General features: G+C 38.8%; 1 protein-coding gene and 1 long non-coding RNA gene across 5 annotated transcripts; one reads left to right on the forward strand and one right to left on the reverse strand.

Moving 5' to 3' along the window:
* Window positions 1-18,929: 18,929 nt before the first annotated feature.
* On the reverse strand, window positions 18,930-76,926 carry CLINT1 (clathrin interactor 1). 2 transcript variants are annotated; one of them, XM_033096198.1, is made up of 12 exons: window positions 76,705-76,926; window positions 47,258-47,362; window positions 46,606-46,702; window positions 44,986-45,094; window positions 43,863-44,027; window positions 40,595-40,772; window positions 37,038-37,284; window positions 34,884-34,953; window positions 28,158-28,232; window positions 24,227-24,519; window positions 22,178-22,382; window positions 18,930-21,207 (listed from the first exon to the last, which is right to left on the reverse strand). In XM_033096198.1, the coding sequence occupies exons 1-12, from the start codon at window positions 76,743-76,745 to the stop codon at window positions 20,861-20,863; spliced, it is 1,932 nt and encodes a 643-aa protein (XP_032952089.1). In that variant the 5' UTR covers window positions 76,746-76,926; the 3' UTR covers window positions 18,930-20,860. The 2 variants fall into 2 exon arrangements, with proteins under 2 accessions (XP_032952089.1, XP_032952090.1); XM_033096199.1 differs by having other exon boundaries at window positions 20,748-21,207; window positions 22,178-22,328.
* LOC117016670 (uncharacterized) lies at window positions 65,020-121,611 on the forward strand. 3 transcript variants are annotated; one of them, XR_004421945.1, is made up of 4 exons: window positions 65,020-65,254; window positions 107,239-107,406; window positions 115,596-115,684; window positions 120,500-121,611. It is a non-coding gene; the product is annotated as an uncharacterized LOC117016670 (long non-coding RNA). The 3 variants fall into 3 exon arrangements; XR_004421943.1 differs by having other exon boundaries at window positions 107,247-107,406; XR_004421944.1 differs by lacking the exon at window positions 115,596-115,684 and having other exon boundaries at window positions 107,247-107,406.
* Window positions 121,612-143,913: the final 22,302 nt, after the last annotated feature.

Genomic DNA, 143,913 nt, shown 5'->3' on the forward strand with positions numbered 1-143,913 from the left:
AAATTCAGGTTGAATGATGGACAGCTTTCAATCCTCTCTGTGTACCTGTGAGTGTGTGTGCAGCCTCACTTGGAGGGAGAGCCCCAGGTCTGGATGTGAGGTCTTTGTGAATGTAAGGTCTGACGGGTCCTTCCTCCCTGCCCCCTGGTCAGGAGATGAGCCCCACCAGGAGCATTTACTTAAACAAGGACCTGGGTTCACATGGACCATAAGGCAGAGCGTGACATTTTAGCAATGTGGAAACTCATTTGGGGTGTAGAAGGCTGGGAAGGTGAACAGCGTTCACGTTTCTTCTCATGTCCCCCTTACTTTGTGAATTCGTGCTGCAGTCACTCCTATTATTTCAGTGCTACTTGGGTTATCCCACTTTACTGGCTTCTACACCATCCGTGGAAAGCCATTAATTGGTAGCAAGAGGGCCAGGCCATTTTATAAGTGCCAGAAGACTTACTTAGACCAGGAAATCAAAATCCGAAGAAGCAGGAATGCAATTATAGCTTTCTTCCATTGCACGTGGACCCAATGACTTTAAACACACACACACACACACACACACACACTCACACACACACACTCGGGTAGTAAAGATCAGAGAAAGGACGCCATGCCATTAACATCTACAGTGTTCTCATTAGACAATACTTGCTGGAACAGTAAGATGGTGTAACTGGGGAGGGTTGTGTATTTTTATAAAATAGTACAGAAAGCAAATACTTTAGAATGATCTATTAGGATTCTGTTTGTATGGCCTTGTTCTAAGACTGATGCATACTTGCGATCTTTGCCTCTGAGAGCAGGAAGCGATTAGTTCATTTGGTATTCTGTGCGAGGAGTCTGAGGCCCACATTAAGGCCTCTTTCCTACCCTTGCCAGGTCCAATTATGCCTCAGCAAGTCCTCTCATCCCCTCCTCCCTTGTCCCTAGAGTTCATCTGAGCACATCTGTTGCTCCATGAAAAGTATTTTCGCAGAAGCTGCCTCCCCTGGGAGTCATCTGTCCTGACTGGTTTAGAACTGCTTTTACTTACTTTATTACAAAAAAGACATACATATATGTTATTAAAATGTATATTTATATATATATATATATATATATATATATTTATTTATGGTGAGAGAGAGAGTTACATACCTTTATATATGAATATGCGTGTCATTTTAACAGACTAACGTTTTGACATCCAACCACGAATGATGTAGAGATTCCAGTTCCAAAGTGGTTGGGAGACACAGCTGTAAACTCGCATGTGCTAGAGGAAGAGCCCGGCATTCTGGATGTTTCTTCCCAGCTCTGCCTTCCACTCTCAGTCCTCCCTGGGTGTAACCCTCAGGTATCATACCTCAAATCTAGGCTCTCTTGCACTGAGTGGCTTTTCAACAGTTAATGTTCACTCTTCATTTTGAAAGGTCTTACCGATGACCTAGTAGACTTATCTCAGGTCACAGAGATCTTACCAGAATGTAATGTGCCTGGGGACTCATCCTGCATGGGACTGCCAAATGGTAAGCCATGGCATCTTGAATTATATAACTGCTGCCTCAGTTCTTGGGATGGCTGGGACCTCTGGGCCAGCCACCTCTAGCCACAAGCATCAATGGTTTCATCAGGGTCCCTCCGGGATGCTGGATGGAGCAAGCTACAAAGGCACGTGAACATTGAACCTGGCGAGCCTGATGATATCCAGATTGTTATATATACTCCATGTCGAGGAGCTGAGTGCCGCAGCTGAGAAGTGGCTTCACATCTCAAAGCCAGTGGTGACAGATGCCTCTGCCCATCCCGAGCAGAGGCACAGGGGGGCTACTGAAGGGGTTCATGTGCCAGGTGCCCCAGATGTCAGCACCAGCAACGTCATTTGCAGGGCCCAGTGAAAAATGAAAATGCAGGGCCCCTTGCTCAAAAATCATTTTAAGGTGATGACAACAGAGCATTAAAGCAAGTATGACGTCCTCCCAAGCTTCCATGAAGCCGGCCCTGCGAGAAGCACAGCACTCGGCCAGAGTGGAGCCAGTCGGAAGTCCAACGGGCTGGTTGGGGGCGGGGGAGGGGGCAGGCCCAGCGCTAGATCTGTCTTCACAGACGTGGACTCTTCCCTCTGTGACTGACATGCCCTTCCAGTGCTTAGCAACTAACCTTGCATGAGCCTCTTATGAATTAAAACATTACCATCATTTTGAAATACTTTATTTGAGAAAGTTTCCAAAGATTTGAAATCCGTTCACACAATTTCAAAAAATTTCAACAGTGCAGTTGTCAATGAAAGAAAATGAAGAACTGTTAGAGTCTTTAAATATGACTCAAATGTTGTAAAATTTGGCATGGTTTAAAATTTTTTATTTTTTTTTTTAATATCACTTGCTTGGGTGAACAAAGTTCATAGGAAGTGATGACTAGCAAGAATTTGAAGAGATCATGATTAAAAAGTCTTGATTGGATTAAAAGAGTCATCAAGAATTGCTATTTCAAGCATATAATCTGACATTAAAAAGTTGTATTCATAAAAAGCAAATGCAAATTCCTCATTAAAAATGAAAGAGATTATTTTTTAGAATTTGTATACAAATTCAGTTTTTAATACCTTCCCTAAATTTTGAATTTCATTTCTTATATAACAAAGAATAATGAAGGCTTTTGCTATGCCCCATATAGATGGCCCAAGTCCCCTCCAGTTTACCCCAGTGTGTACCTTAAAATATCATTTTCTGTGTTTGTTACAAAGTGAAAAGTATGTAAGCAGCAATCTTTCCAGCAGCTCTCTGGAGTCTGAAGCGACTCATCTGCTTTCGTCCACTGAGATTTGACTTGGGAAATCCTGATTGTAACATTAGTCAACCATGGGGACAATTAATAGTACTTCACAGAGCTGTTGACATGATTACATGGGATACTGTATGTAAAGTGCTCAGAACAATGTCTGGAACGTAGGAAACACTCAATGGCAGTTACTGTTCCCTGGCACCTTGGATAACCATTACGTTGACAAACTGTTATTCTGTCTAAAGTGCCTCAGCTCTGTTCTTGACCTTATTTTCCATTCTTCCTCTTCCACCCCACCATAATTTAGCGTTACTGCTCATCTGACAGTTATATTAGCTTCTCTATTTGTCTTTCAGATTCCAGTGTCTTCATTTTTGACTCATCTGGTTCAATTAAGACACTTTAGGCAGCAAGTAACAGCATGTCCAACTGAAACTTCCTCTTTCATTAAGACTTTTGAAGTTTCCAGAGTTGGTTCAGCATTCAACAATATCAAGGCTCAAGTTAGGTGGGGAAAGAAAGAGGTGTTTTGTTTGTTTTGCTTTCCCGTCATGGTCTTAGTAAGCTGCTGTAACTCCAAGTTTGGTCACCTCCACTCATGATGATATCCAAAAGCATGGAGGAAAGAGGAGTTCCTTTTATCAGAGTGGAAAATTCTTCCAGAAAGCCTCTTAGAGTTCCTCAGAACTCATCTACCTTAACCCAGTCATAGGCAAAGAGCAGTGGGATTACAATAACTGCTTTAAGCATGTCGTCATTTATCACTGGGCCTGGGCCTATCTCCCCTGGACGTAGTACTAATCCTAAACCCAAAACAACTGGGATTCCGGTAGCCAGGAAGGAGTGATGGCGGTTGGGTAAACAACCAACAATTTCAGCCAGTCCTTCCTATACACCACTGGCAGATTCATCAAGCATTTCCTGTTTGAACAAGAATTTAGTCTTCTGAGTCTCTTCACCTGAAATTTAGTGTTTGATCCCTAATCTGGCCGATGAGGTCAGATTTCATGAGCAGAATTCTCTTGGAGCATCTTAATATTTTTCCTTTATAGCTCCTTATCATATTTTGTAATTACACATTGTGGGAACAGAGCCCCAGAAAGCAGTTTCCAGGATCTCGGCCTCACGTGGAAAGGTGCTGGCTCAGGTAGTAGATGGCCGTCAGCTGTGGCTAGTTGGCCGTCAGCTGTAACCAGTGAGCCATTGGCCACTAATATAACTGCCATGGCTTTGCTAGCAGAAAATGGGGGCTAGCAAGAAGATGGTGGCTGAGCTGGCAAGCGTGGATTGCAGTTAGCAAGTGGGGTTGGTTCGCTGGTAGAAAAGCGGACGGTAGGTCGCACGTCGTGTGAATCCAGCCTCCAGTGAGACTATAGTGGTATGACTCCCCTTCCTATGGCTCCGTGGGTGTTCCTTTTTGGCATAGCCACATCCTGCGTTCTTATGTGAGGAGCGGGACCAGAGACCCCGCATGACACCCTGCATGACACATGGCACAGCGAGCAGGGTCTCCTGTATGACACACATGAATGTAGGCAAATGCATGACTAGCTTCTCTACCCAACTATCTCCGGAATGTAAGCTCCATTTGAACTATGTCTGTTTTGCTCATCATTATACGCAACACCTAACACAGTAGGTATTCATAAATATTTGTTGAGTCAATGAATGTCTATACCTGTCAAAGGAAGCAAGCAGCAGTTTCAACATTTAGATATTAGTCTGGCAAAAGCAGGTTTCTATGTAGCTATCAAAAGAGGTTGAAAGAATTGGGTATCTCAACATCACCAACATTTTGTTAAAGGACTAATTGCCAAGCCCTGTGTGCACGTGGGACCATTAGTAATTCTGTAGCTATGCAAATTAAAACAGTGATGTATGATTTATAGCTTTAATAACATTCTGAAGGCTCTTAAATTTTAATCACTTGCAACATCCTTTTTAATATTCAATTACTTTATTAACTAATTAGGTCACTTGCTGAAAAAGCACATAAGGCTGGTGCTATTTTAATATCAGCTGAGCCTCACAAAATACCTTTGAAATGGTGCAAATGGTTTATTTATTTTAAACAGATCATTAAGATGCTATAATTAATAAACCAATTATGAAAAAAAGGCCCGATAGTGATAGATGCACAAGTACAATAGCAGTGTCCGATGGATTAGTCATTTTTATACACATACATCAAGGGACAAAACTTAAATGAAAACCCACTGTAAAAAGCACTTTCCTAAATAATTAATTTGTGCAATGACTGATAACCCTATCAGGACAAACCTAACTTGAGGCTTGTTCATTACGCAAACCTATAATGTGTACTTTCGTTTCATCTGACACTCGCAATGGGATATCCACAGCACGCTAAACTTTGTGTTCCTTGATTACTGATGAGGGCCTTAATTTGCAGACCGAGATGGGCACTTCAGGACTTATCAGTGCATTGGAGTCAGCCGAGCCTCCTCAAGAATTAGGAGACCCATACAGGGTCAGCAGCCTTGCTTATTGATTTCTCAGCACCGTGTTAAGATCTTCAAACAAAGCGAACAAAGAAAGCTAAGGGCAAGCCTGTGGGATTTTTTTCATCCAATATTCTCAAAGGAGACTGTGGATCATAGCGTGAAGCCTGCATTGCTAGTTAGGACTGTGGCTGAGGGTGGTGGCGTACAGTTCTTAGGCTGGGAGTAGAATGGTATTTCTAGGATCAGAGGGAGGCAAGAGGTACCAAGTCATTTCGCTGGGCTGGGAAAGAACCCTGTTAAATCCTAGAGGCCAGGTAATTTTTCTGGCTTAAAATAATATAATAAAAACATGATAGCCACCGAGGGGCAGCCGGATGGCTCAGTTGGTTAGAGCGTGAGCTCTCAACAACAAGGTTGACGGTTCAATTCCCACATGGGATGGTGGGCCGCACCCCCTGCAACAAAAGATTGAAAACGGCGACTGGACTTGGAGCTGAGCTGCACCCTCCACAACTAGACTGAAGGACAACGACTTGGAGCTGATGGGCCCTGGAGAAACACACTGCTCCCCAATATTCCCCAATAAAAAAAGAAAAACAAAGACATAATAGCCACCATTTGTTGAGTGTTTACTACTTACTAACTCGGCACTGTATTGATTGTCTGAGTTACCTTTTTGGATATTTCATGGTGTTTGTTTAATTAACATTTGTTTACTGAGAAAAATTCAAATACAAAAAAAAAGAAGAAAGAAAACACAGGAAAAAGAAAAACCAAAAGAAAGTAAAGAAAAAAGAAACATTCATTTACTGAGTGCATTCTAGGACCAGGCACTGTTCTAGGCACTGGAGATACTGGGGTGAATGGGACAGACAAGTTCCTTGCTCTCGTGATGTTTACATTCTATTGGGGAAGAGACAAAATCATACATTGTAAGGCAACAATATAAGCAGCAGCTTTAGGCAATGCAAAGTGCCATGAAAAGCAATCAAAAAGGAGAAGGGAAGAATATGGTGGAAGGTGACAGACAGCTCTTTGCGACTGAGTTGCTGGGGAAGGCCTGTGGGAGGAAAGTATTATAACACTTGCACATGCACAGGCGGGTCTTGAACAGCTTCAAGTTTGTTCTTGGCCAAGTGTCACCAGTTGTTTTCTGATTTGTGTCCTTTTCAAGTTAGTGGAGGTGAATGGGTAAGGCCACCAGGGTGAGAGACTGAGGGAAAATGGGAGATGGCATCATTATATTGCTCTCATTATCATTCTTTTGCAAGTGCGGCCACTTTTTTGCAGTCAGACTCCAGTATGAACTTGCGTGCATTTCGTTGTTTGTGTGTACGTGCTGGTGGGTGAAAAACTGCAGGGAGAGCTATTTCACATCCTTCACTTCCTCCTGCCACTGGCATACTCTGCAAGTGGTGCAAGCTTTGTTTTAGGTATTTCCAGTCTGTTTAGCACCTTCGTGTGTTGATGAAACTTTAAAACATTCATAAATTTCCACATTGTCCATGGATGCTAAGCTATTTGAGAAGAGCAACGTAGCCTGAACGCTAAATCTGATGTGGGTGCTGCTCAAATATTACGGAAAAAAATATTCTGCCTGGGTCCCTAACGGAAAACATCAGAGAGGGCCCCCATAATCTCTGTCAATTGTGAACTTAAACAGCATTCTAGCAAAGTGTGCCTCTCCCTTCCTGGGCCCCTTATCTGGAGGGCCACTGAGACTGTTTTTTAACATTCACGTGGCCCAATATATACCCAACTCCCAGCACAAACTGAATTATCTCTGAGAGGTATGTGAAGAACATTTCTTTTCACATGAAACAAGAAAAGGTTAAATATAAGCAGATCCCCATATTGATGGATAACTACTTTAGTGGGTGAAGTTCCGTGGGAGTCAAATGAATAGTTTGTTCTTTCCCTCTTTATTGACCCTAATAAGGAATACACTTGAAAGAAGTGTACTAGTGATACTCTAGCATTAAGGAAGAGAAGAGCTGTGAGTTTTGCAGTGTGAAGTTGGACAAGAAAAAGCTAGTTCTGTGCATCTTTCATGTCTTTCTAGTCTCAAGGGAAACTAGAAGACTTTTTTTTAAAATCTTCACTAAAATCTCTATTTCTCATTTTCATGGCTTTCTCTAACTACCACCATGTTCAAAATAAATTACTCTTATTCAATTTTTGTTCCATTTAATCACTAGTATTGTAACAGCATTATAATCTGTAAATTGTCATTGCACATGTCTATTTCTGCCACATTGAGTATTAAATAGATCTTTTCTAAGAAAATGAGTTAATGTAAACCATTTTTATAGAAAAAATTAATAATACTCAGAAAATTTGGGAACACAGTCTATTTGTGGTCTGGGTCTTCCTTCCTTTTTTAAATTTGGAGCTGGAGCAAGATGCTTGGGTTTTGAGGTCTCCAAAGGACTGTAAAAAACTGCCTGTGATCCTTCACATGTGAGGGTGACCCCCGGGACACATGTCTTTTACTCAGGGGTGGATTCTTCAGGGTCTTCTGCCCTCTCTCAGGCATAGATTAGGTGAGAGAGAGAGGGCAAGTGTGCCTAGAGCAGACAGTCTGCAGACACGCTGATGGTGCACGTCCGGGGGCTTATCAACTCCTTTCTCTCACCTGGTAGTAACCAAACCTTTTTGATAGAACATCCTATCCATAAAATGGTGTTTAGTGTCCCACCCCCAAAAATGTATATTTATAAAATAAGTATCGATCCTACTGTCAGTCTGTATATTAATCATTAGTAAAATTTATTTTTCTATTTCTATATTTTAGATAAAGTAAATACAAGTAGACATTCCATCGTTATCAGACTGCAGTGGATCCTCTGGCGTTCTCCCAGGGCCTGGTGAAGGGACCTTTGAAAATCACTAGTCTGAACATTTGAAGTGACCTGAGGTAAATATGGTTTCTTGCAGAAAACTGACCCATGTTGAATGGGGACAGAACTACTGCTAGAGACACTTTAAGAGCATTTTGGGCATTTCTTACATAAGAATCTGGGTGGAAAATGCATTAAACAGAACGTTCTGGAAGGCCTTTGACCTTCCTTGGGGCTTCTCTTGGGATCACTGGGCAAAGCTTTCAAAGATGTGTGCAGTCATCTCATCTGCCAGTGCTTCCCAAAGTTCTGCCCTTCTCATGTCACAATTTTTGCCTTGTCAGAGCACCATGGCATTGTTATTTTAGAAGTACTTTTCTTTAACTTTTCTCATTTTCACTTAAATTAATATATTCATAAAGATTTTTTATATCACTATCATAAATGGAATACCAACCAACCTCACTTACTGTAGCAGAAAGAAATTTTTAAAATTAAGTGTGTAATTATTAAATTAAAAAAAAAAACACAGTGAGATATCACTTTATACATGTTAGAATGACTGTCATCAAAAAGACAAGGGATAGCAAGTGTTGTTGAGGATGGTGGAGAAAAGAGAACCCTTGTACACTGTGGGTGGGAATGTAAATTGGTGCAGCCATCTTTTCAAAAGTTTCAATGTGGTTTTTTTTTTACCACTCAACAATGAATTAAAAAATCCTTTTCAAGTACAAAATATGGAATTTTGAAGCTATAACTAACAGGAATTTAAATAATGACTACTTAATATTATTGAAGAATTTTATGAACCACAGCACTGATGGCTGAATGTACCTGTTATGGGAAGGTTATGGGAAGCCCATGTAAAAATCCCCAATGTGGGGCCTGGGACCCACCCACACTTGCCATATAACAACAAAAATATAACATATAACCTTGACTGAGAAAAACACCATCATCTCAGATTGCACTGCCAACTGAAACCACTGAACCTACCATCTGCCCAAAATAGTTTTGGAAAATGGAGAAATAAAGGGAAAAAAATTGAATAATAAAAGGAAGTTGTCTTGCAAATACATTATGAGGGATGAATGAATATTATTATTTACATTGCCTGAATTTAAGCCATTTATTTGCTGGCATTTAAGATATGCAGGGTTATTACAAGATGGATTGCAATTTTTAAGGAATTTTTTTCTTAAAAAAGAAAATTTATTTTTTCATCATGTACGTGTACTAAAAATGATACAAATATGTTGTATCTGCCTGATAGTGACAGCCTAAGTATGACATTGGAATTCCTTCAAAAATTTCCCCATGCAATCAGAGATAGAGAATATTTTGCATATCCAAATATATGATTTCCTACTGGATTGTGGTGTAGAATATTCTTATAGTTACATGAGCAATAAAACTTGTCCTTCTCTACAAAACCACTTCCTTCTGATACTAAGTCAACTCATAATCTGAAGTTTTTGGTGTATGGCTTTCCATCTGTAACAAGAGTATATTAGATGATGTGATAGTTGTGGTGGTAATTTTTATATAAGGTTTTAGGGAAAATGGACCTTACATGCCCACAAATAAGATGATAATTTCTGTGTAGGAATTTGAGGTGATGTTTTATTTAATAAAGTAGTCACTCACACAACTAGGGTTACAGGATTTTACATATGTATTTGATGCTTTAAGATCTTTCTTTTTTTAACATATAGCATTATATTAGTTTCAGGTGTACAGCATAGTTATTCAACATTTATATACCTAAAGAAGTGATCCTCCTGATAAGTCCAGCAACCATTTGACACTGTAGAATGCTATCACAATAATATTACATCCCATGACTTATTTGTTTTATACTTGGAGAGTTGAACCTCTTATTTCCCTTCACCTTTTCCCCCATTTTAAAATTTTTCAATTACAGTTCACATTCAGTATTATTGTATATAAATTTCAGGTGTATTAGACAGTTGTATAATTTAAGAAACGATCCCTCTGACCAGTCTAGTACCCACTTGGCACTATACATAGTTATTACCATATTATTGACTATATTTCCTATGCTTTACATCTCCATGACTATTTTGTAACTATCAGTTTATATTTCTTAATCCCTTCACTTTTTTTCACCCTGCCCCAAACTCCCACCCACCCATCACCCCAACAAATCTAGTACCCATCTGACATCATACACAGCTATTATTGACTATATTCCTTACAATGTTATTGACTATATTCCTTATGCTCTACCCTATATTCCCGTGATTACTGTTTAACAACCAATTTGTGCTTCTTAATCTGTTCCCCTTTTTCACTCATCCCCAACCCCCTCCCATCTGGCAACCATCAAAATGTTTTCTATATCTTTGAGTTTTTTCTGTTTTGTTTGCTTATTTTGTTCTTTAGATTTCACATGTAGGCAGAATCACATTACATCTGTCTTTCTCTGTCTGACACTTCACTCAGCACAATTCCCTCCAGGTCCATCCATGCCACCACAGATGGCAAGAACCTGTTCCATTCCCTGGCCAAGCAATATTCCATTGTATATATGTACCACCTCTTTATCCATTCTTCCATCAACGGACACCCAGACTGCCTCCACATCTTGGCCATTGTAAACAATGCTGCAATGAACATATGGATGCACACATCCCCTCTAAGTAACATTTGAGTTTCTTCAGATAAATACCCTGAGGTTGGATTACTGGGTTCTTCTTTTTCTGGCGTTTTTTCCTGTTCTTTCATTTGGGATGTATTTCTTTGTTTTCTCATTTTGGCTGCCTCTCTGTTTACTTTTATGTATTAGGTAGATCTACATCCCCAGTCTTGGCCAGGTGGCCTTATGTAATAGGGGCCCAATGGCACAGTCTCCCTGGTTCCCTGCACCAGGTGCTCCAGGAGTGTCCCTTGTGTGGGTTTTGTGTGCCCTCCTGTTATAGTTGAGACTTGGTTGCTATTGGCACACAGTGGGTGGGATCAACCCTCAGGCTGATTGGCTGTGGGGTTTGGCCATGTCCACAGCTTATGGGCTGCTGTGCCAAGGGCTTACCCCACTAAGTGGGTTTTGCCCCATCAGGCCCTGGTGCTTGTTGAGGTTGCCCTTTGGGTATGCTCCTTGTGGAGCTAATTGGACGATGCTCTGCTGTGGTCTGGAGTCAACCTCCAAGTATGTTTGGTTCTGGGACCTCTTTCGAGGAGCTCCGGTGCAGGTCCAGGTCACCCACAGCCTGTGACTGACTGTGAATTACTTTGTAAAAACTAGAAAGCAATGAGCAGTTATTTGCTGCTTGTACTACCCCTGGAGGTGCGTGGGAGAGGCCACGCTGTGAACTGAGGTTGTCTGCCACCAGTATTGGACCTGGAGTAGTTCTGCAAAAAGATAGGACACCCCAATGCCTGCTGCCACCTGCCAACTCCTGTACGGTTCAGCCACTGATAAAGCCTCATGTAGTATGCAAGTTGGGTGAGGCAGGGTCTCAGAAAGTCACTGGGTTAGTATAAATTCTGATTTGGTGCCAGTGCTGAGCCTGAAGCTACTCAGCAAAAGTCTTAGAGCACTCCGAGGCCAGTTGCCACCTGCCTGGGGTCTGTCAGACTGATAGTTTTCCAAGAAAGAATGCAATGCAGACGGGGCTGGCTGCTCTTGGAGAAAGTGCCTCCTGTGTTGGGTGAGGTGGGGTCCTAGTGAGTCAGCAGGGCGGAGCTGCAGATCTCACCAGACCATTCAGATTCAGATTTGGCTGTAAACGTTAGGGGGTGGGCACAATGCAGTTAAGATGGCGTCGGCCTGCCGGCTGCACAGGCAGGAGGAGGAACTGTCACAGCAAACATGCTGACTGTCCTCCAGCCCTTGTCTCAAAGCCACAGAACTCATTCTGCTCCCCATATGTCTCCAACACCCCCCAAGTTACTGTTCCTTCACTGGAACCCAAGGTGAGTGCCTGGGAGTGAGAGGGTCTGTGCACAGGCCGTTTAAGAGGACATCTGGGTTTCCCACAGCTTTTCATCCCACCCAAATGGTCAGAATCCCCACTTCCTTTTTTTTTTTTTTTCCCCCACTGTTCTTTACAGCCAGATGTTGTGGGGGCTCTTCTCCCTGGCACAGTATTGTGGGCTGGGGAGTCTGGTGTGTGTCTGGGACCCATCACTCCTCTGGGGGGAACCTCTGCGGCTGAGATATCCCGCCTGGTTCTCAACCACCACAGGGAGGTTTGGGGTTAGCCAGTTCTGTGTCTCCGCCCTTTCTACCAGTCTCTATGTGGTTTCTTCTTTATATCCTTAGTTATAAAACTTCTGTTCAGCCAGACTTCAGATGATTCTCCAGGTTGATTGTTCTATAATTTAGTTGTAATTTTAATTTGTTCATGGAAGAAAGCAGGCACAGTGTTCACCGTCGTGGTTCTTCTTTCCACACTATACTATTCAAATATACCTGCTTTGGGTTCTTTCAAAAACAAACATAATTCTCAGCTTGTCATAGAGCACATTTATGTAAAAAATCACTTTCATATTGTGGGGAGTAGGTGAGACTTAATTCCTCCCCCCACTTTTTTTAAAGTTATTCCCATGGTGTGCATTTTCATTTATTTACCCACCATGAAATGAGAAAAAAAAATCAAAATAAAAGGAATAAAGTTTAAGGTTGTATTGGACTTTCTCTTGGAAAAGGCCAAGGAGAGAAAATGGAATCTGATCGAGGGCCCTGTGGACAACTTACTGGAGGGTCTCATTTACACCCGTTACCAATGTCTGAACCCTCGCCTGCCTGGGGAATGAGGGGTTCTCGCAGGAGGGCCAACAGTTCCCGCGACATCTGTACACACATACAACTTTCATTCTAAATATAATTTGAAACTGATATTTCCTACTTTTCCTATGTGGAGATGACTCCTTTGTTTTAAAGATTCCTGTCAAACGTGGTTTTAGTGGAACAAAATGGGAGACTTTTTGAAACATAGACATTGTAAGTCTTAAATCTAGTCAATCAGGACAACAAAGTTGTACATTCGAAATGTGGCCAACAGTTTGGGAAGAGTGTCAGCACTAGTGTAGAGCTACAAAGGCACAAGTAGCTAACAGTGGATTGTTAACCTCCCAAACTCGATTCAATGTGACAGTGACACTTCACAGCACATTGCATCCAATCTCATTTGAAGCTGACAAAGATTGTTTCTGCTTTACATCTATTGGTTTATTAATGGTCTACAGCCTCTTAAGCAGATGCATATTCATTAGGTAGCCAGCTGTTAGGAGGTTCCCAGATGTCGAATGTAACTCTGTCTTGGAACATGTTTTTTTTCTCCTTATCATGAAACAAAGTAATTGAGGCCTTATTAAAGAACCAGTTAATTACTAAAGCGGTACCTTATGGCACCCTTTTTATCATTCAAATCTGAGAACTCTTGGGACATCTAAAAAATTTGGTAAAGAGACAGTATTAAAGAGCCAACCTTTATTATATATTTATATAAAAAGACAGATACTGTATGTGAAGAAACATACATATACACACTTCCATGATGGAGGAATTAAAAGTATGTGAAAAGTTCTTAACAACTGAAAAGTGTTTAGCTACAATATCCTTTCCTTGGTTTATTATAGAAATTAGGCCCAAAGGATAAAACTGAAAAACCTAGTAAATTAAAAGTAAAGGTACTTTAACATTTCTTTTATCTAATCTTACCACTTTTCTGTAAATGACTTGAAAAAATGATTCTTTGTGTAATTTATGCCCAAACTTTATTTTATATTTTCCATTAAAGTCAGTATTCCCCCCCCCCATCAAAAATAAGATAGTTCATCTATTGGGGTTTTCAGAATGCTAAGTATTTCTAAATGTCCTTTAAAACTGTATTCTAAAGATGTCAATTCAGATATTCCCTTGAGAACCCCTTAAATCTAGAAATTCCATTTCTACTATTATTTGGTGGCTGGGCATCTCAATTCTATTTCTCAAATGCAAGAATCACTGGATCAAATAAAAAATTGCCAAGAGCACACAATCTTTAGAAAGCATTGCAATGTACGTTTTGAAATGGATTCCTGAAACAAGCAGTTTAAGGCCATCCGCCTTTACTAGGCTGGCTCTTAACAAGTCTTCTGATCCCTGGAAGAGCCTTTGTGTTATACTTTTCTAAACCTGCTGTAATTTTTTGCTTCTGAGATTTGGCTCAAGTCTTATGTTATTTCACCATTTCTACAAAGCAAACAAAAGATTTACTCTTCAGAAGAGATCAGATTTTATTTGCTCTGTGGCTCATCTCCTGCTGGTGACCTTTAGAAAATGCAAATAGATTTCAGATACATTCAGTGCTTACTTGAAAAACATATTATGCAACAACCATTTACTAGCTGTCTACTGTGTGTGGAGCATTGCATGGCGTCTGGGACAACATGCTCAGAGATCAGGGATATGCAAGAAAAAGCTGACAGTTTATCTGAATGGCATGTACTATCTTTAAATGAAAAGGTCTGAAATATTAGCAGCGGAGCAATGAGGGATAGTGGAATGAAACTGGATTTGGATTCCAAAGACCTGTCCTAGGAGACCTGGCTTCATTAACTACCTTAAACTTTCAGAGCCTGTTTCCTCCTCTCTAACAAGGAGATCATAACTGTCTTACCTTCTTAGCTCAGAGCTGTTGTGAGGTTCTGGGAGGAAATGAGTGTGAATCCCTCTGTAAAATATAACATGAAGATGCATGTTAGTACTGTTTGTAATACTCAATTTGTATCTACAAATGGCCCCTTAAGGATAAAAATGTGTATCTTTCACATGTAAATGAACTATTAATGTATTTCAGTATGAATTATTGACAGTAAATAACTACTGTCATACAATTTTCCACTCAAGTTTCTTTTAAAGTCCAAGGCAATTTTTCGAAGGGAATCCTATGACAACCATGGCAATGAAGCAAATGGGGCCTTCAGGATATGCCACGGCATCTGGTGGCTGTAGCCCCCCGCCTGAGGAACTTTTGAGGAGAGTGAAGTAATTACGTCTCTCAGCACTCTAGACGCCAATTATGTTACCATCACCTTGCCTAGGCCCCCAGTTCCACTCCTTTTACATTGAGCTCCAGCCACACCTGCTAAACCTCTGTGGTTCTTTGTCCACTTGGAGTCTTTCCATGTATAGTTCCCATGGCTGGCTCCTTCTCATCATTCTTCAGATGTCTGCATACAAGCTCCCTTCTCAGAGAGGCCTTCCTGAGTTACCCTCTCTAAATTAGGCCTCTCCTGCTATTCTTGTATAAGAGCAACTTGATTCTCTCTTACACATGCAGATACTTGGTGAGCTTATCAGTTTCTATTGAGTCACCAGAGTATGTAACTTGAGGTAGTGCAGGCAGTAGGCACATAATGAGTAAACACACATAAGAAAATCTGGGCAGTGGTTCTCTGGTTTAGTGGCCCATTACCGTATTGTGGTCTCGTTACTTCACTGCGCGGGCTTGGACTTTCCACATTTTCATCATGAGTGTTCTGATATTATTTTCCTCAATTTAATTTTTGATGATTGACAAGTGAAAATATGAAAAAAATCTAGGAATACTGGAACCCAGTCCACAACCTCGTATTTTAGCTGCATTTTAGAAATTAGTTTGATAAAACTGGTATATAAATGACCAGACACAAAAGATCGCATCTTCAATTGATTCTGTGCCCCAGACATGTACTAGTTTCCAAAATGAAGCTCTTCTGGGATGAGAGGGAATTGTGCTCATTTCCTTCCTCTTTCTGTGGTAAAAAGTCTGCCAAACATACTGAAGGCTGATGTTGGTCAGTTACTGGAAATCAACAAAGTCTTCGTTTGGGGGACCCTGCAGAGCAATCTTTTCAAAGCCGCTTTTGGCTCTTTCGTTTCTGACATGGCTGTTCTGTCTCTGTCGGGGAGGTCACTGTTCCTTAGGTTATGAGAAGGGAGCTGATGTATGTAAGGTGCTCTGCAGAGCTTGCTACTGCCATTTCATGAAGCGGGTGGAAACCTTGCTGGATTCTTCCAATCTTGGGGCTCAAATTTTTCTAGGATTCATAAGGAATATTATGAACAGGGATAAACTATTTCTATAGCCACATCCTTCTGTGAAGTGTTTGCCAGAGAACACAGTGTACAAGGCTGCCAGGCCCCCTTGCAAACAAGTCACAGGCCTTCAGCTTTGACCCATTTTACTCTCTTCTCAAAAGACAGAAAAGAAGTTCAAAGGTCTACAATTCACCACTGAACACCCAGTCTCCAGTCTAGGCTTTTCTAAAAAATCCAAAGTGGGTAAAAATTTTACTTCACAATTATAAAAGCTAGTAAATGTGCACTATGAATCAGAAGAAATCATCTCAAAAACTGAGCAAAAGCTATGGTGTCACCAATTTTTTAATATTCAATATCCAGGGAGCAATTTCATGACAGGCCTTTTGCTTGTGACTGAAGTGAAAGGCAAAACTAAATTCTTTGTACCTCAAGCAGATCACTTTATAAACAGAATAAATCAAGCAAATGGATAGTTACTTGGAAGATCTTTGCAGCTGTTCTCCAAATGTGGCATGAGGACCACTGGGGGGCTTGCGGCCCATTCTGGGATCTGCAAGTTTCCACCCTTTCCAACCATGTGTCCCTGAGGCCTGACTTTTCCCACATACTTATACCAAAAAAAAAAAACATAGCATAGATTAAATGCCAAAGTAGATAAGAGAATCCAGCTATATTCTGTTACGCCAGGTAATAAAGAGATTTTCAAAAATGTAAAACAATGCTACTCTTTTTACAGGTTTTTATTCTGGAAAATAATTTTTTATAAAACTAATTTGACAGGTGATGGGGTTACTTTAATTAAAAATTTTAAGTTTCTCAGTTTTTGTTTTAAGTACAGTATTGATCACATGACCCATATAAAAGCTCTTTGGGGTCCTTCATAACTTTTAAGGGTACAAAGGGGGTCCTGAGCCCAGACTGCTCCATACACCAATTCTGAGCACTCTTATCTTGTTACAAAATGGAAGGGTGCTCTTGCAGCCTTTAAAGAACATAGCTGCAAGATGGATGGTTAAAAAAAATCAAATGGGAAAGAAATGTAGGGTTTTGTAGTCCAGGACTCGGTTCTTTAATGTAATGACATTTAAAGAGTAACACATGAAACCTGTATTTGCCCACCAGGACTTTCATATCCGTCCCAAATTCCAGGAAAGTTAAGCATCCGAATTGGCTGCATGCTGACACCCCTGTCCCCCATGGTGTAAGCAAGCACAGTGTGAAGGGTTGCCAGGAGCTGCTTATGTCTGAAACGCTTTATTAGCAAGTCTGCTATTATTAAAGAAGACACAGAATTAAAGCTGTAACGAATTGAAAGTAAACCCAAAGTCCTTGTATGCACATATATTTTTTTAAGTTTTTGTATCTGATTGCTTTTCTGGGTATTAGAAGAATAGCAAGATCTTAGTTAACAAAACTGCGAGAAGTCAACAGAGAAACAGATCTCTACTGCTTCTAAAAGCTGAGAACATTCTAATGAGGGCTGTGTGGCAAATCCCACACGAGCTCACTTTCCTAGTTCTCTTCCTCACATCTGCACTAATGTGGTAGGTAGGAGTGAGTCAATACATTCACAAAATGGCTCATTTATAATTTTTCTGTTAAAAGAAAGTGGAATTCAGGCAGACAGGAAAATCCACAATTAGAAATCAATTTAGTAGAACAGTCTCTCAGGCTTTAACTACACCCTGCTTTTAGGAATCGAACAGGAATATGAATTTTGGAGTTTGCTGCATAGATTAAATGACACACGGTAAGGTTTTAGTAGTGACTGGCACAAAGTTTTTGGTATATAAGTACATTTACATACATAAAAATATAAATGGGAGACAGGGAAACATTTAAAGCATGGCAGTGCTGGTGGCTGTCACTCATCATTTTATTTATCTAGTACTTCCAGATTTTAAGTTCATTTTAGAAAAAAAATGTGTCAGGACCTAGAGCAGACGGGTGAATTGATCAAGGTGTCCCAGGTAGCAAGTGGTTGAAATGGGATCAGATCTGTCCTTCAAGTCCAAGCTCTTTCCACAATGTAATGCTGTTTCCCAGGAGAGCTGAAAACAAAGCCAGTTCATTTCAGAGATCTATTTACCATAAGGTGTGCTCTGTGTTTAGGACATTATGTTACTCATGTGCTTCATAAATATTTGAGAGGGAGAAACAGTATTAACCCTTCCCTCCAAATAATATAATTATAGTCCCCAACTTATTAGTGACTATCTCCAAACAAAGAGCATTATATCATTCAGGCAGTTTATTTTAAAAAATAAAGGAAACATCCCAAGTGCCATACAAGAACACTGTATACATTTATGGTTCCTAAAGATCATATCGGAGAAGTGAAAATTTCAAGAGGGTGAAAAATGAATCTGGAGTGGCAGTGGAGACTCTCGCCATATGTAAATTGCTTAGGACAGTAACTACTTCCCCCGCCACCCTCCAAAGTCTTAGACAGAATGAAAAACATAAAACAGAAGCTGCTGAAAAGGGAAAGGGACTATAGGATGTGCAGAAGGGAGCCCAGCCCAATAATTAGATTTTTTTTGATAACTCCAAATGATTTGGGGGTTTCCGGCCCTTTCTTTGAAGTATCACTCAGTAACCCCATCAGAATCAAATCATTCAACTTGATGGACCCCCAGTGAGACAATTCTTGTTTTCCCCTTTCATGGGCTCTGAAACAAAAAATTCTAGTAGGATAGCAACTCTATGTTGAGGTGCAATAATAACTGAGATGGGGCTCCCTTCTGTCCTCAGAGACACTACATAGGAAGAAGGCAGAGTACAGAAAATGCTTCAGAGAGAAATCTTAATTTTATTAGAAAATAAATTTTAAACACAAAAGTTTAGAAACAAAGTATTTATTTCCTCCAAGAACCATATAAAGGTGATGCTATACCTCTCAATTTATAGAAAAAATTCATTTAATATTACGGGTTTTAAATATCAGTGAAGATACTCTCCATACTGCCACCAGAGCCTGGCTTGACTGCTCTGAAGTAACAACACTTGAAAGCTCCTATTCTTTGAAACTAATTTAAACACATTGAATTGTTGAAAGATTAAAAACCACAGTCAGCTAATTACACTCTCTCTCATCTCTTATTCAGCAAATGAATCACTTTTCATTACCACTTAGCTGAAGTACATGAATTTCTGCCTAATTAGAAATGTTGTAGATGGAACATTAGCAAGAATGGAGCGGGTCAGGATATCTTTGCTGCTTCATTTTTAATTCCTAACAGTAGAGTTTGATAGGAAAGAATAGAGAAGTCATTAAATAATTTTAAATTATTTATAAAAATTACTTTGCCCAAATTATAATTATTTTTTTCCCAAACAGTCTCAAATGTCTAACAGAATGAAAGAAAAAGCAGTTCAACATTGATTTTAATGAACATTTTAATGTTATGTATAACAGAACATTATGAATACAATGGAAACAAAGTTTAATCAATTGAATAAAAAAAAATGTCAACACCAAGTGGGGAGGTAATAATTTGATACCTATATTATAGTATTTATTTTAAAAAATATTCCCAGCTTGAGGGTGAAACAATTTTGCATTCCAAACTCTAGAACCATGATTTTCATGTGAGCTTAATGTAGAATTACAGCAAGAAAACAAAAAATTTTAATTTCATTTATTTGTCATTAAATCAATAAAATCTTTGACTGCTACAGGTCTCCTTTAATAATATATATTTAACTCCTCTCTAATGGAACCATATTGCTAATGCCATATTATATACACTCAAAACCAAAACAAGAATACTGTATAAATCTAAAAGCCAACATTGTTGAGTTTTAACCTTTATATTTAACTTAAAGTCTTAATGGATTTTTACCTTTTCAATTTTTTGAAGACACCAAAAAAATAAAAATAAATATTTTCTCTTTTGACTATTCCTCACTGTTAGATGGTGGCTACAGAGACAAACACGGAAGGAAGCCTTGCCAAGTTAATCACTGCAAATTGTAAGTAATGACTGCTAAAAACAAACAAAAATACTGGAGCTTTTTTTTTTTCAGTTTTTTTTTTTAAAGGAAACCATAGAGCAGTCTTGAAAAAAATATTTTTCCTAGTTCTGCACAGGATAATTATAGCAGAAAATATGGGAAAAGTCCCATACTATCACCAATTGCTTAAAGAGGTTTTGTTACAATAAAAATTTGGATAGTATAATAGCAGTGTTGCTGGAACATTAGCAAAAGTATATATACATTCCAGTTACCTTTGATTTAGCCATAATCACATATGTATGCCTTTTTTGGACAAAAATATATATTTTTATAAAAAACTGATCATCCAACTTTAATGATTTTATATATGGACTCGAGTGGTAGTAAAAGGAACAGACCCAATTATGACAAGGTGATTCAGGGACAGAAAAATCAAGTTCCTCAGGAAAAGAAAAGTATAAAATTAGAGATTCAAACACATTTATTCTGCCCTATTCCAGTCTTCCCACAAATTATGATGTTCAAACGGGCTGTTTAGTTATTATAAAGGGTTTCTTTCAATGGTCTCACTACCCCATTTCTGGTCAACTCTCATTGGGAAAAATGATTTTGACCGCTTCATCTGAAGTGCCCTTGTCTGGCCATCTGAAATATTAGATATTTCACTTTTACAAAACAGCCTTTTTGGTTCTTTACGTAGGTTTGTTTTAATTAATTGATAAAAGGGGCATTGATTAGCATTTTCCATCCCAACATCACCTATCTGCACCACTAAAAATCCTTCATTCACTCTGCTCCTTTACACTCTCTTATTTGCTAAAGTTGGCAAAATTTGCAAAGGCATCTTGCTTGGGCTGCACAGTTCCAGAAGCCATGGCTAAGTTGGGCACGCCCATTCCCACTGTGCCCGTCAGGCCCATCCCAGCAGCTGACATCCCTATGTTCATGCTCATGCCCATCATGTTCTGGCTCATCATCGGAGTATTTCCAAGAGGGGCCATTCCCATGGTGCCAGTCATCACACTGGGCATGCTCAGAGGCATGGGGCCCCCCATCAAAGGGGTCGTTTGGGGCCGGACAGGAAGCATGTTCGATGGAGAACTGAGGTTCACAGCTCCAAAACTTTGGGTCATCAGATTCATAGGCTGTTGCATATCTACCAGGAGACAAGAGAGAAAATAACTTTACCACAATGAATTCTTAGATTCTAGAGCAGAAAAACAATAGCCTTTCTGATCATCAATACCTGTAAGCCACATTAAAATTCCTTTGGTGATTATAACAAGAGAAGTCAGTTAACATGCATTGTTTACTCTTAAGAAATCTTCAGTGGCTGGCTGTTAGCTCTGCTTCCCCAAGATGCAGAAACAGTATGAGTGGCTGGGAGAAAACATGAGGCACTTTAAAATCATTCCCACAAAACCTATTGTGGAATCCAACCTCACAAGTTGTCAAGAGCTACTGTGTGTCAAAAGCCTTTAAAAAATTTATATCCTTTGACTCATATTTTTTTAGAATATTGTATTAAGGAAAAAAATCACAAGCACAGAGATTTATACAAAATCATGGAGTTATTTATAGCAAAAAGCTGGAAACTGAAATAACCACCAATAGAGGAACTGTACACTGACTGATATGATGGATAACTACAAAGATCTAAAAATAATTTTTAAGAATATTCAACACAAAAAAATGATAATGCTGAATGAGAACTGCAAGAAACAAAATACAGACAAAATAGTCTTACGTATTAAAAATAGGGTTAGAAAAGATGGAAAAAATGTGAATTAATGGTGATTATCCCTGGATTATGGAGTTCAGATGATTTTTGTTTCCTTGTCACATTTGCTTATATTTAAATTTTTTTCTACAATAAGTATTTTGATTTTAGTGATCAGGCCCCCAAAACTCACCACAATACAATAAATGTTATCACATCAAGAGTAGAATACTAAGTAATTCAGTGTGCCAGGAGAAATAACAAGTATTATGTGAAAAAATCGTAAGTGAACACACAGTTGCCTTCAGTACAGTTTGTGTTTTTATCTCATGGCTTGAAGCAATCCTGGCATCAGGGCAAAAAATTACATGTCCACAAAGAAATAGGATGTCTTGTGGTGACTTACTCTGTTGTTGAATCATTGTGTTGAGTGACGGCTGCTGGGGTTTGGAAGGCTGCATACCAGGTAGTAAGTTGTCTAGGCTGATGTTTACACTGGGGTCAGACCAAGTCGAGGGCAGGGTTTTGCTGACTGACTTCTGGACCAGATCTGTATTCTGATTATAGAGAGGATTAGGCTTCTGCAGCACTGTGCTAACATTTTGCAAAGGCTGGAAAACAGAAAAATGCTCTAAAAATTACGCATCTACTCTATAAAGATTATCAGAGGGCAACTTAATCACAGTAACTTCCAAATATATACAAAACTTTGTAATAAACTCTTGGAACTAAGAAGAACTACGCATGTTCTATGCTAACGTCTCTGTTAGCCCGAATCACGAGCCTCCCCAGAACGCCCCTCTGCAGTGCTGGCCGTGTCTGGGGTGGGAACAAACAACACATTCACACTAACAATTATCCTCCCATCACCCAAAGTCGAGAAGCCACTTTCCTAGGGTTAGTACAGCTTTCAGGGAAGATACAAGTGGACATTTATTCTTACAAAATGGAATACAGGATATGATTTCTCATGTTATAAAAAGCAAAACATTCAAAATAGCAAATTGTATTTCACATATCCTGATAGTTCCCTGCTCCATGGACACATCTACTGACTAAAGTGAGCAACACCAGTGGAACTTGATATATGTGGACCAATTCAGGAAAAAAAAACAGAGGTGCCTGGTAGTTTCTAAGGATAACTGTGAAAAGGAAAGAAAAAGGAAAAGGAATAGCAGTAGGAAGAACAACAGAAAATGGACCAATGCAAACAATCACAACACAGTTGCAACTAAGATTGCAAATAAGTAGATTGGCTTTATGCTTAAATCATATAAAAGAAACTCAAATAAACTGGCTTGGGCTTTTTCAGTGGTGCACAGTTCAATTTAATGGTAGTAGTGTGCTTTCATGTCCATTTCCTTAATAGTAGGTCTAATTTCTGTTATATAGAGCAGTCACCTTCTGGTTCTTTCTTCTCTTCCTTCATCCTAACACCCAAAAGAGGAGAATCTACACATTAAAATGAGTAAGTAGCATCAGAAACAAATATTCTGAATAGCCTGAATCAAAAATAGCAAGTTCTGGTACAACTCAGACCTTATATTCCAACCCTACATTTGTTCAAATTCTAAGCTAGAATGAGGTAATTTAGATTTAACTCTAAAGAGAATTAAAAAGCTCCCAATTAGTTGTTTCCCTTTATGAAAATGAGAGTTGAAAGGGTCTATGTAAACATTATGTAATTTAGAGCAGGCCCAGAACAGAGAAAAAAAACTCATCAGTTTAGAGAATGATTTTCTGTATTAGCAACGACTGTTTGCAACCAGTAAGTGACACTTCTTTAAGAACAGATTTTACTGAGTGAATGCCGCCGGGGGAAGCCCAATCAGGCACACCTCATTTTACTGCACTTCACTTTCATCAACACTGAAGCAAGACTCTCCACCAGCAAAGTAATCAGGGCTCACTGAAGGCTCAGGTGACGGTTAGCATTTTTAGCAATGAAATATTTTTAAATTAAGGTATGGACACTGTTTTTTTAGACATAATACTATTATTGCACACTTAATGGATTACAGTAGAGTGCAAACATAACTTTTATATGCACTATGAAAGCAAACATTCATTGTGATTTTTTTTTACTTTATTGTGATATTTGCTTTATTGTGTTGGCCTGGAACTGAACCTGCAGGATCTGTGAGGTATGCCTGTATCTCTATTCCGTCTTAGAAACAATTTTTTTTAAAACGATTAAATACCAATGTGTTTACTGATTCAGTAACTTTTCGGGCAGTGTCTCCTTCTGTGCTTTGCATGGACTATAAGATGGGTGAGAAGGCTTGCCCTCTAGAATTGAAATGACTATACCGGGGGAGAGTGTAAGATGAACACCATGCACAGAAGCAATCTGTAGACTGCTTGCTTATTTTTCTGTTTTATGCTAATCTATTAGATTAGTTAGAGCATCTCAAAGATTATGAATCACAATTTTTAAGGGAGGCAGACAACTCACCTGTGATCTTGACATGGGCAACCCCAGCCCTACAGTGTTAGTGCTCATCATAGAGAAATTCATACTCTGGGAAGATGTCATGGTTGCCTGGGACGAGCCCATAAGATCAAATAGGTCTGAAGAATTTGAGGCAGCTGGAGCTGGGCCCAGAGCTGCCTGTGAGCCACTGGCAAGTTCCACAGCCGGCTGTGAGGCACTGCCAAAGAGCTCACCGCTGGACGCAGCAGGGCCCGGCGGGGCTTGGTTGAAGGCACTCCAGTCACCAAAGTCTCCATTTCCACTTGCTGCCGTCACTGAGAAAGAGCCAGCGCGCGGTAAGGGTAAGAAACTTTCTCAAGTGCACAGTACAAATGCAACAGTCTACACACTGAAACAAACAGAGCTGATCTGTGTCCGTCCAGATTAACATCTGCGGGTACCATCTCCATCTGGACATTATTCTTTCTCATGAATATTCCACGAGCATTAACAAGGTGGCAAAGAAAACAAATGAAACTCCCACATATAAAATAAAATCCATCTCTTAGCAGCTCTGAGGTGACACACAGAAATTATAATCAAACTTCCCTTCAACCTAAGTTTGCATATTAAATATGTTGCCAGCTAAACAAATATGAACTAGCCTGAGACCCCAAAAAGCAAAAAGAAAACTCTAAACTGGTTAAACTTTTTGTTGGGATATACAGAATCCTCATGCAAGGAGATAATCAGTAAAATCAGAGAAGTCAACTCATTTCATTCATTATTTGGAAAGGTTCAAAGAGAAATCAAACTATAATTTATACCATCTCATGTAAATAAAACCCCAAATTCATGACATTAAATTTATCACACACACACATGCACACACACACTCACATACAGAAAAAAAGCATGGAGGGAAAAAAGCTCCAGGGTTAGTAAATTTCTGTACATTCTCACCCATTTGGCCATACTCGGGTGACAACACAAGGGCTGAAGACAGCCGTGATATATATAACCTTAGGACACTGCTTGCTTCAAATAGGACTGCTCAATCTATTTATGTAAATTAAAATGTAGGGTATAATCTTAAGAGGGGAACTCACGCTAATATTAAAAAAAGAAATAAAGAAAACTATCACTACACTTCAAAGTATAATTATAACAAGTTTAAGACAATGCATTCAATAATATAAAAACTGTTAATAGGTTAATTAAAGGACTAGTGTTTAAGAGTGTGGATTTTGTATCCTACTAACTGTGACTCTGGGCAAGCTACTTAACCCTCTCTGTGCCTCAGTTTTGTTTTGTTTTAAAAATCTAAATTGTGAGGATGAAATAACTTAATATATAGTTAAGTGCAATTTAAGGTTTATATTTATTTTGGATTAATTTTGAAAAGACAGCGGAAAGACAAAGCACCTCTCTTTCAGGTGTGCCATATAAAAGTGTTAAGTCAAGCTTCTATAAATTCTTCATACATAATATTAACTGCTTGGAACCCAATAAATATAAAAGCAAGCGACACTTAAAGTTTTTTAAAACTAAGTTATACACAACTGTAATTAAATAAACCTTTAAGAAAGGGACAAATAGATAAATATGAATTAATGGAAGTTAAAAAAACAAAGGTGAAGAAAGAGCTACATATAAACCGTCATCTGAAAGCAGATAGTTGGTATTTCCAAGTTACCGTGTTTCCCTGAAAATAAGACCTAGCCGGACAATCAGCTCTAATGCGTCTTTTGGAGCAAAAATTAATACTTAAGGCTTGCTATCATATCATATCATCATATCATATCATTATATTATATTAAAGACCTAGTCTTATATTATAGTAAAATAAGACCAGGTCTTATATTAACTTTTGCTCCAAAAGACGCACTAGAGCTGATTGTCCGGCTAGGGCTTATTTTTGGGGAAACACGGTAATTAACACCATCTCTTTGTAGTCCATGTTCACTTACAACTTGGAAATACACTTTGTCTAGCTGAAAAGGTAATCAGCCACTGCAATACTGTCTCATTATGCTAAATATCAAAAGAGAATAACATTAAGTCTTTAAAATTATATTCTTCTATTACCATATTAAAATTGTAAGCACCCTCAAAAGAGAAAATAGTTCACTTAGAAATCCCAAGCTCTACCAACAATTTAATACAAGAACTGGGCTAATATTCATTACCTCAGGGTTTTACTAAAACATGTCTTTGATCTTCTTTACAAAAGAGACTGAATTAAGAGTTTTACAATTAGTTCTCTATATTCAACAATTTAAACTAATTTAAGGACAATTGCTGGATAAAGGTAAACTTTTATGCTGATTTTCTATTTGCTTGATATATAAACCAGAATAAGAATGGAAACTGGGGCAAAATGTGTTACCCCATCTTAAAACTTTATCTGAGATGATTAATCATGGGAGGAAGATATTTCTAGTGGAGCATATATTGTTCAGAAATGATTAATCATTGTTGCAACAGTTTCAGCCCCTTGCGTAATGATGATCAAGTTATATTAATCACATGCATACAGATGAAGAGATGTATCACTTGGCAACATTAACATATTTAAATTATTTGCATAGTAGGCAATTTTATATACATAAAAACTTTGAGAATTATACAGGCAGTCTGTAAAATTAGGGCAATGTTTATCTTTCACTTTGATTCGCCTAAAGTAAGGTATTAACCCTTAGAAGGCACAACCATACTTCTAAAAAAAAGCAGTTAATTACTCCAATCTGGTTTCTGGGAAATATTTGGAATTTACACAAGTAGGCTATCAAAAATAACCCTAAATCACATTAAAACCTATGCATCTTTCTTCCTAAACCTTTACAAACCTAAACCAGACATTACTAAACACAAATTTTAACCCAGTTAATATAACAGCAATAGGTAAACTGAAGTGAATAAGACTAACTTAGTTAAATTACATCTTTTCTCCCTGCCTCACCTCATGTTTAAAATTGTTATAAATTTTTTGTATTATCTCTCAAATTTCAGACTGACCGCATTCTATAAAAAAACAACAACAACCCCTTTCACAACCTAAAAAAGACACTTAATAATGACTTAGTCCCTATTCTACACACTCCCATAGACATTTCTGTACCGTTATAAAAAAGCACGACAAGTAGCACCAGTTCCAATTTCAGAATGCTGGCAGCTCAGAGGCTTTCCCAAATCTAAACAGCTACCACAGCAGATAGTAAGATAAAAATATTCACAGAAAGAAAAAAGACAAGCCCTTCACCTCAGTCCTTGATGTTTAAGCCTATATTCTACTTGGATGTTGCCTTTCTTTTCTTTTTTTTTCTTTTAAAAATTTAAGGTATAATCGACATACAATGTAATCTTAGTTTCAAGTATACAACATAATGATTCAATATTTGTATGTATTGTGAAATGATCGCAGTAAGTCTAGGACATTTATGAGGAAGTTTTGCCTGGGGTTCAGCTGCTCACTATTTAAGGATGTTACTAAAATGAAGGTCAGTTATTTTTCATAGAAATGCTCTTAAGATATCTAAGTTACAAAGAAATGACTTTGTAAGTAAGATAGTCTACCCAAACCCAATGTCCCTGGATTTCATTCATGAAAATCACATAAGCTAAACATAAACCATAATACTCATAATGCTAAAATGAGATGATTTATACTTATTCACACTCCCAACCTCACCCCCAACACACACAGAAATAAACTAAATAAGAGCTACTTAGGATTAAGAACAATTTTACTTCGGTATACCTGAGTAATTTGAAACCAAATTAATTCATTTGACACATTTAAGACACTGGCCCAATAAAATACCTTTGTGAATAAATTCATTAGGAATGATAAATACTACGAAGAGAAAAGTGCCAAAAGGAAGCTGATTTTGGGGGGAAGGAGTTGTTTTGTTCTGATAACCTTTTCACCCCCCCCCCCCCCAGATTTCTGACCAATCAAATACTATCATACCTTGGGAAGGAAAATTGCCTGATGCAGCAGCTGAGTCAAAGTCAGCAAATCCTCCAAATAAATCAGTTGATCCTCCTAGAAATTAAGCATGAGGAAAAAGTTAAACTTTAGAACCACTAAACAACTGATTTCAAATAGCCATTTTAGCACCGCACTTATAAAATACCCAATATTAGAGGCCCCAAACCCATCATAAGAGCTAGCTTGCTGATCTAGGTTTTCATGTCACCATGTTCTCTTTAAATTATCACAGACATTCCTCTGTTCTGTATCTAGTTAGATAATTGACACTACAACTGTGGTTCAAGTTATCCCTCACTTAATTTCATGAACATATTAATACATGGGCATGCAGTTTAGCCAGTTGTGCTCTTTGTAAGAGTCTTTAATGGATGCTATAACCTAGCTAAAATGTTGTTGCTGAATAAGAGAGTCACATAATCCCAAAACATCATCCCACAGATTACTTAGTAAACACAAAGGGGTGAAGCTACTTAGACAATGGAGAAATTCATGGATACTACCTTAACTAAGTGATCACACTTAATGCCACTAACAGTCGAACAAAATAGTATTCATGGGCCTTCTAAGCTAAGGGACTGAAAAGGCGATCATCACCCATGTAGAAAGTCTGCCAAAAATATTTAACCTGAATCTAATCATGATGGATGAATCAGATAAATACAAATTGAACATATTCTGCAAAATAACTCTTAAGACTTCAGAATATGTCAACCTCATAAAAGACAAGACTGGGATTGTTCTAAAGGAGCCTAAAGAAACATGACAAGTAAATGAAATGCATGATCCTTGATTGGACTCTCGATGTTTAAAAAAGTGCTATCCGAAAGTGACAAAATTGAGACACCAGGGAAATCTGAATATAGTTTGTATATCAGACAGTAATATTGTTTTAATGTTAAATTTCCCACGTGTGATAATTACATTGTGATTATAAAGGAGAATGTGTTTATTGTAATGAGACACGTACTTAAGTATTTTAGCAAAATATCATGATGTTTCTAATTTTTCTCCAAATGGTATACAATAAACCAACGACAACAAAAAAGAACTAGAGAGAGAAATAAAATGTGGCAAATTTTATATGTAGGTTTGAAATTTTTAAAACTAAAAAGTTAGGGAGAAAACCTTGTTTACTCCATGAACAAGCAAATATTTGCATTTTTACTGCGTGAAAAAAATAGCTTTTTGCTACTTTTAGACTGGTGTTTTTAAAGGGGGTCAAATCCAAATCATAAGACCGCAAATCAGTCTCTACGTGCATTATATCACATTCTCATACAAATTTTTATTTGTAAACACTTCATGGGTAAGAATATTTACTTTCATCTACAATTTGAACAATGACATTAAATTTTAATATTCCATTTCTCTCCAATTCAGTTATCAATGAAATAGCAATAGCCAAAAGATCTGAAAACTTAAGTAGTTGTCCTTAATTTTGTTTGTCCTTAAAGTTTTCACAACCCTTTTAAGAGTCACAACCTTAGAAGATTAGAGTGGCAGTTCAATTATGGTGCTTTTAGTGTTATGCGAACATTATATAGGTTACATCACAGCTGCTTAGCCTGCAGTGCTCAGAAACTAGCCAGGTGGGACTGGAACATCTGGGTTGCACTCACATACCACCAGGGACAGCTTCCAACATCTGGTGCCATTTCTGAATTGTCTTATCGCTGCAAGACATTCTGCCCCATCTGCTACACTCAACTGGGTTAATTAAACTAGAACCATCTCCCATCTTAATAAATGGCCAGCAGTAATAAAACGAACAAATCAGTTTCTGATACATATGTATTTGGTATTTCTTTTTAATGTACATTTACTGTAGTCAACTTTTAGCAGGCATAACTAATTCCTCATTCCGTCACCTCATCACAGACACCCATATTCACATACACCCTCACTCACCATGAACTAACTGCCACCAAGGCCAAGGTTCTTCACTCCTACCAACACTACAGCTAATACATCTACTTTTGCTTTATCCAAAGGATAACATCACAATGATTTGTTTTGCTCTTCTTTATAAGTACATACATTACGATAAAATGTGACAAGGGGCACGAAAGATCAATGACCTATATTTTCGAACTATTTGAACAAGACATATATTAATAAAAAATAGCAGGGAAATGAATGTTGCAAACAGTTGCTACTTAATATTCGTAAGTTGTCTTCTGTAATGTTTCTTCATATTAAAAATATTGATCAAAGTATCCAGTTAGGTAACAGAATGATAGTTAACCATTTACTGTAACATGAAGGAATTTGAAAACTGGAGATTATTTTAATTTGCTTCATCCAAGCAGTGAATAAACATCAATATGTAATTTGTTATGCCAAATAAGTTAGAAATTTTCGAATCTTACCCAGTCTGGGCTAAAAGAAAATTCATGTTTCAGATAAAAGCACTGAGTACTGTAGATCACAACTTCAAACTGGGTGAGATATTTTGTTCATGTCATATCCCGAATGTAATATTTCAGATAATTACCTACTTTGGTTATTCTACTGCTCTACTTCTAACACCTAAACTGAAATTATACTATGTTCATAGTTTACCTATAGCAAATATTATTCCACTCCGTCCATACTAAAAGGGGGTTTGATTTCAGATGACTAATATAAGGACATTAGGAGTAAAGAATGGAAACACATTTAAGTATTTTACAGATAGAAGCCACCTCTCCTTGAAAAGAATTTAACTTTAATCTTCTGAAGTGCCACAGATTACGCTTCTACTTGTGTTTTACACAGTGTAAGCGTCAACTTTGAAAACTGTCTCAAAAATCTCTTGATTACATTTAGGAAAACTTTCTTTCTCCTAAGAGGAACTATCCATGCCTCGATACATGATGTTAGTCATACCACTGCCTTCAAATCAACAGAAATTTTCTATACTTAAGCATTTTCCCAGATAACTTCTATCTAAGGGAATTTAAATAAAAGAATCTACCAAAAATTGCAGCATGTGGAAGACTGCTAAATTTCACAAGAGCGATCCTTCAAGATTCCCACATGAGAGCTGTCATTATAAATGAACTATTTCCATCTGCCTTTTCAGGGCAGCAAGGAGGTTATTTACAATCACCAGCTGGGAACATGTACTTTCCAAAACAATACTGTGAACAGGAAAAATAGAGCTGAACTAGACAGTGCTTAAACTACAAATGGAAATTTTCTTCAACAAAAAAATTTAGTCTCCAATTATAAAAAAAAATCGCTTTGCATACAGAATTCTAATACTTAAAACAAAATTTTAAAAAGACAAAATGCCAACAATTTTGTAAATATATGACAAAGAATTAATATATGTAAAAAGTTTTTTAAACTCAATAAGGATAAACACCCCAATTAAAAACATAGACAAAGGGCATGAACAGACAAGTTACAATTACCTATAAAAACATAAAAAGTATTCAAACTCAGTCATCAAACAAATGCAAAATAAAATGAAACAGTATTTTCTCCTTACCAAACTGGAAAATTTTGAAAGATGCTATTTCTCTACTTTAAAATAGAGAAAATTTGTGTGTGTGTGTGGGGGGGGACGACACCTAATGTCCAAAAAATAAGATACTGATTGGTTAAATAAATTATAGTTTATCCATATAATGTTAAGATTATAAAATGATTAAAAGGTCTGTAAAAGAAAACCAACTATCATAAGGAAATGGTCATGAGATCTTGGCTGAAAAGCAATGTACAAAAAGAAGAATATATATCCTTATCTAGAAGCCCAAAAAAGATTTGCCAAACAATAAATGCTTAAATAAATATATTGACTGACTATACAGAAAATGTATGCATTTAAGTTACGGTGAATCACTTGTTTTCCATCAGGTTTCTAGAATGAGCATGCATTACTTTTAATTAGGGAAAAAAGAGTATGTTAAAATTTTTTATTTTCTGTACATTTGGCTTAAACTAGAGACAATTCCATGGAAATTCTAATATGTAAGTTGATATGTTAAAGATGTAACAGGGCAGTTCATATTCACGTAAATTTCCTCAACTAACTTGAGTGATTACAGGCAATAGGTTCAAATGTTAATGTAATGAAAATTGTGGGTTTGATAAACCTTAATCTTTAAAAAAAAATTTTAAACTTAAAAATCAAAACATATTGCAAGTCACGTAACGTCTCTCTGTACTCTTCAACATCATTTATTGTACTAGAAATAACTTATTTAATAGTATGTTAACCAAGACCTAAACTCCTTACTTACAAAGGGACAAAGGAGACAATGTGGGCTTTTAAATAAGTGAGACATACTTAAAAAATGAGATGGAATGGTTTCTGGCATCCTATTTCTAATTGGCTTATCTTCTAAATAAATTATTATTCTTTTAAAAAATGTTTACTTAGAAATGTACTATATATGTGAAAGTCATCAAAATATCACTTGAGTACAGATTTTAAAAGAACATCACCACAGTGGGACATTTATCAAGATAGTCCCCAGTAAATCTTGATGAATGGGTTTCACATGTGTTTTTAAACTTGGTAGATAGTCTACAATGATTTTACCACTCATATACTTTTGAAGTTGCTACCAAAAAGGATGTAGTAACACATACAGAAAAGAAACTCAGAACGTTTTCTCAGAGGAGATATTTATCTGGTGAGCGGTACAGATGCCATATCTGCTTAGGTTTACAGTTCATGCCTATATTACCTGCATGATGGTACTATTTTAAGTATAGGCACATCTGGTAAATGACACCCAAATGGCACACCAAATAGCAATGCTAAGATGGTAGATTCTTCGCCTTTCTCATGTGTACGTGCTAAAGATTTAGCAATTTTTAGCAAAGATTTATCCAATTTTTTCCACTGAATTCAATTTCTAATATTACCAAAATATTTAAATAGAGATTTGTGGCAACAAAATTTATGTACTGATTGGAGGGGAGGTCTGCACAAATTGGTTAAATACACTGTTTCAAATAGGAGATTAACTTTAAAAAATAATTCTGATGGCAACCCACATTGTTTATTTGTTTTTTAAGAGAATATTAAGATAAACATTAAGACAAGAAACCTTCCAGATTTCATTTGTCTCAATTACTGTATTAATATTAATTGCTACTTCTATTATATTTAATTAGTCAATGTACTGTTTGCACTGGAGAAGAAAAACCACTCAAAGGTTTCTTGCCAAGCAAAGGAAGCATGTTATATTTAATAATTCTCTTTGTTCAAAGGAGTCTTGGTATCACTGAGGAAAAAAGTTACATCCACTCATCTGACCTTCCTAGTTATTTCTTCTCTGATTGCTCCATTAAAACTTTCCACAGATGCATGAAAGGGCCTTTTTAATATTTAATGCCAGGAAGTCCAAAATAGTTGATATTCTGTGACAGTATGTCTGTATTATCTGACCACATGCTAACTGCCAGTTAATACTACAGTTCAAATCTTAAACGTACAAAAAGCACATAAAGCACATGAATTGTTAAAAAACTAATATAGTTATTTGTAACCTTGGGCATGACAGTTCAAGAATTTAGAGAATATTTTTAGGAACAATTTACAGTTAGAGAAAAAAAGGAATGGGAATTGAAGAAATTTCAGAAATTAGGTTAAACCAGATACCCTATCAAGTTCACTCCCAGTCCAATAATTTTATGCCAGTAGGCAAGGAGAAGAAGAAACTAACAGGAGACTTTATATTAATTACGTGTACTAAACTATGAATGAAAACTAATTTCCATTACAGACTTCCACTAAAACACTAATGTAAATATTAACACAATTCAGTTTTAAAAAACCATTACATACAATTAGGAACAATAGGTTTACTTTGCATGTTACTTATATGCCAATCTTACCATCTATATTTTAATTTGAAACAAACTTGAAACAAGTTGGAAAAGACTGTTTTTACACAGAAGTTTTACTTCTTAAACTGTTTTGGCTAGTAGCACAGGAGTTTATTAGAATTCCATAATCATTGGATGCAACCGAAAGTATCAATTTTCTTGAAAATAATTTATAGGGAATTACTCAAAATCTAGCACATACTGGTAATCAAATCGAATAAATCATTAGTCCTATCTTGAAAAAGTCTTGGTAAACAAACTATTCTTTTGCTACAGTCCTCTTAAAATATGTCAGGTAGGTAGTTACACACTTTCATGGAATGCTCCTTTCCTCAAAAGCACTCTGCATGTTAGTAATTAGATAACTATTTGACTCTTTGATTAATGATTACTGTACTTGCACCACTTGGTCTTCCTGTGAGGGCGAGAACTATTTTTACTAAGCATTATACCTCTAGCACTCAGACCAGTGTCTGGTTCAACAAATATTTGTTGAATAAATTAATAAAAAGTTTAAATGAACTCTGGGCATGGCTGATGCTGAGAGCCAGAATTAAGATTTAGGGAAAGGCAATAAATTGGGCAGTGCAGTACATTTTACTTACAGAGAAAGCAAAGGACCCTAATACAGTGCTAAAGAAATTAAGGAAAGAGATTACTGAATTACCAAATATTTAAGCACTTTTCTTCCTTATTTTAGGCAATTAAACAATCCCTCCCCCAACCTAAATAATGCTCAGGGCTCACTAACTGCACATTAAAAATAAATCCAATGCAAAAAATGTTTACTTTTCATTCCATCTTTTATTTGACATTTTAAAAAATTACTCTGAAACCAAGGTTACTAAAAAAGAGAAAGACAATGTAGTAGCTTACCTGTTGATTGGCTGGTGCCATCAAACAGATCAACAAGGTCACCAGATGACTTGCTGCTAGGCACTGAAGTCTGAAGACACACAAAGAATAAGCTAAGAAAACAAACATCTACTTTTTTTCCAAATCTGCACTACTCATCTCTGATTTCCAGCTTAGACGCAAATACCTGTAATTACCTTAATAGGGGTAGATTTAGTATTCTGGAAAAACAAACAAACAAACAGAAGTGGCCTTGAAGCCTTATGGAAAGATGGTATTTTTAAGTAATTCTATCCCCAGCACTGTAAAAGTCTGTATTTCCTTAACTCACTTTTTTCCTTACTGCATTTCACTCTGGAAAACATATCTTCCAGATCCCACTCCAATTTTAATGTTATGTATCAAAATCAATTGAGAAGCATTAACAATACATACATATGAGTATGTGCCCCATCCCCATCACAACATATTGAGTCATAAATGTCCAGGGTAGGATCTTGGCCTATATATTCTTACAAAGCTCCCTTGATAATTCCAATATCTTAACAAGGTCTTAGATCCACTGGAATAGAGGCCAAAATCCTATCTAATTCTAAAATTCTAGGATTCTGTGAACTTCAGCAATGCTTACGATTGTATACCATATAAGTCAGTATGCTTCTGTTGTTTGACAGACCTTGACATCTAATTGTTTCGTCTTTAGTTCCCAAACTAAATTATGGGGCTGGAGTTGTAATAGGATTTTTCCCTTTTTCATAGTCCCAAGCACTCTGATGCGTATGTGCTGTATGTTCAACACACACACACACACACACACACACACACACACGCTAAATGAGAACTGCTAGGCAGTAAGGAAACACTGAGTTCCTAGGCTTGCTAATTTGAGGTTTGAAGATTAGAATACTATATCGTGGTTTAAAAAAGACTTGAGATTGAAAAGGGATCTGAAGCAGCTGAGTAACTTTTCAAGAACTTTGACCTTCTAGACATTTTTTGTAGTAAAAAGAAAATCAAAAGCTTACACTGCAAATATAAAATATTTATGGCAGAGTGACATATAGTCAGGCCATACTGCAAACTGATATTTAAGATCCTGTGAGATATAAAAATCTCAATTTATTGTTAAAAAATTATACCGTTGGTATAATTTTCTTTATACAAACTTAAATGAATTTTCCACATAACAACCATCATATTTGGGTTTTAATTGTTAGAATATTACCAGATACTGTATCTCCATCAGTAAGCAAAGTGTACCCACAGCAGGGGAAATATAAGATCACAAAGAAATAACAGACATTTTTCCTTTTTAACTACAACTAAAGTTGAGTTGTAATTTTGAGGTTTTCATCAAAACTTTAGGGCAAAATAGGTGAAACTATATACCAGAAGATATTTGGCAAAAGTTGACAAAATACTTCTTGCCACTAAGTAGGACTACCTATATTTTCAGAGTCACCTATTATTTGCAAGGTATATTAGAAAAATGTTTTCCTTAACTTTTAGCTACTAATTCTGAGGCAAAGATACAAGTCAGGTAAACAGTAGTGGTGTGGGGGGGAACTGACAGAACAAAAATTTAGCCTTTTGAGACAAATCTCCCTCTTTGGCAGATTTCTGTCCAAAAGACTAGCTTGTGGCCAGGTAGCTAGTAGGTGAATAAAAAACAAATGAAGAAGGTATAAGTCAGTGCGGCTACTGATCAGTAGTGACCGCCAAGCAAATAAGCCTCTGTTTAGAGGCATCACCTCTATATTAAATGAGACCATTTCCCCTACATACCTACTTGGTCTTCTTTGTCATTTCTTATACCTTCCAAATACTCCGTTTCTCTTAGTGAATCTTGTGCTTGGTAACCAGCAGTAGTGTCGATAAGGAAGCAGATGTATTACATTCTGACTCATGACCTTTCCCAAATGAACCAAGAGTGTCATTTCTACTCTCAAAGAAAGTGCATAGACAATTATTCAGCAATTGGACAGGTTTCTTCCCCCAAAGAGATTTCTTATTATTAATGACTCAGTAATATATGCCAAATATCTGTAATTAATATGATTGCCGAGAAATTTGTAAGCCTACTAGAATTACTTTTAGTAATTACTGAGAGTAACTACTAAAAGTAATTCATAAGACTAAAATTGTGTATAATGTATAAACTCGTGCCGTTCCCACCTTAACTGAAGACTGAGGCGTATGAGTTGAAGCATTCTGATCCGGACTTGCTTTGTCCCCTGTGTAATGTGCTGCTGCTCCAAGATCAATGGTTTTGGAAGGGTTTGCTGTGCGCTTGTGTCTGGTTGTGGTGGTCTCTGTGGCCTGTGTGATATGGATATGCTTTGTGGTCACAGTCTCCTCTTCATCTTTGAATTCACCTTTGGGAGATCTGCCTCTCCTCGCTTTCTTTTCCTCATCACTGTCGCTAAAAGATATTAAAAATGAAGCAAATAATAAGACTAGGGATTATTTTACAATGGAGTCCTCAGTGAGTTGAAGAATTTCAAATACAGTAGCTCTAAAATTCCATACTTTGACTATTTGACAGGGATCAACAGAATGTCATCTAAGCTATCTGAATAATGACGTGTGTTGGGGAGGGGAGCAGGAACCCGACAATTCCCCAGGTAAATCTGAAACACTGCTACAAAAAAAGTATTTACATAAGTGTGTACAAATAAAAAAAATGTCTGAAATAATTCAAGTGCTTATCTATTATAGATTTAAAGCTTAATTAAAAACAATAAAATAGCAGGATTATTGTCTTATCAGAATCAACTGCTGAGACCTTGGGAGTTCCAGCATTGCATTTGATGACCATTTTCTTGAAATGGATTGTGTGCAAATGACTATAGTTCCCTTTACATAATATAATTCTGTCAGACTCTTATATTCTAATACAATACATAATAAAGTATACAGTTTCAATGGATACCTTTTAAATATTATCCTATCTGACTTCAAATGATTAAAACTACTCTGTAAATGCAGAAAAATATGAGGTAATTCACTTTATAACTGTACTCTCTTTCACTATAGTATCAGATCAAACTTTTATATAACTATGAAAATTGCTTTACAGAAAACTTAAATATATTTAAAATGTTTTGAAATAATATTTTTTAGGCATATCCAGAAATTTTTTTAATGAGTAAAAACGTGGGCTTTTCGTATGCTGTGAAGTAAAAATGTCAGTACTAGTCTGTTCTCCAGTAATAAGGCATTGGGTTTTTTTCTGGTGCAAGTAGGACAGAGAGAGAAATTACCTGAAATATGTTCCATTACCCATATTACTTAATTTTAGAGTACGTGGTTTAATTTCTAAATATTCTGAAATAAAATACTTAAAATTCCCCTTAAAACTATGACTCTTATTACTGATGCAATTTAACTTAGACTAATCTAAAGCAATTTCTCCTTAAATATAAGAATTGTTTAATTCCAAATCGGTATAAATCAAGGATCAAGAAGAATGACTTCCCACACAGAGCAAAGGGGTTAAGTGTATTTTCATCTGTAAGCATTTTAGGGAATCTACAAGTTCCGATTAAGTGTTTAAGAAAACCCTTGTTACTAAGTAATTTCTTAGCAACAAATGACCTAAAGATTCCCACCACCAGTCCTATAAGTAAAACAGAAATTTCTTACCTTTCTGATGTCCAGTTTTATTACAATACAAAATAATTTCTTTACAAGTTGAGAATATAAACCTGACTAGCACACAGTGAAATGAAAGCCTCATAGCTGATCAATGTTCAAGAATTCCTGAAAATAGTAATGAACTAGTAAGTCTGAAATTCTGCTCACATGCCTGAGAGGTCACATGTAACTTTGTTTAGAAAATCTACTCTTCTCTCACAAATACTCCAAGATGTAAAAGTCCCTGGTGTGCCCTTTAGTTACTATGATAAATAACACACACTGTATTTTCACTCTTTTAAACCTAAATAAAAGATTTAGGAACCTAGCAGATCCTGCCTTAGAGCCAAGATAGAGAGAAAAAAAAAAAATCAAGGGAGGAAAAAGAAAAATAGGAAGACAAAAGCACGGAAAGAAAATCTGAAGGTGGAAGGGCAAAGGAGAGAAAGTACCAACACAAGAATGTACACAGATGTCCAGCTACCTACCTGACTCCCACACTTCAGGAAATATCAACAGAATATATGGCCTCTATATTTTCTAAACCAGAATAAAAATGTAAACACACAGGCCACAAGAATATTAGTGAGGGAAAAATTGCACAGAATATTTGAAGTAGGCACCATTTCCCAAAGTGTAGTATTTATTATCATACACATACTATTTCAGCATAAAATAGCTTGAACTGTAATTATAAAACAGATATACGTATTCAAAAGTACTAAAAATAAATTCTAGCTCTTTAAAGATCATATTCTAGAAACAGTCTTGAAAAAGACAGGAATTCTAGGGATTTAATAAATATGGAAACATACTGAAAAGACACTAAAAATATTTCAGAACCTGAATAGTTTCAAAATTTATTTTTACTTTTTTTCCAATTACACCTAAATCTGAACTATTAAGATTTTTTTGTTGTTGTTGTTTTTTGTTTTTTAAGAGATGGTACTTAGTTACAAGAACTCACTTGAAGACTCAGTTCCGTCATTAACTGTATTACTCTAAGGCAAGTTCCACATAGCCTGAATGGGCCCCAGGTTTTACTTCTAAACAATAAAGGTAAAATCCTTGCTCTAGCCTGTCTAATAGAGATACTGTGGGGCACAGATGACAAAGATCTCGTAAAACTTGCTTTTCAAATTGAGTGCTACATACACTGCCCTTTTAACCTGCAGAAAAACTAGTCTATAGCTATACTGGTAGGAAAAAAAACAAATAAATGCTATTCCAAGTATTGTTCTACATAAAACTAAATAAAAATGCCTTACCATTAGAGAGCAGTTTATGAAAACAGAGGTCTACGCTCAAAAACACTTTAGTTCAAAAATCCATTTGGATTTTCTTCCTGGTATATACTGGCACAAAATCTAATGGAATTTCACAGGAGTTAAATTTTAAACACTTTAACTCTTGTTTAAATTTAATATAATAAACTTCATTATCCGTCAGCAATACCTTAGATCTCTGGATAATCTGATGCTGAAATGCACAATGAGCTTTGAAAGTTCTTATTGCGAAAAAAATAATTCCAATAAATAGCCTGAATAAAAACATATAGGACATGTGATCAACTTTCGAAATAAATGGACAGACAACATTGAAAGCATGTCAGTACTAATTTCAAATAATGTTTCAGCTAGCATCTTAAAAACAGCCTCACAGTGCTCAAATCAGCAGTAAATACACTAAAACTTGAACAACAGTGAGAAGATTAGCAGGGCCACTGTAACTATTCTGTATGTTCTATAATGGTGGGTATTATGCATTTATCAACTGTACAACACAGTGAATCCTAATGAAAACAACAGACTTTAGTTAATAATAGCATATCAATATTGGTTATCAATTGTTAATAAATGAACCAGAGTAATACAAGATGTTAATAACAGGAAAAAGTGTGTGTGTGTATGTTAATATGGCAACTCTTTATGCATAATTTTTCTGTGAACATAAAACTGTTCTAAAAAATAAAATATAGAGAAAAACAGCTCAACTTTAGATAATAACACCCAAAACAAACAAAACAACAACAACAAAAATCAGCTGCATAAATTTAGCACCCTCTCCAAGAGACCCAGAACACAAAGTGTTAATACCTGCATCTTTCTGGAGAGTCTTCTCTATCTTTCCTCCGGAACTTGCTGATGGTGTCATCAATTGTACTTCCAATTTTGTCACTCAGTTCACCTAATTTATCACTGAATGGAAAAGCACTTTTGTTTTTATCCCACTCCTCATCCCATTTTGATTTGGGCTCAGGATCATATCTTTCACCTATATAAAAGCATTAAAAAAAGAAGCAACTCTCAGGACATTAAATCCAATAGGTATCTACAGTTCCTATTTCTGAAGCTCTTCCTCATAATAAAATAGTTTTCAAAGGAAAACAAAAGCTCCCACAGTGCTGAATCAACACAATTACAGCAAGGCACAGCGTGTAGTGCCAGTCATTAAGTGGCAGGAATGCAGATTCAAAAGCTTTTGTTTACGAAAACTTACACAATCTTAATGCATAGCATAGCATATCGGGAAGTTCTTAAAGGCTGTTGAAAGGAGTAGAGGTAAACAGAAAAACCAACACAGGCTATATAAGCAAAGGAGAAATGGAAATCTTTTTGTTTTTACAAAAGTCACTTAATGCATTATATTTCATTCCTGTCTCTTAATGGTTTTTCAATTGTTAGAAAAGTAATGGACAGCAAAGTCTCTTAAAAAACAAACTATAGGAAACACCGTTCTGAATGCTATATGTCCCAATATGCTGTAAAGGCTCATAAATGTCATTCTTTAGTATCAAACTAGAAAACTAACTCACTGGATTTCATGGCATGAGAAAGCATCTTTTAATTACTATAAAAGAAAAGAATATTTGAACTATTAAAGGCTATACAGACTGTTATCATGAAATATGCTTACGCAGTTCAGAACAGTAAAGATATATTCAAACACCAAGATCAAACATATGCCGAGATTGGCAAAACCCAGAGCCTCAGTGTGAATTTGAGAATGAAGGGAATATATCATGGCAGTGAACAAAAAACCCAAAATGTCAAGATTTGTTTTAGTCCTTAACCTTGGGGTCCAAAGGAGAGAAAGAAATGACAAGGCATTAAAGGGAACCTTTCCATTTCTGTGTCCATGTACCAACTCAACTTAAGAGGAAAAAGTAGAAGGTACAGAGAAATCCCATGAGGTTAAGAAGAAAACATTGAAAATTAAGGCAGGTTGGAGAGAAAATCCCTTTTCTCTTTTTTCTCTGCAACGGCAATGAGAAACAACAAAGTAATATCCAAAAGTGGCTACCAGAGCTTTTGTTCTGAACTTTGGTTAACAAGTTCTGATGGCATATATGCCTTTTGGTGAATGGCCTGCTAAAACTACAAAGTCAGAATTTTCTGTAAGAGTTTGAGGATTTTAAAATTACTAAATCTGAAAGTGACTGCCAACGTGAAGAGAACATGACAAAGTGAATTTTTTAGACAAAATTTAAACCAGGATGGTTTTATAAAAATAGGTGATTTTCCAATGTGTATATACATTTCAAAAACGTGATGAACTAGACTATGAAAAAAAAAATTTACCAGAACAATAAGAATAGTTGAAAACTAAACTGATTAGCATGGTAGTTGAAAACTAAACTGATTAACTAAATGCGTGCCAAAGATAATGGATGATGGCAGGACATTATCTAACGTCAAAATGAAAATAAAAATAGTTAAAGTTGATTAGATGAGTCTCCAAATCATATATATAAAATTATAAATAATTTATAAAAGAATGTGATGCAAATACACAGGACATTGAACTCTATTTCTAATGCAGATGCTGTAATTACCGTGTTTCCCCGAAAGTAAGACCTAGCCAGACCATCGGCTCTAATGTGTCTTTTGGAGCAAAAATTAATATAAAACCTGATCTTATTTTAATAATATAATAATAATATTAACCTCGTATAATATAATGTAATATAATACCAGGTCTTATATTAATTTTTGCTCCAAAAGATGTATTAGAGCTAATGGTCCGGCTAGGTCTTATTTTCGGGGAAACACAGTAGTTCACTATGACTGACTCTGAAAACTTATTCAATTTTTTAACTTTATCTAATTATCTACTGTGCTGGTAAAAAGATGGTTACAAGCAAGAAGAATGAAATAATAAGTTGCAAATAGAAATTTCTAACGAAAAACATCAAATTGCTATAGCTATTTTGAAAAAGTTAAAGAATAAAATAACTACTTGGGCAAGTAATCCAAAAACTTCTTATTCCCCTAAACAAATAAAAACTCCAAAACATATTTACATGATTTAAGAGAAACATTTTTGCCCAATTTAAGAACTGACTTTTATGTGATGCTTAGACATAAAAAAAAGGGATTTTTCTGCTGTTAGAAACATCCTTTAACAGCTAATTCAGTGCATTATTTTTTCTTTGAGGGCAAGAAAGCAGAGGAGCAAAGGAGTGAAGATATTATTTTATAGGTAACCACAAGACAAAAAATAGAAGATTTTTACAGTTCCTGTGAGTTATGAATTCTCAGTATAATCCAAATATAAACAAATTCAGACATGGGTGGGGAGCTAGAGAACCCTGGCATGCAGCCACTAAGTGTACACAGCACTGGCCTGTCTGTTTACAAAAAACTGACCAGGAGATGGTCAGAGCTCCAGAAGATACCAGCTCAAAGAGACGTGTGATGAAAGAGAGTTATTTTCTGTATCCGTTTCAAGCACCTAGTGATCTATTTTAGGCAAACTATATTATTACATTAAAAATAAACACAGGAGATGAATGTTCTAGCTGCTCTTAAATGTGTTAGGAACAATACAGAGATAGGCCTAGATGAAAAACTGATGGTATTGTCAGTCACCTTTTTCTACGTCAAATTAATGCACTGCTTAATTAAGGGAAGAGACGGGGGCTGGATGAACTTATAGGAAGCTTACCTATTTGTGGCCAAAAACAGCTAAATTGGTTTCAAATTAGAAACATCAATCTCTTGATCAAACTTCATATTTTTATGCTCTAAATGGTGAGTTAGAGAAATCCCTTTTTCTTTATAGAATGGTAATCCTGAGAGAGGAGGGCATATATCTGTTTTATCCTCTGTATATCAAAGTTAATGTCATTTAATTAACAGTTAGTGGTTAAAATCATATTCTTGAACCCACCAAAGTGAAAAATAGAAAGATGCCTAAGATCCATGTAATAGCAGCTGAAAAGAGCATTACATATATGTATTTTAGTATTCTGTGAATTCCTGAAAAAAATAGCATTGTGGTCTTTTTCGTATGTCAATGATTCTTAAAATACACCTAAGAAGCTAATGGATGCTTAGGTGCCAGTTTGTGTCTGATACTCACTGTATCTGAATCCTCCAACACTGTCTGAGGAAACCCCAACATATTTGTCTTTGTTCTTTTTGGCTTTCTTTCGCTCTTCACGAAGCCTGTCGTCATCCTGGGCAAATTCAACCAGTTCTTTCACCTTCTGGCGAATATTTATACCTTGATCCTTGCCATGCTCATCTGTGAGGATGGTAAGAGAGAAACAAAACTTTAAGAATTCAGTTAATGTGGTGTCAAACCCTTTAACATACACAAAAAAGGCATGAAAATTTCAACATAAGAAACCAACTTCAATATTTTAAAATTAATAAAAAGAGGCAAATTGTGCTGATAAATTTTGCCATTTCCTCATCAGCAAATTCTAAGTTTTGAGATGCAATTTTGGCTTATAAGGGCCTGTAAAGGTGAAGTAGAAAGGACCACAGATAATGGTGCTGTGGAAGATCAATGAAAGACCCACTAAAAAGGATTACTAATGATGACTATATGAAATGGACTTATAGCCACATAGGTTATTTTCTTTTTCGATAGTTATTTTTCCAAAATAAAACTCACTTGAACATTTTAATGACTGGAAAGCACCCAAATGCCTTGGTTTCCCCAAATTCAAGTTTGGAAACACTAATTACCAGGATTTAGTGTAGCTGAAAAACTGAATTTTTAAAGTGCTTTCAACTGGGGTATGCTACAAAATGAAATGTGGTTCATTCTGTATCCTCTTTCACATTCAAAACACACTCTGGCCTTGCTGCCTTTGCACAGTAAATATTATTTGGTGGGAGGAAAAAAACCCCAGCTTCAAACAGATGTGTGTGTTTTGGAGCTCTAACCTTTTCTTCCCATATGATTAAAGCTATTCCTTTATGGACACCACAGGGGACCAGTCTCCAGTGCATATTTTACTATAAACCCGAACACTCATGTTGTGTTGGTTCTGTTGTTATTAGCCAGTCTTTTCTGCGAGTTCTTGTCTTCACTAATTAATACTCTAGGGCCCCACGTCTTGGATTCTGCACTCGTCACACAACCAGCAACAGTCACATTCTAATTAGAGCGGAGAAGCTTCTAAGCTGGTTCAGGTGACTGACAACTCCAACTACTGTTTTAATTTGCTTATAAGGGTTTTTCTATTGCTCACCTACAAAGTGGTAATTTTCCAGGGATCGCAAATCATAAATGTGTTCTCTGGCACTTGTAACAACACGCTCTGATCCATTCCTTATGAGGTAAGCTAGGAGCAGCAAAGACTGTAAAAATACAAAGCACCAAATGATTTAACGAAATAAATACTAGTAGAGCTTTGGTAAACGGTTAAAGAAAAATAATTGCAATATTAACAAATGAATAATCTTCGTGTGTGTGGGGGAGAAAACTTCTTTACCTTCTATTAAGACTATACACAGCCTAAAACTCACATTATCAATTTGAAGTTCCTCTTACACCAAGCACAGTAAACAAACTGTCCATGTAGCAGAAGATTAGAACTACAAATCTGCTATTAAGAAATATTTGAATGTATGATATAAATGAACACTAAGCTTTTAGAAAGCTGGCTCAAAGTTTTTACTTCCTATTTAGGCATTATAGAACTATGAACTGTTAGATCATCAGTTTAAAGAGGACAATTATTTAGTAATTACATGATCCCACAGCATTTTCCACAGGTAAAATTTAATTTGGGGGGTTAATGATGTGGCTTTTGTTTCAAACGCTGACAACAAATAAAAAGAAAATATTGTTTATGAGATTTCTTCTTGGAGTAATGAAAATGTTCTGGTATTAGATAGTGGTGACTGCCGCACAATTCTGAATACACTAAAAAATAGTGAATTATGTATTTTGAATTTAACTTTGCTTGAAACAAACCTCACATCAAAATGATTAGATCTATGAAAATTAAGTTGGTGAAATTGAAGGACAAAAAACTTCATCCTACCAAAAATTCATTCTTTAAAAAAGGAGTTTACCCAAGGATTTTTTTTAACTCTAATTAAAAATAATTTAATTTATAGAAATTTCAACTATTTCATCACAGCTACTGTACAAGCTGAGGAAGTGACAGTGAATGTTTTCAGAAACAACTAACACCAAAAACATGCAACTAAATAAAGCACTGATTTTCAGTCCTGAAAGCTAGAATTGTTGTTTTCAAATATAATATTATATATCATTTGGAAAGCACAGAAAAACTTATTCCGAGTAGCAAGAAAATCCGGTGGGAATGGAAGAACAGATGACTATCTTGTTTTAGATTTCTACATTACGTGAGCGGATCAGAACTAAATGAAAGGAATACATATTTGCAAATTTAAAACGTTAGAATTTCAATTTTTTTTTCTTTAATTTTAAACTAACACATTTTGTAATAACACTGTTATACATTAGGTAAATTTTTATACAGAGATGACAAACCATAGATTATTGTTTTTATCTTAATTGCTCATAGAGTAAATATGCATACCACTAGAGGTTCATTACTTTTGATATACGCAAATGTTTGTAGTTGGACAATTTTAACAAATAAAAATATTAAACATTTAAAAGTATTAATACTAATTTTAAAAATTTTACATTAGGAATAGTTATTTATGCTGACTAGAAAGCAGAACATAAATAGCAAATCTACTACTTCTTTTACCTGTTTTAGGATATTCTATTGTAGGATTTAATATCCTTCATAATCACTTATGAATGTACACCTTAAAATTTCAAGCAGTTCTTTTCAACATGTTACATAAAAACAGACTAATGCCCATACCTTATAAACTCTTCTCCAATTTTTTTTGTTGTCTTTTAACATTCGTGACCAAAGCATGTTCATAAGTTCTGGAAATTGTTCATACATAAATGTAGCCCTGAAAAGAGAGTAATTTTTCTTAAGAGTTTGCAGTATGTTAATTTTGACAGTAGATGGCAGGCTTGTTCTAAGTTAATGTGTTTTCTAAAGAGCTTAAAAAAATTAATAAGCTTAATTCAAAAAATTTAATGATATGCTTCCTTAAAAAATGCTTTTCCTATATTTTGTATAATGTCTACCACATTCATAAGTCCCACTAATTAATATCATATTTTACAAGCCCTTCATTCACTGGCGTAGTGGTCCAGATGTTCACCAGGGAAAATTTTTCATAAATTTATTTCAAGTTATTTTATACACATTTGTCAAAAATTTACACGGTAAGCTACGGTAAGACTCTAAACTTCATTGAAAAAGAAAAATTTTGTTTTACTTTTCTAGGCTAATTTTTAAGGGGAATGAACCCTGCATAAAACTTCCTCCATTAATATCTGAATGATTATGCAAAATTTTTATCTGGCAGCTAAATGGTTTAAAACTGAAAGCAAATTTCACATTTCTGTGTAAAGATGGTTGGATTCTTTCTGCACTGCTGAGTCAAATTATCACTTACTTGGCAATCTCTCCCATGAGTTGCCCAGAAGGTCCCCAAGGATCGTCATTCGTTGCTTCTCGAACCTTAGACTCGATCTCTGAATAATTCATAACCACATTGGTGCTGCAAAGAAAAAAATGCACGCACATACGCACAGAGATTAGCATCAAAACTGAGAAACACATGAAAACTTAATAATGACACTACTGGGTATCCTAATGAGATACCTCAACAGGGTGGGAAAGAAATAATCTTTTGTGCACAAGCTACCCTGAGGACACTATACAACACATTTAAGTTATCTTTAAGGTTTTACTATTCCATTAGCCTTCAACACAGATAAAAGATTATATTAGAGCTGGCATAACTCCAGTAAAAAATGGTTTTGGGTCACATTAAAAAGAAAGTTGGGCCTGCCAGAGTTTATTATAAACTAAATTATCAGTTTCCTGTACAGACCTGGTTTATATGCAGTCGTAAGTTTTCAGCTTACAGAAATTCTGTAAATTAACTGGCAAAATTATGTAACAGCTAAACACTATTTATATTGTATTTAAGAAAAGCAGTGACAAATAAAGGATAACACTCAAACTGTTTAGAGCCACTGTGAACATTTAACTGTAATCCCCTAGTCTTTTTCATTTGTTTAATCATATACATCATGTACATGTACAATCATATACATTTTCAATGTTACTATATAATCACTGTAACCCTTACTTTTAATGGCTACATAATATTCCATCAGATTATGACAATGCATTTAACTTTCACTCAAAAGCCTTCAGCAGTGGTAAAGAACATGGGTTCTAGGAGTCAGAAAGATCTGATTCCAATCACTTACTTTGTGACTTGCTAAAACTATTTTAATTCTTTTAAACTCAGTTTCCTCAAATGCAAAATGGGAATAAATACGAAGAACACTAGCTCAAATGGGTCATATCAAATGGTACTCAATTATTAGCACAATGTGTGACATATAGGAAGTGCTCACACATATGTTAGCAATTATCGTCATCACCTATTAAGAGAATCTTAAAATATTAAATAGTATTTTTATAAGAAAGAATTAACTTTGAAAAGAGTGGTTTAAGACATGAGATGGCAAACTGGATCATTAAAACAGCATTTCTCATGCTTATATGGATTTAAGAATCCAAAGATATTCTGAGGAATAAAGAAATACTGGGAAAATGTAACACGCTATGGTAGTATTAATGTGACATCTAAAGCTCCAGTTGTTTAACAACTTGTTAAATAGATGCTGGTGAATATGGTAATTCAAATCTCCGTCGTAAAATGAAGTCTTAGAAATAGTGAAAAATCAGAATTCGATAACTATTACTTAAATATACCCAACTTTTGTTGTATGGTTTTACAGCCATCAAAAAAATTCTATTTTTTAAATGAGAAAGGTTTGGTTAAAACTGACACTCAAATCTTTTCCTCAAATATAAAGAAAAATAAATTTCAAATTTATTACAAACACTTCAGTTTCTTTACCTTTAAGGAACAAACTAGTTATAAAGAGTTTTAGGTCAAATTTTAAAGGAACCATTATACATATAAACATGACTTGCCAAATCGCAGAACAAATCTGGCTCCTAGATTTACTTTCAGAATACTAAGGAAGTTCTACTACTAAGGAAGGAAAGCAAAATCCTATTACTTTCTTTCAAATCTTGGAGAAAGCTGTCTCCTAAAATATCTACTGGTTTGATCAAATAAATACGAATTATTTCCCTGGGATTAAAATTAATACATAATCTCCACTGCCTCCTTTAAAATGTAAGACTATTAATGAATGAATTTACATAAAAATCCACTAAGATTCTATTGACAATATTTTATGTATAAATAAAAAGGAATAATCCCATTTTCCCCCTAATTTTGTCAACAATGGAACCAAAATAAAATCAAGGTAGCCAATGACAGATTTGCAATTTAAGATGACACAAAATGAAAGATTTCAGAATGCTTTTGTTTGTCCTAGTGGCTGAAGAATGCATGGCTTAGGCAGTTAAAAGTGTCAAAATGCAGCTGTGGGAACACACAATAGCAATTAGGATTATAATTCACCCAAGCATTTCATTCCCAAGAATACACTTGAAATCTGTTTGCATTGTTTAATTTGTTGGAGAACAAAAGAAAAGAAGTTAATCTCTTAGTCCATGTGTGTGAAATATTTTTACTAGAACCTTCATAAATGCTGTAGCTTTCAGAACACTACTTGCCTTGTTCAAGCTAAAAAAGCCCATGGGTCAAATGAGGAAGGTCCTGTTTCCATAACCCTTCACAAAATTCTTAGCTGAAGGCCTGTGTGTGAGTACTGTGTGTTTAGATGGAGAGGTGGCAGAGCGCCAATAATTTAAGAATCTTATTTCCTTGGTTTGAAAAACAATGGGAATTATGTAAAATGACGACTTGCCATTAGAACTGACTCACAATATAGTTATAAAGTATATCCACAGAAAGACATGGCAACGATAATAACAAAAAAAAAAATAACAAAATCAGAAAACTTCCATGAAGAGGATCAGGCTACATTTTAAAGCCATTTTCCAATGAAACTGTTGCTTTCAAAAACTGGAAAAGAACTCTCTTAAGATGAAATCTGATGGCATAAAGAATTCCAAACAAAGTATTTTTAATCTGCACTTAATTCAGAAACAAATGTAAACTGAAACAAAACAACACTGTATAGTTTGGCCTTATTCCAGGTCATTCAAAAATAACTATTTCTAAGAAGGTAGATATGGCATTTTGCTCCTTCCCTTCCCATGTTTTCTATTGCCCTCAATCCATACCCTATCCACAATTCCGGTGACCTTTTCAAAAAAAAGGTGGGGAACCCTCTTTGCCCCCAAAAAAGAAAAGTTAAAAAAATTATATCCAGATGTGAAAGGAAAAAAACAGCTTCTTTAATTCTGAAAACTTCCCATGATTGACACAAACGTTTTAAGAATGGATATTTCAGACACTAGAGGGGGCTCTCTCATCAGTTTTTTAAAACAAAATTCAGACAAAGGTCTAGCGTCTGTCCTGCAAACAAAATTAGAGAAAATTACCAGGAATGACCAGAGTGAAGAATGTAAAAAGCTGCTCATGTTCTGAAGATTTTACCTCAAAGCAATACTGAATGACTGCTTTTTACAAGGATAAAATCCACAATTAAAATCACTGTTGTTTATGTTTGTAAAACTGCTCACTGCTTCCATAGTGCTTTTACACTTTCCATTTGTGAAAGACACAATGAAGTCCCCGGTGAGAGTTCTTAACTCTGGACACCCAGCACCACTCACACACTGGGCCTTTAATGTCCACACCTAGGCTCCCAGCCTCAAGTGTTGCATGCACGCTGCTATGTGTGTGTGGACACAGACAATGCGCAATTAGTCCAAGGTCGATTATTCAATTTGTAAATTATTAATGTTCATTTTGGCCTCCTCTTTTGTTCCCCTTTCCGGCTTATTTCACCACTCACTAATGATAAAATATCAAGTTATTTTACTTGGTAACAGTTTGGGTCCAGGTTTTAGAGGCAAAATTGGTTGAAAGTAAAAGCTAAAACGGGGTTTTTACTTACAGATGGTCAATGCTTCTAATCTGCATTAAAAATAATCAGTAAAATGACTGACAAGAGAAAACTTTACTAGTCCTTGCTGACATTTTTTCCTGTCAAAAGGTCAAGCATAATATGCTTTGCTAAAACAAAACCAAGAGAAAAGGTGAAGTATAGGTATAATCCAGTCCTAACTGCCAACAAAGGAATAAGGAAATTGAAACAGACGGATGTAGTAAGAAGTATTTTTCCCAGCTTGCCTTTTTAATTTTACATAAAAAAAAGTTAAATGGGTCTGTATCTTTAATATGGTTTCTTTTTTGTTTTAAACTTATTATAAAGACCTCATTCATTCCAAGATCAGGAAAATATTTAGTATTTTCTTTAGAACTTTAAACTTGTATTTGCCATATGCATGCACACTTACATTCACACTTACAGACACAGAAGGTCAGAAACAGAAAAAGAGGCAGCAAAAGACAGGGACAGTGTTCAGAGCAATGGTTTTAAGTAATCGTATTTTTTTCTTTATACTTTCCTGATTTTTCCAAAATTTCCCCCATGAACATTATGTTGTAACCAAGGGAAAATTATTAAATGTCATTAAAAATATAAATCAAGTACTATATCACATCATTAGCTCTATTTTAATTATAGAGAAATAAGAATCATGGTAGACCCATGTAAGTACAGCGTTTCCCCGAAAATAAGACCTAGCTGGACAATCAGCTTTAATGTATCTTTTGGAGCAAAAATTAATATAAGACCCCGTCTTATTTTACTATAATACCCCGTCTTATGTAATATAATATAATAGTAATAATATAATATAAATATAATACCAGGTTTTATATTAATTTTTGCTCCAAAAGATGCATTAGTGCTGATTGTCCGGGTAGGTCTTATTTTCGGGGAAACACGGTACTATTTATACGTTCAATGTTTTGTTTTATCAGGCTAATGAGTACAGCAAACTAGTAACTAAAATACATGCATACATACTGAAATATGTATACCAAGTGTGTAAAACTACAGGGAACAATTTAAGTACCTAATATTGAAATTAACATGATTTTTTAAAACTATTAGGGAAGAATGACTCCTGACATTAAAGCCTATATTTACAAGTTACTTTTTAATCTCAATGCCACAAAGATTTCAGATGATACTTTTATGATATACGTAAATTATGCTCCCTGTAAAGTATTAATCTTTACAAAAACTTTTTAAAAAATAATAAACCACCCATAAAAGGAACAATAAACAAAGTTTCCTGAGGTAAGAAGTCCCTTATAAGGCAGGAAATTTTTTTTTTAAATCTTTCCAGCCAAAACATTAGGGAAATAGTTTTAAGAATACCTGCTCTAAAAGCTTGATAATAGACCATGTGATAGTCATTTTTCATCAGGAAATGGTCTTCACCACATTACCTTTATTTGCAAGCTGAACATTTTATAGATTCAATACTCATATTTTAAAACCAAGTTATATGTTATTACAGTCCCATGAACAATATCAAATTTATGGTCAACAACCAAGAACTCTAGTACTCCTAAATTCAAAGTACACATAATTTTCGTTGTTAGCAGAAAACCTGAGGCTGTATAGAAATGGTGTGGGGAGATGGAAAAACTGATTCATCCATTTGGCTGGATATTTACTACCCATCAAAAAAAAGTCTTTTCTTGATCTGAAAATGAAACACAAAGCAATGAAAAAATGTCTTAACATAAGCAGTGGTTTAGTAGAAGAATTAATGCTGCTAAAGCAAGTATTATATTTGATTATATAGTGTCTCAGTTATAAAATGGCTACAGTGCTAAGACAAGGAATAAACGACAGTGCTCCCCCCCGCCATCCCTAAGGAAATCTAATGAAATATTGGAAGGAAGAAACACAGATCACAAACCTAATACTGGCCAACACGGGCTGCAGCCCCTCTACCAAAAAGAGTGAGGAGAGGGGGAAATATATTTAATACCAATTCTTTGGTAGAGAAGTTAAAGAAACTCACTCAGGACCCATGATTAGCAAGTGGCAACAGATGTTCAAACCTTGTCGGTTTTCTAATTCCAAAGCCCACTTTCTATTATGCTACAATGCTGTAGATGAGAGAACTAATAATATCATTTAACTTACTACTAATTAATATGTAAGATGACATCACAAACTGCTACTAAAAGAACGAAATGCTGAATCAATGTTTAAAAAGATATATTCGCAGTCATGGAAATTGTATTTTCTTTTGTTTTAGTAAATATTAAACCCAAACTATCCAATTGAAAAGGAGGAAACCAACGTACCCCTTCTTAAAAGCTAGGGAAAGAAAGGATCAGTTTGAATAGGGAAAAACTGAAATTGAAGATATATGAAGTCTGAGGCTCTTATCCGTTCTGCAGTACCAAGATTTCAGAAAAGAATAACCTGTGTTACTTAAAAAAACATATGCTCGATTTCGATTCAATTATATCTTAAGTATGTGGGATGCTCATGTGCATATTATTTATGACTTCACCTATTTACACAGAGGACTATGCTGGATTATGCATCCTCTGTTTTCCTCTTTACTTTTCAAAAGGGAACATTAAAATGCTAAATGCTGAAACATGCAACTTGCGTTTTAAAAGAACTATCAAGAATTTACACTGAAATATTATACCTCAATCCTTTAGCTACCAGTCAAAAATAAAAAAATTAAAACCAAATAAATATTAAAGAGCAGTTTACTGCTACGTTTTGCTGACAGAGGAGGGAAGTCCTACAGTCCTTTTTAAAGATCAAGAATAATTCTAGATACCTAAAGATCAAGTTAGATACTACAGCCGATCCCTAAAACATTCTAAAAACGTGGTAGAGACAGAAAAACTGCCTAAGTTTAAACTCAAGCTGCCCGCCCATTTCACATTGAAACCACAAAAAATGTAGTATTAATGTTCAAAAACACCACTTCAATTGTCCCCTCTGCACATGTAAGATAATACAAAACTACTCCTAACTGATATAACTATTTTTAAAATTCCTAACTGTTGTAAGCTGTAAGACAACTAAGAACTGTATATTCTTTTCTAAGCCAAAAGCCATTCTCACTCTACTACTAAATTCTTTGATCCATTCACACCAACGGGCTTTAACTTCAGTAATAGTTCAGGCCAGTGTTATCATGGGGGTGGAGAACTGAACTACAGAATTTTAATCATTCTTATGTTTTCCTATTACTGAACATTGTTGAGTGATACAGCTCAATATTTCTGTAATCTTAACACAAGGTTTTAGACTTCATTTGTGCTACTACAGGTAAGGTAGAAAGATAAATTATATAGAACTGTTTTCTATAGACGTTATTTACTTTTCAGAGTTTTTTTTTGGGGGGGGGGAAGCAAATTAAACACTGAACACTACTCTGCAGGTAGAAAAAAAAAAGTAAGGATAAACCCCTAACATTCTTGAAAGATTAGCTGAAGACCTTTGTGTATCTTCAAGATTTGAAAATGAAAATGTTTGTACAGACTCTTGACAATCTAACAAATTCAATCAAGAGTTCAAGTATCCTGTGCATATTATACTTCCTCAAACACAGGGTAACCACTACTGAGATTTTAGTTTTACTTCTCAGGTGAAAAACTGTTGCATGGCAGTACGCTTTCATAATTTTTTTTACTGACTTCGTGTAGATCAGATTGTTATCATCAATACAAGGTACCACCAAACCTGGTGCTCCTCCGTAAATATGTACAAAGCTCCTATTTTCAGTACGTGAATGGTCATTGTCTTAGGCTCGGCCAGGTTCACTACTAGTACTGGAGGTTGGCTTTCTTCGAGTTGTTTTTCACACAGAAGTTCGATTCTTACCACAGCCCCAGAGCTGGAGCACAATAAAACTGCCAAGTGGATGCCAGTGACAGGCTTAGCTGAGTGACTTTTTCCCACACATGCCAAGTCAGATTTGCATGATAACAAAATTATACCTTATTTCCTTTAACAAATCTCCTGGATCTGTTTTAGAAAGTCAGAACTCTGAACAGAAAAATCTATCAAGGATCTACTGCATTTTAGAAAGAAGAACAGTTACACCAGTACGAAATGTAATGTGAAAAAAATTTAATCTAAGAATTTAATCAGTAATTAACATTAACTGATTTGTAACATACTTCTACTCTCTAAAAATAGCCATTATAGGTTATCAGTATTCCAAATGATATCTTTATCTAAATATTTCAAGTTTAAAAACTAGCATTCCAAATCCACACAATTTTCAAATTGTGCATTAGAGAAATACTCAGTCCTTTGCTTACAAAGGAGTTCACCTAACACTGCAGGAAAATTTTCAGTTCTGATTTATTATCAGTTTGCATGGGCCCAAACTAACTAGTCACAGCTAAAATTTCTGAGATTCACAACAACTGATATGTTTGTCATTTAAATATAAAGTTGTCCTAAAATGTAACTAGCAGTATAAATCTTATGAATTTTTTTCCCAAGAAAACACAGAAAATAATTATTTTATGGTTTATGTAGAACTCAAGGCAGGAAGTCAACACTCCAAATTTAGTGTCAAATGGCAAACTATGTATATGTAAACTGATCATTAAAAAGATAAAAACTTATAGCAACAGTGACTAAAATACCTCATTTTATATAAAAGGTCATTAAATGTTTATAGTCCAACATAAAGTCTTTTGGGAAACACTAGAAACCACATGTAATTATTTCAATGCCTCAAAAAATACAGGAATTGATCAAAACAAAAAAAATACTGAATCCAGGATGGTAGGTAGATTTCTGCCTCTCAAAGTCCATCATTTCATTCTTTTTTCCAAAAGGCACCAAGCTCTTGATCACTATTAACTGTGACTTAAACTGGCAACTTTTCAAGGAAATAGTTTAGTAATTTATGTAACAGATGTTGAAGGAAAACTTATATGAATGAGATAAGCCAAGAAAAACATCCTGATGTCCACAACTAAATTATGGCCTGTGACAGGAAGAAACTATAAAACTATTTCCCTTTCCTTACAACTTCAGTAGTTAGCAAAACCAAATGAAATAACCCAATTGATAGCAGCCCGGTTTTCAGAAGTAAAAATGGGCCTTAACTCTAAGAACTGTTCCAAACACAAGGCCAAATCAGATGAAAGTATTGCATTTATGTATTTTCATAATCTGCTTCATCTTTTATGGCTATTTTGTGTAAAAGCAAATTAATATGTATAGTAATTGATAATTTATTAGAAATTAATAGGGCCCAAATTTTGTCTCTGATCACTACACAAATCAACCACTGTGTCTCAGTGTCCTCATCTGAAGGGTAGTTCCCAGGTATTATTAGAGATTAAATGAAATATATATAAAGCATTTAGCACACATGGTTATTTTTCTACCAGTATTTATTAATAGTTTGAAGATATTCTTTACATGTCCCCTTATACTTATGAGGCATTTATACTTATTAGTTATCCACATCTCATTCTGACCCACAGCACAAACACTGAAATGAAGATTCTGAGGCCATAACTATACAGCAAGGCAAAAATGACTCTATTACTAAGAAATGGCCAAAGAACTGGAAAGCGGTGTCACTAAGACATAGGACAAACATCTATTAATACGAGCCCCAACAGAGAACTGCTATTTTATGTTTCACAGAGTTTGTGTTTTGAAGTCCTCTCCTTAATCTTAGTACAGCACCAACTGTGAGCTAGGGTTTGATTTTACATAAGTAGAAGTTTCTCCTTTAGTGATAATCTGACATCATCTGATAAAATAAATAAGTCTCTAACTTTTTTTGAGTCATTCATATCAACTACTGCAGTCACACATACCAAAGTAAATTATGCCAAAAACAAAGACTTAAGCTATTATAATAATGAGGGAAATTATCTAGCATGAAGTTTATATTTACAATTTAGGAATATCAAAGGCAGCAGAATTCTGAGCTTTCAAAATGCCAAAAATAAGGTCAGTGTGAGTCACTCCATGAGGTGTCCAGTTGAACAAAAGGTTTTAGACGGGCCACGATACCCAATTACTGTACCATTTCCTCGGCAAAAACACAAATGATTATACTAGGAAATGTCTGGACATCCATGGGTCTTGATAGTTTATATGGAAGTCCTTCCATTCCTTCACTAGCACAGATGCTGCTGCTATCATGACCTGGGCAGATGACAGGCTGACAAAAAAGCTGTCCCAACCTAAGCTAGTCCCATGATGCTAAGGAATTATTATTTTCCAGAAAGGCACTCTGGTCAGAGGCCATAAGACTGGGGTGGGGGGAGGGTGCACATGGCTTGCAAAAAGGAAGAACACATTGTATGGTTCAAGGAAGCAGGATGAAAAGCTGCTTCCAAAGTGTAGCAGCAATGTTGCTTGGAACGTTGTAGCAACAGAACAGGCAGAGGCAGCCACTACTAGAAAATTCTTTTCCTTTCATGGCCATAGAAAAATAGCTTTCACAACACAGAATTGTATGAACACTAACCACTATCAACTATATAAAAACTCATGCATGTGGACAAAGCCTAAATGAAAAAAACAAACAAACATGAAAACAAAGTGTTGGAGGCGGAAGGGACATTTAAAATTTTATTTATACAATGAAAAAACTGATCTCTCTTTAAAAAAAAAGAAAAAGAAAAGAAAAACAGCACTTGTATATAAAACTTCTCTTGACTTGCTAGGGAAGTATCCCATGGCTGGGCTGATTTAATTCTGCTGAGGCTCAGCTTCCACTCCCTGGCTCAGCAGCCTGTGTTCTATCAGTGCCCTGTCTGCACAGATAAAAGCTTTCTGAAAAGACAGCTTTGGAGGGAGGACCAGAAGGTAAGGGTGTCAAGTTGCTCTCTCTGCCCCGTGGCGGGAGGCCGGACAGAGCTGCCTCCAAGGGAGGCTGCCTACTCCCTAGGAATGCCAGCCCTAACCCTACACTGCTTTCTACTTCCAGCTGATTTGTTTTCTTTTATCGTGTATCTCTGTAACTTTTAAGATTTTTATTTTATTGTTGTTTTCTTCTAAAACAGCACTCTATAGTGTTTTGTGAAAAATACTCTGGGAGATATTCACAGGTGTTATGTGAGAAAAGGATTCCATGGTGAGGTTTGGGAAATGTTACGTGAAAACAAAGGCAACTTGATTAAGCCTCTCAGAGCGCGTCTCAGAGCCTTGACTTACATGTATTGGGAGTCTCAACAGGAGACAATATGGAAGATTTCTCAAAATTTAGGGACAATACACCTTTCCCCTGGAGCTTTTTAAAAGTGTCCCAAGAAACCCACTTTAGTATACACACTATTTTTAAAAATTGCCCTTTCCCCCCCAAACTTCGAAAAAGGTCAGTTTTATACCTTTCATCTTACCATTCTTGTTTTTCTTTCTTTTTACCTAATAGTTTTTCCTTTAACCTTTTATTTTTATGTGTTTAAACTTTTATCTCTTGGCTGGCTTTCAGCCTTTTATCTTCCTTTACATATCATTTATTTTTATTGCATTAAGAAAACCGATTGATCCTTACTGTTGATCTTAGTTTTCTATCTTGTTTGTCTCATCTGTTTTATACTCTTTTTATATCCCTTTTTTTCCATTGGGTTTAAAAAACTTAAACATCATTCCAATCCCTTCAAAGTTCTCACTTTATTTTTAGCCTTAAGTTTTAATTTCTCAGTCTTACTTTAATAAACCTATGTTAAACATCTTTCTTTTTTTCCTGCGCATTTCCTTATTTTATGGTATTTTATTAGCATGAGAAATGGGGCTAGGAGCTCAGGAAAAGATGAAGGGCCTCTCCCCACAGCCCCTTCCTCTCACACAGAAGTAACATTTACATGAGGAGCAATTAAATATGTATACAAGATACTCAAAAAGAAATTAGCTTTACCAAGTTCCCAGGGTGGAAGAAAAAGATAATTCTTACAAATTAGAGCTGCTTTTTAACAATAAAATGTCAGTTTCTATGTATCTGAGAAATAGCAACACAGGGTAGCTTCACTATTTTTCATCCTGAAAAATGATCTCAGGGCACATTACAAAGCCAGGCAGGCTGTATGTTTGGAGTCACTTTGGGGGCCTTGCCTTTTCCCTCAGTACCGACTTCCCATTAATTTCCAAGACCTGTTCATTCCACATTAAAAATACATACACTACCTATGTAACTTTACTAACCATTGTCACCCCAATAAACTTAATAATAATAAAAAAAAATACATGCACCCACCTCTAGCCCAGACTCCTTCCTGCAAAAGCCATTTAACAATCTCTCCATTGCAGGGTATTCTTTTATTCAGCCTCCAAATCACGACCAGATTCATTTTCCTAATATTTAGTGTTGGCCATGTTAGTCCACCACAGATCCATCACACCTGCCCCAAACCTTTTCCTCCTCCCGCGGACACTACCATCCAGAGTTATGCCTCGAACATCACTACTGATTACTTCTCTCCCCTTCTATCCAGCATCCAACCCATCCCCAGGCCTTTTCAACCGGATTTCCTAAGTAGCTCTCAAACACAGTCATCCCCTTGTTCCCCACACTGCCACTACCTCACTGGAGGGTCACTACCATTTTGCACCTTGTTGTTGCCAACCACCTAGTAACTAACTAGTGCCTCTGCTTCTCTGTCTCCCATCAGGCTAGAGCTAAAGTGAGCTCTTGCTGAAATACAAATCCTATCTCATTGATCCCTCGTTTTAAATCTAGCGAAGGCTTCCTGATTACCTGCAAGATGAAGTCCAAATTCCTCAGCGTGACCAAAAAGGCCCTTCATGTGAGATGCCAATTAAGGTCTTGCTCACCTCCAGGCCTCTGCACAGGCTGTTCCCTCTAAGTCCTCTGCCACCCAAGACTGCCCCCACCTCACTCCACCTCAGCATGAGTTTTTAGCTTAAATGCCACTTCCTCCAAGGAGTCTTCCTTTAACTACCCAAACAGCTGGGGATCCGCCTATATGCTCTTCATAGTACCTGTGCTTTCTAAATTATCTTGAACTGAAACTAAAACCAATGTATTCTAGGAGGCATGTTTGTTTCCTTACCTGTCTCCCCCTCTGGACTGAAAACATCCAAGCACACAAAAAGTGTCATTACTTCAAGGTCCGCAGTGCCTGGGACATGCTTTGTGACAGCAGATGTTCAATATTTACCGAGTAATTGAACAAAAGGACTAAAATTCTCAAATAGCTTCTTTCTCTGATTAAAAATGTCCTAACTGAATTGGTGATTAGGGTCTACATGATCTGGCCTTGCCCTACTTGACTAGCGTTTTCTCCCATTACTTCTGTTGCATTTTGTTCATGGGATAATTATACTGTATTACTGGCTGAAATTTAAACACGTCCTTTACTTTCTTACCTCAGTGCCTATACTCTCGTGGAACCCACATCTCTCCTTTCAGTTAAAGTCAACCCTAGTTTTTAACAAAGACACGAAAATGAAGCCTTCTTGATTCTTTCCAGCCCATAATATCCCGATCCTATGATGAAATCTAACATTACATTTAGAACTCTTATGAATTATGCCCTGCCCTGTGCAATGGCTATTTATGAATTTATCTCAATTCCTTTAGTACATTTTAAGTTTTTAAAAAGCAAGTAGAGTTGATTCTCATTGGAGGACTCCATTTGTGAATCTGCTTGCTCACTAAAATGCATTTGTAAACTCCAAAGTAATATTCACAGTGCTTTCATGGTCATCTGTGAACATGTGCAGAGCAGTGAAAAATCAGAGTCGTCGTCAGGCACATTCCCAGCTGAGGTGGGATCAAAGAGCTGATGCTCTTATTCTCTCAGTCCGCATGCTGTAAACAAGTGGCCCTTCCCTGTCTACTTAGGGCCATGTTTTTCACTGTGCTTTTTGCTGGTGATTTCAGTGTTTAATAGGGCCCCATGCCTAGTGCTGACGTGCTGTCTAGTGTTCCTAAGCATCAAGGCTGTGATGTGTCTCAGAGAAAATACCTGTTAGATGAAACTTTGTTCAGACATGAGTTACAGTGTTGTTGGCCCTGAGTTCAATGTTAATGAATTAACTATATATTAAATAAGGTGTATTTAAACAGAAACAAATATAAAACAGGGTTATGTGTAAATGGGTTGATGAAAATGTGACCAGAGGCTCACAGGAACCTAACCCTGTACTTCCCCCAGGAGCAATGGTTCCGTATTTGCTAATTCGGTGTTTAAGGGTGACTTTATGTAACTACCTCAAATATCAAGAATTGGCTATACTCTATATTATGCATTTTTGTTTCCCTCTCAGTGCCTAACAATGAACGCCTCACATAAAATGGGTATTTAATAACTGACTAGTGAATACACACATGAAATCGATGATTTCTTGGTAAAGGAAGGGACAATGGAAGAATAGGAAGCTGAAATGGAGACATGAATAGAGATGACTTAAACAAACACCCCTGACCAACACACACACACAGAGATGACATGATAAATACCACCCTCACACACACACACACAGATTTTTTTAAAGGCTATCATGAAATAAGGTTTCAAATTCAAGGTCTTTTGGGGGCACGGTCAAAAAGACTTAAGTTGCTATCTCTAAAATTAACTTACCCCTAGCAAAAACTTAAAAAGTTAAGATACCTTAGCACAAGACTTCTAGGTCCCACAGAAACATGTGAAGAGCTAAATATGAAATCTCAGGCTAAAAAGAAAACTGCTAATGTTATCATCAGGACTTTAACTGCCGCCTCCTCCTCCTCTTGTCCCCTCGCTGATCCATTATCCAACTGAGCACCGAGGGTAACCTACCTAAGTGGTATTATTTCACTTCGTTTATCAAAATTCCTCACCAGCTTCTTATTACACTTACAATAAATCCAAACTCAATGTAATGGCCTACAAATCCCTGAAATTAACCCTCTTCTTTCATGCTCTTGCCACACTACTCTCCCACTTTTCACCAGCTCTTTCCCCACTCAGGGCCTTTGCTCATTTCCTAATATTCTCTCTCTGGTACACTCTTTACTCTCTGTGCTCTACTTTAAAATCTTGAGGACTTAACGTAGATGCTATATATTTAGAAAGGCCCCCTGTGCCCACCCTATTTAAAATAAAATAAAATTCATCACCCTTTACTACTTAAAGTCTATTTGTTTACTTATTTTTTAAATTTATCTCTCCCCACCAAAACTTGTTTTAAATTGTATTTCAAGTATCTAAGAATTCCAGATGATCAATAAATAGACATTAAATGAATAAGCCAGGTTATCCTGAGGGTTCCTGCAGCACCCTTTAGTACAACAGCTCATTCTCCTTGGGATATGGGTATCTGACATGAGAAGCACACCCATAATTTGAGTCTTCTTTATCAGAAATTATATAAGCATTAAGAATATACTTTACCTTAAAGTTATACAGTAATATACGTAAATTATTTCTCAACAAAACTGGAAATAAAAAAGCAAAAAAACATACTTTAACTCATTCACTAAAGGTAATTATCATATATTCTAAAAGCTCATATCTGAAAAATGTTATCCAAAAGAAATGTCAATTATGTGTTGTTATTACTTTCAAATTACTCCTTAAAAATCCCAACACATCGAAAGGGATATTACCTATGTTAAATTCAAACATCAGTGGTGTATCTCCAGAAAATTTCTCAAGCTCCTCTCGTAATGTTCAAATTACTTGTAGTTGTTTTAATTATTTAAAATTATGTAATTTTGCTATTTCTTAATACACACACACAGACAGACACACTTTCTTAATTGCCAGAAAAATGCCACTCTCAATATGTGGCCATTTTTTCCCCAATTTAAGTCAAAAAAATTTCATATTCCAAATGAATTATGTATTTGGTTAGAGGTAAAGTAGACATAAGTCTACACTTAAGATATACATCCTAACATTTTCTACAAAAAAATCCTCAATACTTATTTCTACAAATATCACAAACATAGGTATTTTACACTTGTTTGCTAAATAAAGTGTCAACATCCACCATTCTAATTAGAATAGTGCTGCCGTAATTAAGACTTAAATTGCTCAGTAATCAGCTGCTAGTATAAACAATTCAAAAGCCAAAACGGAGTTATAATACAATAAAAGTATGTGAATTACAGGTGCCTTGTTGTAACAGGAAACACCATTAGGACTATGGTAGCATTTTTTTGACATAATCAGATGATCTACACTATATACACTTGTATAGCATATGCTTTGATTTTTATCTTTTCATAACAGATTTGTGGAAAGCAAATTACATTGCTGGAGGTGGGAAAAGCAGGGAGAGAACGGCAATGTAGCATCAGTTTAAAAACATAAAACCAAAACCTTAAATTTGAATTATCCAAAAGAAAAATACCCCCATTCTTCCAAAGAGCTCTGTCTCATGTGCCAACTCTTAGTACTGCAGCTGATCCTTTATACTAAGGAGTTCGAGCAATATCTTAATTATGACAAAAATTTATCTGTATCTGTCTAGAATCTACCATATAATCTCTATTTAAAAAAATCTGCCTCACCACTAAAAGGTATCAAAACCAGGGGTCCTGGAAGAAAGGGCTACCTCCAGGGATAAAGCAGTGAAAGTATAGAATAAGCTTGAAACATCTTGTGCCAGAAAGTCAGAAAGTGCTCAAAAAAGAAAAACAAGGAAAAAAGAGCACGTCAAAAGGACACAGGCCAGCTTTACAGAGATCCCACTGGCCAAATCTGTAACACTTGGACTATCAAAATAAATAAGGGCTGTAATAAATTATAACCCATGAATAAAATGAAAATCCACAAGGGAGGAAGGGACAGGGGAAGAAAAAAATGAGAGCTCTTGATTACAGTAAACTGATAAATATGGAGAAGGGTGAAGTTGGGGGGACTACCATTTGAACCATTATAGTAAAGGTTAGGTTAAGCAAGAGACATCAGTAGATGCTAAATCTAGAGAGGAGTTTGATTAGGAGAGGTTTCAGAATATCTCCTTATAGACTGCTTATTAACTGCAATGAGAAAAACAGTAAATACACAGTGGAGGAACCATACAACACCTTGACTGAGTGATCAAAATTAAAATCACGAATGAGAAGCATACATTGTTTTCCTACTGGAAAGGACACAATATTACTTAATGTAATATTCCAGCTCAGAATACATAAACTGAGGAATTTTCTAAAGTAATTGGCCTGTAATCTTCAAAAAATGTTGATGTCATGAAAGATTTAAGAAAAAAAGGTTAAGGAACTCTTCACTAAAGGAGAGTCATGAAAATTAAACACACGATCCTGGGCAGAATTCTGTACTGCACTGGAATGAAACAAGTGACAAAAATCAGAATATGGACTGAAGAGAGATTAATTGCTTTAATGTTAAATTTTCTGAATCTGATAACTATACTGTGGCTATGTAAGAGAATAATCCTTGTTGTTAGCAAACGCACACAGAATTCTTGAGGCAAAGGGGGCATGTAACCTACTTTCAAATGGATCAGAGAAGTGTGTGTATGTATAGACAGACAAAGACAGAGTGGAAGAGGAGGAAAAGAGAGAATGACAAATAAATATGGCAAAATCTTACAAATTGGTGAATCTAGATAAAGGGTATACAGGTGTCCTCTTGACTATTTTTCAAACTAATTTCAAAATAAAAAGTTATTTAAAAATCTGTCGTTGCATAACATTGTGAATGTACTAATGCCCCTGAATTCAATACTTGAAAATGATTAATCTTACATGAATCTTACCTCAATACTTTTTTTTTTTTAAATCTGCCTAAGTAATACATATAACTTAGAACAAAGTCAAACTTCAAGAAAAGGACTGGTTGGTTTATTTCCTTTTCATTTTGAGCTATCCTTTTCTTGATTCTACAATTTGGAGAACATTTAGTATCAAATTAGGCAATAACTAGTTTTCTCAAGTGCAATCATTCCTCCATTAAAGCATCGAAGAGTTTAGATGCAGAGTAAACATCATGCTTTTTAAATACAGAATGCGTAAGTTTTAATGTAAAGTAAGTTTATCAGAGTTAAAACACAAGATATTTAGGTTTACTTGGTTTTTATAATTAATGTCATTTTATTTTACATTGAAGATACATTGTTAAAGGAACAAGTAGTAATACAGTAGTCCCCCCTTATCCGTGGCTTCAGTCTGTGGTTTCAGTTACCTGTGGTCAGCCATGGTCTAAAAACATTAGATGGAAATTTCCAGAAATAAACATTTCATAAGTTTTAAATTGCACACTGTTCCGAGTAGAAAGATGAAATCTTGCACTGTCAGCTCTGTCCAGACTGAGACATGAATTATCCCTTTGTCCAGCGTCTCCAAAATGTACACGCTCCCTGCCCGTGAATCACTTAGTAGCTGTCTTGGTTATCAGATTGACTGCCTCCAGTATCGCAGGGCTTTTGTTCAAGTCAGCCTTATGGTAGCCTAATGCTACGTCACAATGCTGACATCATTCATTTTCACTCCACATCACCACGTAGGCACTATCATCACAAGAAGAAGGGTGAGTACAGTACAATATTTTATACCATATTTTGTACATAGCATGTAAGGGTTCCGTACTATCCGCGGTTTCAGGCGTCCACTGGGGGTGTTGGAACATATATCCTGCTGATCAGGTGGGGTGGGGGACTAGTGGATAAATTATGCAAATCTTATTTTGGGACAACAAACACCACACCCCCTGACCCCAAACCATTTTAACATGTCAAGGAGTCCTAAGTATTTTTATGAGTAAAAAATCAGAAAGGTTAAACATTTTACTCAACTAATAAATAGGCCAAAAACACCCTCAATGAAACTCTCAGGGACTGTTCTAGTTACAAAGTTTTCATGGAATACAGTAACCTATTACCATATTTAATGACAAGTTAATAAAAGCTAGCAAAATGTTATATTTAGATACAATAGTAATAGCATATTTATGACTCTACATAACTAGGACATCAAATCCCACTTGCTAGAAAAACTTTTAGTCAAATATTTAGTGTAATATTTATTTAAAAGCTGTTTCGCAAATTCCAGTCATTACAAATTCAACTGTATATCCTGTGGTACACATTATATATTCAAGTACAAGTTCCTCAAATGCAATTTCTGATCAATTTTAAAAGCCAAGCTCCCAACGTCTATTTTTTAAAAAATAGTATGGGAATATCATTCCTATTCAACAACTCAAAACACTCCTACTCTGTACTTAAAACAGTTTCAGACTCACATTGTTTTATGTGTAAGTTTAATTGTGAAACAATCTTTCTTATTGCTGACAGTTGCTTAAGGTCACTTGCACAGGTTACTTGCTTTTTTAGTAAATCCATTTTTTTTTAAAGAAAGGATAACGTGATGTTTTTCTTGTCAAGAGGTATCATGTTAAACTAGCTTCACAAGCAGATCAAATAACGAAGGTACAAGCAGATCAAATATCCAAGGTATTAAAAAATGAGTATAGCCTAAGAGTTTTATCTGCATTATAGATCCCAATTTAGTTTTTATAGGTATGATAAAATAGTCACTAAAATAATTTAATAGTAAAATTGTACTGTTAAAGGAGTTTAAATTTTTTTAAAAAAGTTTTTGCCAACTTTCAAATTCCTATTAGTTAGAACGAATCTAAAGAATAACAGACTTCATTCATCTGTATCTTTTAATTTTGGGTTACAGCTTTTTAAAGCTGTCTCACAATGACAAAACTAAATAACCCAAACAAAAGCAAAGGACAAGAATTTGTTGAGAATATAATGATAAACATTTTCACAATACATTAACTCATTAATTCTCTTAAGAGTCTTGGAGGTTAGATCTTATCCCTATTCTATACAGCAGAAGTGCACAAAGTCTCTTTACTTATGTTTCCCCTTCAGCTTCCCCTCTGCCACCCTTCACTTAAAAATAAAATTGGAAAAATAAATAAATAAAATAAAAACAGAAACCCAAAGAAACATGCTCAGGTTGGACATACAACAAATTATCTTTTTAATACGTGGCACCCCATTTAAATCACCCTATTAAGGTAGTTTTATTAAATGCATTACTAAACGACTCCTTCAAGGAAAAAATCTGGAAGTACTGAAATTAGTTAACATTAAAAAAAAAAGAAAGGCATAAAACCCTTCCAAGAGAATGACAAAATGATGAGATACCCTGAACTGAGACAATGTGAAAATTAAATCCTTGTAGACACAAATACTTGATACTATAAAGTTTGATTACATCACTTACTAATTTTTTTCACTTTTGATTAAATTCAGATGCCTTGCCAAATATCAAGCATTTAACCCAAAGTATGTAACTAAACAATCCATCAACAGAATGATAAAATGAGAAATCCTTCACCTCAAAAGTAATACGTTTATAAAACCACCTCTATGTGAACTCAAATACTGGATATTGTTTAAATTAAGCCAGTAATAGGTTTTTTTTTTCATTTTTCACCAGTGATTGATTAAATTTAGACTTACACAAATGCGTTTACAAATCCCCAAAACTAGACTCAACTTTTCTGACGTGAAAAAAAATTGTTTCCAGAGTCGCACTACTAAAATTTTGAAACCCTTTAAATTTTTTTCCCCTTAAGCTCTCAAAAAAAAAACAAAATAAAATAAACATCTATACTTTAAATTATTTAATTTGGATTGGTATAGAAGGGGAACCTCCTTTTGCAACAGAACTGCTTCTCAGACAGAATTATTCACTGATGTCATCCAATGCTTGGAACCATTTGGGCACAGGTTCTAATCAGTGAGCCTACATCATTTGACCTGAGTTTCAGATTTTTAACTCCATGTTTGATACCTTACTTGTCGGCAAATACACATTTTTAAAATACCACGAAGGATCTATCTCTTTCATGAAGCTTTTGCTCAGTTAACTAACTGTTCTTTCCATTTTCTAAATGTCTACAGTATTTACACCCTATACCCCATATTCAGATATAATGTGTTTCCCTGAAAATAAGACCTAACCGGAAAATAAGCCCTAGCATGATTTTTCAGGATGACACCCCCTGAACATATGCATCTTTTGGAGCAAAAATTAATATAAAACCAGGTCTTATTTTCGGGGAAACACGGTACCATCTTGTATCATTTTTCCCTTGTTCATGTGCGTGACAGAATCAGAAGCTGCCATTGGAACCATAAGGCCTCTTATAGTACTGTACAAGGCTCATGGTAGGTATTTAACAAAGCACTCATTGAAGGGCCCTTACAGATAAGGCCAAAATGAGTAAGGATATCAGCTGTGTATTTTCAGTTATTGTATACCAGTTACATATTTACAATCTATGTCCAAAATATATTATTTGGATAGGTACATAATGAACTAAGGAAAATTATTCTTACATGGTCCAATTTGAACATAAGGAAAATTGGGGAAAGTTTTGTTTAATTCAGAGATTAATATGACAGCACTATAGACACAGCAAACTACCATATAAAGATCATAGGATCACATGAAACTTACTAAAGTTGTAGAAGCTGTTTACAGAGGACTACTAATTCTGAAGCACATAATACAGGTATGACCATCACAACATTTTTTTAGAATTACAATGAACACTGTTGCTACAATAGCTAAGATTTTCTTTTTCACCTACAGAAACTTGTTTGCTTCCCTTTTGAGGGGCATCCAACTTACAAACATTGTTCAGAGTACTGCAAGAGTCCAGAACAACTTTCTTTTATGACAGGTACATATAGGAGGGAAAAAAAGAATAAACACTCTCACTGAATTTGGTTCAGAAACTTAAGTATCACCAGTTTTTCCAAGTAATTTTTAACTATGGTATACACTAGTAATTCACCTTTATTATAGTGAAAGATAACAATTTTTAAAATTTAAATAATATCCTCTAAAAGTTAGGGAAAACTGTGAATATATGTTCTGAAAGCAGATTAACTAAATTTAAATCTAGAATCTATTTTCTAGATATATTACTTTGGGCAAGTTCTTGGACTTCTGTGGCCAGTTTCCTCATCAATAAATTCAGGATAATAACAATGTTGCCCCAGTGTTCTTGGCACATGGCAAATGCTTGATAACTATTAGCTTTCATTATAAATATCTGGACTTACAAGATTTCCTCAGTAATGTAAATTAACTTACTAAATTTAACATACTCATTCAAAAATATTCATTGAGCACTTACCATGTCACACACTGTTCTAGGATTTAGTAGTACAGCAGTAACAAAACAAAGTCTCTACCCTCTACAAGCTTAACATCCTAGAGGCAGCAGAGAAATTTATGTAAATTAAAAAAGTAGGGGGAAAGAGTGAACGCATGCTATTTTAGGTAGAACAGAACACTGAAGAACCAGCGAGTGGGAGGAGATGAGGTCAGAGGGGGCAGCAGAGAGCCACATCATCTAGAGGCTGGTCAGCAGTGAGACGAGAAGCGACTGGGAGTGAGTGATCTAAGCAGATCGGACTTAATATTCATGTTTTTAAAGAATCACTCTTGGGGCAGCTGTATGGCTCAGTTGGTTAGAGCGCGGAGAGTGAGAGCTCTGAACAACAGGGTTGCCGGTTCGATTCCCACATGGGCCAGTGAGCTGTGCCCTCCACAACTAGATTGAAGGACAACGACTTGGGGCTGATGGGCCCTGGAGAAACACACTGTTCCCCAATAAAATTAAAAAACAAAAAAACAAACAAAAACAACAACAAAAACTAAAAAAAAAAAAAATCACTCGTTACTATGTGGATAGCAGATTATAGGGTTAAATTTCGCAGTACCAAACTTATAACTAAAGTCAAACATATCAAATTAAGGATATTATTTAACCATGGTGGTTTAACTGCAAATAAAAAGTTTTAATCATCAACCTAAGTCACTTAAAAAAATGACAACTTAAGAATGAATATGAGAAAAATAGAAAAAAAGCTCAGTGTTTATTTGCATTGTTCTTTAATGATTTGCTAAAAATGCGTTAAGAACAAATGGCAAGAAAAATAAGAAACTGAATTTCCTATGCATGTCTTATTTCTACTATAAAAATATAAGGCTATTTGATGAGAATTTTTGAGTGAAATATTTCAAAAGCATGCATACATATTTACCACATAATGGTGAGTATGCATGCAAGTTATAAAAAGTTACTTATATCGGCACTATGTAGAACTTAAATCCTCTCCAAGAATTTAGAAACTACACAAAATTCACGTCAAAAGAAGACATTCTAAAGTAACTGGCTAACTAGACTTTTCTTAAGTGAAGTATAAAACATGCCTACTTATTGTTGCACATTTACAAAATCACTTATATTTAATAATTCATTAGCTAAATCTATCCATAAGTCATAAATAGCTATAAATTGGTTTCAACATGGGAATATGCTGTGGTCTTCTACCTGTATTTAATTTTCATGCTAAAGGCTCTGGTGAGCCAAAAGAATTTCTTGCCAGTTGGAGACAATGGGTTGAGTAATAGGAAAGCCCTTTCTGCAAAGTGCTTTCCTTGTTATATACTGCTCCTCTACTGTCAGAGATCATGAATTTGATGTATTTTCAGGGTTCTTTTTCTTGATATTGTTCAGTTTCACTAAGGATAAACTGTCAACTTCAATTTCCCTTAATATATCTTTTTATTTATTTATTTTTTTTTATTTTTTTTTTTTAAAGATCTTTTTTTTTTTTTTTAATTGGGGAAGGGGAACAGGACTTTATTGGGGAACAGTGTGTACTTCCAGGACTTTTTTCCAAGTCAAGTTGTTATCCTTTCAATCTTAGTTGTGGAGGGCACAGCTCAGCTCCACGTCGAGTTGCCATTGCAGGAGTTGAACCAGCATCCTTGTGGTTGAGAGCCCACTGGCCCATGTGGGAATCGAACCGGCAGCCTTCGGAGTTAGGAGCATGGAGCTCCAACCGCCTGAGCCACCAGGCCAGCCCCAATATATCTTTTTACATTTAAAAAATGTTTCACATTAGCAGTATCTTTAAAATCTTGAGAAAATACAAAACAAATTGAAAAAAAATCAAGAGATGGACAAAAATGAATAATATCTTTCCAAAGACTTTATTCCTCAACATGTCTTTCGAAAATCATTTGTAATATGCTTTACAATATTAAAATGAAAGCATTTTTGATTTGGTAAACACAACATAAGGCACACACAATAGAGATATTTGTATGAGTTCTCCTAAATGTAGGTTAAGATGTCTTTTCAGGTGAAGAGTTTTAGAAGAAGAGTGCCAGTGAAAATGATGATTGATGGATTAAGACACAGTTCTTACATACTTTTAAATAATTTAGTCTGCCAACAATATTTCCTTTATTCTTTGAAATACTATATTCCTTTGATTTTTCTATATTATAAATTATTTTGTGCCTTACATAATGATAATGATAGGTGTTTCAAGTTTATTTTTGCTCAGTGTTTCACATGCATTTAATCCTCACAAGAACCCTGTAATATAAATATCTCCATTTTACAGACAGGGAGATTTAGAGATACTGTACCAATGCCCGAGATCATTGTTGCTTAGTAGTCAACGGAGGACTTCAATTCAGTTCTGATCTCAACCACAAACTGCTTCCAAGATCCATTAAATACTACCTGAAGGTGCCTATGTATAGTAGGAGAGTGTGTTTGGCTAGCAAATTACTATGTATAAAAATATAGAGATGGACAAACACACATAATTAGGCTAGACAAGGGAAGCTCATGTGAAGTGACACCTTAAAAAACATAAAAGAATAAAGAGTTAAATACGTTGTCCCAGAATTTTAAGTAATGTCAGCTGAGACTGGAAGGAGTTAACTCTTTAACCTAAGACCTATTATAAGTACTAAAAATATACTTTAAATCTGTTAAGTAGTTTTGCTCTCCAAAAACTGGAACTTGAATTTGACCAAATGACTAGATACAATTACCGATTTACAGGGAATACAGAGGTTAGAGAAACATTTGAACATCATGGGGATCCAATTAGCAAAATCCAGGCTGAGGGAAATGAAAATAACCATGTTACAACAAGTAAATTACAAGGGGGAAAAACAGTAAAGGGTAAGCCTACAGATTAAGAGAATCAACAGGCAGATCCACTAGTCAGAAACATCAAAAAGGAATAATGAGGCAATAAGAAATGAATACTGACTGGACAGGACATTAGATATTAAGTAATCAACTTTTAAAGTTTTATTATGGTGGTGTGGTTATGATTAAAAAAGATGACTCCTTACCTTTTAGAGATTGATATATTTACAGATGAAATGATACGGCGTCTGGGATTTGCTTCAAAATAATATGGAGTGGGGGTGGCAAAGAGAAGTACAGGTGAAGCAAGACTGGCCAAATTGTTGAAGTTATTCATGTGTACATAGATAGTCCCTCCATTTTTTGATATATTTGAAATTTTGCATAATAAAAGCTAAGAAATAAACAAATTTCAGCTAGATATGAAATCTAGATCTAAATATAAAAGATAAAACAATAAGTTTTTCAGGATTAAAAGAAAGTTATTTAAGCTTCCTATAATCTTCTTAAAGGAAATATTAACTACATATTGGAAATAAGAAAATAAGACGAGAGCACAGGAAAAGTTTCACCTGTGGAGCTATACTGCAAAAAGTAGGAGTACTAGTAAGTAGTACTTAAGATAAGGCCAGGAAGTACTTTTAGTGAATGTACAAGTAAACAGATGAAAAACTACTAACACTAAAGAGTTCAGAAAAAACGAGGCAGTTAAGTGGCTTTTAAAAGCATCTTGACAGTAGTGCTAAGTAGATTAAACTGCAGAAAATCACCCCTAAGAAATGCTGGCAGGAGATAAATGAAACTCATCTTTCTTTGGAATTAAATTCTTATTATGTACTTATGTCCAGTTACTAGAAGAGAGGAAGGATAATTAATTTATTGTTTCAGCAATTAACAATTATCTACAACTGGTTCAAAGAAAAGTTGATATGGTAAGACTAGAAAAGCTGACAATCATCTTTGCTTTCAAGTTCAAAAAAGCAAACTGAACAGAGATTTATTGGTAAGATAGGAAAAATAAGAGGAAAAACAAAGAAAATGCTAAGTTCAAGGTGTGGCATATTTGTAGTGGTAAGTTTCTTGAAGGCAGATATTTTACTTTTCAAGTTCAAAAATACAGTATAATCCAATAAATAATAAATGTACTAGCTGATGAAATAATTGAATGAACTATTTTCTATAAAAGCAAAAGTTTCTCCTTCTGGGGTTAGCTAGATTAGAAGAATAGTTTCTACAGTTCTATCACATTATCTAACATTTAGGAACTAAAAAAATGTACATTATGCCAACAAAAATCAACTTATTTGGTGAAAATGCAAGCTGTTTAAGAGAATAACTTAAAATGGTCTGTCTACTGCAGTTGCCTTAGGACCTTGGCCAGCGCTGTTTGAATTATTATCATAAAAAGAGTAAAAGCCATTGATGAAATACATTTACCATTAATATTACTCCTGAGATAAAAGAAGATTAACTGGGCCTGAACAATATGTAGCAGTTTCAATGTACCCCTATGGCATGTAACCCTATGTTTCCAAAACTTGGAGAAAAAATGTAAGAACTGTAGCAACTTTCAATTAATATGTATGGCATGACAAAATATAAAGTACCCTATTTTATTACAGCCTCAAGTAAAAGGAGGCAGGTCCTAGGATGACAATGGTCACGCTGGCCGTAAGAGTAGTTGGTGGGAGTGGTGCCACTTATCCTTTCCTGCCACAGCTGCCTTTTATGCAACTTGAGTACAAGTGGGGGGAAACTGGCACTCCAAGCTCTGGCTGGCCTATGGCTTTATCTGCTTTCCCTCAATTCCACAATGTTCTGCAAAACAGAGCTATTTAATACTACTACCAGGAGTTGCCACAGTTGTGGAAAATATCTCAGCACCCCCCATAAAAGTCTTAAAGGTCTCAAAAGCCAATATTTGAAATATATCATGATACTTAAGAACTATCACCATACTGGATCTAACAATATTTCCAGGGAACATATTTTGAAAGCACACATTTTTCTTTCTGAAGTAAACCTCATTGAGTAGGGGTGTACACTAAATAAAAGTCATAGTTTTCCAGAGTCATGGGTTGCACACACTTACTGCATAAAACATTTATTGATTACCACTATTTTAAAAAATGCCCCCTTTCAGCCAAAACTGTCTCTGAAGGAGAATGACTTTACAAAATATACCTGCTATTATGGAATACTAGTTCCAATTTTTTTTTCCGTGATAGAAATTCGTATCTCCAAACAACCAGTGAAGTTGGAAAGTCTTACTCAATTCCAATCCCTCACTTTACAGATAAGAAACCAAAGGTCCAGAGATTCATGTGATTCTGCCTCAAATCATACATACTGCTAGTCTGTAAGGCACTGTCAGAATCTGAACCCAGGTATCCAAAACCCTTAATCAATACCCCTTCTATCTACAAGCCCTCATTCTATTAGTCTAAACCAGGGGTGTCCAAACTTTTTTCAACCAAGGACCATATGCGGTAAAATACACAAACAGCCGGGCCACTCACTCGAGGTGAAGGACGTATTGCCTCACCTGGTTTATTTAAGTAAACTAAATATATTTTTGGAATTTGCTGAGGGCCAATTAACAATGGATTGCAGACCGCAGTTAGCCCGAGGGCCGCAGTTTGGACACCCCTGGTCTAAACTTTCAGAGCAATCCTTAACCACTTCATTGCTTCCTCATTTGCAAGTTCTCTCATCACCTTCTCCCCTTGCTAATCAGAGGACAACCATTCTATGGATGTGCTTTACCTCCATTAGAGCCATTTTAAGGTCAACAGTCTAACTGGACACAGTGCCACAGTTCTGGTTGTAAAATGCTTACATTTGGGGGAAAGAATATTTTCTCTCCTGCCAGTAAAAGATAAAATTAAATCTTGAGTTTACATCAGTGAAATAACCTCATGTTCTAATCTTAATATCATGTATCAGACACTCATGAAAGCTTTAAAAAGTCCTTGGTGGCAACATTCTTACATATTCTTGAATAACTTCATTCAAGCCTCCATTCCAAATTGGGTAGTAAAAAGGCAGAAGTTATTTTTCAACAACAGATTTTCCATTAGATGAACTGATAACTACTTATGCGGTAAATTTAATCTGAAACACTAGAAGGTTAGTAACATAGATGATAAAGACAAACAACGAAACGAACAGCAGCAGCAGGAATATTGCCTTGATTTTTGTGTCCTGAAAAATGTACAGCCTCTAAATTTTTGAGTACCACAAATTTAGTCCTCTAAGATAACAAGGTGTTTATTAGTGGTTTTCTTCTGTTGTCCTTCTGCTTAGAAATAAAAGAGAGTTTTGTAGAGACTTTTGGACTTTCAAAAACTGGTTAAGCTAGTACCCTAGTCTTTATACCATATATGAAAAAACAACCAATGAACCTCGATCTGGAAAAGAAACGATATTTTATCTTTGGAAAGCAAAAGCAAAGGGTATATAAATAGAAAAATAAGCCCAAAGTAAACGTCTGAGGGCTTAATGGTCAAAGAATAGTTGATAAAGGAAAATTACCAAAGCAAATCACTTTTTAAACATGGAGCTTCTCTCTTAATGAAGTTAATCTCACTCTCAATGCAGAACAGCTGCTATAGTTATCAAAAGTATACTGATCCAGACATACTGTGGTAAGCGTTTATATGCTGTTTAGGCTCTTAGCTCTTAATTCTGATGTTCTAAGGTGGGTATCTATCATTATTTTCATTTTGCACTTGAGAACACTGGGGTACTCTGAGGTAAGTAACTTGCCAAGGTTATAACGCTTGAATCCACCTCTTGAAACCTATGCTCCTTAGGTGTTCTTTTGCTTTCTTGATAGTGCAGAAAATGTGAAAATATGGTCAAACTCTAAGTTCTATCTGATGCATTAGCCAAGCCACTGTGAATGATTTTTTTCCTGGTGTCAAGAAAGCCTAACAGGTTGCCATCAACACTTCCTGATTTTAGGCTGAATGGGTGTCACAAATAAACTGTTTCTGTCACTACACTTATTGCATACTCACTAAAACCCAAAAGGAAGGGGACTGGTTAAATTCTCAAACTTGATTTCCTGCTGTCCTAGAAGATGGTTACTTCACCGCTGTTCTATTCTGACATACTCAATTTCAGTGTTAAAATTTTCCCAGTGTAGTAAGGAACTAAAGTTATCACTTACTAAGTCTTAAAGGAAATCGACTACGTATTAGTCATTTTACCTGTCAGGGAAGTTAAAAGCAGATCAACTGGGTTGTTTTCTTTAGGGGAATTCTCTTAATGACTTGTTAATTACAGGCAATGAAACAAACGCCCCTCTAAAAATGAAGTGTAGTGAAAAGGGAAGAGGAAAAGAATTTTCCAAGAAATTATGTGGTGATCTCCTTTCACTCGTGCTAGAAAAGCAAAGGACGAGTCTCTTGAGTAACTTCAGCCTGACCACAACGGCCACTTGTTACACCTACCACCCACTCCAACACTTCACGGTCATTACAAATTAAATGAAACCCAGAAAGGGAAAGGACCTATCCCGACCAGGCCTGAGGTCTCCACACCACCACACCCTAGGGACACAGAGGGCCAGTGCACTGTGTCCCCCACCCCCAGCCTCCGCGGCTGCCCAGGAGGCAAAGCACCTACCCAGCCCGGGGCCAAGCCAGTCCTCGGCCAGGGCAGTGACCCAGCTCTAGACAACCCCGCCCCCTCCCCGGACCTAAGGGTTTGTGCCTCGGGCGGTGGGGTAGGGGAGCACTGAGAAAGGCCTGGATAGGGGAGAAAGGGGACGTTTTGAGACGAGGACGAGTGTCTTCCCAGCCTCGCCGATCAGGCAAAGCTGGGGGCCGGGGAGCGAGCCGGCCGCCGCCATGATGGGGCTGGCGGGCCGGGGGGCGTGACGCGGGCCGCCCCGTGCGCGGGGCCAGCTCCCCTTACCCCCTTCCTCCCCTCCCCCGCGTGGGCCTTGGCCACAACTGCCCCCCGATACTCACGCTTTGTCCACCAGCTCCCGCACCTTCCACATGTTCAACATCGTGCGCGCGCGGGCCGGGCCACCGCCTCCCTCTCCTGCTCCCCACGGACCCCGGAACACTTCCGCGCTGGGGCAGATCCAGGCCGGGTCGCCGCAGCCGCCCGCCGCCTCGATCTCCCCCAGTCACCTCCTCTTGCCACAGCCGCGGCGCTACCGGTGACACGTCGAGACGCCGGGGCAGAGGCGCTGCGTGGAGCGGAAGTGTCCGACTCTCGGCCCACCGCGCGCGGGGCACAACGGGACTTGTAGTTCTCTGCGCGCCAAGCGGAGCTGGTTACACTAAAAGTTGGCGTGGTAAGGGTGGAGATTTCTCTTAAACTAACCCGGTCCTCCGCACCCCTGTGTGTCCCCCTGACTTACAGAACCAGAAATTCTGGGGCGGGGCCCAGCATTCTGTGCTTTAACACATCCTCCATGCTCAAGTTTCAGAACCACTGGAATAAGATCTAGCTACACTCAGACGTGCTTTTCAAGCATGAAGTATCGCTATGTTATTAATGATTATACGGACGTGTGAGTGGTACATGTATTTCTTACTGACAGAAGCATCGCTGTATTTGGTTCCAAATGTCCAAATATACTTACTTCTCTGAGCCTTAGGTTCTATCCCTGTAAATTGAAGTGGTATTATTACACTCTAATTCTACCATACGGTGGTTTTATATTTATACACCTTCCTGATATCCTTGTTAGATACTTTATTATAAGACTCAGGAAGTCAGTTCACACTCATTGGCAAACTGTAGAAAGAACGCCACAACACTATGACATGCCAAAGAGCTTGGCAGTTTTCTATTCTTAAAGCACAAGTATACACACACACACTGCATTCAGTGTTTTATTGCAATGGTTGTTGTCACTTCATGTTTCACTTACTCATTTTAGACAATGTTCGTGGTAAAGCTGTACATCTTAAAATTTATTTGGTCCAACTGCTTGAATTATACAGTTCTTTTCATTCTACAAATATTTGTTGAGCATCTTCTCCGTGCCAGGAGTGGAGAATACAGCTGGGGACAAGATAGACCAGGCCTCAACCCTCTTGGAGCCTAAAGGTCTTTGAAGAAAACATATTAATCAAGGAAACATTGAACATATTGCAGATAGAAAGTGCTTGAAGAAAAAGAGAAGATAATGTTATAGAGAATAATGTTAGAGGAAAATAACATTAGGGAATGTTTAGGGCCTCTTTGAGGACTTTACATTGAAGCTGAAACTTGAATGATACAAAGGGGCTGGCCATAAAAGAAGGATCTACAAAAACAGAATTCCTGGTGAAGGGAACAGATAAAGACTGATTCAGAAAGAGAAGTGACACTTTTTGCTGTTAGTCAGAAAGCTAGGTAACAAGGATCCCAGATCAAGAACCCAGGACCTCTGACCCCTAGTTCCTCAGATCACATCACCTGTTCTTGTTGCATCCACTTTTAATTATTGGAAGCAGCTTTGAAAAGGGTTTCAGGAAGGCTTTGGGATTAAGGCCTGAGAGAAGCAAGTTGAAAGAATTGCCAGGCAGAAAAGGGCAAAAAGCAGAAATCAGGACAAAGCTATCTCAGAGCCTTGTCAAGATAGGAGTGCTCGAGCAGACTAGAAATGAGTTGGAAAGGTGCGTGGGGAGGGGCAGGAAAAGATGAGTAGAGATAGGTAGAGAAATGGGGCTTTCAAATCAGAAGTTTGTGTTTCCTGTTGAAAGGACTTTCCAGCCCAATATTCAAAGGATGGAATGTGGCCAGAGAAGATAAGAAATAGAAACTGCTTTGCATAGAAAAGAGCTCACCAAGTTAACTTTGAAACAAATGGGTCCAGGGTACACCAGCAGAATGGGCTGGGCATAAAATAACCACCTTTCCAGGGCCTGTTAAGACGTTCATAGCAATTCAGTCAGTTTTACCACATTGATCCAGAGTACATTGTCGTCATCTACTTTGCTTGTTCCAACACCAACTTTGGAAGTGTCCAGACTTATTCCAGAGTTATTACCTGTGGTGTTTTTACGGTTATCCGGGGATATCTCAAATATAACACCAAAAAAAACCTGTCTATCCACCTTTGATTAAGAGGGCCCCTAATGTATTCAGAGGAATCAGACAAAGAGAGTTTGTTAAAAAGTGGTCAGGAAGACTAATCATTTGCATGTCAACAAAGTGTTCCATTTTTATCTTTTATCTTGCAAGTTTTGGGGCAGTTTCCATAGTAACTTCTTTGTGGCAATTTAAATCTGTTCATGGTAAGAAAAAAAATGAGAAAATGCCCCACCCACCCTTCTTCAGGAAAACATATTTTTCACTAAATGAGCTGACACTTTTAGTAAGGCCAAACCAAAACAAGGTTCAAAAGCAAATGTGTTCAGTGTGTTATTTATATGTGAGGAGCAGTTATGACTGCTGATCCCATGTGGTTGTCTCCCTGGAGTTTCCTTCGGAGGAGTTTAATTCATGGCATAGAGGTGTGGCAGCCCTGGGAAGGCACCACCCAGATCTGTCTATAAGAGAACAGTGTGAGGAGTGTGGATGGCCTACAGCTTCCCACAGCCACTCCTTGGGGATCGGCCACAGCATTTATGCCAAGGCCATGCTCTCGTTGGGCTACTCCCAGGCAATGACTAAGCAAGGCGCGCTGGAGCTGGGCTGTTTCTGCCCAGTGCTGGACTCCTCTACTGGGCAAGCATCGTCCTGGGCTCCCTCTTGACCTGGCCCAGATTTTCTCAGAGCTTCGCTGCAGTTGGACAGACCCTCTTTCTACCCAGTCTTCCTTCCCTTTCTCCCTTGACAGGTGTCAGAACCTCCCTGTGGTCTTCGGCTCTCCTTACCTACTCTTGTTCCCTCTTCTCTTCGTCCTCCATAGGTCTTCATAGGAAGAGATTTATTCCCTCAGTATATCTCTTACACTCCTCATTTCATTTTGGTTTCTGCTTCCTGCAGTACCCAAACTGACAACACAGGCAAACAGCTGTACCTTGGTTTCAGGATTTGGCCCAGTGAACCTTGTTTTTGATCATACCTGTCTGCTCCTTCTTGATAACCTAAAAATAAAAAAAAGACCTTTCAAAGAGAGAGGCAAATAAACACTTATTTGAAGTCAAAGAATAGTTATTTGGGAATCATTAACTCAGGTCGAACCCTAAATAATGTTCTGTTTAGAAGACAAAGGCAATGGGTATTTATAAGAAGGGGAAGGGGGACAATTACATCAGTAGAAGGCAGGCATTTCTATTGGTGCAGATAATACAACATAGTGATGTTAATTCTAAACAGTGTGTTTAATTTTCAATCTAGTGGTCATCAGCCCAGTAGTGATAATAATTGCTTTCTTGTTAGCTTTGCAAATAGTTCTTTGGGAAACAAGGTTGTTTAGATCCAGTCCAAAGGTGATTTTGCCCTGTTTTTAACATTCCAAGGCTTGAGGTCTAAGACGTGCAAGCCAGTTCCTCTGGCATGGCAGCTCTGGCTCCATTTTAAAGTGGTTCCGTTTATATTATTGTTTACTTTTTCCAGAAGTCAGGATACTCCGTTTTTAATCATAATACGAGGATTGCCACAAAGCCATGCAGGTTATGGTGAGCTTTAAGCAGAGCAAGGGAATTTGTTGGCGAAGGGGAATGGGGAGTTCAGAGACAGAATTTGCCTCAGGAACTTAGCGAATATTGTCAGAACTCTCCGATTTTCATTTTCCTTTATTGCAGATGTGTTTCTTCCAGTTGGCAGGTGTTAGAGACACCACCTTGTGGGGAGTAGGTACCATTTTCCCAGTTAGGCATCCAAGGGGGGCAGACATACTTTGTCTTTCATACAGTAAGTCTAATATCACAGGGAATGACTCTGAAATATCACAGGCCCAGTTTGGATCATGTGCCTACGTAGGGGCCAATCCCTCTACAGAGACATGCTTTCCAGATTTGGTAGCCTTAGGCGAACCACAGGGAGTGGGGATAGAAGAGTTCTCTGAAGAAACTTCGAAGAGAGCCACAACCTGCTCACTACTGTAGGTCTAAGGTGGGAGTCTAGGAAGCTGTATTTGAAAAAAAACCTCTAAAGTAATTTTGCCAGGGTTTGGGATGCCCTGGATTGGATGACACAAGGTCCTTTCTACCTCTAACACCGTACTTTTTTATTTTTAAGTTCCAAATTCCACAAACGTTGAGTTGGAGAGAGCAAAAGAGAAAAACATACCTTGGGGGATACGAGAGAAAAAGAAGCGATGAAGAAGGAAGGTGTTCAGTGGCCTTGCAGTGTTACGCAGCTGGTAAGCTGGGAGCAGGGCATGCCTTTGCTACCTCCGTTCTGGCTTCTTCTTGGCTGAACTTGAGTTTCCTTTCAGGGCTGTCAGCAGGGCTCAGGTGGGCCTATTCAGAAAGCCTGGTAGGTGCTCTAAAGGGCTCCCACGTTGTCAGTCCTCCTGCAGCAATGTGCAGACGTTGGCAGGAGGTGAGAGGGAGGCAGACGTGCTCTTGGCATCATTTTCCTGCCTCCTGGGATGCTCTGTCCTTCTGTCTCCTGGCCATAGATGAGCCCAGAGTGGACACGCTGCTCCTAGTGTCTGGGCCTCTGAATACTCTATTCACAGGAAGCCAAGGTGCCGTCAATGAAGCAACAAGGCAGCGTGTGACTGTGGGAACTGATCCTGCATTGTCAGGTCAGATGCAGGAATGAATGGGGTGAATGGCAGCAAGGATAGGCCGGCTGTTTTCTCAGGCAGGGTCTCTGGGTAATGCCAAGTGTCCTGGGAAAGCCCCTAGGTGTCTAGAGTTCACATGGAGGCTGTGCTGGTCTTTAAATTCTACCAGTTTATTAAAAAATTGTGCTCTAGAGGAAGAGCTCCCTGCAATGGGCATCGAAAGAATCTCTTTCGATGACAGAACAATGCTCTTTAATAAACAAAATGAATGTGGCTAAAGACTGTGGTAGTGGTGGGGCAGTCACTCACCACAAGGCATGCTTTCCTGGTGGGACAGAGTCAACACTTAATGTTTATTGAACATCTGCAATGTGCAGTGGGGTTGTGCAGGTGACGAAAACCCATGTTACCCACAGTGCTTACAGTCTAATGTGGAGGATAGACATACAAATAAACAAAAACCACAATGAGCTATTTAAGGAGGCAGTGTAGTGTGGGGGAGAGGTCAGAGCACCGGCTGTGTTATCATCAGGACCTTGATTCACACCGTGCAGCTGTGTGGCCTTGACAGATTACCTGAGCTCTCAGGCCTCGGTGCCCTTGTTGGGAAAATGGGGCTGATAAGAGTCCTGACTCATGGGACAGGGAGTGAGATGACATACAAGTCCATTTATGTCTAGCACAGTGCTTGACATGTAACACGGAGTGATTACATAAGATCTATTATCATTGCTGAACTGATCAAGATCACGGGGAAGGTGGGACGGGGTGTCCGAACAGATTCATCGGATCTTTCAATAAATATATACTTGGGCACTTACCCGTTACCCAGATGTATACTGTGAAAAAACAGACACAATTCCTGTTCTCGTGAAGTTCACAGTCTGAGACAGGAGATAGATTTTAAGTAACACTTTGGTAAATCTACCATTGCAAAGATGATGAATGTGGTGGAAGGATAAAACGGGGTGCGATGAGAATGTGATGTGGTATTTCATTCAGATTAGGTAGGGGCAAGGGCCAGCAAAGGCCTCTCTGGGAAAGTGACATTTAAGGTGAAGGTGGAAAGATACGTTTGAGTTAATGAGGTAGCAAGGGAAGAGCGTTCCAGATAGAGAGAACAGCCTGTGCCAAGGCCTGAGGTCAGCTGCAGCCCAGCATGTTCCAAGACATGGAAGGAGGCCCAGTGAGGCTGGAGGGAAAGGGGAAGAACGGTCCAAGATGAGCTGGGAGGTGGGCAAGGATGCACTGGTTGTTTGCTTGCTCCATCCTTCTCTGCCTTGCTCTGTTCCCTCCTGACCTCTGTGGATTGCATTACTGTATTCTCATGACTTCTCGCTTCCCCTTGGGTTCGGCCAACGTACTGAGGGGAGGTCAGAAGATGGAGGAGAGACAGGTTGTGATATTTTTTTCCTGGTCTCCCTGCTTCAGGAATATGGTTATGGCAGTAGCCAAGTCCCTCTGGGGCCACTGCTGGTATCGGGTGGTCCCCCTTCCATGGCTCCGGCTCGCTTCACCCATGTTAACCCTTGGGTGCTTGCCTAAATGTTGTTAGTTTCCTCACTCTGCCTGCACTGCTGTAAGTTGTCCCTTTCTTATGCTCCCATCAACTAAATGCTGTGTGCCAGTGTTTGCTGCTGGAATGCTGACTGATGTAAGGGGTCCTACAACATTGAAGGACTTGTATGTCACGTTAAAGACAGGGCCTTTTACATTTTCTTCGCAAGGGCAACAAGAAGCTACAACGTGCTATCATCACTCCCTTGTCACTTCATCTTCTTCCAGCTACCGCCCCCTTTTTCTGCTCTCTTACCAGACGGCTGTCTTTTTCATTACTTCTCAAGCCACAGTCGACTACTTCTTCCTTTACGACACTCTCTGCTCTTTTAGCCTCCATGACCCACAGTCTCCTAGTTCTTCCAACATCTCAGGCTCCTTCAGAAACTGTTGTTCTCCTCCCTGGCTTGTAGGTGTTGAGGGGACTTACGTCTTTCCTTCTCCAGGGCCAATGGCAACCATAATCACCTCTCAGCTGAACCACTGCAAACGCTTCCTAATTTCTTCCTCCAAGATCTTTCTGAATCATAAATGGGACCATGTTCCTATTTGCACAAAATACTTCTATGGCTCCCCATGGCACTTAGATTTCTAATTTGACCTCTCAGGGGTCCCTCCCTGGTCCAAACAGCTGTGTCCTGGAGGAAGGACTGATAGTGTGACCCTCCTGTGGCTCAGGACTCAAGCCCAGTTCTGAGAAAAAAGGGTGGTGGGCCATGGGCCTAGCAGGCACCCCTAAAATCTTTCATTGAGAGCACGGCAGTACTTTTTTTTTTTTTAACATTTAAAAATACATGTATATTCCAGCCAGTCCTTCCTAAGAATAGGTTTTCGTGGTATTGATTGGACTTTTGTAACATCTTGGACTTTCAGTTTAGATTTGGAAGTTACCGAGGTTTGCTTAACAATTTGTTTATAAACCTTCCCCTGTGGTAAGGTTACTTCTGCTACTCTCTTGATGTTTTGATTTGACTGGTTTCAGAATGTTCCCTTTTCTTCTTCTACTTTTTAATGCTAAGTATCTACTCTGGTGATACCTTGTTATTATAGAAAAGGAGTGTCATGAGTTTGGTTTGGTTTGGTTTGCAAGTGGTTTCTGACTGTGGAAGCTGTTTTTCCTGTGTGTTAGCAGTTCTTCTGAATTACCACTTGAGTCTATGGCTTCTGGTGGGTGGTATCTAGATCTAGTTCCTCCCCCACAGATATAACATTAGAATTTCCCCATCTTTGATGATTCACCCTGAAAAGTGGTGGGTCGCTGACCTGGCCTGGGGAGCCTAAGATCTGGCAGACACCAATACCTACCTATTGAGAGGGGAGAGAGTAGAGAAAAAGATAGCAAGTATTTCTGTCTCTTTAAAATACAAATTCATTCTCTTTGCAAAATTTTTTCTTTGAAATGTTTTTGTTAGTTTTTTATTTTATTTATAAAAGTAAAATATGTTCATGTGTCCTCATGAATCTAAGCTTTGACCCATAAATTCAACTCTTAGGTATTTATCCAAGAGAAAAGGAAATCTGTGTCAAAATTCTTGTGCAAGAATGTTCATAGCACTTTTATTCATGATAGCCAAGATCTAGAAGCAACCCAAATGTCCATCAACAGGATATGGACAAACAAATTGCGATACACCATTTGAATGGTATACAATTCAGCAATAAAAAGGAATGATCTACTAATATATGCAACAACCTGAATAAATCTCATAATAGTGAACGAAAGAAGCGCCAAAGCACAAAACATTATGACTCCATTTATATAAAATTCTAGAACTGGCAAAATTAATCTAAGGTGAAATAAATTACAACTGTTGCCTGAGGTGGAAGGAGGGGTGGGAACAGGAGAATTAAAAACAAAAGTAACATGCTTTCATTTCAACAAGTGAAACAATCCAAAAATGTATAAAGGAAACTTTCTCCTTTTTTATTTATTTTTACCCTACACTGGTAATCCTGTTAAAAGTTTGATACGTACTTTTCCATACCCTCTCTGGGCTTATACAAATATAAACTAATACATGTGCACTTTTGTAATAGATTTTGCTTTAGGGTCATGCTATACATGATGCTTGCTTTTTAAAATATCTGCTTAATAATGTATCACGGATACCCTTCCAGTTCAATAAATATAGATCTAACTCATTCTTTTTAATGCTGGTGTAATTCCTTAATATGAACATACCATAATTTATTGAACCATTTTCTTATTGATGGGTAGTCAGACTGTTTCTACTTTTTGCTTTTGCTACTGTGAACAATGTTGCAATAAAATAGATCTTTGTACATCTATATTTGCATGTGGTGTTTAGAATAGATGCTCAAACGTGGGAACAGGGAAGGATATATGTTTTTAATTTAACTAGATGTTGGCGGATTGCATACCAAAGAGAGTATAGCAGTTCTCACTCTCACCAAGCAACGTATTGAAAAGCCCATTTTGTCACATCCTCACCAGCGCTTTTGCTCTTTTGAATTTTTGCCAATGGGATTAATAAAAATATGTTTCCTTAACTTCAAAGTACTTCTGTGGTAAACCTATGCTTTCATATGGTATATAAAAGTCTCTTCTAACACCTCTTCCATTTTTTAATACTGTTTCTTCTTGGTCAGAATCGCTCACACCCCTCAAATTTGCATTTTCAAGTATATTGGGAGATGGAAGGCAGTCATGGCAGGGAAAGAGCTATTCCCATTGTTTTTTTTTGTGTTTTTTTTTTTTTTCCGACTTCAAGTATTCAGCCAAATAGCAGCCTGCTCATTTTCATCGTGGTGCCAAAAAGAATCTGTGATCGTCTTATTTATTTACTTGTTGTATTAGGCACAACTCAAAACAGAACAGAAAACAGAACTCAAAAGGGTTTAAATGTAGAGAATGAAACGAATGGGCCATTCAGGGAGGCAAGATCAGGCTTAAAGGTGTAGTTAGTAAGGTTGTCGAGGTACCTGGGACTCGCAGTGAAGAGGAAACATTACCATCAGGTTCAGTTATCTCATGCTGTGGCACAAAATGCCCCATAACTTAGTGGCTTAAAAAAACAACCCCCATTTATTTGCTCACAGTTCTTCCTTTGACCGAGGCTTGCTGGAAATGACTGATCTCCACTCCGCACCTGGTAGAGTTGGCTGGGGCAACGCAAGTGGAGCTGGATGAGGGTCCAGAGGGGTTCCCTCACGCATCTGGTGCCTCTGGGGGTGGGGGGGGCTAGACTTTTCTCTGTCTCTCCATGTGGTCTCTTGTTATTTAATAGTTTAGCCTGACCACTTAAGAGGTGGCTAGATCCCAAGAAAGTCCAAGTGGAAGCTGCCTGGCCTCTTAAGGACATGTCACAGAACTGACAGAGCGTCACAGTTGCCACATTCTGCAGGTGGAAGCAAAGCACAAGGCAAATCCAGCTTCAAGGGGAAGTGAAATAAATGCTGCCTTATAAGGGGAGCAACTGCAGTGCATATAGAGTTGCGATGAATCATTTGTAGCTGTCTTTGCTGATAAGCTACCACATGTGTCTCAGTATGAAAAGACAATGGGAGAAAATAGAATTTCCAATGAGTCTGGCACTGTGGAGGAAGGTCTGTCCTACAGGAGATGTAGTCTTTGAAATCTACTGCCAGAACTGTGGTGCTGAGGCAGGGAGAGAACAGCAGAGGAAATATCCTGATCTCTCTCCTTCATGCTCCCTAATTTCCTGCCAGTACAAGGGAGCCTGGGTGATACAATTCACAGAGGTCAACCCTACCTCTCCACCTTGCAAGACAGTTCAGAAAATGCCATCAAATGGAGTGGGGTTGGGGGAGGGAGCATGGAAGAAGAAAACCGACCTATTTTTTTGTTTTCTGTTTGTCATATTATTATGAAATGTAAGTTTCCTCAAAGGAAGGGTGTCCTTCTCCTGATCACAGCTGATTCCCTGGGTCTAGCAAGTTCTGGAGTGTCCCAAGTGTTCAGTAAAATGTGTTGAGTTGAATTGAGTTCAGTTATTTAAGAATGAGTCATAAGCTTGCCCTTCTTTCTTTCTGATACTCCAGAAGAAATGCCTGAAAGATGGCAAGATGGAGGTCATGAGAACAAGGTCACCTTGGTTCCAACGCCACAGTTTCACTTTAGGGACAGTCATGGTATAAAGCGTGAAAGCAAATTCTGTGGAGACTGACAGTGCTGCTAGAACACTCTTAGAGCCACAGCCAGTCTGACCTCCCTGGCGATTTTCTGAGCATTTTTCTTTTCTCACTTGGCTCCCTAATGGTGATGGCCTTAGGAGCACTGAATTAAGTGAGTCATTTGTTTTTCTTAATGGAACACCTGTGAGAAGCTGGGTGTTACTCTTAAAAAAACACAAAACAAAACAAAACAAAACTTGAGATATGATTCACATACCATAATATTCACCCTCTTAAAGTGTGAATTCAGTAGTTTTTGGTATATTCACAAGGTATGCCACCATCCCACTAGCTAATTCTAGAATTTTATCATCATCCCCTTACCCCCAAAACCATATCCATTAGCTGTTGCTTTCCATCCCCTGTTTCCTCCCAGACCCTGGCAACCACTAATCTACTTTCTGTCTCTATGGATTTGCCTATTGTGCACATTTCATATAAATAGAATCATACAACATGTGGTCTTTTGTGTCTGGCTTTTATACTAAGGGTGATGTTTTCAGAGTTCATCTATTTGTAGTATGTGTCAGTACTTCATTTCTCTTTTATGGCTGAATATTATTCTGCTGTATGGATTTACCATATGTTGTTTATCCATGCACCATGTTGATTTACATTTGAACAATGTATATTCTTTCTACTTTTTGGCTACTTTGAATAATGTTGCTAGGAACATTTGTGTACAAACTTTTGTGTGGACATAATGTTTTCCTTTCTCTTAAGTGTATACCTAGGAGTGGAATTACTGGGTGTTATGGTAATTCTGTTTAACTTTTTGAGGAACTGCCAGAGTTTTTTCCAAGGTGGTTGTACCATCTTGCTTTCCTGTCTGCATTGTATGAAGGTTCCAATTTCTCCACATCCATGTTAGCTCTTGATTATAACCATCCTAGTAGGTGTGAAGTGATAGATTGAGGTTTTCATTTGTGTTTCCTTGGTGGTTAATGATGTTAAACATCTTTTTATGTGCTTACAGTATTTGCCATTTGCATATCTTCTTTGGAGAATTGTTTATTCAAGCCCTTTGCCCATATTTATTTGAATTGTTTCTTTATTATTGAGTTATAAGAGTTCTTTATATATTCTGGATATAAGTCCCTGATCAGACATATGATTTTCTCCCATTTTGTGAGTTGTCATTTTCTTGATGATGTCCTTTGATGCACATTTTTTTTAATGAAGTTTAACTTATCTATTTTTTTCTTTGGTTACTTGTGCTTTAGGTATTGTATCTAAGAAACTATTGCTTAATCCAACATCGTGAAGATTTACCTTTACATTTTCTTCTAAGAGTTTTGTAGTTTCAGCTCTTAGGTTCAGGTCTTTGATCCATTTTGTGTTAATCTCTGTATATGGTGTGAGGTAGGGGCCCAACTTCATTTTTGCATGTAGATATCCAGTTGTCCCAGCACCATTTCTTGACAAGATTATTTTTTCCCCCAATGAATTGCTTTGGTACCTTGTTGAAAATCAATTGATCATAACTTTCAGAAGTTATTCCTAATGTTAATAATAATGATTAGAATTATTGCTGGCACCTGGTTTGCTTGAAGAATCTTCTCTCCTCCCACTTGAGTACTTTTGTTTCAGAGATCATTCCAGGATCTCAAAATTGTATTGATGAACACAACACCAACCCCACCAAGGGAGGTGGTGGAGGGAGGGCAATGGTGTAAATCCCAGCCCAAGTCCAAAGAGAACCAGGAGTGCTGTTGTCTGAGGGCAGAAGATGGATGTCCCAGCTCATGGGGAAAGAGTGAATTCACCCTTTCTCCACCTTTTTGATCTACTCAGGCCTTCAACTGATTGAATGATGCCCACCGGTATTGGGGAGGGCCATCTGCTTTCCTCAGTTCACCAATTCAAATGCTAATCTCTTCTGGGAACACCCTCACCCACACACACCCTGAAATAGTGTTTTACCAGATATCTGGGCATCGTTTAGCCCAGTCATGTTGACACATAAAATTAACCATCACAGGGTCACAGGGATTGGAAAGATGCCTACACAACTATGTACATTAGGGAGAATAACTGTGAAAGCTTTCCCGATATAAAGAAGTCAAACTTCAATGTTTTGGCAAGAGTTGGACTACGTAAGATGTCAAAAAGCAAGCTTTACTCTGTGATTTATTAGCTGGTGAGCTTGCCTATTCACTTAAACTCTCTGAGTTTCAATTTCCTGGTCTATTGAACGTTGGTAATAATGCCAAGTCTATCGACCTATCTTCGTTATTGTGAGATTGAAACAATGTGGTAAGTGAAAAAGTACTTTGGAAAACTTAACTTGTAATTCTGGATATTGCAAGCAATCCATAGAGTTTTTGTTCTAAAAACTGCCTTTGAATTGTTTGTAGTACTAATTTATCCCTAGTAATGTTTACCGTAGTAAAACATTCACATCGGATTTCTCACCACTGAGCTGGGTAAGGGTCAGGCACTGGTACGTGACTCAAAGAAAGTTGGTATGCAGTGTTTAGTAACAAATAGGCCCTCAGGGAACTCTCAATAAATACTTTTGGCGCTGGGGTAAAATGTAAGAAAAGAGCATCAAGCACAGTTTTTACTGATGGCTTAGAATGGAGGGGAAGTGTGTTTTCAAAAAGTCTCAGAGGACCTTATTTATATGGTGCTGGAGCTGGAAGACATAAGCCTTGGACCCTAGGCTGCCCACCTCCTATCCATCCCAGGCAGTTATGGGGAGGACAGTGATTTGCCCCAGGGAACCCAATTTAAGGGGAGGGAGACAGTGAACCAAATAAATGAAGCATCGTAATCCAAAGCACTGACTCTGTTGTCGAGGACGGTAAGTTCGCACATTATGACGCATGTAGGGACATTCTTCTCTCTGTCCCTATGGGTTAGTTTAGATTTAACTTCCTCTGAGGTTAATCTTTGGAAGAAACAAGTTAGGTCCAACAGTTACGGATAGCCCAAGATAGAATAAAGATCTTTAATGGTTACCTACCATGTCAGAGAGACACCAAATTGGACCAGATACCTGGAGTGCCAGCAACCCTGTCACCTACGACCACCCCCCGCCACACAAAGTTCTGAGCGTTATTCTAGACTGAGTAATTCAGACTTTGAGGATTTTCACATATGGGGAACACATCACTTGGTTGGGGAACAGGGATGGCTTGGGGAAAGAACAGCCCTTGTGAGGAAGGGTGGAATTTTCCAGAGGCAGGTGGAGAGGAAAGCGGTGCTCTCCTCTAAGAATATGAGGATCCAGAAACCAGGTTAGGATCTGGGGCTTCCAGGAAGGAAACCCCCTTTATGAAGGGTTCAGCCTCTTAGGTGCTTTTCCCTTTAACCACAAAGTTTTAAAATCGTTTTATACTATTTCCCTCATACTCTGTAATTCCCTTATGCCTCTTCCAACTCTTCAGTGAAGTTCGATACACAGCTGCTTATCGGCTGTGTGCCTCAATTTCGATATCTGTAAGATGGAGCTAACACCTACGTCATAGATGAGGAATAAATGGATTAGTGCACGTTAATGTGCTAACTTATGTGAGTTAAATGAGGACACTTGGCGGTGTCTGGCACATAAAAGTGCTTCGTATATGTTGGCTGTTGCTTTGATTGTCACGCCTCCTCTTCCTCTTCCTCTTCCTCTTCTCACGCTTTCAGACCTTGAGAGAGGCCAAGCCCACTTCCATATTTTGGGGCTATCAGTATATTAAAAACTAAGGAAATTACAAAATCGGATTGCAAAGTCTTGTGGTATGCTTTAAATTTTTATATGTCACAAATTAATACTTTGCAACACACAAAAAATACCAGCAGTAAAACAGGGTAATTACACGGTACACAATTGTGTGCTACAGACACCGTCGCTCAGCGATAGGACATAAGCCTACTCTGCAAGGCGAACGTCAGTGTTGTCACCCTGTGTTTCTATCTTTATATATAAAACTTCATTTGGAAAGAACTTTAAAGGCAAACTTTAGTTCTTTCATGAATGAGAGTCCACACCAAAAGGCCCTCGGGCACCCCTTTACCCGCCATCCCTGGGCTGGAGGCTGATTCATAAAGGAAAGTGAGCCCCCCTCTCCCCTGACCCCCTCCCTCCATCCTCGCAGAGAGAGGAGTGGCCAGAGAACAAGCAGCTTTGAATAAGCAGTGTCAAGAGGATGTTCTGAAAGGGGCAAATCATTGACTCCCACCTCCGCCTCGACCCTTTCCCTAATATTCAGGAGGAATGGAAAACTCTGGGCAGAAAGAGAAGTGGGCATTCCCTTAACTGGGTCGCAGGTGGCCAAACTTCAGCTTCATGGGCTGAAACATTCATGTTTATCTGTCTTGATAGAAATCTTGCCAAAATGGAGTCTGCTTCCCCCACATTATTAAAAAGAGCGCAGTGATAGTAGAAAGCAGAACCAAAACATACTCTCCAAATGAAAAAGATGCAGGCCATTTCATTTGTGATACCACGTGCATGTGAATCTTATCCAAGGAGTTTCATTTTGCCGTGGAGGAATACCTAGAAACTCATAACAGAGGATGAAGAAAGCATGCACGTTTTCTGCACTATCTCTGTTTCCGGTTTCCTTCATATTTTCATGTCCGTGTCATAGCTCAATATATGTCATCATGGAGATACAGAGAGGGATTGTTATCTACTACTATAAAAGTGAACCTGCAGAAGAAATGGGACTCTGTTGGATAAGGACCATTTCAAGTGCTTTTTTGTTTTTAAGATAAAGAGCGCGAATACAGGACAAAGCAAGGTAAACTCCTAAAACAAGTTGCCTTAAAAACAAAGAAAGAAAACTGCAAGGTTTATGTCCAGATTGAGACCACTCCCCTTCGACTCAAGTTTCTGCCTTTATTTCATTCCCTTTTGCACCCCAGAGTCAGAGTGAGCTCATGGAAAGGACATACAAGTGATAGACCAAAGTCTTGGGTGCTGGTTTGTCTCAGGCCCTTTGCAGCTTGTGGTTTCAGGCATCTCTGAGTCTTGGGTTCCCTATTTGTAAAAACACCCAATCCCCCTTCCCCCTCTCGGCTCCAGGAATGTTACAAAGATGAGGAGCGGTGGAGATTTGCGACCACACATACAGATGGCGCGCGTTGCCTAGTGCCTGTCCTGGACTCTTGGTGATGCTCAGCAAGAGGTCGTGGCTATTAGTTGTTACTCACATTTTACTTCCACTTACACACATACACCTCTTAGTGCATTAGCCTTCCCTGGTTCCCTCTCAGTAGCTTTGCCTAGTGGGATGCATGGCATGGCCCCCCCGTCCCTCGTTCATCCTATCATTTATATATTTATAAACTGTTTATTACAGAAAACTTCAAACACAGTCCCAAGTAGAGAGAAAGGTACAATAAAGCCCAATGTACCCATCACCCAGATGCAATCATTAACTCATTGCCACTCTTGTTTCATCTATACTCTCTCTGCTGCCTTCTCTGCAGGACTATTTTAAAATAAATCCCTGATATCATATCACCCGTTCGTAAATATTTCAATGTGTATCTCTAAAGGACAGGACCGCTTTAGAAATATAACCACAAAATTATTTGATATAAAAAAAGTCAGAAGTAGTCAATGTTCAGATTTCTCAATTGTCTCATAAGTAGGTCTCCAGGACTGGGAGAAAATAAAGGTGTTGCTTCAGCCATCCCATCTGTGATGCTTTGTTTTGGCAGCCCCAGGAAACGGACTCAGGTGGTATTGGGGGTGTCCAACGGGAGGCAATAGTGTGGGGTTGTCTCTGTGAAGTGCCATTGATGATTATTGCCTAGATCCATTATTTCATTTGGGGTGTGCAAAAATGGTCTTGTTCTAATTCCATCATTCCTTCTTCATCCGACTGGAATTCTTTTCTAAGGAGAACATTGTTTTCCTCCCGTCAGTTTTTTGGAAACTCTGAGCACAGAGTTTCTCGGAATTGCCCCTCTCTTTATTCACCAGTATTCAGAATAGTAAGATGGTTCCCTAGCATCTCTCAAAAATGAGAAATCTTTTTTTTTTTAATGAACTCATGGAGTTTAATGCAATTGACTTGTTTGACTCAATTACAGTTGTTATTCTTATTAATGTTCAAATTATCCCAACTTTGGCCAAGGAGAGGTTTTTCATTATGGCTCCCCAGACCTTTTAACACCACACCAGACTTCTTTAATTGCTTTCTTGCTTTTTATTATGACAAGATATCCAGGCTATCTTCTACATTTGCTGCCCCAACCTAGAGTCAACCATTTCTCCAAGGAAATGGTATTGAGAGGCCACGATCTGAAGATTAGCAGTATTTATTATGATTGGGTTTATTATTGTTTCTAGGAATTTTCAGTGGACAGAGCTTGGAAACACTTTTTTTTTTTTAATTTTAAAAGTGCAAAGACATTATGAGTTCATAATAATCCAGAATTTATTATTACAGGGTATTACTTACATTCTTTGGGTTTTTATATTTGTATTTCTTTTCTCTTATTCTGAAAATCTTGGTTCCTAACAACATTAACCATTACTTATTTGCTTTATCCTACCATGAGTATAATAGTTTCAGCATGATAGCAATATAACTAACAATATGATTACAAAAACTAGTTTAAGATGGTTTCTGGTGTTCTTTTTCTCTACTAGGCATATACAGTCTAATTACTATGTTTTACTAACATGTGAAATAAATCCTTTCAATATACTGTTAGTTTTTGTTTCATGGGAAGTGTTTTTCTCTTTATTTTTGTTACTTAATCATTTAAACATTTATATGGTTGAAAGTCAAATCTACAAATCAAATCATATTCGGAAGTCTGGTTTCTCACCTTATCTTCTCTACCCTGTTCCATTTCTCCCCATTAGGTAACATTCTGTTTTAAATATATAACAGCACTATACACACACACCATATATATATATATATATATATATATGTATATATATATACATATATATATATGTATGTATGTATGTGTGTATATATATGTATGTATGTATGTGTATATATATATGTATGTATGTGTGTGTGTGTGTGTATATATACATATATATATATGTATTTAAACAGGAGCTTGTAAAATAGCTTTTCTTTGCCTTGTTTGCTGACTCATTGTTTTACTGTGGAGATCACTTCATAGCATTTGTACAGTTTAGAGAACTCCATTGTGGGCATGTGTTGATGAACATTTAGGTTGTTTCCAGTCTTTTGCTATTCCAAATAATGCCAACTTATGCAGTTATTTTTTCTTTTCCATTTTCGTGTGTAACATCTCTGAATATAAGGTCCTCCTCCTGTATGTAGTGTCATTTCGACTTTGGGTTTCTTGTTTCACTATCCAGATTCTCCCCCCCCTTCACACCCTCCCCCCACACACAGAGCACACAGAGAAAGGGGAAGTTTCCTGAAACTTTTGGCATTACCAACCCCGGTCTTTCCTACACATTTCCCTCCCTGCACAGTTATGTCTGATTTAGTAGAACCAGGCATCTCCCTCCCATTGTAGTAAGTGTGGGCACACAGGTCCTTTACAGTTATTTTAGAATTGTAATAATATTGGAATGTGTTTACAATATATTATTAAATAAAGAAATTTAGGTTATAGTAACACATGGGCTGATTTTATTTTTTATTATAAAGAAACATATTTGTAAAAAGTATAAAAATATGTAAAAAAGTAAAAACGATGTTATAATTATTTACATGTAGATAAATATATTTACCAATATATTATAGATACATATATACACATAATATATCTGTATATACACAGATGTGTGGGTATTTACCAATCTGGAGGAAAATACTAAATTCTCCATAAATATTAATAGTCATTGATTATCTCTAAATTATAGGTGATTTTATAGTATAGCATATTGGTTAATCTCATGGACTCAGGAGCTACACTGCCTGGTTACAAATCCTGGCTCAACCAGACCGCGTGACCTTTGGCAAGTTACATAAATTCTACATGCCTCAATGTTCCCTCTGTAAAATGGGGATGAAGAAAACTGTATCTGTCTCATGGGACTGTTTTCAGTAATGGTAGTTAAGATAGGAAAAGTGCTTAAAATAGTGCCTGGTACATAGTAAACACTATATAAGTATCATTACACTTTTCAATATTATCCACATTATTAGCAGTGATCATGTAATCTGCTATACTTAGGAAACAATCCCATAAATGTTACTTTTAACCAAAAACATACTGCATGATTGATGTAATCTTTCCAGAAATGTATCCCCCTTGTATCATCAATGTGTCGTGTTAGTAGGAAATGACAATGAAAATAATGTGCATTAGGGCTCTAGAATAATTATTTGGAAGTTATAAATAAGTTCACCTTTTTTCTGTCCACTTATTCTCAAATGTAAGCAGATAATGAAAAATTTCTCCTCCAGCAATGGCTGTCAAGCTTTGGCATGCTACAGACTCACTTGGAGGTTTTATTAAAACGCAGATTTCTGGGTCACACATCCAGATATTCTGATTCAGCAGGTCTGGGACGGAGCTTGAGAACTTGCATTTGTTTCTGAGGGGTTCCAAATTGATGCTGATGCTATTGATTCTTGGGACCACACTTTGAGAACCACCCACCTATGGCACCAAATGCCGCATGATCAAGTGGAAGGACCTACGACCAGGGAATCACCCCCCGAGGGATTTCAGTCGCTCCCAGCTGTATGATATTCCTCCTTATGTCTCCTTCCTTCCTTCTTTCCTTCCTTCCTTCTTTCCTTCTTTCCTTCCTTCCTTCTTTCTTTCCTTCCTTCCTTCCTTCCACAAGCATTCATGGAGCATCTGCCATGGGCGAGGCACTGTGTTAAGTGCTGGAGATAAAAAGAACTTTTGCTCTAATGAACTTACAGTCTAGGGGGAACCTTGGGCAAGTTTTTTCAGTCTGATCTCTGATATCTCAACCAGGAAATGAAGAGTTTAATCATTAATTCATTTTAATGGCAATTATTAAACATTTACTATGTCCCAGGCTCTATGAAAAGCAAATACAAAACAAAAACATTTCATTTTATAATGTTTTCAGGAAGCAAAGTGTATCCATAAGTACTGTCTCAGTTGATCCTCACACCAGCCCTTCATGGTAGGTAACATATGGTTAGCCCTGTTCTGTAGATGAGCCAAGCAAAGTGCAGGGAGGTCCCCAGTTAACCTGAGCTGGGAAGTAGCTAAGATGGACTTGAACTCAGTTCCTTGCTCCCCACTCCAGAGTCTTTCATCTGTATACCACCCTGAACTAAATTTTCTCTAAGGTCCCTTCCTACTTATTTAGTAAGGGACTATGATAAATATTGGTTGAATTAAATGGTGATCATTTTTTACCTATTTTTCCAAAGTTGTGGATAATACTTTCAGATAATAAACACTGGAAACTCACTTAATATTGTTGGCAGTGCAGGTCAGCAAACATCGATCATCTGATACTAGTGGGGACTGTACTAAGGGCTGAAGATTACAAACAATCTGTCTGTCTATCTATCATCTATCTATCTATCTATCTATCTATCTATCTATCTATCTATCTATCATCTATCTATCTATCTTCTATCTATCTATCTATCTGTCATCTGTCTGCTATCTATCTATCTATCTATCTATCTATCTATCTATCTATCTATCATCTATCTATCTATCTATCTATCTATCTATCTATCTATCTATCTAACTATCTATCATCGATCTAGCTATCTATCACCTGTAGTTCCAGTTTTGGAGGGGCTCAAAGTCTAGTAAAAAGCAGAATAAACAGGAAATACAATACTACAACACAATATGGTAAGGACAATGATAGACAGTGTTGTCAGGGCACAACAGAGTGAGGACACACCCCCAGCCCAAGGAGAGGACTGGATAAGGTTTCTTAGGGAGCTCAAGTCTCAGCTGATTTGTGTGAGATGGACAAGCAAAAGGGGTGGGGAGCAGGCGGTCCGAGTAGAGAGACCCATGTGAACTAAGGCTCTGAGGTGGAAAGAGGCAGGGTGTGTTCAGGGAGTTGTAACGTCTTCGATGGGCCTGGAATGGAATGTGTAGCAGCACGTGAGTCTCGCGAGGAGGGCAGGGCCTGGATGAGGGCGGCCTTAGAGAGCTGCTCTTGGCCGGTCCCTGTATGCGGTAGGAAGACTGCCTATCCTAGAGGTTCAGAGCTTGGGCTTTCAGCTCAACCCTTGTGTTCTTGATTCCAGTTCTCACCTGTATTAGCCGGGGATGGGCAATTTAATCTTTGAACTTTGATGTTTCACAGCTGGAAAATGGGGACAATTGTGTGTACTTACAGGCATTGTTCTGAGGATAAAATGAGGTAATGCGTGTACAGCGCTTGACAGTGCTTATCACAAAATAAGCTCCCAATAAATGGCAGTATATGATAATGATCATTTTTGTTTGAAGGGATCATCATAAATAACTGCCTAGTTGTGCATCATGTTGTAATTATATTGAAAAGTACACATTTGGTGACAGCTGCTAGGAATTTACTGTCTTAGACACCGCATTAGCTTGGACAAAGCAAGCACGAACATGTGTAAGCGACTCTGCATTTCTGTCTTTCTTTCTTTTAGTCTGTGAGCTGTCCGCCATTTATTCTTCATTAAGACATGGCCCATCCAAAAGCAACGCTGTGAGTTTGTTCAAACCAGGTGGCTTCTCCTTCCTTAAAATTAATCTTTCCATCATCCTCTTCCTCCTCTTCACACATTCAGGGCATCGCCTATTATCTTCTAGGTCTGGGGAGGGGACGTGCAGGCCGGTCACAGGTAGAGAGGTCATCTCCTTGGAATGCTGAGCATCCAGGCCTCACCTGCATGGAACTGCAGGTGAACCCAGCCCTGTCTGTTTGCCAAGAGACGTCTGCCATGGACCACGTGCCACTTTACATTTCTACGCCTATCAATCGAGGTTCACTGATATTTAGCTACAGTGGGAGGACAGAGAAATGACCATGGTTTGGCGCCAGGCAGGCTGTCATGATTAATCTTTTAGCTTATGCTATTTTGTGTTTGTGTGTTAGAGTCAGAGCCAAGGTGTGAGTAGGTAAATTTTCCGTTCACATCCAAAGAAGGGCAGACAAGCTTGAGTCTGGGTTTCCCCTGCTCCGCCTGTGCAATGACAACCTTCTTCAAACCGAGGCAGAGAGAGGAAGCTACAAAAATGACAGATACCAGTCTTCTCACTGACCTCATTGCATGGGGCTGGAAGATGGATTTTGTGTGGTTTAAAAACATGTGACATTGCTCACATCTGGAGTATTGAGTCACAATTTCTAATCATTAAAATAACTTTCATATAGACTTCAATTCATTGCAAGTATTGGCATGCGTCAATGTACATGGCAAAGAAAGCTGGCATAGGAACAACCTTCCCCACCCTACCGCCCCAGCTAAAGCACCTGGTTGTGGGGGCTGTTGACTTCTCTGTTCCTCCTCTGGTCTCAGTCCCTAGTCCCCACTCTACCTGGTATACTGGCACAGTCTTGGCTAATAGAACAACATGCATCAGTGTGGGAAGGGGGCTTTACAAAGACGGCTCACCCTGCTTTGTTGTGTTTCCTGATGGAGGTCAGGTTTTAGCAGGCACCGGATCTTTTCCTATTAATGGCCGTCCAGATTTTGGACTGTTATCATCTCTGCGGCTGCTGCAGTCCACTCACAGTCTTGGCAAGAGAATGTCACACCACCCTCTCTACCGCCCCCATTCACCTACCACACCCCTTTCTCCTTGTAAACCTCAAAGGACTCCAAGGAAGGTGCAAGTTGCCACCTGCTGCACTGCCCTCCACCAGCTGAACTGGTTTTTCCTGCTATAGCAGCCCTCTCTCTGCTTGAGGCCGTGGTGACCCATGGTGACCTATGCGGTTAACAGCCATAGGACAAAAAAACTCGGCTTTGGCAGCAAACAGTAAAATTGATCTTTTCAAGTGATTCTGAGAACCTGAAGAGTAACTTGGTTATGAAATCTGTGATTTTTCCTTTCTGCTCTCCGGTGAGTTGGATTTTTGAATTATATGAATACTTAGTATTCAGAACTCAGAGTACTCCCTTTGCTCATTGCTTGAGAACACATTACAAAGTGAACGCTTCCTCTCAGTAAGGGGCACAGGGCTTTCGAAGAGGCCTGCTGCCGTCCTCCAGATGGTAACCATAGTTGAGACACTCCAACCACCCAGCATCACACCAGGTTCTTAGGGCATTTCTGAGCAAGGAAAAGGAAAGCTGTTCTCTTAAATCCTAAAAAGAAATGTGCAAAAATTACTAATTTAATTCAAGCCTTACCTAGATAGAAACTGATTACTATAGAGAGGGAGGCAAGAAATTAACATCTATCGTACCAGCTGCTAGGTGCTGGGGACTCAGTACGCACACCATGGTTAATCCTCCAGCAGGCTAGCGTGGCAGGCTGTCATTGGGACCTGGCGGTCTCATTAATTCACATGGCAGAAGCTCCGGGAGAACCACACCAGAAGCTGCAAGGTGTATTGAATTACCTACTATCACTTACGCCATATTTTGTGGATTCAAGCAAGTGATGAGGCCAAACCAGGTTCAAGAAGTGAGGAAACAGACTCTACCCCGTGGTTGGAGTTGCTGCAAAAGGATGTGCAGTTCAAGGGATGGGTGGGATTATGGAGGCCACCTTCGAGGATCAGCTGCCACATTGGACCTGAAAACAAAAAAAGAAAAAGGAATAATGACCTATGACTTGTACCTAGCTCCAAAGATGTAATAGTAACTAAAACAACGTTCCCAAAGTATTTTGAGCCCCTTGGTTGCAAAGCGCAGTGTACAAAGTGAAGGGGCAAGTGTCCACTATAAATAAACAGAAGTAGTTTCTGTTCGTCACCATGTCCTGCAAAATCAATCAGTTAGATTTAATCAGATTCGGAGGGTGTGTTTGCAATGATCAGACAAAATATAGGCAATATTTATTTGGCATACGTGGGATTCTGTTGTGAGGAGTTCTGGAGAAGCCATTCACCAGAGCAGTTGAAATTGAACTGAGGCCTGCAGACTGCTGGCTGGGAGAGACGTGGGAAAGGGTTAAGGTGCTATGGGCAGAGAAAACAAACTGGTTTCAAATGTGAGTCCTACACTGAAAGTCAAAAGGCTGGATGCTCCTAAAGGCAGGTGTCATTTGCAACTGAGCTGCTTCTCACATAAGCAGCTGTGAGAAGCAGGCTCCTGGGGAAGCAACAGCCTTGAGTTCTCTTTCTAACGATGGTTAATGATTCTCCAAGCCACACCATGCTAGTTATTAAGGTGTATTGTTATTTCTCTATCTCTACAGGCTTTCTTTCTATCGCTGACGGTTAGTTGTGATAAGCAGGGCTCCGTATCTCACTGAGGTTACTTCTTAGAACAGCCTTGGGGTCCCTGTTTCCTGGTGATGGACTCAGAAAGCAGCCAAGGAAACAGATGGTAGGGGAGAGGGGTGGAAAATCCCTGAACATAAAATACTGTACCCAAGGGAAGAATGGTAATAACATCAGATCGGGATGTAGAAGACCTGGCTGTACTCTTAGCTCTGCTACTTACCAGCAATGTAACCTGATGCTTCCCGCTTTCCCACCCCAGGGGGTAGTACCCTCTTGTCAGTCCATCCCTCCTGCTATGATCTGGGCTGTGATCAAATCTTTTGGGTAAAAAGGAACACTTTTCAGAGTTCATGTCTGGCTACGTCACTCTTCCATGGCTCTCCGTTACCTTTCCAAATACTAAGTTCGGAAAATAAGACTTTCTAAGTTTTGGACCTGCCTATCTTTGCAGGTTTACTTCTTGCCACTACTCTCCCTCAGTGATACGTTGATTTAAAAAAACCCAAAAAACAAAAAAAGCCTGAATTATTTCTCCCTGTGATTACATGCTTTGCAAAATGATTGTGTCACTTCTCCCATCAAAAGGTGGAAGTATGTCCTCACCTCTTGACTTGGGGCTGTGCTGTGACTTGCTTTGGCTTACTGAGTGCACTGGAAGTGGCCCTGTGTCAATTCTGAGGCCTGGAGAGCTTCTGCTCGCTCTGTTGGAGCCCTGCCACGGCCATGTGGACAAGGCTAGGCTGGCCTGCTGGAGGATGAGAGACTATTTGGAGGAGAGCCCAGTTGTCACAGCCACGGCTGTCCTAAACCAGTCTACAACTAGCTAATGCCCAGACGTGTGAGAGAGAGCTACCTGCCCCGCTCTCAGCTGACTGTCCATATATGAATGAGCCTCGTCGAGACTGGAACTGCTCCACAGACTCATGAGTAATAATCACGTTGTTATTATTTTAAGCCACTGAGTTTTGGAGTAGTTTGTTACATGGCAATCACTAATTGATACACCTTTAATTCTATCTTTTTACACTGTGGGTTCTTCTAGTCGGGCTAAATTTCTTTCAGTGTTCCGTATACATCATCCTCATTTTCCCCTTTTAGTCTTTGCATAAGCTGGTTCCTCTGCCTGAAATGTTCTTATCTTTCAGCTTCATCCTTTGCTTGGCTATAGTCTGTTCCTTTTTTATGACTGGCATAAATGGTTCTTCCCCCAGCAAGATTTGCCTCACCCTCATCGAGAGCAGGTAAGCTGTCATCATCATGTCCTTCCAGAGTGTCCTGCCCGTCCCTCTCTTAGCGCTTATCATGCAGTATTGCAGTTACCTGTCTTCTCATCTGGCTTCCCGCCCTCCTCTCATTTCCTGAAGGCAGGCCTCTTATTTGAAGTAACATTGTCTGGGCTTAGTGTAATGTCTATTATATACAGAGGGTGCCAAAAAAAAAAAAATGAATACACATTTTAAGAAAGGAAAAACTGTATTAAAATTATGCTGACGGTGACCACTTTGAACACCTCTTGTAATTGCAGAAGTCAAATGTGACTTGTATTCATCTTTTGTTATCAGTATATATTGAGTATTACAATTTTAATACAGTTTTTTCCTTTCTTAAAATGCGTGTGCATTTTTTTTGACACCCTTTGTAGTAGGGACAAAGTATAACTTGTCAACGAATGAATGAAGTTATTCTACTTCCCCAACTTAGTTTCCTCATCTATAAAATGTAGGGGGTGGAAAGAATCAGGGGTGAAAATCGGTTTGGCTTTTTGTGCTGACTCTGATCCGACTCTGATCCGTTGGTCCTGAGCGCCTGTAGCTCTGTACTGAGGAGGATTGTGCGGCCGTGATTGCAGTGATAAGGAAGAATGCCATAGTTAATTAGCTGTGTCTGCCATGGGCAGGAAATAGCAAGTGACAGCAAACCTGCCAAAGACGTGCTGATCCAGGGAAAGATGATTACTCTGACTCCCGGGAATTTGAATCTTGCTTAACCCAGCCTATCTATACGTTGTGCGAGTGAAGGGAAAACCAAACATGAAACTGACTAGCTGCTAAAATGAATGTCACTTGCTACAGGAGAGACTAGGTACTTGCCAATCCATTTTCTCCTCGGCCTGGGCACACCCTCAACTGTGTTTCTTCAGCCCCTTGTATTGAGTCTGGACCTGCAACTTCTCCCACCGAAGAGATACAAGCCGAAGTGATATGAGTCGTCGTCTCTGGGCTGAGCAAGCAAGGTTTCTTTGTGCTCCCTCGTTCTCCCGTCTTGACCAGCTCCAAAGAGAGACTGCACTGCGAGGGTCTGGGTCCCTGAGTGACTGCATCTCACGTTGGGCAGTGGTGGGAATGAGAAATAAAACCCTGTCCCTCAAATCACTGAGATTTGGGGGGAAGGGTTGTTACCCTAATATATCTGCCTACCTTTTCCCCTCGTAATTTTCAGGTGTGCAGGCACGGGGGAGTTAGATGCCACATGCTAATGGCATCTGTGGAAGTCATTAAAGATTACATTTGATGCTTCAAGTGCTTCAGGTGACCGAAAGGTAACCTATAAATGACTTTATGTATTTGAAATACTTTGGAAGTCGGTGCTGTTCTGGTATGCATTTCTTATTGCTCTTTTCTCATATAAAGTGACCCATCTTAGGGAAATAATAAAAGCCCCACATGGAGCACCCACACCTTTCTTTTGATACCAGTTACCCCAAAGACCCTGCAAGTGAAAAAGTTTATCACTCTTTAAGCCCAAGAAGAAAATGGTATCTCCCCTCAAACTTCCTGCCTTCCACAATTTGATTGCAAACATTTCCCAGCTCATGACAGAAACAGAAAACTTAGATTTAAACTGTTCGCTCCTTTCTGTCTGCAACAGTGAGGATGTGCAATATGTATATCCCACGTGACAGCTGTTGCCTTCTGGTTCAGGAGGACAGAACTCGGGCTACAAGAAGGGATATGGGGGAAGCTGACCTTTCCTATATCTCGGAGCTACAATCTTGGGCATCTTACCTTCCAAGTTCCTGGATATCAAGCCCTCATTCTTTCCCCAATAATTTTGTTATGCAGAGCTGCCTGTTTTTCATGCAGTGAAATGTTTTCTCCCTACAGTCCCATCAAAACTTCCCTCTCCTATGGCCCAGCTCTCTTGCCGGACTCTTTTCAATGTACGAATCTGAGCAATGTTTGTGAGTTAATGACCTACTGGGTGCCTAGTAAGGGAAGTGGCTTTCCTTCCCCTCTCATGTAAGAAATGAACATGTTTATAGTAGCCCATTGGGGACAATGCGGTCTAAACTGGACGTTTCACAGTACATTTGAGGCCACGAGGGCAAAAGGAAGGCTCTGCCTTACCAGTGTGGGGAGGTCCTCGGACAAGTGTGGTTTGCTGGCTCTCCTCAGACCACCCTTCGAAGGTGGCTGTGTCACCTGCGAATGCCCAGGGATGGTCCAGGCTTATGCTGTAATGAAAGAGGAGAAGGGAGCAGCAGAGACAGCAGGTGTGCTTCGAATATTTGATGGAATGGACAGCAGGACTAGAATGTGTGCCAGGGTGCACGCAGGAGTGCTGTCTAAGGAAAGGTCAATGGGGAACGCAGATTTCTGGCAAACACAGGGCAGGAGGAACATACTGGGACTGGATGGGGACAGAGGGAGGTTTAAGTATGCAACAGAAGGCAAACGCAAGAGTGAGGCAACTTGGAGTTTGTACTATTTTCTCTCTTTCTCACCCCCTCCCTCCCTCGCTCTCTTTACTTTCTTTTCTTTTCATTTCTTTCTTTCCTTTTTTTCTGCCTCCCCCTCTCCCTCTCTTTCCTATGTTTATAGGTATTAGAGCATGGGCCTGAAGGCTTGAACTTTCCCATGACTTTGATTGACAGGGGAAGCCCACACTACTACCATAATCATCATACAAGGTCATAATTAGTGAGCCCTTACTTGTGCCACTGGTTCATTTATTGCTCCCTACAACTCTTTGTGGTCTCATGTCATTATTTTATGATTATTGATGAGGAAACTGCAGTTAAAAAATAACTTGTGTAAGGTTACAAAACTCGTCAAGTGGCAGAGACTCAAGCCCTGTTCTCAACAGCCACACCTTACTGTTACAAGCACCCCAGAGAGGTAAGGGGAAGAGAAACCTTTATAGGGCCTGGGCCTCCTGTTATCAGCCCTGCCTGTTCCATGAAATGTTAGTGGAAAGTCACAATGGTGAGGAAGTCTGTGCAGAGCTGTTGAGTCGGGAGTTAGTCCTGCCACCAAGGATTCCAGCAGCATCTTTGGCTGGCCTCATTCTCTCTGGGCAAGGCTTTGCGACCAGTGTCCTTTGGCGTATTTGACAAAGCAGGCTGCCAGCTTGCATAGCATAAAGCCTCATCAGTGCCAGACGAAGGTAAACGTCAAGGTGAAAGCCCTACAGAGTCTGGAGTTGTCATGCACTTCAGCAGTCAGGCAGGGTCTCCCAGTGGAAGACTCCCAGCCATTAAATGGCCTCAAAGTAAGCTGATGTGCTTCCCTTCAGACAGTCGAGGCAATAACAAAAGATAAGCAGACATAACGGTACATTTGTGAGTGGAAAATCCATTGTGACAACGGGCTGCATTTGAAGCACCAAATGGACGCGGCTACTTGGCTGGATCTCCACCTCCACAGTACGTCCAGAGGAGTCAGCCTGGGCTCCAGCCCTGCCCTCCATTGCGAGGGAAGCGGTTCAGCAATCAGACCTTTCAAAAGCAGTTTAGTTCATGCTGCAAAGTCCTTGCTGAAGTTGGCAGCAACTTCCTCCCTGGTTTCCTAACGATCAGATAAAAGTGTTGAACATTTTCAAACCTTTTTTGAGGCCAGGACTCATCTTCAAGCGGAATTTTAAGCGGCACCTGCAAAGAGATTTGACTTAATTCCAGACGTTCCTTTCTGCTAGGATGAATAATTAGCAGAGAAATCTCAACCTTCGGTACCGGAGCTTATGTATATGATCCAAAGTGGGAAATATTATAGAAGCTCTTGCATAGTAGTGGTGGAGTCAAAAGATTTCTCCCCACCTTCTGTGTTCTATGAAATGGGGATAACAATAATGAACTCTGCAGGGTGGTTGTAGGCCAATTAGTCCAAGTTGATAAAGCTCAGAGTCTTATTACAGCTTTACTGCTGTGGAGAGCGGGCAGGACCTTCCTGTGACTTTGCTAGGGAAGCTAATTGCCCTGGAAATGTTGGGAATTTGATCTTCCATCAAATCCTCCAGCCCTTCAGACCCCTTGACAATCTTTGGCTATTTGCATCTCAAGGTTAAAGGAGGCTGTTGCTTTCTGGGTGCTAATCAATTGCAAAAACTTTTGATCTCCTCTCTCCAAGTACGTGAGAGCTGAGCAGGAGATGTGCAGACAGGCTGGCTTTATTGGAACGAGCAGTGCATTTTCGCAGTTGTGAGTTTTAATTCTATGTTTCTTAGGGTTCTGTTGGGATCCCAGAAAAATCACTTACTATTTCTGCGTATTTTCCCCCCCAAATGTGATCTGAATTTTGTCAGATCTCCCCAGGGAAAAACTGGAGAAATTACCATTATAAAACTCTAGATCATTATAGCTTGTAGATTTAAAGGAAAGAAACTTTGCAAACATGTTTTCTGGGGGGGAATATATATGCTTACACATATACATACGTACTGTTTTCCTACTGTGCTATGTTAGCCATCCTAGGTACTTTTTAGAAATACAAATAATGCTTCTGCATCAGGGCTTCTCAGCAGTGGCACTATTGACATTTGGGATCAGCCCATTTTTTGCTGTGGGGACTGTCCTGGGCTTTGGTGAATGTTTAGCAGCATGCCTGGCCTCTGCCTCCCAGATACCAGTAGCACCCTGTTAAATTAATTCAACAAGGAGGCCGGTAGACTGAGGCAGTTCTCATGCCTTAGCAACCGACACAAGCAAACCAAAACATAAACCTGTAAATGCTCTAAGGTTCAGAAATGAAAACTTAAGGACGACCAATCACAACCAACTACGCTTTTCCAAACAAGGAAACTGCTCAAGCTGTAGCCAATCACATAACTTCCTGGCATCGATTCTGCATCTTCTCTATAAAAGTCTTGCCCGTAGCTCCTGTGGGAGGAGCGCTCCTGACCACTTTCTGTTTGGCACTGCCTGATAGGGATCGATTTTTGCTCAAATAAAACTATCGAAACTTTTAATATGCCTTAGTTTATCTTTTAATAACCCACAAGTTGTGACAACCAAAAAAGCCTCCAGACGTTGTCACAGGTCCCCAGGGATAGGATTGCCAAATTTATCAAATAAAAAAACCAGGATGTCTATTTAAGTTAAAATTTCAGAGAAACAGTGAATAGATTTTAGACTGTGTAAATTTGACCGGGTGTACTATACTGAATCTGGCAACCTACTTGGAGGACAGAATGACCCCCTCGTTAAGACCCCCTCTTCTAGATAAAGATTTGCATTTATCAGGGAGCTCACAGTATCAAGCACCACATCCTTCTCTCACTCCTGCCACACTTTTCTTTCCCTCCCACCTCTCTCCCTTATTCCAGCCTTCACGACAGAGAATAAAATACATGACATTGTGGGCCTCACCACAGATTGTTGCTAGCCTTAGGCATGAGAGCAAATAGAAACAAATTGCTGCTGTGTATGGAATACTATGATAAAATGGGAGTCAGTCAGAAAACAAAAACGGTGTAGGAATTCAAAATCATGCCTTTTCCAGCAGCATCCTCTCATGGATGGCACAGGACCCAGTCAGATAGGCCTCTGAGGAAAAGAAACTCCACGTACTTCCAAGATCTCCATGGACCCTTTGAAAGTCGAGCCCAGAAGTTACCGTGAGTTTTTCTTTTTTCCATTTAGTCAACAGGTATTTTTCTTTCTTTCTTTCTTTTGAGAATGACAGCATCAGCCAGGTGCTGCACAGCAGACGAATAAGGAAAAGGCAGTTTGTGCCTGGTGGAGAAGAAGCAGATTGTCCTTCCAACAGAGAGATACTTGCTGATAACAGCTGGCACGTGCCCAGCGCCTGATCAAGAGCAGATGAGAAGCAAGAGGAGAAACAGGTAACCCTGGGCAGGCAGGAGTCAGGGAAGCCTTTGCAGAGCAGGTAAGATGGAAGGATGCGTGGGGGTGAACAAAGCTAGCTGGAGACGTGTGAGTGTATCCGAAGGGTCGGTGAGTGATTTGGTCTTCACAGCAGACCAATCATATGGTGATTCTTTACATCGAAGGTCCTTGATATTTGTTTAGTGTCTGTGTATGTACGGCGGAAGGAAAAGGAAGGAGGCTGGCTTTCCTTAGCCTGTAGTCTCTCCTTGATAGTCCCCAAGGATCCGTTATTGCTCAACTCTGCAAAGCAAAGGTGAATCAGACCACCCCCTGAGAGACCACTTGTTGGTGCTGAGCCTGCTCCTTGCGGGCACCTTTGCTCCCCATTCCTGTCACAAGCAACTTATTCGATATTCCATCCAGTTCCCTCGGAGTTCTGGCTGACACAAGTTCTCCACTTTACAACTTTGTCGTTGTGTTTCAGTGTCCCTTATAGATTGTTGATTGCCCAACTTGTCCCTTTCTTAACCCAGGTCTAAGCCTATTGGTATATTATTGACAGGTGTTATGATGAAACCATTTATGTATATGTTATTCACTCTGTGACAGTGTCCGCACCACGTGCTCCGTGGAGGGCGTGGTCTGGTGGTGGCCGAAGAGGCAGGACACAGTAGTGTCATGGGAGGAGCATTTAGTTGGGAGGCAGGAGGCTAGGTCTGAGCTCTGGTTTTCCAACGAACTGGCTGCATGTTCTTATGTAAATCACATCCCCACTCTCGGCCTTCTCTTCTTTCTCTAAAAATCCACGGTTGGAGTAGATCCAGGGTGGTGGCAAAATAGGTTTTACCTTAAGCACTCATTCTGATAGGTAGGTGGCAGCTCTCTGGACTGCTGCATAGAGAACACTTTTTAGACCACATCGGGGGCTCTGGAGGAGAGAGTGATCAAGTAGCAACGTCTACTATGGGTGAAAAAACGTGAGGGTCATGATGGGAACCGCCTGTGTGCCTCGTTTTTAGTATTCCTCGGTTGAATAGGCTCTAAGAAATTCCTATCTGAGTTCTGAGACAATGTGAATATTGGTTAAACATCCAAAGAGTTTGTGGATTCAGAATTAGGATTTTGTGGATTTTCCAAAAACAAACAAACAAAAAACATGATCGTGCGGTTGTTGAGAGCTGAATAGCTATAATTCCTTGCTTCATTTTGGACCGCTTTGCTTCTGACCGGCCATCAACGGGATCTACACATCTGTGGATTTTCTAGAAGTGGGGAATTCTTCTGTCACTAAGTCACACATCACTAAACCCACCAGCACACGTTGAAATATTTTGTTATAAAATAAGTTGATGTGACCCTAACCCAAACAAAATAAAACAAAATCCAACCACTATAAACCTAATTAAAAGGTAAATGACAGGCTAAGTGAAAATATTTGCAAACATTTACCTAGAATGTACGTAAAAGAGAAAAGAACTAAAACCAACAAGGAAAAGACAAACAACTCTGTAGAAAAGGGCAAAGAATATAAACAGGCAACTCAAAGAAGAAATACAAACCCATTAGACATATGAAAGACATGCAAGAATCAATCATTTTAATAATCAAAGAGATGCAAAATGAAGCAGGATATTATTTCCCCTCTATCATATTGTTAAGTAATATTCAATGGTGACAAGGAAGCGAGGCAGGGAAGGGTGTAAACTGGGACAACCATTTTGGAGGACAATTTGGACTCATCTATAAGCACTTGGAATACATATATCCTTTGACCTAGCGATTTCACTTCTAAGAATTTATCTTAAAAAATACTGGTGATTTCTTTGCACCAGTATTTATATATATATTTGCACTCAAGGGCATTTATTGCAGCAATTTTAAACAGCAAATACATAGAATCCACTGAAATAAATATAGTCAATAAAGGAGCAAAGAAACAAAGTATGATAAATCTATATGATCGCATGCTATATGTGTTAGATTATGCTGGGTAAACTTGGTTTAGCTGTGAATTGCTTCCCAGAGTTCCCTTCCCTGTATCATTCTGTGTTCAAGTTGGCCAAAAGAGGAACCTTTTGAGCTTGGGAAGGTAGAAGTGAAGAGTGGCCATTACTCTTAGAGGGTTGTCGTGGTTAGCTGTGGGGGTGGGTAGATGCAGGAGGCTTCTCCTTCATTCTTGGCTCTCTCCTCAGCTCTTCCTAACCGTGGGCCCCAGACTCAACACCAGATGCTGGGCTATGGACTCACAGAAGCAGTAGTGACACAGCAGCCACAGCCTTCTATAGATTTTTCCGCAAGCTCCTTCTTTGTGGTTCTACTTCAGAAGCTAATGGTTCTTGTCTTCTCAGATTGACAGGTTCATTGCTCTTCTGGCTTTCCCTGCTTGACCTTTATTTCCCAGCCACTTGAACAATGGTGTAAGTTCTCATTTCTATATTAAATGATTTATTTCACATATTCATGGTGATTCTGCTTCCCTGACTGAACCTTCTCTGATGCCGTTATTGGTACTGGCAGTGGTCCCAGGGAGTAGAACCTTAAGGATGGGAATCTGGAGTTGGTTCTTAGATCTGATTTTAAGGCATAAACGAGCCTGTTGCCGGTGGTAAATTGGACACTGGTAGTATATGGTATGCAGTGGCAAATGAGTTACTTATATGATCACCTGCAGTCCCCTGGAACCAAGTACCTATGGAAGACAAGGAAAGCATGTCACTGCTGCCGTAGAAGACTGAATAAAGGACACAAGGGCTGTGGACTTGGTTAGCTATGTCGCAGACACCACTGAATTTGGAGAAAGAAAATAATGAGCATAGGGCTTGTAATTCTTAGCTCAATGTCTAAGTAAAGAAATACAAAGCTTCTATGACTTCCCGGAAAGAAAACCTTACCATTTGTAGCCAAAGGGTCTAGGTTTTTGAAGATCAAACCCAAATTCCAATCCTTTGGGTGGCTGAAGTACGATACAAGTGGAATTCCTATCCTCACAGGGTCTCTTTTGTTAAATTTAGGCATCGAATAGACAGAGTGTCATCCTGAAAAATTAAGATGGGGATAGATGGGCAGATTCCAATAAAGCCGAGTGCCTTGAGGCTCCAAATTTTGCTAAACCTCCTTGGTCAGTAGCAGTGACCTTCCGTATTTGAGACGTCTAGTTTCCCTGCCTGAAGGACCTGTAACGACCTCTCTTGAGGTGGTAGCCTTATAGCAGAATGGCGATTCTCCTCATGACCTACGTCCTACCGCTATCATTGCTTACAGACCTAACACAGACTCAGTCTTGGCAGGCTCTAGGGGGTCAGGTGCAAAGTGTAATCGTGGGGAAGTATCATAAACGCCAACGTTTTTGGAAGATTTTGTCAGAATCCTAGGGGATGTGTAAGGGATTGAATCTGTGTGGGTGAGGGTACGAGGGATCTTGTGCTAGATTCAGCCAAATTTATTGGTGTGTGTCCAGAAGGCAGAAACTTTGTATTTAATGTGGGTGGAATCAGGGAAGTACCAGATCTAGTGTGAGATGGACCTGAGTCATAATCCACTTTTCTAACTGGTAGACCACAGTGGCATCAAGCATTTCTAGGAATTAGTGTTAGTTCAGTAATTTCCAAAGCTATATGATTTCATTTTACACAGAAGTGGCAAAGAACCTATTTATGTGGTGTGTGTACACACATACTCACAATGCATGTTAGTTTATTCATGGAAAAGAGTCTGGAAAGCCCAACACCAAAATGTTTAATTGGGTGTTTACTTTGGGGTTGGGATTTGATGGTGGTGGTGGCGCCAATAAGTAGATGAGTAGATTTTGCCTTTTAAATTTCTTTATTGTTTAACTTTGTTATAATGAGCAAATATAAAGCTATATTTGAGAAAAATAAAAACACTTCAAGAATAATATCACAATTTTGGAGAATACAAATAGGGCAAAGGAAAATGTACATTATATGTACTTCTCTAGTCAAATGTAATTAATTTTTTTATTTTTCAATTACAGTTGACATACAATATTATATTAGTTTCAGGTGTATAGCATAGTGGTTAGACATTTTTATAACTGACAAAGTGATCCCCTGGGTAAGCCTAGTATCCACCTGGCGCCATACATATTTACTACAATATTATTGACTATATTCCCTATGCTGTACTATGTATCCCTACTATTTTGTAACTGCCGATTTGTACTTCTTAATCCCTTCACCCTTTTCACACAGCCCTCCAACCCCCCTCACTCCCAGCGGGCAACCAGCAGTTTATTCTCTATATCTATGAGTGTTATGTTTTATTTGTTCATTTATTTTATTTTTTTAAGATTCTATATATAAGTGAAATCATATTGTATTTTTTTTCTCTGTCTGACTTATTTCACTTAGCATAATATCCTCTAGTTCCATCCATGTTGTTGCAAATGGTAAGATTTCATTCTTTTTTATGGCGAAGTACTATTCCACTGTATATGTATCATGTCTTCTTTATCTAGTCGTCTATTGATGGACACTTAGGTTGCTTCCATATCTTGGCCATTATAAATAATGCTGCATTGAGTGGAATTCACAAGAGATTTTTTTATGAGAAACGCATGGTCAGTAGTGTCCAATGTTGAAGCAAGGCAGGAATGAATGAGGAAAGGTTTTGTTGAGAAAAGTATTTTGGGTTTGGGGATTAGGATCACTGGTGACGTTATAGTATGCAGATCACAAACTCTTATCTCGTCACCCTTAGATTATGGGAATCTGTAAAAAGCAAAAAATAAGACTTAATTTCTTTGGTTAGCATAAATGGTGGTTAAGTACTTAGCTCAGCCCTTCATTCATTCATTCATTCAATTAATGTTTAATGAATATTTACTACGGGCCAGGTGTGGTTGTAAAATCTGTGGATCGAACAGTGACTAAAACAGATAGGGTTTGTGCTTTCATGGACCTTATAGTCAATCTGGGGTGGGCCAGGTAGTAGTAAACAAAAACATCTGAGAGTGACAGGGGCTGTGAGGCAATTCAAGGCTGATGATCTGATAGACAGTGATGGGATGGCTCTTCAGGCAGGTGGGACAGGTAAGGCCTGCCCGAGGAAGGAAGTGGTACAAGCTGAAAGCTGAAGACAAGAAAAGCCAATACTGATGACGACGAGGAGGAGGAGGATTCCCGGCTTCTTCTTTTTTTTTCCGGTTCTCCTTCTTTCCACTTCAACTGTTCACTTGCCCTACACACCGTCCCATCTCATCACATCCCTTTCCTGCTTGAAACCCTTCCATGCTTCCCTGAGTGACTTTGCAAGTTGTTATCTGGACTCAGACAGCAAAGGGAAGTGCGGCTTCTACGTTGCAAGCTGGCCGCGGCTCCAAGTGGTGCTGTAGAAAGCCATCCTTGCCGGAGGCAAAGGCATTTACGCCTTCCAGGGAGACAAATGATTAGAGACAGCAGGGGAGGTGCAGATGCAGACACAGAGGAGGGGGTGGGTAGGAGGCTAACTGCAACTTAATTTATTAGAAGAGGAAAGGCCTTTGAAAAGTGAATTAACGATATTTATAGCCTCCTCAGGTAAGTAGTTGTCGAGAGAGCTCACGGGTAATGAGGCCAAGGTTGGATTCCCATATGGACCAGAGAGCTTCCTGTGGAGAGACTATGCTGTTCACTCCCTGGTTATGAGACGTAGGCAAACAGATACCTCTCCGAACCTAGGTTTTCCAGTCTGAAAAATGGGCACATGCACCCCACCTACATGTCCCCTAAGTCATAAGGAACAAATGAAAAAGGATAGTAAAGTGCTTCTTAAAATTGTAAATTTGAAACATGATCTATTATGGTTCCTGATCACATCATTTTCATGGCCTAGGTACCCTCCTGTCTCACTTCTGCTGTGTATCAGCTGGGTAGCTCTCCTAGTGGAGATCCAGCCGCACTGTGAATTATTAAGACGGGATTAGAATGGTGTATCCTCTGTGTATCCTCTGTTTTGCGATTTGGATCTCTGGTGCAATTTGATTTAACAAGTGTCATTTACCTTGGGACTTTCTGAAAACTTTTCTTTCTCCGCTTCCTTTCCGACAAGACTTAAGGATTCTGCTTCCTATACATTTACTATGCAGACCAGTTTCAGTGTTTCTGTTTACTTCTGCTCAGTGCTGGCCCTGTGACTTGGGAAAGGTTTTGCATCTGTGTGGTTTCCACTCCTAGCTCCAACTTAAATCTACATAACATATGCAAAGGTTGCAGTAACCAGCTTAACTCCACCTTCTCATCCCAACGGATAAAGCTGAACCCAGTAGAAAATTCTACTACAGGCCGAAGCGATTTACATCCTGGTTCGAAAATATAAAACTTGAGACAAACAAACGCTCGATGCAGTAGTTTGCAATCGTTTCCAGCAGACTCTGCCCAGACGACCCTTCTCTCACTTGAGTAAATCTTCCTTCTCTATTTCTACCTGACTCTTGAATGCTTTCACAGTGCGAGCGAGCAGTCACAACATGTATGCTCCTTATAAACCAGCCAGTAGTCCTTGAATAGGCCCATTATATTGAGTCAAGAAGATTATTTTTATAAAATGAATACAAAATATGTTCTCAAGTGTTGGCCTAGTCTACCCACTCCTGGCTAAATCTTTTTTCTTACTTATTTTGATGTTGGTTATATGTACTCAAGTGGCTTCTAACCACTAACTACTAGTGTGGGTTTCCTGTTTCCTCCCCAAGAATGAGTCCTAGGTCTAGTGACCTCTGTTTTTTGTTTTTTTTTTTGTCTTTTTTGTCTGATCTCCAGAGAACTAGAAAATAGGTCATTTGGCATCCACTACCTAGTGATGGCAGCTATATAGCATATGTGCCTCCCCTCCAATTCCTTGTTCACCTTGGACACTGCTAATTGATTACTGCGCTGTCTCCTACTGACGTGGCTTAACAGCTCTGTCTAATATGGGTAACCACTGGCCACATGTGGCTATGAGCATTTGAAATGTGGCAAGCCCAAATTACGTATGCTGTGCAGGTAAAATATACACCAGATCGGGAAGATCTCACAAAAGAAAAACAAGTCAACTTTCCCAATCATTTTTTATATTTATTACAAGTCAAAACAATAATAGTTTGCATATAGTGGGTTAAATAAAATATACTATTAAAATTAACTTTACCTGTCTCTTTTAACTTTTTTAAAGTGACTACTAGAAAATGTGAAAAATTTGTGGCTCATGTTCTATTTGTGGCTCATGTTCTATTTCTACCAGACAGTGCTGCGGTCAAATCATTCTTAAGACGATTCTCTTGTCAATCAATTACCAATGAACCAGAAATAAAAGCAGTAGTATTTTATGGGTGTGGGAGCGAGGTCCACACAGTTTGAATCTTCAATCTTAGCATGAAAAAAAGAATCTTCCAGTTTATCTAGATTAGTGGTTCCCAAATGTGGGAACCCTGGGATCTTAAAATGTGAAATTATAGATTTCCAGGTTCCACCCCCGGAGATTCTTATTTAATAGGTTTGTGGGGGGCAGATTGTGTATTTCATAAGCAGCCTAAGAGATTCTGAGATGCAGCCAGGTTTGAGAAGCCCAGAGCGAGGACTTTTTTTACATTTCCATGAAAGGACTTTCCTGGACTGACAAGTTGTTATTGGCAGAGCTAGGAGCAGAGCGCATGTTCCGCGTGGATTATATTTTGTACTATTGCGACCTAAGAGTCTTCACAGAACTCTGGATGGAATGAGGAACTCAAGCTGCACGCATCTCAGCAGGCAGGCACGGCTCTTCCTTATTTGGAGAAAGCCCGATTTCGCTCAGCAGCCCCCTCTGCTGTGAAAAATCCCTAGCACAGCCTGACAGCTGGTTTTGGGGAAGGGAGCACTGAGGGGAAGGAACACAGAAGGATGTAGCATAAAGGACAGTTCCACGGGAGAACCTGTTTGCAAGCAGGCAGTGGTTCAGAAGGAAATGCTGCAGTCTAAGACCCTTAGAGCCAGAAGGGCCTGTAGAGGTCGTCACCTGTGTGTCCCCCGGTTGGAGGAGGAAATGTGGACAAACCATTTCACTTCTCTGGGCCTCAGTTTTCTCATCTGAACAAGGAGGAGAATGACATGCTGTATAGCCCTCCCTCCTTGGGGACTATTGTAACAGTCTAATAGATAACGGGAAAGTTGTTACCAATATCTTGGATAGAGCCAGACTTTGACTCGGGTTTCCCGGTTAATCGAGGTGTATTATCTAATTTCAGCTAACAAAGGAGAGATGTGTTCAGCTGCTTCCAGAGGGACAGGGACAGGAAGCACTTACAAGGGAGGTTGAGGCTGGCCTCATGCCTAGGTGAGTTGAAGCCAGGTAGCTGCCCTCTTATTTGTACATTCATTCATTACTTGTTTATTCTGCTTATGTTTATTGAGCACCTCTTAGTATGTGATTGAAACTGTGTAGGACCTGCTGATACTAAATCAAATTAGACATGGTCCTCATTATGTGTATGGTTCTTGCTGTGTTTCCCTGCATATTTCCTTTGAAATATCCTCAGCTAGCTGTCACAGCGCACAAGTAACGTCACTGGGTGAAATAATGATGGCTGCCATTTATTGGGAGTTAGCTGCGTGCCAGGCTCAGGGGTAGGCACAGCCCATGTACTACTTCAGAGCACAGAAGAAGTAGATCTAGAAAGATCTAGTAAATTTCCCAAGGTAACAGTGTAGTAGGTGGTGGACTTGGTTAGACTCATGCCCACTCTTTAAAGCACAATGAAAAGCACTTCCTACTGGTGAAAGCATAGGGTGGATATCAAGCCCTCGGCAAAATGTGTATTTCCTCGTGCATATTCATCTACATGTTATTACGCACGAAAGATAACCTAAAATTTTCAACCTTTATTTAAATAAATTGTATTACAATAATTTTGAAGAATAGTTAATGATCTGAGAAAGTACCATAGATAAAATACCACTTCATAATAAGAAGATAAAATCGGTTTGGTACTAATTTTGTAAAATGTCCACTCACACCTCTAAATATGAAAAAAAAAGGATAGGGAGCAGTTCACTATTGTTTTCAACATTGTTGTTGGGCAGTAGTATTTTGGGAGAGTCTTATTTCTTTGAACTTTTTGAGTATTCCATACTTTCTGCAATTCTTCTTCTTCTTTTTTTTTTAATCTGCCCCCTGACATTTTATTATGACAATTTTCAAACCTATAGAAAATTTGGAAGAATTTTAGAATGCTTATCCGTATACCTACCCCTAGATTCCACAATTTTACTACACTTGCTTTATTGCATACTATAAGTAAAATAAGACCGGGTCTTATATTAATTTTTGCTCCAAAAGACACATTAGAGCTGATGGTCTGGCTAGGTCTTTTTTTCGGGGAAACACGGTATCTATCCATTCCTCTATTTAGTCCATCTTAATTTTTGATGCATTTCAAAGGAAGTTGTTGACATCAATACACTTCATCATGAGTATTGTTAAACTTCAATATTTCTTTGTGTACTTTTTTTTTCTTATGAGCTAAGATTTACTTACAATGAAATGCACAAATTCATGTACCATGCGGTGGGTTCTGACAAATCCTGATTGAGATACAGAACATTGTCATCATCCCAGAAAGTTCCCTCATTCCAGCCAATCCCCATCCCAAAAGCAACTTCTGCTCTAATTTTGTTTTCCTGGAATAGATTAGTTTTGCTTGTTATAGAATTTCATGTACGTGGAATCATATGGTATGATGATACAGTTTTGTAGTACCTTTGTGTAACTTTTCTTTTATTCAACATAATGTTTTTGAGGTCTGCCCATTCTGTTGTCAGTATCAGTAGTTTGTTTCTTTTGCTGGGGCTGGTATGAATAGGCCACTGTTTGTATTTCCATCCTCCTATCATGGATACCTGGGCTAGTTCCAGTTTTTGGTTATCATAAATAAAGCTGTTAGGAACATTCTTATGCAAATCTTTTTGTGGGCATCTGTTCTTCTCTTGGGTAAATACTCGGGTGTAGGATTTCTGGATCCTAGGGTTTTGTAAGACACTGCCAGGCTCTATCCCAAACTGACTGTACCATTTTATACTCTCGCCAACAATGTAAGCAAGTTCTTGTTACTCCACAGGCTTGCCAGTATTTGTTGGTGTCTGTAAAATTTTAGCCATTCCGATGGGTATGTATCATTGTGGACCACACACTTTTTATAATCAGAAAAAAATGTCTTATTAAAAAATAAATAAAACTGAAATGATGCCAAGGAAGAGAGAGAGAAAGAAAAACTATTGGAAGTAAATTGGATAAAATTAACGGTGCTCTACTCTGGGTGAATTATGAATGGGTTTCTTTCTTGTCTTACTTTGCTGTAGTTTCCAAATTGTCCAATGTAAACTTGTATTCTTTTTGTTATGGAAGAAACCATATCTTAATTGTTTAAAAAAGTACCCATGAGTTAATACATTAATCTAAGAGAATCTAGTGATATTTTAGTGGTCCGTGACTTTATATGATAGCTTCAAAAGTGGTGTGTTTTGACAGACTATATTTATTTGGGCCTTACTAGAGTAAATACTCTATGAAATTGAGCAAGCTGCCTCCTCCGTCTTCAGTTTCTTCCTCTTTTTCATAAGCAGATTGTAATATGTACTAAGTCCTCTATCAGAAAGAAAATGTGTGCAAAACAGATAGGCATTGGAGGAAATGAGAGATAGGACAAGTAAGCTTTGATGGGGAACAGAGACTTACTGGAAACTTAGGGGCTTCAAGCTGAGTAGAAGAGCCATTTGCCATGAGACTCATAGAAGAGGTCCAGGCCCACAGGCAGACCGCAGGATGTAGTAAGGATAATGTGAGCTTCAGGGTCACCTCGTCCTGGATTCAAATCCAGACACGACCCTCTTCTTGATCTGTGATCTTAGGCAAGTACGTTAATCTCTCTGAGTCTCAGTTTCTGCATTTGCTAAATGAAGATAATAGTCTCTTATAATCCTCTTGGCTGTGTGTGTGTGTATTTTAAATCAGATAGTATTTACAGACATTATCATTTGCAGTTGTACCTGTGGTAGTCTTTTGCTTTGTAATGTAGTAGACAAAAGACAACACTGATGGAGAGAGACTTCAAATAGAGGGAAATAAAAGGGGACCAGAGACAGAGTTAGAAATCAACATTGTGAGGGCTTATGTCAACGCTAGAGATGATCTCATCAAAACTTTCATTTTACAGAGAAGAATAAGTGAAGTCCAGGATTGATTCTCCATGGAGACGGTGGCAGGGCCAGTGTGGGAACCCAGGGGCTTTATTTTCCAGTCATACCATAAGACTTCAGCTAACTTCACAATTTGACCTTAGCCTGATGTCAGTCAGATGAAAGGAAATTTTCCTTGCACATCCAGTACCACTTGGCTCGGAGCTTTCAAATGCTGTGACCAGCAAGAGAACAGAAACAAATGCAGGAGACCCGTCAATGGAAGATTTCATTCTTCTCTTTAATTCTAAATTTTACAAGCTCAAGCAATAGGCACAAAAATCACGTTGATCAGCTTAGCTCCATCTTGGAGCTATTTGTTGCATTTGAGTGATTCTTCTCAGCTCAGGCACCAACTTCCCTGGACAGTACATACTGCCCACCGAGGGATTTTCTGCACATTAATTTCATCCATGAGAAGGTTCCCATTGTCCTGGGTTGCAGGCTAGAGACTTACTGTCTGACAATTGTGTGATGTTTTCTGTCACTTTCAAAGGAGAACAAGTACCCTTACACACCCATTTGCCCAGATCAGTTTCTTTCAAGGTTGTTTACCAGTAGTTGGGGGGCATTCGCTTGCTTCTCTGCTTAATTGAAGAGAAAAGGTTTCTTTCTACAAAGTTAAAAATTAAGAGCTTAGAAACCCTCCTTTCAAACCTTCAGTTTTTTGGTCGGTAGAAGGATTACAGCAATCTCTTGGGTGGCTTTACTGGCTGAGAAAAAGGAAAAAGAAAAGAAAAGAGAAATCAAGATCCAGCTTGAATCTTCTCTTGCTCTTTGACCTGAATGTCTATGAAAAGTCTTTTCTGCCTTCACACCACATCCCTCCCTGACTTTGCAAAGGGGTGCTCTGAGCCAGTATTCTGGGCCCCGGAGATCTTGAAACAGGAAATAACTTTACTCTGGGAAGGCTGTTTTCACAGGAGGATTTCCACTCCAGCCTCATTCAAAAAAATAATGAACCTCTTGTGAACTAATCTCTTAGGAAATGTCTTAGTCTAGTTTTCTAAGATGTTTTTGGATCGTGGTTATAGGAGTGAGAGGACTTTGTGATGCTAGGAAGGCCGACTCTGGATCCATCTTTTCTTGTATATCTCTTAGGATCAGTGTTTGCTTCACGGGGGAAGGAACAATTTCTACCAAGCTCCTTCAACCCAAGGAATAGAAAACAGAAGGAATATTGATGCATTCTTGTGCTTTCCAACACAAGTGTATTTCATAGAGTCCTTACTGCTATACAGAAATTCTTGGAAAGCAAAATGTAAGAGAGCATTGTTTATAGAAAAGTCCTTTCTTCCTTTGGCTAAGGGCTCCTTGTTCTTCTGCTGTCTCCACTTCCTCCCTGGTGTGCTATGTTTATACAACAAAATCAACATTGTACTCCACTCACTAACATTTACTAAGGTAGGGAAGATGGAGTCAGGGCCCAAAGGCAATGTGATGGAATAGAAAGGCCTAGAACTCAGTCTGGTGGCATCAATTCAGGCTCTGGTTTTGCTAATGACTTCTTAGATCTCAGCATCACCTGTCATATCTCAGAAAAAGATTTGACGTGTTAAATGCAGGAGACGTGTAATACAGTTCAAGCACAGAGTTAGCATCTGGTAAATCCTAGCTGTAGTTAGCATGAAAGTTTGTTCCACATAATACTTTCTTTCTCAATAGATGTGTGTGGCAGGGGGACTGGACTCCCCTAAGAGCATGCGGGAGATGGCTGCTGAAACGGGGGCAGGAGATAGGAAGAACCGCACCGTATTTGTTGAGGACAAATGTTGGCTAATTCTTTTCCTGAGGGCTGACTCAGTGAGGGATGTAGCAGAAATGTGGTAAGACTTTGAGTAAGACAGATTTGGGCTGTATTCTCTTGATATTAGTTGTGTAATATTCTGTAAGTTACTTAAAAATATCTCTCTTGCAGGTTTAGGAGAGTGACTCAAGTTTTCTGTGCCCTTCCCCTCCTTCCACACCAATGCTGAGAGAACTAGACGAGTACCACTGGAAATGACTCCATTTTCTGTGTGAAACCAGCCCCGAAGAAGCAATTAAAGCAGCCTGAAGGTGTTGGCAGAAGCCTAAGAACCTTTACGTGTGTGTTATTTGGGGCTGCTAACCTTCCCCACCCTTGGACTCTTCTCGTCACAGATTGGCTCCAGGTATACGCTGCACTGAAGAGAACGGCTCTCACTGGTTCCTAGTTGTTACTTTGGGGTAAAAGTGGACCATCGATTTTGAGACTAGTCTGTTTGACACTGTGTCTACAGTTGGCCCAAATGAACTGATAAATAAGTGAAAAATTCATTCCACGGCCTCATTGTTGAGTCTATGGAAAGCCTGTCCAAGCAATCTGGCTGGTTTTCATCGAGGAACCTATAGAATATTTTGACATGTGGATACTGACTTCATGTCTAGATATATGCATGTTTGTGTAAGTGTGTTTGTATTTATGGGAGAGAGAACGAGAGAGAAAGAGAGAGAGAGAGAGAGAGAGAGAGAGAGAGAGAGAGAGAGAGATTAAAACCATGATGCTGATCAATGAGGATAGACACTTAGAAAAATAAACCAGTCAAAAGCTCCAGTAGAAATCTGTTTGCTTGACTGACCTCTCCTGCATTAATGTAACTTAAAAAAAAAAAAACATCATGAAAACATGTTGGCTTAATGAACAGGACCTGTGATAAATCCTAACGCTTTAGGAGGAAAACGAAACAAGGAGAAGATTCAGCGTCAGGGCTGAGGATATTCCACACCTCCTTTTTCAGGGAGTTATTACAAGAAGGGTATCTACTTAAGGTAGATGTCGCTCTTTTGGTCCAGGGCCATTGCATAATTTTTTTTCTGGACTTACAGACTCTTTCAATTAGTCCTTCATATTCTTTTATTGTGTAAAAAATATATAACATAGCAGTTATCATTTTTCAGTGCACAATTCAGTGGCATTATCAGCACATTCATATTGTTGTGCTATCATCACCACCTTCCATCTCCAGAACTTTTTCATCTTCCCAACTGAAACTTGGTACCCTTTCAATCCTTCATTTTTTTTTTTTAAGATTTTTTATTGGGGAGGGGGAACAGGACTTTATTGGGGTACAGTGTGTACTTCCAGGACTTTTTTTCCAAGTCAGTTGTTGTCCTTTCAATCTTAGTTGTGGAGGGTGCCGTTCAGCTTCAAGTTGTTGTCCTTTCAGTCTTAGTTGTGGAGGGCACAGCTCAGCTCCTGGTTCAGTTGCCGTTGCTAGTTGCAGGGGGCACAGCCCACCATCGCTTGCGGGAGTCGAACTGGCAACCTTGTGGTTGAGAGGATGCGCTCCAACCAACTGAGCCATCCGGGAGCTCAGAGGCAGCTCAGCTCAAGGTGCCGTGTTCAATCTTAGTTGCAGGGGGCGCTGCCCACCATCCCTTGCAGGACTCAAGGAGTTGAACCGGCAACCTTGTGGTTGAGAGCCCACTGGCCCACGTGGGAATCGAACCGGTAGCCTTTGGAGTTAGGAGCACGGAGCTCCAACCGCCTGAGCCACCAGGTCGGCCCTCAATCCTTCATTTTTAAGGGACGGCAAATTACAGATTTTGGAACTATCGATACTTTATTCACATGAGGAGTTATTGCAGGAAGTAGCACACCCTTTATATTTCCTGGTTCATTTACTCCGAGTCTTGTCCTCAGATCTTACCGACTGCTCTCCTTTTGTGGTAGAGGAGAATATTGTCCCCCTGAAGATGTCCGTGTCCTAATCCCTGGGATCTATGACTGTGTTACCTCACATGGCAAAATGGGACTTTGAGATGTGATGAAGCTGAGAATCTTGAAATAGGGAGATGACCCTGGGTTATCTGGGCGGGCCCAACATAATTACAAGGTTCTTAAAAGGGGAAGAGGGAGGCAAGAGTGAAAAAAAGAGGATGAGATTAAGAGAACAGAGTGATGAGAAAGGGAGCATGAACCAACGAATGCGGATAGCCTCCAGAAGCTCGGATAGGCCAAGAATGGGTTCTCCCCTCGAGTCTCCAGAAAGAACGCAGCCTTCTTGACACCTTGACGTTAGCCTATAAGACTCATTTTGGACTTCTGATCTCTAGACCTATATGATAATCAATGTGTGTAGTTTTAAACCACTACGTTTGTGGTAATTTGTTATAGTAGCAATAGGAAACTCCAATACATTTGTCTTTTTGCTTCGTCTGTTTTAAGCTCAGGGGTTTCTTATATTGAGTTTCGTCTGGGGGGTTCGGGAAAGTGTGAATTTTTCCAGGACACAGAATTGTGTTTTCCCCAGAAGCCCTGCCCGCCCCATGTCATCAGACTGTGTCTGAACTTTTTCAACGGACTGTAACTTACATTTAATTCACCTCTATTTTCTCACCCCCCAGCACCAGGACGGGTATACTATATGTCTAGCATTCAATCTGGGAGACCCTAAACTTGGCTCAGGCTGTTTCTGCAAACAGGGCAACTTTCAGGAGAGGGGGTCATTCCATTACTTAGTACATTTACAGATGTGTAACCACTTTGTCTACGGTAAGACTGGTTGTTACCAAGTGATGGTAGTATATTCGCATGTGCTGTGTACTAAACTGTAAGGTACATGATTTTTCTGAGACCCCAATAAAAGGCATACATGTTCTACACAGGAGTCTTTCTTACATTCGAAAGAAAATCTTTGACAATTCTAAGCTCTCACTGTTTACCGACTCTTGTGCATGTCAGAAACCATAATCCTTATCTTATTTGCTGGATAATTCCCTTTGAGAACAGAGGCTGACATTTTCCAAGCTTTCAGACTTTGTTCTGTGGCCTCCCTCTCCAGTCTGCTGGGAAGACAGAGGTTAGAGCCAAGTGGGTTGAGGAGTAAACAGCTACTCGTCTTTGCAATTAAAAAACTGTGAGCACGAGAATGGGAACTCCAGGTTCTTTGTCTTCTTGCCCTCAGACCAGTGAAGAACTGACTCTCATTTATCCAATTTTTAGAGATCCTCATAAAAGTGAATCTCCTTAAAACAAATTATTTTTGAGGTGCTAGCTCCACATGTCTGTTTTGTGTTAGAAATGAGCTATCTGAGGAATAGCAAGTTGAACCTCTTTAAAACGGCTTCTAAGGTCCTCCATGACTAGACTGCCCCCTTTCCCTACCCGTCCAGCCTTATCTCTCACCATGTTGCCTCCCGATCTGCCAGTCATTGTGAATTTGTTTAGTGCATTTGTTTAGTTCTCCTAACATTCTGAGTCTCCAGGTGTGTCTTAGCTTGCACCTGGACTCAGCCTGAATGATGCTTTCTTCTCTCCCTGGGCCCCGATCTTGGCCTTGCTGACTCCTACACAGGCCTCGGCTGAGAGGCTGCTTCTTCCTCCGCTTGGTGGCCCCTAATCCCATGCCGCTCTGCACAGCTTCCCTGCCACACAGCTCTTACGCACTGTATCACCGATGCCCATTTGCTGGTCTTTCTCCCTCATTAGACTAGAAGGTGCCAAGACACTATGTTCCATGGGGCCTGTGCCTTTTCTGTTCATTGTTTTCCCCACTATGCCCGGCACTTCCTTAGAGCAGACTGGCACTCTGCCTGCAGGCCAAATCTACCTCAGTCAGCCTTTTACGTGCCACCATTTGTTTTAATTGCACAGTTGTACATGACCGAGCAAATGGTGGACGGGTACCTGTAATCAAACAGTCCGGAGATTTTAAGCACTTTCGTTCATTCCTGGAGCAGTCACTGAGCCTTGGCAATAGGCAATTTAAATTCTGGACAACGAGTTTTTAAGCCGCTCCAATGACTACATTTTGAGAAGAGCGGAAAAACCCCGACCCTTTGATAATTAGACTGAATCAGTTTTCATAATTCTCCTTTATGCACTAGAATGGTTAGCAAACTTCATTATCAGCAGCCTGATGAGAAAGCTTTTAGCTACTAATATAGATCGTGTGAGTAATTTCGATTTGCAACCAAACTATGGCCGCTCTGTACAGCAGTGTTTCTGAGACAAGATGATCTTACGGTTTCATCATTGTAAATAATTTCAAAGTAGGCCCAGGAGAATGCATACAATTAGCATCTCGTCCATGTACGTTTGATCCAGAGAAAAGACAGCTGATTGGCACCGTTGAAAGCAGCCACCATAAACCCTTGTAACCCAGGACGCCTGCACTTGATGAACTTGTAAATTGATATATTTTTTTTCTTCCCCATCTCTCTACCTGGAACATTGCCAGAATCTAAAAGACTCTTACTAATTAAAGGGAATGTATCTTTAAGAAATTTCCAGAAAAGACGTGTGTCTTGTTATCTGACAGAGCATCCTGGGTTTTCCCTTTTGTAACACTCATAAATTACTCCTTCAGTGTCTAACCCACAGTGGACTGAAAACTCCGTCAAGGCAGAGATCGTTTCTCTCTTTGCCACCGAATCCCCAGCACACAAAGTAGACACTTCATACATATTTGTTGGATGGATGGAGGACATGGATGAATAAACTTCCGTAGTGATATATTGGTGCGTGCACATTTTTATATTTGGCAGCTCAGCCTAACCCTGTTCTGAGTTAGAATTCTATGGCTTGTCTGGACAATTGTTTTGCATTCTGTTTCAATTATGATGGCTACATAATAAAGCACCCCAAAACTTAAGACTTAACCCTCGACAACATTACAGACACACATTTGTAGTCTGAACAGGGCTCCATGGAGAAATTATTTGTGCTGCACTTGATGAGGGCTGGGACATGTTGGAGGCCGGAGAGTGAGAGTATCTGAAAGCTACTCCCAGCTTTGGCTAAGCATCTGGAACAGCTGGGGCTGGATCAGCCAGGCCTCCTTAGACATCGCTCTCTAGCTCTGCGTGGTCTATGTAAATCCAGCATGGTGGCTTCTGGGTAATTGGACTTTGTCCATGATAGCTCAGGGCTCCAGGGATGTGTGTTCTAAAGAGAGAGAAAACGCCAAGTAAAAGTTGTATTGCTTTTTCTGACCCAGCCACAGAAGTCTCCTGCTATCACTTCTCCTGCATTCTATCCCATTGAAGAAGTCACTAAGGCCAGCCTATAATCAAGGGGATGTTGAATTAGACTCAAAAATTTCATGGGAGAAGTGTCAGTGAACTTGCAAACGTGTTTTAAAACCATCACTCACCCAATCACTGTTCTGGAAGTTTTGAAAAAATCAATAAAGTCAAAATCAATAAAGTTGAGACTGGAACGCTTAGTCGGAGTGATACAAGATCTTCTGCAGAGAAGTAGAACTTGAATATCATTGTCACTTACTATATACAGGGATGAAGATGAATTTGAATGAGGACCATTCTCACTCCGGTGTGACGGAAAGTATTATAATTTCTCCAAAGGATAGAATATTGGGGTGCATTCCTGTTCTTTAAATGGGTGCAAGTGGAACTCTTAAAAGGGAGAGGAGGTGTAACAGGCAATATCACTGTAGACATTGGTAGGCAAATGATTTTCTGTCACCTCATTGCTTCCCCCTGTGCCCCGGTTTGTTCCCATAGGCGACGCTTCAGGAAGGCTGCTCAATGACCGTCCCCTGACCCTCCAGTGACACTTTTCAGACATTTTCTTCCCCAGCTTCTCCCACAATTATGTAAAGTATCATTTGTATAATAAACAATAACTTTCTTTCTGTTTCCTAAACACTTAATAATTTTCCTATTACTGGAATAGTGATAATGGTTCTGTTATCGGACTGAATTCTGACCGATGGAGAAAAACCCCAAATCATATTATTTTATAAAAGTTCTTATTTTTGAGTAAATATAGCTTGAGTGGTTTGTTTGCAATACGAAGCCTGAACTTTATATAGTTGGCAGCTATAAACCACATATATGGGACCTTTTAAAGGTTCCACCATATGATCTCACTTATTTGCGGATTCTAAAGAAAAGAATAAGTGAATGAACTAATCAGAAACAGTTTTGTAGACAAAGAGGAAAAACTGAGGGTTGCTAGATGGGCGGGAGGGGTGGGGGGTGGGGGGGAGGGTGAGGGGATTGGAGGGCAGTCGGTGACCACAGGATGGCCACGGGTTTGAAAATTAATCTGGGGAACGTAATTTGGTGGTTACCAGAGGGTAAGGGGGTTGAGGGGTGGGGGATGAGGGTGAGAGGGATCAAATGTATGGTGATGGAAGGGGAACTGACTCTGGGTGGTGAACACACAGTGTGATTTATGGATGATGTGATACAGAATTGCACACCTGAAATCTATGTAATTTTACTAACAATTGTCACCCCAATAAATTAAAAAATAAAATTAAAAAAAAAAAGAATAAAATCTTGCCACTTGTGACAACACGGATGGACCTAGAGGATATTATGCTAAGTGAAATAAATCAGATACATAAAAACAAAAAACAAAAAACAAAAAAACCAAAAAAAAAAACACCAAAAAAAAAAAAAACCAAAAGGTTCCAATGGTTCTCCCAGAATACTTTGCATTGACCTCTATTAAAACATCACTCAAAGATGGATAAAATGCAGGTTAATAATATGGAGTACAATATATATTTTTCTTCTTCTAGACCAGGGGTTGGCAAACTTTTTCTGAAAGAGGCCAGATGGTAAACATTCCAGGCTTCGAGGGTCCCTATTGCAAGGACTCAAATGTGCTGTTATTAGGTTGGTGTACATGTAATTAATTGCTGTTTTTGCAATTATTTTTAACCTTTTAAACTGCAATTACTTTTACACCAACGTAATATATGGTAGTCCCCACTTATCTGTGGTTTCAGGTCCCTTCGGTCAACTGACTGAAGTCCAAAACTATGAAATGGAAAATTCCAGAAGTAAACAACTTGTAAGTTTTAAATGGCGCACAGTTCTGAGTAGCGTGATGAAATCTCGCCCCGTCTCGCGGGAGTCCTCCCGACCTCCAGCGCTCTCCACGCTGTATACCCGCCTCACCGTTAGTCGTTTAGTAGCCATCTTGGTTATCAGGTCGACTGTTCCAGAATCGCAGTACTTGTGTTCAAATAATAGTAGCCTAACGCTACATCACGATGCCGACGTCGTTCACCTCGTTCCATCTCGTCACTTTGGCATTGTATCATTTCACATCTTCACAAGAAGAAAGGTGAGTACAGAACAATAAGATATTTTGAGAGAGAGAGAAAGAGAGAGACTGTGTTCCCACAACTTGTTACAGTATATTGTTATAATTGTTCTATTTTATTAGTTATTGTGAATCTTTTACTGTGCCTAATTTATAAATTAAACTGTATCTATCATAAGTATGTATGTACAGGAGGAAACATAGTGTATCTAGAGTTTGATACTGTCTTTGGTTTCAGGCATTTACTGGGGGTCTTGGAACGGATCCCCCTTGGATAAGTGGGAACTACTCAGTTGACCCTTGAATCATGTCGGGGGTTAGGGCAGATGTGTGAATTTGCTGACTTCTTTTTTTTCCTTCTCTGAGCTTCTAAATATGGTGAGTTTCTTCTGAGTCCCTGAAAATGAGCCAGCTGCTCACAAAGTATTTAAAGAGTAAAGGAGCATTTCTCAATTCTGACAGTCTTCTCCTAAAGAGAGGAATACGGATTAAGGAGCTCCTGAGTTTACGTACCACAGGTGTGTGATTCACGGACCCTTGCTCTTTGAACACCCAATGAGGTAGAGCTGAGAAGAGTTGAGATTAAGTGACGGGACCAGATCCTGCTACAATCTGCTCATTCTCCAAACGTGGGGATGCAGGAAAGGGTTGTGTGTAAGAACGTAGGTGTTAGAGGAAGGGTTTCTTCTAGCTCTTCAGTTTATTAACTGTGTGAACTTTATGCCAGAGCTCGCTGTCCTGAAGCCTCAGGTTCCTTGTCCCTAAAACAGAGGTAACAACAGCATCTACCTGGTAGGACGGAGGGTAGTGTGGAGTCGTGGTTAGGAACAGGAGTGCGGGATTGGACTGCCCTGGTCCCACAGCCGGCTCTGCCACCTCCTAGCTCTCTGTGAGTTTGGGCAAGTTCACTTCTCTGAGCCCCAGCTGCCCCATATGGAGACTGAAGCTAACAAAATGACCTGCCTCATAGGGCTGCTATAGTAACTTAATAAATTAAGAGAAATAAAGAACTGAGGACGGTGCCTGGCATTAAGCAGAGCTCAGTGAATGTTACTGCTTCCCGTTGTTATTAGAAGCAGGCATGAAACGGGGGGAGCCAATGTCAAAAGCCTAAGTTGGCCTTTGGTAGGTGCCCAGCATCAGGGTGGGTGCAAAGGAGATGCCTGGTACAGGGCTGTCTTACATGGCACGAGTTCTCTGGCTGGAAATGGTCACTGAACAGATATCTATACCTTACTTACAGACTGATGCTCAGAACCCAGTCATTGAAGACTGAATTCATTAGACTATGACAGTATGTTTTGGTTATCCATTGCTACATTGAGAACTCCCCCTAAAATTAGTGACTTAAATAACAATCATTTATTTTTCAATGATTCTTTGGGTTGACAGGGCAGTTTTGGTTTACAGGGTCTTGAGGGAGGCTGCAGTCATCTGAGGGGCTCAATTGGGTGGGATGGCCAAGACAGCTCAGTCCCATGGTGCAGAGTGAGTGCTGGCTGTGGGCCGGGAGCTCAGCTGGGGGTGCCAGAGCACCTTGGGTCGCTTCCACATGTCCTTTCTGTGTGGCTTTGGTTGCTTACAGCTTGTGGCTGGGTTCCAGTGGTAGGAAGTAGAAGCTGCTAGTCCCAAGATCTGGGCTCAGACGTTCCAGAATGTCACTTCTGCAGCCTTTCTACTGCTCAAACCAGTCACAGGGTAGCCCAGATTTAAACGGAGGAGAAATAAACTTCATCTTTTGATATGAAGAGTAGTAATCGGGGATAGGCAGTCTTTGGAGACTAGCTATCTGTATTAATAATCTATTACTGTGTCACAAATTACGCCAAAACATAGCCACTTAAAACAATGAACATTTATTATTTCACATGGTTTCTGAAGGGTAAGGATCTGGGAATGGTTCTGATTTCAGAGCCTCTGATGATGTTGTAACAGTTTCTGAAGTATCCACTTCTAAGCTTCCTCATGTGGCTATTGGCAGGAGGCATCCGTTTCTTACCACAGGGTTCTCTCCATAGGGCTGCTCATGATATGGTTTCCCCCAGTAGGAGTGATCTAAGAAAAGATAGAGAGAGGGAGAGGGAATACGAGAAGGAGAAGCAAAGTGAGAGAGAGTAAGAATGAGAGAGAGAGAGAGAGAGAGAAGAGCTTGACACAGGAGCCACATCTTTTCTAATTGAATTGTGGAAGTGACATACTATCACTTCTGCTATATACTGTTGGTCATAGAGAGCAAACTTGGTGCATTACAGGAGAGGATTACAACAGGGTGATCACTGGAGGTCATTTGAGAGGCTGCCTATAACACTGCTGCCGAGTGCTGCTGTGCTGCCCGAGAGGCTTCTTGGGAGCGCGTTACATGTGCAGATTTCTTGGCTAAGATTCTGATGTGGCCCACACTTTGGGAGACTGACTATATCAACGCTTTCATCTTATCGACAGTCTGATATCCAAAGGGCAGCTAGTTTTCTCTCTGCTGCGAGCACACATTTACATTCTAGTGTGAGTAGGTGGGTGTTTCTCCTCTTCTTCTGGTAGGTTTTCTTTGCACTGAAAAGGGTTGTTTGGAGCCAAGGTCACTGACGGGTATATGGGTTTTCAGTTTGGGGCTCTTCAGTGAACTCTACCTGTTTTTTATTTTTCCTAAGCTACAGATCCCTGCTATTGAGCAGACTCCATGTTCTCAAAGGTAAGGGTCTATTTTCAGCGGTTATTTACTTGCATATACTCATCATGCATCTGTACATCAATGATGTCACCACCACCAGATTTTGTGAGCATCCCCAGTAAGACACTGTGGGGACAGAGTCTCGGAGCAGATTCCAGGCTGTCGGCCTCACGTGGAAAGGTGCTGGCTCAGGTAGTAGATGGCCGTCAGCTGTGACTACTTGGCCATCAGCTGTTACCGGTTAGTCATTGGCCACTGATATAACTGCCATGGCTATGCTGGGGGAGGGGGGGGTTGGTTGGTTGGCAGAAAAACGGACGGCGGATTGTGCATCGTGTGGAGCCTGCTTCCTGTGTCTCCAACCCGGCCGCCAGCGAGACTACAGTGGTATGAACCCCCCGTCCATGGCTGTGTTGGTGTTCCTTTTTGGCCTCACCATATCCTGTATTCTTATGCGGGGAGCGGGACTAGAGACCCCGCATGACAGACACTACGTTCCTACACTTCTGGTTTGACTCTTATCACCACGGGGGAGCCCTCCAAATGTATTTGGATTTGTCCCTCCATCCTTTCCTCCTCCTTTTCCCTCCGTCCCTTCTGTTCAACAAAATGCCTGCATAGGAGTCACCTTTTGGGACTTCTGCTTTGCTGACAGTGATCCTCTTCAGTGTCCCCACTAATTGCGTTTAAAGCACACAGCCCTATGTACACCTTAAACTAATAAAATATTGACTATCAGCTGTAACAGAAACAAAATTAACAGTAAATTAACAAACAAACAAACCCATAAACCACATAGCCCTGACCATTTTTAGCATATTGGATCCCTGTGGACACCTGACTCAAGCTGGGCAATCTCTTCCTTCCCTGGGATTTGGATCAAAGAGGAGACAACAAGAGATTTTTTTTTGCATGGCTGTACTCCTGCCCTGTAGGTACAGAAATTGTGGTGGAACTGAGTCCATCCACTAGCAGCCTTCCCTTTTCCTGTGTAGACTGATAACAGAAAAGTTAGTCTGTAGTGATTAAAAGGCAAAGCAGATGTAGGGAGGAACTGGAATGCATTATGGGAGAGAGTGACCTTGAATTCCAGGTGACTTTGCATTTTTTATATTGGTCTCTACCTGGGTCTTACCTTGGATTCCATGAGCTTCCCATGTGCTTATCATACATACCTCACCCCCCCTCGGCACCCCCGCCCCCCCGCCCCCGGCCCTTTCAATTTAGGCCAGCTCCCATAGATTCCTGTTACTTGATTATTAATACCGTCTGGCACTGTGGCTATACCCTTAACCTGGTGAGTTCAGACATTGGAAGAGAAGATGCTTACTGAAGACCACCTGCAGAGCAATAGATGCACAGACATAAGGTGTTGGGAGCGCAGAGGAACGATTTCCCACTCCGCTTGGGAGTGCTCGCACAGGTTTTACTCATCTGAGCTGGTTTTTAAAGGATGTTAGGCATTTACTAGGAATGACAAGGACCTATCTAAGTCTGGTGTGGCCAAGCCGGGGTGTAAACGTGTAGCGAGAGCCACTGTAGAAACTGGAGGTGTAAATTGATGCCAGAAAAGCCAAAGCTTTCTTATGCCAAGCTAAAAATAACAAAGCATATTTTAAAAAGAGAAATGAAGATAATCTCAAAGCATAATTTGGAAACAATTGGTCTGGGATATCTCCTCATTATGGATTCATTTGCCATGCACTGTAATAGAGCTAGTCCTTGCAAATGCATTTAGAATTCCAATGACTCTCACAGATACCTTCTATAAGGTTTGGCCTCTACTTTACAGGAAGCTTGAAAACCAGCCATGATCTTTCATTCTGGTTATAATATTTCGTTGGCATGGGAAAGGCATTAAGAAAGACTTTGACGCATCGCGTTTGACTGAGGCCGATGTTAATTAGAAACAGAAGCAATTTGTGTTTAATTTAATGGGAGTGAGAGAGTCATTAGACTGTCCTTTGGTCAGACTCAGTGCAATGAAGGTAGATGTCTCTGTTATTTCTCTTTCTATTCCCTTTGTCTTTCACAGCCATGGTTTAATGCATTTCCTGGGAATTCTGACTCTTCGTTTTCTCTCCCATTTGCTATTTTTCTATATGGTCACTAGTATATTTGAAATTTAATTCTTTTCTGCTTCTAAGCTTTTGTTTGTTTTTGCATCCTCTGTGTTTCTAATTTTTTTTATGGTGGACAAAATCAACTGGATTATTAGGGCTTGGCCGCCTGATTACTAGGTCACGTGGACTCTAGTTTTTTACCTTCTTCCTGCTGTGGATCTTATAACCCTTTCCCTGCTCACTAACATATTCATTGATAATAACTTAGGGATGAAGTTGGAAAAAGAACTCGAGCAATTACAATTTGGTGATTTTTGAGCAAATTTGATGAAAGTTGGGGAAGGATGTGAAACTCCTGGCTATATACAAGCACTTTGATTATCAGTAGAGCTGATTTCCCGGGAACACTGACTTTCCCACATTAGAACGGTAGGCTGTGGAGGAACAGGCGAACAGTATTCTGAGGACAAACCCATTTTTGATTATAGCTGTTTTTTGGAAGTAACTAAAAGAGTTCAGGGCCCTGGGGTTCTTTTCTGAAGTTTTAGAAGGCTGTAAGAAAAAGTTTTCTTTTAGGAAGTGGATTTAATGGCGACCTCTAGACTGCTTCATGGGATAGCTTGCTTTTTCATTTGGGACAGCAGAATAGCTATAACCCCCAATCTCTTACTTGAAAGACGAGGTAGGGAGCATGCATTTCAGGTCCATCAATATGTATCCTAGCCCTTGCTTTGCTATATGAAATAGAAGCAATACAAATAATGGAAACCTACGTACTGACAGTTTATTGTGTTATATGCCAGACATTTTACTCATTATATTTTGTTCTTGCAAAAACCTAATGAAATAGGAAAATTTTGTATATAGGGAAACTGAGTCAGAGAGAGATTATGTGATTTTCCCAAGGTTACCTGGTTGGTAACTGGCAGGAGTCTAATTCCACAGCCTTTGTTCTTCACCACTATATCATACTTTCTCCCAAGACTCAATTGCCTCGTTTCTCTGGGCCTCAGTTTGTTTTTTCAACAGGAAAACTCGTAGTTGCTCTGACACGCTCCTCCTATTGGAGAGGATCAAATGACAGTGTGTAAGGGAAAATGTTTTGGAGGATATAAAGTAGCATAAAAATACGAACAATTATTAATATGGACCCGCTGACAGGAAGAGAGAAGGAAGGCTCCCTGGAGCGAGAATTAGAGTTTGACCTTCAGCAAAAGGGCTGCCGTCACTGCACTGACAGCCTGCGCTGGTGGGAACCTGGGTCCCTTCCTTCCACAGCTGTCAGAATGGCAGGGGCAGGGGACAGACGCCAGGCCTGGGCATCCAGGCATGAGTGGTGAGGACCCCCCCTCACCAAAGGCTCTTGGCAGATTCAATCAGGGCTTGACCTTTTGAATGTAAAACACTTGTCAAGTGTTGCCAAGTGCCAACCAGCCAGAGAAGAATGTTCCTGTGGCTGTTCCAGGAATGCTCTCTCTCTGACTGGACCCTGTGACTACAGGGTGTCTTTGCAAAAGAAATGACTTCTACTGAGCTCAGGGGATACCTGAAACTAGATCTTTCCAGTATTTGGTTGGTGTTTCTCAAGTTTTAAAAACCATGTCTCCATTTTATAAATGTGATGTGTTCTTTAATTTATTTGTATTATAAAAAATAGTTATAGGGGTGGCCGGTTAGCTCAGTTGGTTAAAGCGTGGTGCTAATAACACCAAGGTTGCTGGTTCAATCCCCGCATGGGACATTGTGAGGGGCGCCCTTCTTAAGAAAAAAAAAAAAGTTATGTATTTTTCATTTTTTCACTATAAAATTGTGTGGTTTATTTCATTGTTTTCAAATTATACATGGCCACCCTTGTCTGATAAATCTCTGAGTGTGGTTCGGGACTTACGTAGATGCTTGGAATTCCATAATAATTGTCCCTAATGAGGTCACAGGAAGAAAGGGACTTATCACGGTTGGTGATAATCCACAGTGGTTCCCCTGCTCCTTTGGATTAAAGAACACTTTAGTTTTTTATTAAAAAATTGTGAATCCTACATAGCTTTTCATTTATGTGGGTCATAGCTATCAATGTTTACCTTATTTGAAATTAAAACCTGTATAATGTTTCAGTGGCATTTTCATTTCTAGATTGAAAAGCTGTAATAATTTTTTGGCTCAGCGTATTTTTAAATGTTCAAATGGGTGGGGATTTTTAATTTATTTCTTTATTAACTTCTTTTTTCATTTTATTCACATTTCAGTTTGTATCTGTAAACTGAGAAGACTCCATGTAGAAAAATATAATCAAAATACCATTCTGTTTTTTTTTTTTTTTTAAAGAGGGCTCAGCTCACAGTGGTTCATGCTGGGATCAAACCAGCAACCTTGGTGCCACCAGCACCACGCTCTAACCCACTGAGCTAACCAGCCACCCCCAAAATACCACTCTAAAAACAATGATTCCTCAATGTTATCACCATCCATGCAGCGGTAAACTTTTTAATTGTCTCCTACATTTTGAAATCTTTTGTTTTTCAGATTATATGCTTGAATAAGGATCCCAAAAAGTCCACATGTTGTGATTGGTTGATAAATCTCTTAAGCCTCTTTTAATTTATCAGTTTCTACTCCATCTCCCTCTTTTTTTTTTTTTTTTAGGAATTCAGGTTTTTAGTTTCCTACTCTTTGGATTTTGCTGATTGTATTCCTATGGTGTATGTTAGTGAGTTCCTCTGTATTTTCTACAACTAGATAGTTAAATCCTGAGGTTTGATCAGATTGGGATGTATTTTTTGGTGAGACTCCTTCACGGGTGGTGGTGTGTTCTTTTTATCAGGAGGCACATGATGTCTGATGGTCTGTGTCAATGTTAGCTCTTTGCCTGGATCCATTAAATCATACGAATAACAAACTACTAAATCTATCTTCCTTCAATGATTAGCTGGAATATTTCTACAAAGAGAAATGTTTCCTCATTGATTGTTTATAAACTTCAAACTCAATTTCTTTTTCTTCAGAGATGATGGGCTTTATGATTCCTGCTCTTGAAATTTGTTGGAGGCTTTTTTAGTGGCCTACTACACATACTTTTTCTTCCCAATTGTTTTTCATAGGGGGCTTCCAGGTGAAATTTCACTTGAACAAATGTTTCTAAAGCAAAAAGGTAGTTTGAAAGGTTTTGAACTCAGCCAAAGAAATAAATGGCTTAGTGAGGAATTTTGACATCAGAAACATATTGGATATTTGAGGTCTTGAGAATATTTGAGATCTTGTTAGGGCTCAACAAATACAGAGGGTCCCAATAATATGTAGACACATTTTAAAAAAGGAAAAAACTATTAAAATTGTATATACCTATTTTACTAAATTTTATAGTATATACTAAATTTTAATTGTATATACTATTAAAATTTATATATTGTAATATAAAATTGTATATTGTATATACTCAGTATATACCAATTACAAAAGATGAATACAAGTCACGTTTGACTTCTGCAATTACAAGAGGTCCTCAAAGTGGTTGCCATCAGCATCCAGACACTTCTGATTATGGTGAACTACTGCTTGAGCAATGTTGACCAAAGTGTCCACTTCTATCCGTTGTTTTTGGCACCCCCGATGTAGTCGACCATCTACAGTGCTACCCACAACCCTTAGCAATGTACCCAGCATGTAATACACATTCAATGTACGTTAGCCATTGTTAATATGTCACCTAACCATCTTGTTTTATACGTGCGAAACGGGGGCTCATTCATTGTTTGTTTATTCACCAAATGTTTCCTGAGCACTTAGGCTTGAAGGAGAAACTATTTTTGATGCTGGTTAAATTGCAGAACAAAGGCGTTGACTTTGCTCGGCTTTGTTGTAGGATGGGGGAAACAACACACTAACAAATTCTTAGATAATTTGAGAGGATGTTACGTGATATGAAGGAAGTAAACAGGGAGATACGTCAGTGATGCTAGGGGAACACTGCTTTAGATGGTGTGCTAACATTTAATATGAGACCTCCTTGACAGTTAGAAGCCCGGAATGCAAAGATTTATGAAAGGGACTTTGCAAACAGAGGATCCCACAAGTACAAAGTTTCTGACATGGGAACAAGGTTGGCATGATGGAGGTGCAGAAGGCAGTCAGTATGTGGCTGACTCTTAGTGAGCATGCAGAAGGGTGAGGGAAGGTGAGTCTAGAGAGGCCGAGCCAAGAACCCAGCTTTTCTGGTCGATTCCGCTCTAGTGCATTTTGTACTTCACTTTGCATGATTCTGGGGCACTGGTGGCTGTGTTTGCTTGTTCAGCCAAACGTGTACAGCTGCAGAACACAGTGTTTTAAAAATCACTTTCCTCACCCTGTCTGCTCCTGCTCCGAAGTCTAGCCTGTCCGTTAGGAAGCCAGTTCTGAAGGAAACATGGTCCCTTGCTGCAACCTGAGTTTTGTTTCTGACAGCTGCAGCCTCTGTGTTCCCAGGGACTGCTAGCTGGAGTGGTTGATTTGATCAGGGTTGAAGAGCCAGCTCCTGGACAATTCCTGCTTTGGGCTCTGCCCTGACCCCTGGTGGACTTGGGTTGTTAAGACATAGACCAAGCTAGAAACTGGAAGCTTTTGCCTGCTGTCCCCACAGCCTGCATTTGATTTGGAGTGTGCACTGTATTATGAAGACCTGCAGGACCTGTAGAGGCAGAATTTCAGACACTGGCATGGGATGGCAGGATGGCTTTTGACTATTCAACACCTTATACATGGTGTAAGAACCATTCTTTAGCCCAACAGGGCAAATCAGTTCTTCTCTAAGAGTTGGTACAGGGACCTTGGGAGAGAGAGGGCATCTCTTTCTCCTGGATCTAGAACTTTATAGGTCCTTGTATAGCTGGATTGTCAGTAGTCATTTATTTGGCTACATGGAGAGAAGCAGACTGAGAATTAAATCAACACTGAAGAGGACGATGGGGTCTGGAAATCCAAAGGGAGCCATAATTGAAGCTCCAGCTTCTGGGTGTGCCAAGAGTGAGCCAATAAATTCCTTTTTTCTCTTAACTTAGTTTCAGTTGGGTTTCTGTCACTTGCAACTGGAATTCTCCTAATTAATATGGCAATCAGTGCTAGCCGTTATTATTAGTAGTCGATAATTAAAAGTAAGTTTGAAGTGAATTCACTGCAGCACTTTTGTTTATGACACTCACCACGTTTGTAATTATACACAGTGATTCGTGTGACTGTTTTAAAGCGTTGACCTCTTACTCCATGAGCAGGCATCGTATTTGTTTTGTTCATCATTCCAGCTGGTTGATGGTAACTCCTCAATAAATGTTTGTAGAATGAATAAATAATCGTGTGGCAATTCTTACTGGTGTGGTGTGAGAATGTAATTGCCATTTTCTACTACCATTGTGATTTTCTAGGAGAATGCCCTTATTGAGTGAGTCATGGTGAAGAAGTGTGTAGGGGCAAAGTGAGTTGATACCTGCCACTTAATTGGTTCAGGGAAAAAAAAAACCACCTGTGTGTGTTAGAGAAAGCAAACATGGCAAAATGCTAATCATTATTGAAATTAAGTGACGGCTACAGAACTGTTCATACTATTTTTTTTCAAATTTTGTGTGTTTAAAAATGATAAACATTAAAGTAGGAAAAGAAAAAAAAATTGCCATTATCTAGTTGGGCACTCATGTTTGTCCTGCCTTTAAGAAACTTCCAATCCCCAAATTATAGGACAAGTACACCAGAGACATACTATTTGCATTACAAAATATATATATTTTTTCTTTTCTAGGGAAACAATCCTCTCGAGTCTTCTTCAAGTAATGGCAAGTAAAATGATCCAGTAAAGGCACAGAGTTCATATGTAGGGGAAACTGGAATTAGCCCTGGACGGCAAATCTTTCCCTCCATCCCTCCTCCCTCCCTTTTTATTTTTATTTTTATTTTTATATTTTGCTAAAATAAAAATGTTCTTTTTTTTCCTTTAGATTATAAAGTCAATGTGAAAAAACAAACAAACAAAACTGCTAGACAATAAGGAAAGGCGTAAAGAAGACAGGTAAAATTACCCATGACACTACTAAAAAAAAAAGTAAAAACAGTGCAAGGCATTGTTCTGAGCACTTTATATATATATTAATAAATTTAAGCTTCATTAATAACCCTAGGAGATAGTTCATACTATCATTCCCATTTTACAGATGGGGAAGTTAAGGAACAGAGGCGTTAAATAAGCTTCCCCAGATGAAATCCCAACTTCCCCTAAGAGGGGGAAGCGTTTGGATTTGAAACACTGGTAGCCTGACTCTAAAGCCTGTGCTCTGCACTGCTCTTCTTAAATGTCCCTGATGAGAAAGAGGCATACTGGACCCTTTGGTAAATATGCTGGACCCTTTGGTAAATATTCTTTCATACGTATGTGTACACACGTGTGTATAAACCTGTGCACACTATAATCACACACAGGTACAGAGATGTGCACACACGTGCCACAATCACATGGATGAGCACACACACATTTTTTTTTGTATCTATTTTATTTTATTTTATTGGGGAAGGGGAACAGGACTTTATTGGGGAACAGTGTGTACTTCCAGGACTTTTTTCCAAGTCAAGTTGTTGTCCTTTCAGTCTTAGTTGTGGAGGGCACAGCTCAGCTCCAGGTCCAGTTGCCGTTGCTAGTTGCAGGGGGAGCAGCCCACCATCCCTTGCAGGACTTGAGGAGTTGAACCGGCAACCTTGTGGTTGAGAGCCCACTGGCCCATGTGGGAATTGAACCGGCAGCCTTCGGAGTTAGGAGCATGGAGCTCCAACCGCCTGAGCCACCGGGCCGGCCCCAAGCACACACACATTTTACAAAAATGGTCATTTTATTCCTGGTGCTTTATGACTTGCTTTTAAAATATATATTCAAAAGTAGGCATAAAAGTATAATGAACCCCTTGTACTTATCACCCAGATTCAACAATGATCAACTCATGGCCAATGTTGTTTCATGTCTACTCCCTGCAGATTTTTTAAAAATTATTTATTTAGAAATCATTTCAAACTTGTAGAAAAGTTGCTAATATAGAGAATACCCAAATACCTTTTATCTAAATTCACTAATTTTTAACATTTTGCCATATTTGCACTATCATTCCCTCTCTCTTAGTCTCTCTGTATGTGTGTATGTATGTCCACATTCATAAAATTATTAATTTTTTAGATTATCTGACATGGCTTAGACTCCTTTACTTCTTTATGCTTCAATGCCCATTTCCAAAGAACAAACATATTCTATTACATAGTCATAATATTCTATTACATAGTACAGTCCTATATTCAGGAAAGTTAATAGATACAATACTTTATATTGTATATTATATATTATACATAATGCAATGTATATTGTATTATAAGTTTATATTCCAGTGTTGTCGGTTGTCCCAATAACGTCTTTTTGTGTGTGTGTGCCTCTAGTCCAAGCGCTAATCCAGGATTTCATTGTCATGTCTCTTCGGCGTCCTTTAATCCGGACTATCCTTTACCTTTCATGGCATGGGCATTTTGAAAGAGTAAAACCATTTATTTTCTAGACTGCCCCTCAATTTGGGTTTACCTGATGTTGTCTCTTGGCTGTGTTCCGGTTAGGTATTCCTGGCCAGAATGCTCCTTGGAGGATGTTATGCCCATCTGCGTGTATCATCTGTAGCTACACGATGACCTTTGGTCATGCTAATTTCCATCACTGGGTGAAGGTGTTGTCATTTCTCCATTGTATGACCAACTCTCAAAAGTTCAGCCCTACGTATTAATTTTATATGTGAAGCAAGAAAAGGTAGGCCTACAGCGTTATTCTTCACGGTGATGCATCTTCACCACTTCCCAGCCATCGTCATCGTCATCGCCATCATCGAGAGCTTGTCACGATGGCAGGTGCTGTGCTAAATGCTCTGCCTGCTATAATTGTCACAACCACCCTATGAGTAAGAGGAAGTGGGCCGAGAGGGCTGAACTTGCCAAAGGCTGAGTGGAGCTTCAAACCTGGCTGGCTGACTCCAGAGCTTTTGCTCTTAATCATGCACCACGGTTTTTTATCCAGTTCTCTAACTTGATATGTTTTAGTTATTTCTCAGTCTTGACTTTTTATAAACAATGCTTCCATGAGTATCTCACGGTAAACATTTTTATGAGCCCTCAAAATCTCAGCTCTTAGAACCCTGGACTTTATTTCTTCCTGACGTATTTACGAGGCAGATGTTCTTGTTAAATAAACATTAGGAAAATGTACTCAGCGATGGGTCTTCTAATAAAGTCATGCCAGCGGAACGTTAGAAGGGAGTCGTCTGGTCGACAAGAATCTTCTCTCACAATGACTAACAGATGTGCTTGCGATAGTAGTGACACCTCCTGCACACCTGGCTATGTACCAGCATTGGACCATGCCTTTCTCCTGTGTGATTTTCTTAATCTTGGCGGTAGCGTTGCAAGTAGGAGTTACCCTCCTCTGTTCAGATGAGAGCACACATCCTGTGGCATTGCTGACAGATGGACACAACCTCTGCTTACACATCTCTCTGAATGGGGAGCTTATGTTTTGCAAAGCAGACTGGATGGCTTCTGGATTGCCCTCATTGCTTAGTTACTACATGAAGTAAGAACTCACTTAAAATCACTGTAGAATACCACTGACTATCTTCCCTATGCTATACTCCACATCGCTTGACTATGCTTCACCTTTCTCACCCCGCCCCCAAACTCCATTCCCTTCTATCACCCTGATAGATCTAGTACCTATCTGGCACCATACCTAGTTATTACAATATTATTGACTATACCCTTATGCTATGCCCTACAGCCCCAATGACTACTGTATAACAACCAATTTGTACTTCTTGTTTTTTTAATTAAGGTTTATCGGGGTGGCAATTGTTAGTAAAGTCACATAGATTTCAGGTGTACAATTCTGTAATACACCATCTATATATCACATTGTGTTCACCACCCAGAGTCAGTTCTCCTTCCATCACCATGTATTTGACCCCATTTACCCTCATTTCCCACCCCTCTCCCCGCCTTACCCTCTGGTAACCACTAAACTATTGTCTGTGTCTATGAGTTTTGGTTCCTTCATTTGTTTGTCTTGCTCTTTTGTTGTTTTCAGTTCTATGTACCACATATCAGTGAAATCATATGGTTCTGTACTTGTTCTGTCTGACTTATTTCGCTTAGCATTATAATCTCAAGATCCATCCATGTTGTCGCAAATGGTACTATTTCATCTTTTCTTATGGCAGAATAGTATTTTGTGTATATATACCACAACTTCTTTATCCGTTCATCTACTGAAGGACACTTTGGTTTCCATGTCTTGGCCACCGTAAACAAAGCTGCAATGAACATTGGAGCACATATGTTGAATTTGTACTTCTTAATCCCTTTCTGTTTCACCCACCCTTTACCCCGCTCCCATCTTAAAGAAGTCCCTCTAAGATTCCTTGTAATACTGGATTGGTGGTAGTGAACTCCTTTAGCTTTTTCTTGTCTGGGAAGCTCTTTTTCTGTTCTTCTGGTCTAAATGACAGCTGGATAAAGCAATCTTGGTTGTATGTCGTTGCTCAGAGGAGTAGTAGCTTGGGGGGTGGGTTATCACTTTATGAGGAGTTTAAATATCTGACTATGACATTGCTTTGTACATCTGAAACTAGTAAAAAAAATTGAAAAAAAATCACTATAGAATTCACCACAGACTTCACCAGATCTCTTTTCACAGAGTTTGCATTGTGTTGATTTCAAGTTTTTTTCTCCAATGTGTGTCAAAAATCCACAAAAAATAATCACAGTTTTTATATTTTTAAGTAAATATAGTTAAGGTGCTACATTTTATTAAAATACATGATTACTTTAAAGTATAAAAATTTCCTATTATTCATTCTTGAAGAACACAAAAATATAGAAAAAATGTACATCTGCTTTCCTAAACTTCCTTTCTGGAACACCGCCAATATGCTTTAATAGTTTGAGCTCGTGGGGAAAGTCGAATGCTGCAGTCAGTGGCATGGAAACATCATTCGATGATAGTCAAACGTCACAGTGAAAGTGTTATATAAGAACAGTGACCGTAGCTGCCATTGTTGAGTACTTGCGAGGGGCCAGCCTGTTTTCAGGGCAGTTCTCAGAGGTGTTACCTCATTTATGCACAATGACCTTGTGTGAGATAGGGCACTGTTTTCTCCATTTTCTATCTGACATGACAGGCCTGTGGTGAGGTCAATGCAGTGCCATCTCATCTGTCTGTACTTACCGGGTGACTTTAGAACCTGACCTCTGGAAAGATGCCCCAGGGCCGGAAAGCCAAGCTGGTCCACGGGGTCACCGCAGAAAATGTCAATTTAGAAATGCAGAAAGCAGATGACCAAGTTTCTTTCCAAAACTTCTCCAAGTTTTCAGAATTTCAGTGTGTATGTGGGTTGGAACACGGAAGATTTAGATGGAAGTCTGGCAGACATTAATTATCATATCAAAAAACATCTCTACTAACATCGGTTGATATCATCGGGGCTTACTATTAAAGTCCAAGGGCAGACACCTTGCTATGTACACATTTACTTCAGAATCTGTTCTATTTATACCTCCTGGGTTGTGGATTGAATCGTGTGCCCCCACAAGATACGTTGAAGTCCTAACTCCCCATATCTGTGAAGGTGGCCTTACTCGGAAATAGGATCTTTGCAGACGTGATTCAGTGAAGATGAAGTTATAAGGGTGGGCCCTAATTCAATATGACTGGTGTCCTTATAAAAAAAAGGACAGTGCCATATGAAGACAGGGACACACAGGGAGAATGCCATGTGACAGCAAAGGCAGAGGGTCCCGTGATGCAGTTGCAGGCCAAGGAACACTAAGGGTTGACGTCACTGCCCAAAACTAGAAGACACAAAGAAGGCTTCTATCCAGAGTCTCCGAGAAAGCATGCCTCCGCGGATACCTTGATTTCAGACATCTGCAACCAGAACTGGGGGGAAATAAATTCCTGTTGTTTTAAGCCCCCTAGTTTGTGGTACTTGGCTTCAGCAGCCCTAGGAAACTTATACAACCCCCATTCACTTCTAGGGGTTGATAAATTATCCTAAAGATTGGAAACCCATTTAGGTGCATAGACACTTTCCTTTTGTTCATTCCCTCTGAGGTTTTGAAACTTTAGTACATAAACAAAAGTGTATATATATGTGTTCTATAGGTGGTTTAGAGGATTTTTGTGGATAATTTTGACTGTCTGCAATTTTCTTCTTATTGTGTCTGTCTTTGCTTTCTCTCCCCTGGGCAAAATCCTTCCAGTTTTTCTTGGAATATTTTCCTGGACCCCTTGCCAACCTCATGTGTTCTCCTTTGACTATATTACAGTGGATCAGTGTCTCTCTTAAAAGGCGGTACTCAGTACAGTGATTGCAGTGGACTGTTACCTTCTCCTGCTTAGACATGGGCGCTGTACTTCTATCAATGAAATCTAACCTTGTTTTTCTTTTTTCCTTTTTTTTTCTTTTTTTCTTTCAAGCAGCCACACAGCAGTTATTTAATTTAAACCCTACATTTTTCTTTCTTTCTTT

This window comes from Rhinolophus ferrumequinum, chromosome 24, assembly GCF_004115265.2.
Source record: "Rhinolophus ferrumequinum isolate MPI-CBG mRhiFer1 chromosome 24, mRhiFer1_v1.p, whole genome shotgun sequence".
NCBI lineage: Eukaryota > Metazoa > Chordata > Mammalia > Chiroptera > Rhinolophidae > Rhinolophus > Rhinolophus ferrumequinum.

Coding starts and splice junctions, on each gene's coding strand:
- CLINT1 (XM_033096198.1), bottom strand. CDS start 76,745: ATGTTGAACATGTGGAAGGTGCGGGAGCTGGTGGACAAAGC. Junction 44,028..44,985: donor GGAAAATTACCACTTTGTAG/GTGAGCAATAGA, acceptor CCATCCTCACAG/ATGAGCATGGCAAGGATCAA. Junction 34,954..37,037: donor CGCCTCAGTCTTCAGTTAAG/GTGGGAACGGCA, acceptor GTGTGTCTTCAG/ACTTCAGTGCCTAGCAGCAA.